The following is a 144,179-nucleotide window of genomic DNA, read 5'->3' on the forward strand; positions in this document are numbered from 1 at the left end:
GGGTCACAGCCTGGTGCGTAAAATGTGTGAGATGTGGTACAGGTTTGAGGGGAGGATGAGGTGCGGACAAGAGGTGCCAGTCGTGTGCTCCGTTCATGACTTGCCCAGCCTGTTTCACAGACTTGTAGTTACTGATCCTTGACTATGTTTCAGGCCTGGCCTACAGTCGCTAATTGTCAGTGTCCTGGGGCTTCTCCCAGGTTTTAATTGTCCCTATTAGTATGATGGATATTGGAAATAAGGACACACTGGAGAAAGGTAGTAGTGTTATTGCTGCTGCCATTGTCATTGCTGGGGCTGCCATTAAAGCTGCTTACTGGCATTTGTCCTCCTGTGAAGTGTGTAGGTGAGCTATTTATAAATGAGCAGAGAGATCCTACATCTCTAGCTTGTGCTCAGATTTAAGGGTTAATCCCTACCAGGAGGTAAGAATCTGTCCAGGACTGCAAAGCAGGTTAGAGGCAGTTGGAAATAATCCACTCCTTCTGAGCCTCAGCACTGTCTGTATTTCTGGGGGCTGGCAGGGGTGTGGAGAAGCAGCATACTGTTTCCCCATTAGCTCTCCCTGTTCCAGCGTGAGCTCCCTTCTTCAGGGCGGAGAGAGGCAGTTTTCCTGCTGCACAGCCCCCTCTCCTGTCCTCTGCTTCCTCTACACAGCAGATGCACTCAGCTCTTTCCTGGGCTGCATTCAGTTTCAGTCTTCTCTTGCTTTTACTTTTCCTTTCTGGAGTGGATTCAACCTGGTGTGCAGGAGGGAATGGCCTTTTCCTGGAGCAGTCCAGTCCCAGACACACAGTAATTAGTCTCTGTACTTCTCAAAAATTCTTCTGAAAGTAGATACAGCCACTTGCTTTCATTATTCCTTTCCTATGAGGTGTAAATTGCCTCACCTTATAAAACATGCAGGTTCCTGAACAACAAGATTAATATAGTTGGATTTCAAGTGCAATTATTATCTTTTACTTTTCCACGTGTAGATTTACTGATGACTAGCTTGACTCCCAGATTTTAAAAAGTTGAGGAAAATTACCTACCTTTGAGGCCTGCACCTCAATCTCCAGGGCTGCCCAAAAGGCTCAAGTAGGATTAGGCAGACATGGATGCACTCCAGATGGATAGCAGGAGCCTAATTGCTGTAAGAAACAAGGTTAATGTGATGTGGTTGTAGTGAAGAAATGAGGCTTCCTTGAGAGCTCCTGGCTTGCTGGCTGGATCTGTAGGACACACTGCCCTCTCTTGGTCCTAGGTGGGCTCTGGGTCTGAGATGAGGAACTTGACTTTCCTGAGTATCCTGGTGGCCAAGGGATTGCTACTGGAACCTGATATGTCCTGTGGTTTATAAACTCAGCTAGAGCTATAGACTTTGTAGGTGATTCCAACATTCCCTCTGGAAGCTTGCGACAGGATTTATATGGAGCTTCAGGACTGCTTGAAATCAATTGTGAGAACAGTAACCTATGAGTGATTTTATTATTGTATGCAGGAAAGTGATATAAGAAACCACAGAAATCTGCTAGACTGGTTCTTGAACACGTGGTGAAAGACTTTAATCTGTTTTTGCTTGTGAATGGGAGTTTTATGTAAATGTTGACAAATCATAATTATGACATAAACATTTCAGGGAATTCACACTTCCAGATTCAATGGAGTTGTGGGAGCAATCTAGGAACAGAGACTTGTTTGAGAGAGACATCTCTGACTTGATCTCAGTGGTTCCCTTTGGGGGTTACACTCACTCAGAGCCTGTCCCTGATGCTACCTGAGTGATTCAGTGTGAGGCTGAGCTCTGCACTTCTCCATACAGGTTATACAAACAAGTGGGATGTAATGGTTCCACATTGTCCCATGTCTGCTACATGTTGTTATTGTTGCTGCCCTTGTGTGGTTTATGTTTATGTACTGGCAGTGTTTGGCATTGTGTTCAACCTTTTTCATGTGCTGGAGAACCTCATAAATCTGCTCTATCTGCTTTTTGGATTCCTGAAATTTCATGTTACAGCAAGATGGAGGAGTGATTGTATTCTTATGTTTTATCTTATATCAAAACAATTATTTTCAGCAAGAAAATCCACTGTGACTTGGAAGTGCATGTGCTCATGGCACGTACTCTTGGAGGAGCAGCAGTAGGAAACAGGCAGTGCTTGGGTCAGAACAGCCGGTGTCCTGGGGCTGCACAAGTTGATGGATATCTCCCCTTTAATCTATATTCACATGGAGCCACAGAGGTAGTTCTGAAAAAGAAAGAAAGAAAAAAGATAACAAAAGATACTGTGATTCCACATCTCATCTATCTTACCTGTCTTACTCAAGAGGTCATGTCCCCTCACTGTACACTCCCCATGTGTGTTGCAAATCACCCTGTGTGCCTGTAGCTCTGTCTCTACACCATCCCAGTGCTGCCTGCTCTGTGCTATCACTGCCTGGCTCCCCACAGCTGGGAAGACCCCAGGGACTATGTCAACAGCTTGTCGAACCCTGGGTAAAGTCAAAATCTAAACACGTGCACAGGGAATGGGAGAGCTGGGTTTTCTGCATCACAGAAATGGAGCTCGTACACACCTCCCAGGGACTGCCTGAAATCACGAGCTGCAGGGCAAGGCCTGGGCAGGCTGAGGGAGGGCTCTGGGCACTCCTGCTTCAAAGCAGAGGGGAAGAGCAGGGCAGAGTTACTCACCTGAGAAAGCTTCTTGTGCTCAGACAGGAGGAGCAGGCTCGCTCTCAGTTTGCTTTTGGCAAGTTCCTGAGGAGACATCTGTGTTTTAGGAACCCACTGGACTGGGGCACAGGAACCTGCTCAGTGCTCTACCAGGTCCTCTTTCTTATGATTTTAAAAGGAAAAAGAATCGCTTCTGACCCACAGCACCACACAGGAGGGAGTGCCTGTTCTTGAGCTTTCCCAGCCCCAGATGTAAAGAAGCCTGACAGCACACAGTGTTCAGAGGAAGGGGCATTCAAATGATGTTTCTACTTGCTTGCCTTTGCCAATTTCTACTCCAACAAATATAGTTTTTATTCATAATTCTTACAGATGGAGCTGAGACGCCTCATTTTGGTTTCTGAATCCTGAGAGGCCAGTAGGTTCAAAGAGACATTGTGTTCACATGAAGCTGGTTACCTGACCTGCTCTTGTCCTGTGGCAGCTAAAACACAGCATTAAGTGGGAAAGCCTATACTGGCTAAAAGGGCTCTGCTGGCATTTGCCCCTGTGGTGCTGGGGAACATGAGGCAGCCACAGCCCCAGAACACTGGGTTTTCTCTGTGCTACTCAGAGTGACAACACCCCTGGCATGTGGGTTTAGTGAGCACGAGAGATGCTCCATACCCATTTCTGGAGCTTGCCTTTTCCTCTGGCAGCCCACAGGTTTTCTCAAGCCATGAGCTACACCTGGCATTCTCAGCCTCTGGACAACCACAAAACAGATTATGGTGGGAGGATACCAGGAAGGGGAACTTTTTCATTAAAAGGATCTGCCATCACAGGAAAGAACGACTTCTCTCTCACTAGATCTCCCTATCTGTGCTCCTCCATCCCTCCTTTCTGAGGGATGTGTGTGTCACATCTGTGTTCTAGGAGTTTTGTGACATCTTTTTTTGTGAATCTGCTATGCAGTGAATGCTCACATGTGTTAATGGTCTGCAGGCTGTGTTGTGCCTTTCTTACTCCCATGCTGGTGAGAAAGCAGCTCTCTGAAAGTGGAAAGTTCCTGCCTCCATGCCCAGTCTTGCTGCTTCTTTCCATGGCCTTGTGTGCTCACTGCTGGCAGTAAGCTGCTCCGTGCTGGTACTGTCTGGCTGGGCTAGTGTGAGGTAAAGACACTCTCCAAGTCTGAGATCATTCCAAATCTTCACTTGGTATTTTTATAGTGATTTACACCTTTTGAGGTCCGGCCTTTGAACCAGAATTTTCTTTAAAACTGAAATGAAAAGGGAAAGCTGGAAAAACAACCAAAGGATTTTTTTTTCCAATGTAACAAGCCAGGATTTCAAGACAGCCTTGGATTGCTGCTGTCAAGCTGCACGGGGGACACTGTACGTGTGGCAGCCTCCTTGTTGAGTGATCAGCTTGTGCAGGTTGGGCTGTCAGTGACAGCCTGGACAAGCAGGTAGCCATCAGCAAGTCCAGACAATTTGTTTTGCAGTTCTCACGCTTCAGCTTGACCAAAATCCTATCCTGACCTTATAGCTACAGGCAAGACCAAAATGCCTTAGTAACTGTTATTTATGCACTTACATTAGTCACTCATGTAATTAGAAGATAAGGAAAGGTGCATTCCGCGGGCGGGAGCCTTGCCACCGCAGCTGGCTGTCGTTGCTGCCACCAGAGGACACTGTTGGATAGTCTATGGATCCCTCCCGGTGTGGCAGGGCGCGTTCCCTCTCAGGTTTGTCTCAACTTCTTCATCATCCCGCACTCCCAGCCTCAGCCTCCCTCCCTCCACCACCCTCTGCTAAACTCGCTGTCCTTGGCACTCTTTGCTCTGGCACTGGTTTCTTTGGAGCAGTTCCCTGCAACCCCGACTATCCATTTTCCTCGGGCAGTTTTATCACCCAAGGTCATGGTGTTGCAGTATCTTGTGTTTTGTTCTGTCCCTCCTCCCCAGAGGCAGGTAGCCAAGACACCAGTTTGCTGGGAGCATATCAAGGACCTGCATGGAGCTGCAGGACTTGGCACACTCAGACCAAGAGACATAAGCCAGACCCAACCTGCCCTGAAGTTTGGAAGCACTCTGAGTGGAGATTTGGGTTTGGGCCTGTTTAGGAGATTAAGTTCAGTCTAGGTTCAGATCACTCCAGTTCTCTATGTTAAAAAAAAAAAACCAACCCCAAAATCCCATAATTCTATTTCCTGTAATAAGCGTGAAGTGTAAGGTTCACTGCTTTTGAAGTTAGTGCCTTGGCGGTTTGTGCAATGAGAAAGACATGCCATTACTTGCTTGAAATAAATAATAAAAAAAATATGTCAGATTGCTTTTTCAGATGGAAAGAGGCATTCCTTAATGAACCTGAACAGGTGAGCATGTGAGTGATGTGGTTCTCTTCCTTCCTTATTCAAGCGAGTTGAATAATTTTTGTGTTAAAAGGGCCTCCTCTCAGGGCTAGTTACTGAGCTTGGCCTTGAGGCCAGACATAGAGGCAGTGTCCATCACTGCCAGGGGGAGATTGCAGCTTGTTTGCCTTGTACAGGCAGCCCTGGGACAGGGGAGTGGAGGAAAGACCGTGGGCCTTGTGTGGGGGCTGTTCACTCATGGTGGTAAAAATGGATTTTGCTCCTTACGAAGACGAGGCTTCCTTAGGTCCAGGCTGAAACAGACAATCACTTTTGACTGATTCTCTGCAGTTAAACCCATAGTTTGCACTTTCCTTGAACCTGCTTCAGTGCTGGCTACCCTTGGCTTCAACTTCTCTAGACTTTTGGAGCCACTTAGCAAGTGATGGAGAATTGTCCCTGCTCCAGGTGTACGGAGACAAATGCAAAGAGATAAATGCAGGACTTAATTCTGAATGTAAAGCTGCTTCATCTGTGAGAAGTTTTGGGATGATTATCATTTTGGAAAGGAAGTTCTGCTCTAGAATCCTCCATGGCATGAGGTATCTTCGGATTTGCAGCATTGCCTGAAGATAACGACAGGGTTATTACCATTGACTGTTCTGTCTTTCACTGCTAACACACAGGTTTAGAGGAAACATGGATCTGTATCTGTGCTTGTGTCATTTGGCATAGTTATCTTGAATTCTGAGTTTAGTCCAGCTGAGAATCTTGTCCATTTTGTACACACAGAGCTTTGTTTTATGTAGTGGTATTTCTGCAAACATCTTTGCCGAATGCTAATAGCAAACCAGAGAGAAAGTTTGCGCTTGTGCTTTAGTGAGAACTAGTGTGCTGAAGAACTCCATGCCTTGTGCTTTGACCAACAAATAGGGCTTCAAACACCTTTTGGATGGGGAAGGGTTTTTAGGTGGCAATTTCCTCTCTGTTGAAGAGGTGCTTTGTTCAGGGTGTGCCCGCAACAGTTACTGTAGGGGAATTTAGCTGATGAACTCATGAGTGCTTTTATATTTGAAGTGCTTAAAAAGGGGATGGTGATTTTGGAAATGAAGAACAAAAATGGTCTGGCAGTCAAATGATGTTTAAGGATGAATGTGGTGTAGGCAGTGTTCCCTTGTAATATGTCAGGAGGAGGGAGGCAGCAGTCTGTGTTAATTATGCTTATGGTGAGCAGCCAGTGCCTGTGCTTGAGCCAGGACTAACTGTTCTGATTATGATTGATTGGAATTCCAGAGAAGGCTCAAACTCAGTGTGACTTCTCTAAGGGGTAGATTAAGTATGCTGAGATGATAATAACAATTCATTAAAGTTTTATATTCTTTATGGTGCTTTTTCCCTTGTGACAGTAGAAGCATTTCTGTAATCCAGAGCATGTTGGAATATTCCTAGAATGTTTCTTTCCTAAAGAGTTTTCTTATTCAGAAGACTGCCTCAAGTAACTGGGAATGAAACTTTGCTGCAGAGCCCCAAATTTCATATGCATGTAGCAACCTGGAAATTGATGCAAAGAAAAGGGAAGTGCTGAAACTCATAAGAGAAACCTCCCTGCTGCCCTCCGTCCCACGTTCCTGCAGTGGCTGAGGAGTTTGATAGGGTGTCCTGGTTCTCACAGAGACCCTTCATGTTACCAAGGTTTAGGCCATGTGTTGGAAAAGTAGTTTCCTCCTGTAGTTGAAACAAAAAGAGATATTCTGGCATGAAAATATCTAGTCTGATGATAAACTTCTCTGGAGGGTTTTCTTGGAGTTAGCAACCATACTGTGGAGGAGAGGCACCCCCACCACCTTCTTAAAATAATGTTTTTTGTCTGAATCTCTCTCTTGCAAATATCTTTGTAAACACGGTCAATATATAGAGAAGGAGAGACCAGAACCTCATGGCTGAGGTCTGATGCAGAGGAGTAGGAGGACACCAGTGATCTGCTTTCGTGGAGCCAGCATGTGGAAGCCCCTCACACTGTGCCTCAGTTTCTCTCTTTGCAGACGGGGATTTGGTAACAAGTGCCTTGCAGGATGACTCCCACAGTGTGGCATTGGTGTCTCTGTAACAGGGGGCCCCAGCAGAGCAGCTCTTGCAGTAAGATATGATTTAAATTATTTAGGGTGTTGTCATGTGATCACAACTGATTGAGTTCCTGTGGCTTCACAAGTTGCCATCTGTTATCATCCCCGTTATGAATTATACATTAGCTTAAATCAAGGCTTAAACCAGAGGAGTTCAAGCAAAGTCCTCACCCAATGATACCATAAAACTGTCTTTAGGGTGTTAGTACTGCATCTAAAACACTGCAGAGATGATACTGGTCTGGTACAAGCTCTCTCTGCTGTTTCAAACCATCCTGTCAGATTCCCTTGTAGTGGCAGGCTTTATGTTGGGCTGGGTGTCACTGGCCTCCTGATGTAGACTTATAAATCTGATCAAAACTTCATTGCCTATGTCCTGGCTAAGTGGACATAAATGAGACCACAGTACCACACCAGAATCCCAAAGATCTCAGGATCATGTGGCCAGGGAGTTGCTGCTGAAGGTACAGTGACCACATGCTGAATTGCTGGCTGGCTTGATGTGAGGCTTTGGGAAGCTGTCAGCTCTGGCAGTGCCATGAGCCCTCCTGTAAAACCTTACAGCACATGTGTGTGCAGTGTTATTAAAGTGGCCATTGCAGTAAACCACTTCAAGCCCAACTCAGTCATTCACCAGAGTTCTCTGGCTTGGAAGTGTCATGTCCAGAAACCTGCCTCTGCCAGGACATTCCCATTTCTCAAGCTGATCTACAGTGCATCAGCTGGTCAGTGCCCTCTCCCCAGGAAGAAGAGGTGCCTTGAGCTGCTCCAGCTACGTGTATGGGCAGTGCCCTCTTAGGTCAAAGTGCTGTTGCTCCTTCAAAGCTCAGGAAGCTCCTGCTGGTCTAGCTTTGAAGTCTTTCCCTTTTAGTTGTGTAGCTTATATTGGAGCTGCAGTGGTGAAAGCAATTAGGGCCTACTGTCCTTTCAAGGGTGCAATTCCCTGATGTCTCATCCTCTCTCAAGTCCCATTTAGAGGCCAGGTTTTCCCTGCCTGTGGTACCCCAACACAAGGCAGTAAGTTTGGCAGCCCAGGGTGATCAGGACAAGCTTGGCTCTCACTGCAGTTCTGGGACTTGCTGAATTTATACACGTTTGCTGGGTAGCAGATTGGGCCAGTGACCTTGTTCTGATGTGAAAGCAGGTATTTTATTACCATCCATTTGAGATTCTATAAAATAAACAGTTCTCTCTGTGGGAACAGGCAGCAGAGATTACTGTAGCTAAATCAAGACCTACTTGGCAAGTGTGTGCAGTAGGGAACGCAGAAAATTCATGGCATCCCCAGAAGCCAAGTGCTTTCACATAGATGGTGTGGCTGTCCTGAAGAGGACCACTGGGGTATGTGAGCCAAACAGGATGGATAGGCAGGGAATGAATGTCTCCTGGCATCAGCAGTGGCTGTAATGATAATTCCTGTTTGAATTTTGGATCATAAATCTGTTTGTGTCTACAAGGACCCTTCCAGTGGCTCCAGATTTATCTTAGTGTTGGGAGCTATTGTTTTACAGCTGGAGGGTGCTTGTTCCATCAGCTGACACAAGGGCTGACTCTATGGCTCCTGGTTTCTGCCCTTGGATATCTGAGGGCAAAAATCCTTTGACTTCAGAGGATTGTGTGTTGGTCACACAATGCCTGTGCTAGAAATAGAACTATGTCCCTCCTCTTTAAAGCAAGGCCAGATTCTCTTTCTTCAGCTTGATGTGCAAAACCCTTCCCCTGGGAGAGTGTCAGCCATCTCTTCTCTCCCAAATTCACAAGTGCCCATAACTCTTGTGGTTTTACAGAGAGCTGAACAATCTCTTCATCTGGGACAGGAATTCAGAATATTTTTCAACCTCTTTTGAAAAGAGGGAGTTGAATAGGAAGGAACAGTGTTAAGATTTTTGTAAACTGAGGTTGTCATACCAGAGATCTTCTCTTGCATTTTGTCCCCATGACTTTGCAATCTGCAAATGAAGAGAAAGAATGGTGAAGCTCTGGATGCTGGGGCCATAGTGGATCAGGAAGAAAGGAGTAAGAAAGCAAAGGAGAAAGAGTTGTGATTTAGTGTGGACCACCAAGATGGGAGAAAAGTGAGACAAATTCTTGAACTAAGTCTTTAATTGCTCCAAACCACAGGGTATTGTGCCCGGGGGAGACAGGGAGAGACTGGTTATGCAATTTCATCCTCAATCATGTAAGGGCAAAGTATTGGACAAAGGGATTGCATTAGATATATTGCAGTTGGAGCCTAGGAGAGCATTTGATACATGGTCTTACAAGATCTTGCCCTCCCTCTGAAATTGTTTGGCTTGTTTTGGATAGGAACTCAGTCATGGGGATTAGTAGCAATGACAAATGATACATGGTTCTGGTCATGCAGATTTTCAACCAGTGTGACTGATGAAAGTTTTTGATTCATCCATTTCACTGAGGGCTCCTCCTGTGCATTAGCAAAGCAGTAAAGAGCATTTTAATGATAGTTTTAGGTGAGATGTTTTTCAAACATTACTGATTACCTTGTACATGAAGCATGGCAGAAACCAGGAAGTTGGTCATTTTGGTGGGAAAGTGATGGAATATTAGAGGAGGAAAAGTAGTTTTTCTGTATGAGAGAAACATCTGAAAGCAAAATTCTTTAGGAAGGAGGAACCCTGAAAGCTTCAGTGTGAGAGACAGCAAAGTATGGGCACTTGGGTGTGTGTGACAGACTAATAACAGGGTAACTCAAGTCAGGTTATTGGGCTGGACTGGGATGGGCCAAGTGGCATAACTCCATGGAAATCTCTAGAGATTTGGCAGTTTATCCCTGCTGAAGATATCACTGGAGTAGCATTTACTGCCAAGAAACTACCAATCAACTGGATCGAAATCTGAGCTGAAAGTATGAGGGATGAGTTAAATAAATCTATTTGCCTCCACATATTAAAGAAGGGAGTCTGCTTAGCTCAGGCCAGAGAAGGAGAGAGGCTGTGCAGGAGCCTGCCAAAATCACAGAGGTGTGGGATTATTACTGAGTGATGTGGGAGGACCTGGCACACTTGAAAGGAAGCCAAGTATGGCACTAAAGTCCATTCCTTGGGAGCAAGACAGCTGTCTGGGAGGCAGCCTTGCTGACCAAATCAGTCTTCCTACCTCCTATTAGCATTACTGCCAGTCCATTCCAGGAGAGAGTTGTGTGATCAGAAAGTTACTTTTTAAAATAATATTTAGTTTTGTATCTTCATTCGTTCCTGTCATTGTGATTTCATTCCATAAAAACAGCTCTGGGATTGTTAAGGGCTGTTCTTTAAGGTAGGACATAGAGTAGAAAAGGCAGCATGTGTTAAGCAAGGAGAGAGCAGCTGGGTTTCAAACACTTACTGAGTTTGGTCCTTCAGGCAACTCTTTAAGAATTTTGCACTAACAGAAGAGGAGAGAAGAAAGGAGAAAGTGGAAGGGAGCGTTTATATTGAAATCTTTATTTAGTTCCAAAAGCCTAGAGCAAAGCATCAAAATACAGGAGTGCCTCATACAAGCCAAGACAGGGAATAGAATTTCCATTTTATTCCAGATGAGAAGTAGGTCTTGTTATAAAGGGGGTTGGGTGACAAAGCTAAATGTAATTTAAATTTCTACTTCAATCTATTTTTAATTATTCATGTGTAGATTCTTTTGTAGGGTTAACAAGGAATTTGCCAGAAGCCAGTCCAGAAAGGCTTGAGTTGTAGTTTTCCAGCAGACATCCTGAAAATACACTGTCACAGGCAATCAGTGTCCCTGGGGGGGTGGCCAGTTAGCAGGGTGTTTACTAATTGGGATCATTCCCTAGCAGATAATTGTTTGTGACACCCATGCTGATTGGACCCACAATATCTTCCCATCCTGCAAATGGTCTGTGACAGTTTTGATGAATTTGAAGTTTGGAGTCTGAATAAATCTACGGAAGGAAAAAAAAAATTCTTCCACTAGAAGATATATGTAGAAGAGCAGAGTTGTGCCCTGGGTTAGCCCCCAAGAAAGGAGCCACATGAGCACACATAGAGAGGGGCCCATCAGTGGGTCTTGTCACACTTTCTGCTTTTTCCTCTTGTGTTAATTAAGAGACTGAAGGAGGACCAGCCATGCAAAAATAAAAATGGGAGAGTTGGTTTAGCTCACACAGGACAGGGATGTCCTAACCAAGGACTTTTGGACTTAGGGGTGAATTGCAGATTTATTGAAATATCTGCATGATTTCAGATGCAGATCAGGTCTTGCTGGCACAAAATAGCAAAAGCAATGCATATGTCCCCAGCAAACAGGCAGTTCTCTGGGCTGGGAGCAGTATGTGAGGGTTGCAAACATCATTTTGCAGAGGAGATACAGAGATTTTTTGTTTGTTTGTTTCTGGGGGCTGGATCAAAATGTATTTTACATTTTTGGTACATTTGACTGTTACATTGGTGTGTGCTTTATGGCCAGATTGAGGATCACAGAACTGCAAGAGCATTCTTGTCTGGTCCTCTGCTCAAATCTTATTTGTCCTTCTGGTATAAGCATAAATGGTATTTTCACTCATTTGACAGAAATGTCATTGTCTTGCTTTGTCTAATTTGCATCTATACTGCACCAAGGTGAGCAGGAGATGCAGCAGGTTTATTTTTTGCTGTTAAGAGCTCAGAGCTGCAGTTGGATTCTGCAAGCTCCATGCTAGTGCAAATGCACAGCATTTGCCAGATTTCAGACTGAGAACGAAGTTGCAGGACTGATCTCTGGCCATGGATCAATGATATGATATTCTGGGCTTCCCTGCTCCCAAAAGGTCCTGAGCGATCAATAATTTTTCTATACGTATTTCAGGAAGACTCTGGCAAAGTTAGTACCGGACATATATCAGGTAAGAATCACTGCCGCAATTCCCATATTCACTGTCTGGACCTTTTGATTGGGAAGCAAGGAATTAAAGAAGCATTGCTCTATAATAAGCTTGGCGAGCTAGAGAAGTTTTTAGTGCTGTTAGAATAAACCTATATCTATGTCCTGGCTAGTAATACACTAAACTAATGGCTAAAGCATAGGGGACAATGATTCAAAGGTGTCCAATGACAGCAGAGCTCATATTCCTGTCCAGAACAGAGGTCAGTTGTCCTCCTGAGCCAGAAATCGTTCCAGGAGACAGAGCTCTCCTGTTGTAGTCGTACTCCATTCCACAAGCAAATGAAGTTCCAGATACAAATGGGCATGGAAAATTATGAGAAGCCATCTATACCTGAGCTTTGGAAAATGGGAATTCTTTATATAATCTCATTTCTTCCAGATCCTCCCTGCCCAGCCAAATGAGAAGTGTCCCATAGAAGGCCAGCTCACTGGATGTTTTAATGGTGGCCCTTGTAGAACTAATCATAGCAAGCTGAGTGATGGTGTATGATACAATAGTAAATCCCTCATCCCAGCAGTCTTAACAAAATGCAAACAGTTCTCTGAAGATCTGGCTGGATACTACAGAATGTTCCCCATAAACTCATCACCGTGAGCTGTGGTTGCACTGCATGCATTCAGTAGCAGTTGAATGAGTTAGATGGTGGGAGAGAAAGCAGTGCCTTGTCTCTGCAAAGCTGAAGGTGCTTCTCAGGAGATCAAAACTGCAACATCGAGGAAAAAAGTGCCAGGGCAAGGAATTTTGTAGCTTCATCGTTTATGCAGACGTGTTGTTTAATTCTATACAGAATCACCAGTATAGTGAGAGCCACACCTGGCACAGCGGAGACTGGATGGGTTAATGGAAATGCACAGGACCAGCAGAAGGAGATTCATTACCACAGAAAGGCAGGTAGTGCCTATCATATACTGGCCATTTGGCACTTTGTATTTAAGATTTTCCCAGGGAAACCCTCTAATTAAAAAAAGAACTATATTTCCTAAAATAAAACCTTCAAGTATTTCTCAGCACCCTTGTTAGTCTTGTGTTATGTTGTGATGCTGTGAGAAGACTTGCCCGAAGCTATACAGAAAATGGAAAAGTTCAAACTGGAAGTGTCCAGGTGTGCTTTACAGTTGCCCCTTGTATGTTAATTAACTGTTTCTAAAAATACATTAAAGGTTTCCCCAATAGAAAAAGCCGGGTTACTCTTCTGGTTGCGCAGCATTCTCTGAAGCTGGCAGGATCATACGGGAGTGGTGTGGTCCAGCTTTCTGGCTCCTATCAGTGGATTATGACTTAAATGGGATCAAGGACTCAGACTTTGGAGTCGAAGTACTGGTTACATGAGTTGATCTTTTTTATGATTCTTATGAGAGGCAACCCGTCTCCTAAAACCCAGCATCCCACATACTCACTTAACTCTGATAATCTTCTGGAGCTTTAGCAGATTCACAGGAAAGGGTGGACCTGGAAGGATTCCTGGAGGCTGTCAAATAAGTATCCAGTGTTTCAGTTGCAATGAGCTCCGGTGCATCTTCTCTAAATCTGTTTCAAGTTGTTTTTTTGGGGTCAGTGAAACACAGTATAAATCCCGACTCGCTCAAGTCCTTCAGGCAGAGAATTTGGGAAATACATATGGAAATAGTTTTGCCTGGTGTTCTCTGCTCTGCACCCCTCCCAAACAGAACATACAATTGTGTTGCACTATAAAAGGGAAAAACCTCCAAGCCTGGAGTAATGTATACAATTCAATAATACATGAAATTCAAAGCCACACATTAATCACATTCATGTTTAACTTTCAGATTTAAACCCCTGCAGGTTGGCTGCCCTTTGTTCTGCTAAGTGGAAGGGGGCATTCCAGCCTCTCCGTGCAGAGTTCAAAAGCTGCCTCGGGTAACAAGTGCAATTCGCTTTATAGGCCTCATTGTATTCTCCCTTCAGGGCACAGTGAGAAGCTACTGCACAGGTTGGCCCCTTATCAGGCTGTTCAAAGGGAGAAAAGTTAGGATAGCAAAGGTTTGGCAGGTCACTGTGAGGGGCTGCTTGCAGGTTCAGGGGGCCAAGACAGGAAAAGTGATGATGCTGCGAGTCAGAATCCAGCTGCATTGGCAGGTCTGGGCAGGAAGGGCAAGTTATACAACAGCATCTCCTTTCCTCCTGCCACCATCCAGTTTCTAAGTTTTCATTAGTGTTATGTCGTTTGCAGATTTTTGTGAGCAGTATTTTTTGTTGAAGTGCTTGTCTCTGATGTGCCCCTGAGCGTTGGATTATTATTAACTGTTCCTGGTTGTTACCTTTGTCCAGGATTCACTCACTCATTTGAGTGCTGTAGGTTCCTTGCCTCTTGCTGTTCAGACGCCCATTCTCCCCTCCTCTTTCAATCTGCTCGAAATGCTGTTGCAGTATGGCTTTATCCTACCCTTTTCCCAGCAGCCTGGCTTTCCAGGGCTCCACACAGACAAATTAAGCCAGAGGGAGCAAAGGCTATTGTGCTGCCCTTTAGCAGTGAGCTGCCATAGGAACCTGCCTCCTTGCTAATAACTACACTGGCCTTAGTTATGAACACCAGTGGGGTGCTGTGGCTAACTGGAGAATGAAATTATTTGCAGTAGCTGATTTTCATCAGGATTATAGTCTTGAGTGATCCAATCACAACATTAGTCATGGTTGTGCTGTGGCTGCAGATATATTAGGAGCAGCTTCAGATGGACTGGGCTGGGGACTGGTAGCAGTCCAGCTGTGGTATGGCAGAAATTAAAAAGGTAGTAAAATCCTCACCAGAAACCTGGTAAATGACAATTAGTCTACAATATTTTGGCCATCAGGTAGTTCAAAGTGCATCCACAGATCTGTAATGATGTGCTACTCAGCTTCCAAATCATAAAATCATATTTGGGCTGAAAGGGATCTTCAAGATCATCTCATTCCACTGCCCTGCCATGGGCAGGGCCACCTTCCACTAAACCAGATTTCTCCAAGCCCCATCCAACCTGGGCTTGGACACTTCAGAGGCAGAGCATTCACAGCTTCTCTGGGCAACCTGTGCCACTCTCACAGTCAAGAATTTCTTCCTAATATCTAACCTAAACCTGCTGTCTTTCAGTTTGAAGCCATTCCTTGTTGTCCTGTCACTCCATGACCTTGTCCGAAGTCCCTCTCCAGCTCTCTTGTAGCCCCTTTAGCCATTGGAAGGTGTTATAAGGTTGCCTAGAGCCTTCTCTTCTCCAAGCTGAACAACTCAGCCTGTCTCTATAGCAGAGGTGCTCCAGCCCTCAGATCCCAGTGTGACACCCTGTCCAAGGAAGGTCTGAACTTAAGATGTTGTGTCTGAATGAGCATCCCAAGAGTGCTTATAAACATCCCAGAAAACAGGATATGGGGCAGACTGTTTAGAAGTAATCACACTGGATGACTCAGTGAGACTACCCATTACCACCAAATGAGCCTGAACTTTCAAGTTAAATGATCTAAATTCCAGAGAGTCCAAAGGTTTTACACACTGAAGTGAAATGCCAAGTTCCTCAGGCATATCAGAGGTGGAGTTTTGGATTAAGTGCTCTACATACAGTGATGACCTCTTGCTGGTGGTTCATCCAAGGACATTTTCTATGCTAAATTCAGCTTCTCATGGTGCACATTGTTAATAGTCATCAAAATGGTGCAAGAGTTTGATCCTGTGAGGACCTCTCCAAAACTTAAGCAGGAGAATAAAAAGGTCTTTCAACAGGGGGTGGAATTCAAATGCCTGTTAATATTGAGTGGTAAATTCATCACTCTCACCTGCAAAATTGTGGGCTGACAAATTGGGCTGAGCCCAGTTGTGGGCTGAACCCACCAGGCAACAAAGACAGTGGGACCTGAAAGACCTTCATGTAGAATACAAATACTGAGGTGCAGCAGAGGGCAAATTTTTTCTGCGGTGTCAATTGAAAAGAGAATATTTTATGCCACAACACTGAATTTAAGTTGCAGTTATAAAGTATATATTGTTCTTATAGAGCCACACTGGGGTTTTAATAAAACAAATGGCAAAAGTTCCACTGACAGGGTTTGGCCCCATCAACTTCAGCTTCGGAAGTTATTCTGTATTATATGTAGGAATTCTTTACAGAAAGGCATTGGAATGGGCTGCCCAGGGAAGTGGTGGATTCTCCGTCTCTGGAGGTTTTTAAGATGAGACTGAATGTGGCACTTAGTGCCATGGCCTAGTAACCACGATGGTAGTGGATCAAGGGTTGGACGTGATGGTCTCAGAGGTCCCTTCCAATCCGACTGATTCTATGATTCTATGATTCTGTGAAAGAGGAAAGTTTCCAACCTATCAAGCTTTGATGCAAACAACTTTTCCTATTTGTGTCAAAAGGATTAATGGTGTCCTGTAAGCAGCATGCAAAAGTTTCCAAAAGGCTGGATTATTGAATAGTATCTTGGAATTTTAGTGAGAGATCACACAAGTGACTTTCCAAACTTATTCCCTGTGCTTCTGTGCTATCCAAGTATATGACAAAACGTGGAGTAGGCTTTTCAAAGGCATTCAGCACCCCCCTCTCCCCATTTTAAGAGCTGTGCTAACTTGAAATCAGTATAGAGTCAGGTGTCTAATTTAGGCAATCCCTGATGTTTCATAGTTGTCATAACTAGCAGTGCTAGTTAGGACGCAGCGAAAGATCTCAGGGAAGTTCTGTTGACTTAAAAAGGAACAGGACTCAGTTCAGCTTTTGATCTAAATGGTTTGACAGACAAGCAAGGATCTGTCAGCTGCCTGGTAATAACTTGCTGTTGGTGTATTCTGACCCTGTGCTGGTTCTCCATAAATGGAAATTAATTAGATTTAATATTTTTCTCTGTAACTCGTGAGAAAGTTATCCCATATTTGAAAAAAATGCTCCCTAGAGTTATGAGTGTGCATGTGGACTGAGAGAAGCTTGTGTGTGGTAGTTTGTTACATTGCAATCACTCACGATTTCTGAGTCATAGTTCTGTGATACAGCAATTGCCATTTTTTCTAACCTCATCTCTTCTGCTTCTTCCTTTCAATTACCATTTTCCCTAACAGAAAGAAGAGGAGATTCCCATCATGGCATTCATAGACCAATACTGAAATTGTAAGTTTGATGCCCATACACCATTCTTCTTTCTGTTTCCCTGACTGATGGAGGTAAGCTGTATCCCATTGCCATAAGGGAACAACACCCAGGGTGGTGGTTTGCTGAGCGTTCTCTCAGCTTGGAATAACATGATGCAAATTGCAGCTTTTGTTTATAAGGGTTGGATGGATTCTCACTCAACCACTGGAGGATCCTGTCCTTCAAGGAGAGTTGTAGCTGAAAGATGTCTTCGTGATCAGGCAAACTGATTCAGTTTCTAAAAACCAGGCAAGCCTCTCTGGTTCAGACTGTGGAAAACAGGAGTGGGAATGTCCAGTTCTTTCTTATCTCTTGTGTTTATATAATTTATTCTGGTAAGGAAGATGTTGGGTTTGAATACAGGTGTGCTCAGGGTGGCTGAGCGTTTGCTCTCTGTGCTGTCAGTGATGAGCTGTCGGATGAGAAGTCAGCAGGGACTGTCACATTTGGCTCAAAGTTTATTATTAGTGGACTGTGATGAGGGTACAGTTTCCATCACACAAGGGGAAAAATCAGAAAAGAACATTTTATAGTCCAAAGTGTGGGAAAAAGAAACTCCTAAACATTCTAGAAAGGGGAAACCAGTGGCTCTTTGCTTTACAGCAAGACAGAGGTGACACCTTCTAGAATGTTGTGTAGGCTTTGCCTGGGACAGGCTCAACTCCCTGGCTTCCTGACAGTGCTCTGTCAGAGCAGAAGAATGGTTCTAATATCCCAAATGTTTAAAAATATAGTTAAGAATACACTTTAAGAGCACCTGAAGTTAATCTGAGGGAGCAGGTTATATCTAAATAGACTTTTTTCTTAAAAACCAGTGTCTGATGAAAGACTTGCAGTCTCTCCTTTGTTCATATGCTGGCAAAAGATATTTCAGCCAGATAGTTCACAAAGAGATTCAGTTGCTTAACATGATCTTACTTGTATAGAACTTCTTGTTCTTTGACCCAACTAACTCAATCCAGGAGGGTTTTAGAAGGAGAGAAATAAGGTGTTTCTAATTAAAAATTTGAAAAAAAATTTGCAAGAAAAAATCCAAAACTGGCAGGAAAACCTAAATTGTAGAATTATTTAATTTAAAAAGTTTCCTAATCCTCCCCATGTTTTAACATGAAAGGTGGATCTGTGGCCAACTTTGTTAAGTGCAATCACTTGGCTACTGGCCCACACACATGGGGAGCAAGTCATCTTGTGCCCTACCTCCTCACTGCACTGCTAATGTGCTGCAGCGTGGCAGGAGGAGACAGATGGACGTGAGCAAGAACTCTGCAAAACTGGCAGAGTCAGCAGTTGATTGGATGCCATTTCTGCAGCTGTTGGATGTTTGTATTTGGAAAAGAAAAGCCAATTTGTGATTTCAAGACAAGGATAATTCCAGTCCTTCCAGTGCCTCAATAGAGGAGTGATCGGGAGTCACAAACTCTTTGAGATTTTGCAAGTTGTGTGCACGCTTAAGGTGACAAATTAGGAGAGAGGCTTTTCTATTGCTCAATCTTCAGGGGAGAAAACATATAGGATATTTTTAAAGTAGGTTTAGGTCAGGGGAAAACTCACTTGATCTCCAGTTTCACTGCAATTTCAATCATTCTCTCTGGCATCTGGTGCCCATTTATAAGGTACAAAGTAAGGAATCAGTTAAAAGCATGCACAAGCAAATGTGAAATTTGTGCTAGAACAACGCACTTGGGGTTTTTAATACAATAATTGACCCCTTCCTTGTTTGTCTGTCTAATGCTCACTTTGTTCTCTCTAGATCTCACAAGATATTGAATTTACTGGCTAGAGAAGGGCTGCAGACTAGAGAAAACAGAAAAATTTGCTGAGAAAGCAGAAGAAGAGGTTAGTGGAAAAATCTTGCTTTCTCTGGACAAATAGTACTTATTCTCCTTGTGATCAGCACCAGATACTCTCCAGCAACAGTTTCTTGTTTTTCACTCCACCCTGAAAGAATTCTTTAAACCAGAACTGTTGTTTTACTGGTTTTACAGATTTGATAAAAGAAATCCAGAGAGCCATACAATACATTTCAGATAACAGCAGATCAGTATCGAAAAGCTGCCACCTTACAAATTCCCAGCTACCAAAGAGATTTACAGACAGTGGTGACAGCCCTAAGCTCTCTTGCTCTTATGCTGTATGTTTGTCCTGCTGGAGGCTTTTTATGCTTTGCAGGTAGATCTGAAATTTGTAATGGAAAAGAAAGCTGGTGAGTGTTTTGTGCCTGGCAGTCTGGGAAGGAGAAATGACTTCTGGATGAATTGTTGTGCTCAATACAAAACAAATGACCAGAGCTACAAACCCCCCTGCGCTTCTCTGTGACGTGGGTACTGTGAAACCTTCATACTGCCACTAAATTTTCATGTGCTTGTACTCTGACCCAGCAGATGCACCTTTTTTTGGTCCCTAAGGATATAGAGTGCTCCCTGTGTGCCTGGTCCTATGTCTCAGCGCTAGGGGAGAGCTGCTGATGGGCTTCACTGAACTGCTCTGAAAGTGGAAACAGGAGCAAAAGTCACAGTTTCAGTGATGTCTCCTTGCCTCCATCCTTTGCTTGTGTCCCATTGCCCCAGGCTCTGCTCTTCCAGCTAGATCTGCCTATTCTGGGTGAGACTATTTCAATCAAGGAATGCAATGATTTCCGTATTTCCTATTCTAAGTCTTGGACTAATGTTGAGGTCTCTGGCCTCTGATTTAGTTTCTTGTTTCTCAGATGCCAAGCAGCTATTTGGATCCTGTAACCAGGCTTTCCTTAGGCTGGCAGAACAATTTACCATCATGGCCTCATTCCTATCTATAGCCATGCTCTACATAGCCTTTGTTTCTCAGCCTGTTGTTTTTACCTGTCCCCAGGAGCAAGTGTTGGGCAGAGGAAGGATTGCACAGCCAGGCCCTGATGCAGATCATCCATTTGTCTTGCTGAGAAATCCTGAGCTTTGAGGTCTGATAATTAAGTGTTTCATTAAGTCTGACACTGCGGTGGAGCCTGCAAAAATATGTGATGTGTGTCAGAGCACTTTCACATGCTGGAGCACAGGGCTCCTGCTTGAAACTACCACTGGGGGAGAGTTGAGTCTGCTGCATTGGATGAAATCTTGGTCTGAAAGCATCCAAGTGAGGAAGAGGTGATGGCAGCTGATGGCAGCATGTCTCAGCACAGGCTGAGCCATATACACTCTACACCACCTGCAGCCCCTTCCCCCAGAACCTCCTGGGAGGAAGCAGAATGGGACGAGAAAAGAAGAGAACTGTCCTGGGGGAGGAGAAGGAGACAAAAGAGGATACTGAGGAGGGCCAGAAAGTCCCAGGGAGTTGGAAGACTGTCAGAAGGGAAAGACATAACTGGAAGTGTCCCAAAGACATTAAATGTGGGGAGGAGATTTTCTCTGCATCTTTAGGTGAACTGAGTATGTCTGGTTCCCTGTCAGCTCCTTATCACTGTATCCAGGCATCTCTCCAGAACCTATCAACAAAAAGAGATTTCTCAATGAATCATTTGCACTGAGTAGTTCTGCTGCAGACACCATTGATGCCAGACACTCTTTGGTCCTGTGCAGCTTTACTGATCAACATCACATCTCCCCTCAAAATCTTTCTTGTCCTGAGTGAGACGCTGCTCTTCACGATCAAAACAGTCTTATTCTAGAAAGAACAAAAGGAGAATTAATTGGCAAACAGTTCCAGTAAAAGGAGATAAATCTTAGAAATAGACTTATGCTCCCAGAGCACCTCACTGCTGTCAGGTTGTGCTGGAGTCAGTCATGTCAGAATTGGATTGGCCAGGTGGATTTTCCTAAGTGCCAGCTGGCTTTATACGCTGTACCTGTACGAGAAAGAAAAACCTTGTATGATGCTGAGAACTCCCTGTTAGGTGCTTGTATGTGGACAGGTGATGTGTGCAGTCATAGTTAGATAGTGGGTGTCCTGTGGCTGGAAGGAAACACTGTGTAGCCTTCCTTTTACACCAGTGGGAATGACCTGTGGTCTCTGCTTTTCTATTCAGCCTGCTGTCTATTGCTCACAAACAATGGAAATAGTTCACATTTAAAGTGCTTGCTCATCTTAAACCAAGACCCAATCAAAAAGGAACTCTTTGAAAGAAGTTTTCAGCAATAATTTACTTCACAATAATATGAACAAGCTTGAACTGAAACTTTTATGACCTATGACTTGTCAGATTTTTCTTCACAGACCTTACCCTCTAGCACATTTTTCATGATAATACAAACCAATCTGTTTATTATTTTCAATTTAAAAAAGTAAAAAATTTTTGCATCCTCATGAAAATTGCTTCATTGTTGGGCTGTTTGAGTGGTCAGTGTAATATATCATTGTTTGATCTGGCAGAACCATCTATTTATAAGCTAGTATGTGTCAAACTATTTTTTTGGCAAAACTGGGAAGACACCTGGTTTAGTTTAGATTCCTCACTATGTAATTCCAAACATCGTTCAGTCCTCTTGGATGGAAAATGCGGGCTAGGATCCAGACTTAAGAGTGCTGCTGTCATTCACAAGATGCTCAAGGGCCTCTGCTCTCAAGGTTCATGAGATCATAAATTCTTTTTTAATTTTTCTTTTTTTCTTAGTTCAAGTCTAGGCAAGAACCCAACGCAGGGCACGTATTAAATGTGAGTGAGGCGCAATCGGCCCCATTCGCTGTTTCAGAGTTGCCTATGTTGACCAACAGAGGTAGCAGCAAGGCAGTCAATGAAAGTTTGCTGATGTGATCAAGAGGAGTGGGTTACCTTTGCAGAGCTGCCATAAAGCTAGAGAAGACAGCACAATCCTGGGCCAAGTTTGGGAATAGAAATTAGAAACACAGTATTCCTGGAGCTGAGGGAATTGATGATTGATTTGCTGTTGAAAGGCACTATTCAATAACAGTGCAATAATGCCTTTACAGAGGTGTCTTTGTAGTTTGTTCATTCCCTCTTGTTAGAGCTTATATATGACATACTGTACCAGTACTGTATTTTAATACAGTTCCCCTTTTGAGTCAGCTGGGTCGTGCTATTAGACAAGATGCAGGCTGTACCTGTCACTGTTCCTTGGTTATAAAGTTCAAGAGTTTATACTGAAGGATTCGTATTGATTTCAACTGTAATTGTTTGCAGATCTCATAAAGGGTGCTGGGATCATCACCGTCAAATGATTGGTGTGATGAGAGTTGTAGTGTGCAATACTCTGTGTGTGTTCAGCATTTACATAAATGTAGTAGTAAAGATGAGGAAGAAGGCAAGGTGAGAGCCAGAGAAAGAGAGGAGGAGGAGAGAGGAAAAAGGAAGGTGTAGATTCTAGCTATTTGCCATGTTCCTTGTTAACCCTGTGAACCCAGTCCTTTCTGTCCCATAACATCATACCATTGCATCACCGTCATGGTCAGCCCTTAGCAGGCTTTGTTTTTCCTCTGTGGTGGATCTTCTCTCTTCTAACTGAGAATGAGCCCTTTGCAAAGAGCTGGCCAGTTGTCTAAATAGGCTGCAGCCCCTCTTGCTTATTTTCTCTTCATCCTCCTGGTGAGGGAGATAGGTGGTCTGGAAAACAGAGTCCAAGTGAAATGGTTCATGCCCAGAGCAGCTAAGCAAAACTATGCTTTGAGGCCAACTTATTTTTCATAATTTATCTTGTAATGTAAGCCAATGCAGTAGTTTAAGGCAAATTTATTTTAAGCCTTAAAGGGCAAAGGACTTGTATATTTAACCACAGGCTAAATTTGACTTAAGTACACTGAAGTCAGCAACGACTGTTACCTCGGTGACCTCCTATCTCCTACTAGGCAAAGTCCTTCTGTTTCTGCAGCCCGTGTTTAGAAACTCCTTAGTAATACAACCTTGTCAGTGCTCTGGGAAGAAGAAATGAAGCTTGGTTGTGAGTAGATGAGTGGTTATTTGCGGCAGCTGAACACTTATCAGTGTAGTAACTCTGTGTCACCATTTCTAATGTGTGTTAGGTACTCAGCTGTGCACCAAGTGAAGAGTTGAGCACCCAAACCCAGCATTGACATCAGCAAACTTGCTGAGGGCTGTGAAAGACTACCAGGAGAAATATCAAAGAGGAAAGCGTGTCTGAAATATTTCCCTTCTTGTTACTTCAGATTACTCAAAGTACCTGCAAACTGGATTCAACCAACTTGATGAGATAGCGCTTAGCAGCCCAAAGCCCTGGTGCTTTTCGTGCTGCATTGCTCCAATGGACAGGCTTGTTCCTAAATGCAGCCAGGTGGGTCATAGTAGTGACAGCCTCCTATGTAACAGACCTCAAGGTATAACACCTGGTGAAGTGGAAGAGGTACACTTTAAACCTTCTTTAGCTCAGAGGTTTTCCGATCCATCTCTTCCAATTTCATACTGGAAGACAACTTGGGATGAGAAAAGGGTATTCTTCAGCTTTCTCATTGAAGCTGCCATGGCCAGAAGGAGCATTGGTCTTGTCACAGAAGACATTCCCTTGTTTTCCAATGGTCTCTGTTCTTAAAACATATTTTACCGTGTGAGTCTTTAATGCTAAATTCAGAAATGTCTAGTTACATGGGCTTTGTGTCTTATCTTCTTGGATTCTGATATCTGTAACCCATCCAGCTTGCACTGCAGGTACCTAAGTGATTTACTGGATTTGGCCCTGAATATTTCTTCTGCTCAGAATATGAAAATTCACCTTGCTATAAATGGAGCATTTTCCCTGATAAGGCCATTCCTTTTCTTAGTTGTCTAATACCAGTTCCAGGCTATGTTAATGAATAGAAGTTATGTGGATCTGCATGATAAATACCTTCATTTAAAGCAAAGCAGTAACTGTGCCAGCCCAGTCTCTGATGGTTTCTGGATCTGAAAAGGTAGCTGAGCTAAGAACCTGGAGAAGGTAAAAGAACATATTATCAGGAGTCAGTAACAGGGCTACATTTTCTGCTTCTGCATTAGTGATTTTTTCCTGTAAGTCTTGCAGAAGCAGTGGGACAGATTATCTCCCACTGCATCGCTCCTTTGAGCATATATTGAGTTTGAGTTGTTATCCAGCAAGAGAGAGCAGGATGTTGTGGATTGGAAGCATTTAATACTGACTCTGTGTTGAGTGAGAATTCAGTCCGAAGACGGTGAGACACTTTCATATTTCTTTTTCCTGTGCTAGTAGATCACTGTAGAAGCAGCATTTTCCAGCTTCTTCTTCTTCAAAAAAAAGAATAAATGTGAACATTCTTCACAATTTTTAAATGTAATACTTAATTTTCAAACAGTTCTGTGTCGAGAGCCTGGGACAATTACAGGCTTTAGTAGATTAACATTCCTTAATAAATGTGCTTTGAGCTATTTCTTAGATTGTTGTCAGCCTGTCCTCGGAGGACATGAATGTCCTCCAGTTTCCGGTAAGGAATAGCATTTTATTTTGTTTTGCCAGTTTTCGGGATTCCAAGATGTTTTATTATCCGAACCTTGTTTTTTTGACATAATGCCCTAATGACCTTTGTCATTTTAGGTTTTTTTTAAAAACTTTGTATTTCTTGAACACAATGTCCTGGCGCTTCCCCAACAGTTAGAGAGCAGAGATTAGTAGTAATAGAAATATTAATTGAAGAATTTGCAACAGTTGTAAGAATGTCTTTTTACCTACAGTGAATTACACATATTTGTTCTGCTCCCTTAATACTTCTGACATCTCTGCTTCCTGTTGTACCTGTCCACTACAACTAATGAGCAAAATCTTTTATATTTATCTTGAATTTCATAATGATAAAGAGGATGCAGGCCTTGGGAACAGCTGAAGTATTTTGTCTTCCACATGCAATATGGAGTCCCAATACAGGATCCTCTCTGCTCTTGAATGTCTGTCTGCTGAGCTCTGACAGTGAACACTATTTCCAGTCTTGTACATATCTTAGTAGAAAGTATGGCCTGTTGCAGTCGTGGAGGCATAAATTTGTTTTATGAATGTGTTACACAAAACACCACAAGCTAGTAGATTCTGATTTTTATTTGGTGGTAATCTTGATCAATAGCAGCTAAACCATTTACAGAAGAAAAATAAATGGGAAGAAAATTTCACATTTATATTCCAGCTGTGCAAAGGGATCTTGGGTTTTCCCCCATTCTCTCCTCCCAGAGCTTGTCAGCAGTAGGAATTCATAGTAATAAAAGCCAGACTTATTTCCAATGCAGGTGTTTCTGGACTGATTGTAATCTTTTTGATTAACTGCATCTGCAAGAGATCTCATCATTACAAGGAAAGTAGAAGTTATGAAGGAAGGTGCCCCTAAAGCAGCAAACCGGCAATTAAAATAATATTATACACTCTGGCACACGGGATTCGATGGGGATTTTGGAAATACAGTAAAGATAGGTCTGAAGATGTCATTATGCCACCAAAATCTTTGAAGCCTGCAGCAACATAACGGATTGGCAAAGGCAAAGGAGCCCAATGCGATTAGGTAGTGCTGAAATCCAGCTTTTGGAGATTAAGCTGCATTATTGAGATCAGGGGCCCTTATCAAACTCAGTCCCAGCAGCCTGCCTTAAGTCATCAGGGAAATGGCTGCAGAAAAGTGCTGATCTTGTCAAAATAGCATTTTACTGTCAATGAAAGTCCCTAGGATGACAGCCTTGGAGACTGGGGTCTCGTTTCCTTGCACAGAGCAGCAGTATAAGGTTTGGGACATCACAAACTGAGTGGTCTCATGCAGTATTTGGAACAACAAGATTTCATTGAGAGGGAAATTGATTAACAGTTGCTAATCAAGGCCACATTTCCTTCTGACCTCTTAGTTGGGGCATGTGAAACATTTATAAATCATCAATCCAAGCTGAAGTTTTAGAGAGCAGGGTAAATTCGCGCATGTAAAATGCATATGCTGTAACCTGCCTAGAGGTTTTCATAGTTTTTATGGCCACAGCCCAAGTAGAGTTGTCACAAAAGGGTGGAACTGGGAAAGTTGGAGGGGACCTCAGCTTCCTGATGGCAACATCACCCGTCTCTGCTTGCCCTCACTGCTGCTGGCAGATCTTATTCCAGATCTTGCTTGGGTTCCTGGGACTAGATTTCTTTCCCCAAATGCTCATCACTATGCTGACCCCTCCAGTCCCTACAGATACATTTTGAGGTGAGAAGTTACTTCCATACAATCAGATGCAAAAATGTATGATTGTTTAGGACATATGTCAGGGCTTGAATGCTTTAGTGCCAGTCCAAAGTGCCTGGTTTTGAGGTAATCTGTCCTGCTTTGTGGTGTAAAACCAGCTGACACATAGGTGTGTGGCACGAAGAATTAAACGGCCCATTCTCAGCTAGAGGCATGGCATTCCTTTGGTTTTCCCATCATTACTTGCAGAGAGACAAATGAAAGGATTCAGTGTCATACAGCCGTGACCTAAAGTCAAAAGGCTGTCTAAGTTGTTACTGGAGGAGATCCAGTTGTAGAAAGAAAAATTCTTGCCAAATCAGCTACAGAAAGTTGACTGAAGTATGTTTGAACAGACAGATTGTTCAGCCATCTATGCAGCTGGCTCAGTAGAGGAAACAGTTATTCCTGGGTAATTGGAAGCAACTATGTGTATATATGTATTAAAACAATAATAATATATATATATGACAATATTTCAAGTTGTCACCATTTCTCTCAGTGAGAAGGCTGAATTCCAAGGGTAGCAGGGGGAAGAACTCAAACCTAGAAATTTAGTGTTGATGCTTTCCCACCCCACCACCCCCATAATCCCCTGTTCCGTAATAGGAGGACATGGCTCTGGGTAGTGCTGGTGTTTCACACACACTACCCCGTTCTGTCCTGTCTTAAGAAGCTATACCAGATTTCCTTTGTTTACGATATATCATCAAACATGGAAGGCCATTTTGTTTAGTGAACCTGGCTGCTAAATCCACAGGTGGGATTTCATCAACAGCTAAATATTGATGCAGAACCATGGCATGCACTTGCTAGCAAAACATTTCAAATGCCCCATTTTGCATTAATTTCCATTTTGGAACTTGGCAGTAACACCAAGTTTTGTATTTGTTTTGGGATACCACAAGAAGAAATTCTGTTCCCTTCCAAGTGTTTTCCCTTCCCTGCCAGCTTGTCTCTGTTGGGCACATGGAATGAGACTGCTGCTCTGGTCCTGGACTTTCTAGTGGGGACTGAGGGGTTAAACTGAGCCCAAGCACTTGTTCTTCCAACATACTCTCCACTCCTCACTCTCCAGGATTTATGGTCATCTAGTCACATGTAAAAAGGATTATTGGAAAAATATGTAAATGAAAGTTAATAAGTGTAACAGAGTGGTGTAAAAGCAGACTTATTAGCAACAGGATGCAAGGCTCTGCACATGCTACATTTCTGTTGCTGGAAACATCATCAAAGAGCTTTCCAAGGCCGCAAGGCCCAGCTGGATTTTACATTTTTATGCACCAACCCCAAGCCAAAGCTGAATTTGCAGGTGAAGTTGACACCACAGCATGTGGGGAGGTGTCTGGGTTGCATGTCTGTCCCTCACCCTCACTGCAGTTCTGGCTCCCAGGAGAAGTGTGAGGTCTCCTTAGAAGAGTGGTTTTGAGGAGAGCTTTGTTAATAACATTAGTAATTAAAAAAATTGGTGCAAAGGACAGCTTTGCTTCTACATTGGGAATTTAATGAGGCTTTGGCCTTTAGGCAGAAAATACACATCACAACTATTCCCTTTCCAGGCCCATTGGAACTTTTCCCTCTGTAGAAGCTACGTCTTTTGCCAGCAGCCCATAGGGCAGTGCTTTAACCATGTTTTTATCTTCTTTTGCTGGCAAAGAAGCTTTAGACTTAAAAAGCAAAACACCAGTGCCACAAAGCACATCTGCTTTCAGAATCCACACGGCTTATGGCTAGGGTTTTTCTGGCAGCTAGTGGCAGTGGCAATCTGTATGGGCACCAGGACATGGAGCAGAAAGAGAAGAACCCCTTTTCCCAAGGGTATCTGCTGTCCCTGTTGCAGGCTCTGCTCTCCCGAGGGAGCAATCCTCCACTGTGTAACTGATGGAGAGATCTGACTCACCCATTCCACACTGAGAACCAAAGCCAGGTCTGTGAGTATACTGAAGTTTTCAGGAAAAGGTCCAGATGGCAAAATTTGGGAATCATTATTATCTGAGTGTCAAACAGCTAGGTGCACTTGAACTATACTCTGCAGAACCCCTCTTAAATTCCATAACAGAGGCTGTCAGTGTACCAGACCGGAGTCTGCAGCCTGGAGATGTAGCCAAAGCCCCACTAAATTCCCTGTCTGTACTGGTATTTGCTCTCTGATTGCCCAAACATCACTGACTGCTTTTGCATTGGGAGCAGAGTGTTTGGACTGCTGGAGCAGCCAGCTCTGCCCGGCTCTCTCTGCTGGGAAGGCTGCAGCATTCCAACCGGCCCTGTGCCCAGATCCATGCTGTGCACGAGCGGGACAGGGATCCTGCTGTACACACTCGTCCTCTTGATCAGGAACCAGATGGGCGTACTCAAGACACCTTAAATCCGGTCTTTGGAAACCTCAAACTGAGACAGCCCTTGCAAAAATAAGCCCTCAAACAATAACAACAAAACCAGCATGTGACTAAAAGCTGGAATGAGGCTCTGCCATGATTTCTCTTGGCAACCCGTCACTCTAAGAATCTGCTTCTTGCCACACTTGTGCAAGGCACATTATTGAACATTTCCTGACTATTTGCCCGGGATGCTATAAATGCTGTCCAAATAGCAGGGTCTTGCCTGCCGCTTTGATACATCTGGCTAAATTGCATTAAGCAGCACGCCAGCAGCTGACGGAGTCCCCACAGGACGTGCTCCGTCTGTCAGGCTCTCCAAAGAGCCTGGGTGATGAATGATAGTGCTAACATTAAACAGCCTGCCTGTGATGTTTTTCAAGTGTCCCTCCCCAACAGCTCGCCTGCTGCCCTGTCTTCTAGGAGATAACCCAACACAACAGAACATTACCTCATTAAGCAAGCTGGCTCTAATTAAAAACAGGCAGGGCATCACCTCCCCTATATTAGCTTGAAGGGTCCACCCTGCCATTTAAATTCCTCTTTGGAAGATTAATATCCATGCACATTGTGAAGAGTGACATTCTTAGAAGTAGTCAGTTCAGAGCAAACGTTAGACGTGTTGAAAGCAAGCATCAACAATAAAAATTGTGATCACAGGGTCTTCAGATGTTCATGCCATACTCTGGAGGGGTTATGTGGATGTGTGTGTGTGAGGGATGTCTCCATCTCTAGCTTAGAAGAAATGAAGAGACAATTTTGTGCAAATCCCATTTAATACCATCCAGAGCCCAGGTTCTCTATCGCTATGCTATACCTGTCTGTGTGTATATATATTCACAGGACACCCATGGCAGAGCCTTCTACAAACATACTGTCACATCAGCTCTTCTGTTCCTCCCATTACTCTGAATTTCAGGGTAAAGAAAGGCCAGGTAGGAGATGAATTTGGCTGGCCCTCAAATGGATGGAAAGGAAAGGGGAAAATGAATCATATCCATGAACTCAGAGCTCACTTTTCATGGCACTCAGGTTTTTCTTCCCTGATGGCTCTCTGGTTTATTTTAAACTGAAGGTTTTAAGTTCAAAAATGACTTAATTTGGAATAATTTGAAGGAAGCCAGTAGCATCATTTAAGTCACTTAGTACTTATTTTGATTTTATTCCTACAGAGCATTTGGCACAGAGCACTGCCATGATTTGTGCAGAATTCCTTTTGCAGGAGTGGCCTGAAACAATGGAAGCACTTTTTACTTCAGAATTTTACTTCCACTTTACTTGTCACTGTCTGAGTGACAAACCTAAGGCCCTCAGGTGATGAGCAGTGCCCGTGACAGCAGCACAGGCTTTGGTGAGCCCATTCCAACATTGCCCCTCATATTTGCCAGTACAAACATTTGGGATGTCTGCTGTCAAAAGAAAACCTGTTTTTGTCATGTGGATCAGTATTCTGGGATGGTTTTCACCCTGCCATCCCCAACAGTGGTACTGGCCTAAGTCTAGTGGGTGCGATAAAGTCAAAAAAACCCAACCACCACCCCAGAAGGACCCATCACTATAAATTGGTCTGTGGGACACTTTTTACACAGGGCAGTAGAAGGAAAATAACCTTCCTGCAATCTTGGACAAAACATGTAGAACCACTCAGTACAATCTGTTATTTCATCACACAGTTAGTGAAACAGGTATCTTGGAAGAAGGTTACTCATCTGCTGTGCCTGTGTCTCCCCCAGCAAATGTTTGGCTTGGAACCTAAGCAAGGGATTTGAGATTTAAAACTGAAATACTAGACTTAATACTCACCTTAATGAGCATGCAGGGACAGGAGAATGGATTTCATGGGGAAGAGCCAATTTGGATCCTTGCCCAAATCTTAGTCCCCAGTATCAAGGTTCAAGAACAATCAGGTGAATTAAAAAAAAAAAAGAAGATGGTTTCTTATTTCTATGTTCTCCAATTTCTGCTTCCTGCCAGTGTCCAAAGTGAGACTGTCAAGTACTCCAAGAACATCTGTTTTCTAGCAAGACCCAAAGTATCAGGAAGATGTTATCCTGATATCTTGTTATCAGGAGATCATCAGTCTAGTCATAGAGGATCATCTGGGGAGGGAAGGCAGCCCTAGAAAAGCTGGCAGACTTTTGAGGTGCTTCAGTCAGTAGTTACAGCACAATTTCACTGGGTTTTCAGAACCATTACTGACCTTACAGCTCCACATGGACTCCTATCCCTCCATTTAAGGTGGTGTTCAGACTTGCAGTCAAATTCTTTTAATTCATAAAGCATTCTTGCTGTTATGACTGTGATCTGGAACTCTTCATGATGCTTTAAAGTGTAACAGGTTTAAAAAACAAAACAAAACCAGGCAATAAATGGCTTTTTTAGTTTACTTTTGAATAATCTGCAATAGCCATAAAATCAAAGAGGAAATAATAAAATCCAATATTCACACACGTTATTAACATGTGTGAAGAAAGTGGAAATGGCTTTTAAAAACTCTCAACCTCAGTCTGTGCTGCATCCTTGGGAATTCTTTAAGGGGTCCCTTAAGGGATATAAGTGGCAAAAGTTGTGGTAGAGCAGAGTAGACTTCTCTACTTCAGTGGTAAGACCCAGACCTGATCCTAAAACTGACTCTTTCCATATTCTCACCCTTAGTTGCACACAAGAAGATAACTGCAAATTAAACCACAAGGAGTTAATTGCAAATTAAACTGCTTGCTGCTGTGGAAATTGCTAAAGGAGAGGGTAGAATTTGCTTATCTCAGGTGTTTGCAGTTTATTTGGCACTAAAAGTTGTATGTCTGTCCACTGGAAGTATGTGCATCTGGCTTGCAAATTCACCTTGAGTTACGAGTAAGCTCTTCTCTTCCACTCTGGAGCCATAATAACCATGTCGCCATGATATGGCAACTCTTGAAACATCTTTCTTTCTTCTCCAAGCTAGGCCATCTTCCACCATTCTACTGTTTTACATCTTAAAATTCAATGAAAACTTTTGATCAAGACATTGTTTCCTCTTTGCTTCATCAATTCCTCTAGTAGATGAAATAATTCCTTTTCCTTAGTAACTTGCTACAGCACCAAAGGACATTCCTTCAATTTACCATTTTCCAAGCTGATTGGTAGTACGGTATTTTAGCACGTCCTTGTTGTGCACAAGGAGGTGTGATGAGGAGTAGATGGATGAAACAAAGCAAATGTTGGCTGACAAATATTTCTTGAGAGCAGGACAAGAAGGATGCACTATTCCACAAAGAGGAGTCTATCAAGTCATGGCAGGTGGTAGGTCATCTCATTTAGCTCTGCCCTGACAAAGGCAGATGTTGGGCATATCTAACTTTCCAGTGCACCAGGAGACAGTGTTTTTACAGCCCTAGTTACTTCACTCATCAAGGTAATTGGTTTCAGCTGAAAACAGCTGCCCTCCCTCATGCCTGCCCCTTGGCAGAACAAGCAAACACCTGCACTAACTAACCAAGGCCTTTTTTTTTTTTTTTCAATGCTTCTGTTAATACATTAAGCAAGTTCCAAACTTTTAGGAAATTCTATATTAGCAAGGCTTCCAGAAGTTCTGTTTTTCTGTAGATGAGTCAACTGAGCCTGTGGCACCTCGGAGCAGTGCCTGTTGTATTTGATGGGAGCACATGAACAGCCTTGGCTTACAATGTTCCGCATAAAGATATGTCTGTTACTGCATCTGATGGGCAAAATCCTGTAGTCTACATTACATTAAGGCAGAAACTGCTCCACCCCACCTAAGAAGGCTTGTTTGAATGTAGTCAGGTACTTGCGTTACCTTCATTGAGGCCTTTAAATAACATAAGACTTGCAAACAGAGTTGAACAGAGAATGTTTATCTCATCTGCTAAAAATTGTGAATCTCAAGCTTTTTCCCTGCTGGGAGTCATTACAAAACCAGAAACAGCTCACAATACTCTAAACTTATCCCCCTGGGATCTGGTAAAGCCCTTCTTCCATCCTGGCCAGGCCCCACTCAGGATATTCTGGGTTGTCTTGGTATTAAGTAGCAGATGTGTTTCTGAAGAAGACATTTCTAAGACATTTTCCAGCAGAAGACATGTCAAAGTGGTCCTAACCAGACCTTACAACAGAATCAGTCAGTCATACATTTTGGGAGGTTCAATGGTTAATTCCAACTTCTAGTTCTGTTGCAGGCAGGATTTGACACAGCTGGGACTAGTTAAATAAGAAACTTGAGATGACACTACTGCAGGCCTAAACATTAGCCTGGGCTAATGACAACAGATCTCTCTGCTCTCAACACCAAAGGTAACAATCAAAATAGTCTTGGATGTGTCTTGCTCATTTGCAGATCCAGGGTGTTTAAGGCTGTACTGCATGAATCCCTGACCGTAGCCTCAGTTGTGATCTTTACTGGCAGCAAGTAAACGGGGCACTTTTTGACCTCAGTTTCCCACTGGTGCTTGGACTCCCTATTTTAACACCAACCTTTCAATTCCTACAATCTCTTCCAAATGGGAAAATGCTCTATTTCCCCACATGCTCTCCAGGACATAAACACAACACTAACATTCAGATAGAAAAATTTACTTACCTAAGAAAACTTTTTCAGAGAATGAACTAGTTCCTAACCGTAGAATGAGAATTTAGCCATGTAAACTCACTTTGGGGTCTGTAGTACAGGATATGAACATGAATGAAACATTAAAAATACGAGTTGAGAATAAAAGCTCTCCCTAAATCTCCCTTATTGTATAAGCTGCTATGAATTAAAGCCCTTTCAGCCTGAATTTTAGTCATCAACGTAATTATTTAGGAACATTTTCCAGACTAGTGTTTTTTACAAGTATTTTAACAACCTGCAAATCAGGAAACTGTAAATCAGAGAAATGAACTGAAATCAGCAATCACAAGGCAGGAGGCCTCTGGCTTAGGCTGTGACAGTGTGCTGTGAATAGCAGCAGCTCTGCTCCCTTCCTTGCCAGCACTGAGAATGGCTTCTGGGGATAGACCTGAGCTAAAAGCCACAAGAGCCCAGGTCTCGACAAGGCTGAGAGAGTTTGACTGCAGTGCTCTGAGCTGGAACACACTCAGATCCTGTTCTTGCTGTGAAAGATGGGTCATTGCAACACTCTGGGTTTGGAGTGTCTCCTTTTTCCTGCCCAAGCAGGACAAACCTAGAACCAAAAGCCCTTTGCAAGCACCTTCTTCCTTTCCCCAGAATGAATTAGTCCTGCTTCCCTTCCATACAGCAAATTGAGGTAATGGGTTTATAAGTCTTAGCAAGAGCAAACCTTAAGTGCCAAAAAAATAGAGATGTATACTTTCTGGAGGTGCACTCCATCATCAGCTGGGGTCAGCCTCACCTGGAGGAGGAATACTGATCCTTATATGTCACACTGTAAGTATGGCCTTAGTTTTGTTGGAAAGTTTTTTGTAGAAAAATGAGATAATTTATTCAAAAGTATTGAATAATGGAAGATTCCAATTCAGCCTTTGCAGATAGGGTCAGTCCTTGAATTTGGTGTCAGTAACTTGAAAGGTGGATGTCTAGCCTTTGATAAAGGATTCATATGCCAGAAAACAAAACCACTCCTATTCCACACTTGTGGCATGGCAGAAAAGTGAGCCAGTGAAGTCCCTACTCTGTTCTGTCAGGGAGGGAAGTGTCGTGATTAATGGCTTTCCTGGGAGCAAGTTTAAAGGTGAAATCTTGCATCTTGATACCATACACACAACTAGCAGTCCTTGAGGGAGAAAAGTTCTCTGCAGTTACAGTACCTCCATAACCTTTCCTTTGAGACAAAACCTTGTTTGTTCACATGGTGGTCTATCTGGATGTAGTCATCTAGTAGTTTATCAGGTTTCCTTCAGGACACTCTTACCAGGACAACCTACAGCAAAGTCTCAGTTATTTGAAAAGAAGTCTCTATAAAAAACTCTTAAGTAAAAATGAAGAGTAGCAAAAGAAAATCACTATATTTTATTTCTTTCCTAGCTAGTACTTACCAAAGATGTCAAAAGAGGACTGAAGCTACCCCACTTCCCCCCTGAAAAGTAATTTAAGTCCTGCAGAGCCACTTACGTAGCCACGTATCTGAAGCTGCATTAGTGCTTACTCACACTTGGCTGTAACCCCAGCCAGGGAGTGTATAAAAGGTGAGTTCCAGGAGCTCCTCTCTTAGAAAAGGACTGAGATGGGGGAAAGGGATGAGAAGAAGATAAATAGATTGTGAGTTTTATTCTTTTCTGAATAACATTATTTCTTATATGAGTCTGAGAAGAGCCTTTCTATTGTTTCTGAGAGACTTTTTTCCCTCTCCTCATTCTTTCACCAGAGTTTTCCCTAGGATTTGCAAGTTTCTGTTTTAGCACAGAATAGCTTAGTGTTCTCTAAAGCTGAATGGTGGCTTTCCTTGCTGAACTTCCTTCCATAAGGAAAATGCATTGGGGTTACCAGGAGGGCTGGCAGCAATTTCTTAAACAGTCTTTTGAAAGTTTGTAAAAAAATAAATTAAAAATCATAGCAAATAACACACACAAAGATATTCAGTACTCCCATCTCCTAGCACAGGCTGTCAGAAATGCTGGCAGCTGCTGCGAGGAGCTGAAAAAATCATCATTATACTCCAGGCAGCTTGAAACCAAATAATATGTGTGCACAAAAGGTTTTCATTTTGGAGCTATTGTGCCTGGCCTATTTGGGAGGAGGGGAAAAAGAGACCTATTGTCTTTTAAAAAGCAAAATAGTGGCCTGGTTTTAGTTCTGCAGGAATGGAGTGATCTGTGTGCTATTAGCCCACAGTCAAGGCATCCTCTCTGCAGAGTTTGCTCACTGCTCCACTGAGTTTGCAACTGGTTTGCCAAATCCCCACAGGGTAAGAGGCCTTGCACTCCAGCTGTTGGAGAAGTAATATCCCCCACTGCTCAGCATGATAGGAGAGTAATAAAAACATCTTTTCTAATAGGAAAATGATGCTTGCAGAAGCAAATGGGGGCTGGCTGGCTTAACAGAGAGAGGGTTTCGGGAAGGACAAAGCCATCCTTAGCAAACCTGTGGATGAAAACTTCAAGACAGTAAGAAGTGTCCCAAAATCCTTCAGATCTAGGCAGATAGTGAAACTTTAGCATTTGTAATTGCTATCCGAAGTCCTGTCAAACTTTTAACAGACTGTACAATTCTTTTTGAAAAAGATGTTTAGGAGCTTTCTAGAAGAGAAAATACTCTTATTTTCAAGGAACTGCTGCAGCTTTTTTCAGAGCCTCCCTTTTCCTGATTCTACTTTACTAAACAAAAACAACTCTTAAAGAAAACTGCTGGCTGTGGGCACAAAGTATCCACAGTATTTCAGTTCTGTCTCTGTCAAGGACTTAACATTGATCACAACAGTGAATACAGAGCAGTTAAATGACACTTTTATAAGTCAACTTTTCACTATACAATCTTACTTAGGCAGCCTTAAAAATATATAGGAAAAATTGTACCAACATTGTAAACTTAATAATTATTTCTTCATCGCCTATCTTGCTCAGGCCTGTTTGTAGAAGCTCTCTTCACATTCCAGATAAATGGATCTGTAAGGGAAAAAATTCCCTGAGAAAGGAGAAAATCTGAGTTTGTTGCATGTACTTGGAACAATAGCTCGAGGCGGCGATTCTAAAGTGATCTCTTTCCAGCTGCCACGTGCACTTGAGCTGGTCTCCAGGAGTTGTTCAACATTCATATGTTTCACCAGTTAGCCTTTGGAATAACAATGTATGCAGTAGGCTCCTTTACCCTTATCTGTCCAGGAAGTCCCTTTGCAGAGAATTGCTCTTGGCAGGGAAAGTGTCAGCACAGTTCGTGCTGATGAGATCACTGTGAATTACCCGTTGGCTTTGGTGGGATCCCAGGCCACCTTTTTACAAGAGAGCAAAGAATTACATCATTTCTATTGTTTTTATACAAATAGGTCAGATAATAATTCTGTTTTATATCTTGATGAAAAGAAAGGAAGTTTTCAAGGGGTCTTGCCCAAGTCTTTTTAAGGTAAAATACACAATTGAAAATCCTTGTTCTTGAGCTTTTCTGCAACATAACAAACTCAGACAACTGTAGATTTAAAGTGTTTGGAACATTCTGAATGAACTGTCCTCTTGCAGTAAATGCTGCCTGCCCAAGACTCAGAAAATAAGAGGTGCCACCAACTATAAACAGAAATTATTCAAACTGATTTGTGTGTGTGTCTCTGATTGGATGAATTTAAGACTAAAAGCATTTTTATAGTCTTAAAAAATAGTGTCTTTTCCCCACTTTAGTAATCTCAGCTATAACTAGATACTGATCTAATAATTAAGGAACAAAGATATTAATCCCTTCTACTTGTGTTCAGCTGTTTTTAATGAAGAATCCTAAGAGTGGCATCAGAACAGTTTGGATTCCTGGAATGCATAAGCACATGGTGTCTCTTTCCAAACAAGGTTCACAGAAGTTGTCTCATTTGAAGCACCAGGACAACAACAACAAAAAATAGTCTTATAAAGACAAGAAAATAAACTGCAGGATTTTACATGTTTTTCATTGGTCAGAACATGATTGTACTAAGAAAATGGACAGGTTTAAAACTAATGTTTTGAACTTCTTGATGCCAGGATAAAACTTCTTTTTCTGAGACTAAAGGAATTTGTCCTTTGAAACAGAAACAACTACTTCAGTAATGAGCATTAAAGGATCTATTATGATACTGAAATGAACTGCTCTGCTTCCATTCAGCTGAGCACAATGGTATAGGCATGCACTAGTTGTTCATTGTAATGGTGTTTCTAAACCTGGATTTGTGTATAAAGTGGTCTAAAACATCCCCCTCTCTCCCTCGTGAGAGAGATGCAGAACTGTGCCTTTTTCACTTAGGGAGAATAAAGGACTCTTGGTGTATTTCTGGCATCTAAGGAGAATTATGTGAAAATGGCTTTAGATCAAGGTTGTCACTTTCTTGCTTCAGACTGTTTCATGTTCAAATGTTTTGTGAACCTTGGCTCAAACATGTAGCATTTCAGGCTGTATCCAAGTTGGCATTCATAAACATTTGGCACTAAAATCCTTAAAGATGCACTGCAGACTTCATAGCCTGGCATCTCTGAGTTACCTCCCCTGATGTTCTGGAAGGTGATCCTGTAACTGCAAGAACAATGTTGGTAGGAGAGGTGGGGCCAGGAGTGTTTCATAAGTCAGATATTTTGAAGGACAAAAGACAAATAAAGTTCATTTAAATACTGGAAAAAATCCCCTCAAACAAACAAAGCCCCAGTCAGTTGGTTCTATGGATAGAAGACCTACAGAGAGAGGACAGGAATTTGCAAGCATGGAACTTCTGAGTTAATCTGACCAGAAGGTCTCCAAATTATATGAAATAAATAAGTCTCATACATTACCTTGTTTGAAAAATTAGTATCTCCAACTTATTTCTATAATACAGGAAAGAAACATTGAGACAAAGGATTGTACCTCCATAGTATCCTGTCATTGCAAAAAAGTGCAGTGTATAATTCTCTCCAGAAACATACTGAGCTGTAAAGACTCAGAAGGATGAAATGGATAAAGTCTTTGCCATTGACAGTTTTCAGAAGTTCTTGGTTTTGAAGCTATTAGTGAATGTCTCTTTCTTTCTCTTCGGAATACAAGGATAACATACAGTTTATTATGATCATAATGATTTATGTGAACCTACATTAGAAGCACACAATGAAATTAAAACTGGAATCTGTGTGGAATATGAAAGAATTCTGAATGATCTTCTAATGTTGTTAAGTACTAGAGATGAATTAGTTCTGCAATATCTGACAACTGTGAAGAGCACCTGAACATTTGTAAGATTAAATGGAGTTGATGTCAGTCAGTCTGACACTGTATTTATTTATTTAAAGGACCAGGTTATATTCAGAGAGTCTTCAGACTGTTGCTCAGTGTATGACCTCAAAGAAGCAATGCTGAGAATGACCCACCACAATGAAATGCATGAGCCCTCGAGACAAAATAGTTGACATATCCAGAAACCCCAGATATTGCTGATCATAACTGAGAGAGGCTTGAGGTTTTGGAAACCTCTTGATAGTGAATGAGAGATTTTTTTAGAAACACAGAGAGGAAACTTGCAGCAGAAACTTTATGTATAGAGGCTAAAGGGCTATTGCAGACATAATTATTTGTCTTCAGAATGAGAAGCCACCTTGTGCTGAGAATTACAATAGAGCTGGAGGATGAGTTAAATGACACATCAGATAATAAAACAGAATACATGTGACAGGAGGGAAGAAAAGTCTTAATAATGTGAACACATTCTACAAGAATATCTGTGTGTGGAGGAGTGAGTGAGCATGATTAAGAATGAAAGTGGAAATTATAGTGTAAGTTTAAAGAGATAGAGAAAATACTGTGATCTCTTCAATAGTGAGGTGAAAAAAAGAGATACTGGCTATAATCCAGACAACTCAGCTGTTTTATAGAAATACCACATTTTGAGGAGCTTTGAGAGACAATTACAATTCTCAGGACCAATAAAGCACCAGGAGCTGATGGTATTCCTGCTGCCTTATTGAAAACAGGAGGGCGTACATGGACTCAAAGACTTTCAAAACTGATTTGGTTTGGAACCTTGAATAAATTCCAAGAGAATATGCTCAATTCTCTAGAAGAGAGAAACCAGAATGGAAGAAATGTTGCATAATTTTCCCTTCTCTGTACTGCCTAATATGTCCAAACTGCTTTATAAAAAACCCTGTCTTTTTCATGGAGAGGAGAGACTCATCCATTAGATACTCATGAGAGGAATGTGATCAGGATGTATATATCTCTGTGTGTATGTGTATATGTTTGATCTGTAGTTTATAGGGAGATTTAAGAAAGCTTGTGTATTTTTCACAAAGAGACTTTTAGCAGAAAAAGGGTCTGGATAGCTTGAAAAAAATATTAGAAAGGTGCAAATATGAACTGGTTGTGATGACAAAGGTTACACGTTCTGCTCTGTTTGACCTCAGGGTCAAAAATCCAAAAGTGAAGGGTTAAGCTGGAGAGATACTTAAGTATCTTTGCTGTTACTTTTAATATGACTGGGTAGGGATTACTACACTTATTGTGAAATTCTCAGAATAGTGTAAATTTAAATGGTTTACATTTCCTTTTTGACTGTGATGGTGAATTAACTGTCATGAGAGAGAAGAAATATAGCTCAAAAGAGAGCTATAGACCAGAAGGTACTGCAAATAAAATACTAGACTCCAAACAGTGCTTAAATTTGAAGAAAATAAAGCCCAGTTGTTAGCTTAAGATCATCTTGGGAATGCTTTTCTGGGAGTCAATAAATGCTCTAGATTATGCTGACGTTAAATGGTTTGAACACGCCAGAGGAAACTAAGGCTTGTTAAGAGCAATAGTGGCGTTACTTTTTCTGCAAGTATCATTTAGGTCCAAAATAGCGAGAGAGATCAAGCTGCAGAACTCCAAGTTGTTGGATCTCTTCTTAGATGGAAGAACGGCCACTGAAAATCTTGAACAAAGTCCTGGGATAGATTTTTGGAGAATGTAAAGGAAAATGTGTGGAGAAGATTTAATAAAGATGAGCTTGAAGTCTATAAAGAACTTAATATAGTCAAGGTAATGAAATCCCTAGCCATTTTGTTGGCAGAGCCTACACTTAGGATGATGGAACACAGAGCAGCTGAACATTTCTTGTAAGGCTGTTCTCATGGTATTTGGACCTGGGTGCTGATCAAAGAGGCAGCTATTACTGAGCATGACCAAGGGCCCTTAGTATGAATTAGTAGCAATGGAGAAAAAATGCCGTTGGACAGTATTAGCAAATTAGGGAAACAGCCTGAAAATTTTTGGGTCTGTAGAGCTAGTAAATAACTAACTAGCATTGCATTAGGAGCTGGATATCATAATGGTGTTTCTATAACAGCAGATATGCTGCAGTAAAAGTTCAATGGGAGTTTTACATGGAGTAGGTTGGAGGGTAGACCTGACCCAATTACTGTACAATGGAGATGTGAAAATATGGGCAAATATACTTGAGAAGATTTTAAAAAGTTAGGACTATTGGACCAAGAACTGTGAAAGAAAGCAGTTTGTCTGAAAGTCTGCTTGGTGATTATTAGGATGGTTCTGATGGCTGCAGTTTTGGTTTTCATGTGAATTCTTAGATAAAAGGAATCTCTGCTGTAGATAAGGAGCTGTAAATTCATGACACTGGGATAATTCGGATAGGACTGTTTGACCTTAATCTGTTTCTTCACTTGCTTTTGTATTCTAACCTTTTCAACTGCTAGCAGAATAGTTTTGTGACTTGGACTTACTCACTTGTAGGAACACTTCTGTCCTTAGCTACCCTGAAAATTGCAGTTCTGGGATGCGAGCCAAAATTCTCTGAAGCTTGTGGAAACACTTGTGGATGAGGCTCTGTCATATGGCTGTTTGTCAGGACCGAAGATATTCACAATTCTCTGCCAGGTTCAAACTCTAGATGCTGACATACATTGCTAGAACTGACCCCTTTGTATTTTTCATTTCTCAAAACTTTTTATTCTACATCGACATGTAATCAAGTCAACATTAAGTGACTGTTTGGTGTCCTGAGAATACATGTGATTACACCTTTGGGGAGCTGATATAGACATTTCCAACTCGAGGAATACTTCAGTTTATAATTTTTGAAGTGCTGTGATTGTAGGTCAGTACTCCTTCCTAGTATCCTTGCTTGTAAAAAAAAGATAACTATATGTATATATGTATTGCTGCATACTCGTATATATACAAAAGTATATATGTACATGCACATATACATGCACAAAAGGCTCAGTTCTTTACATTGTGATCCCCTTCTCAGCTCACCCTGGCCCTCTGCTTATTTTCTGCCTCAGCCCCTCTTGCAATAGCTTTTCAATTCAGAGCTTTTCTCCACATCCCACTTCCTCTTTACAGATTTAAAGGACAAGTTGTTCTCCCTCCAACGGCTTTTGTTCCCATGACTCTTTCTCAGACTTTTGCATTAGCCATTAGTATCCTGTTGCCCCTGATAGCTCACTGAACTTGGTCTTGAGTCAATGGTCTTGTTTTGAGCCGATTAGAAAAGATTTCCTTTTCTTTATCAAAGCTAAACAAAAACAAGGAAATTAAATGAAATACAAAACTGTGTTTAAATAACAGTAGGGTTGTGACATGAGGCAGGAAGCTCAAAGATAAGGTTGATGATCTGCCCAGAACTTCGGTGTGGATAGGCACTGCTGCAGGAATGAAGGCCAGAATGTCAGCCATGGTACAGCATTTTTGTGGGGTTTCATCAGTTGTCTGTCAGAGCAGTGATTGTCTGGAGTAAGTAAGAAAATAGCTCAACAGCTTTATTGCTAACTCTTTTTGATACTTACTTTTATAGCCTTGTACAGGGACAGAGGGAAAAAATTACTTTATTCTATCCTTCCCTCAGTTTCGTTGATGAAAAGTGAAAATTGTGTTTACACTTGATGTTAAAGTAGTTGGATTATTGTTATGGTGGAAAACCTTTTATGTCAGTAACTGAGTATATCTATTGTAGATTACTTCAGACTAGAAATTAAATTTATGAAGTGACCATTCATCCTGTATCTTATGGAGACTGTCCACATTTCCCTTCCACTCTGGTGTCCGCTAATTTGGGACTGACAGCTTGATAGAGAAATAGCTGGATGTGATGGCTTTAGGTGTATTGAACTGTCTTGTAGTTTCACTTCCTACAACTTTTGACCTAAGCAGAAGTTAATGATGCTCATATGCTCACCAGCAGACTGAGAGCCAAGTTCAGAGCTGAAGAAGGCCCAAAGAAAACTTTTTTCTCTGCTAGCAAGTACTTGGACATAGAAACACAGGGGAAGGTGTGTGTGGGGGGAATGAGTAAGGCACAGTGAGAATTGCAGGTCTTTTGACTTCCATCTGCTTTCTAAGACATGGTAAATCTTACTTTTTAGAATCCAAGTCTCTCCATCGTCCTTACTCTAAATATTTATTTGGCTATTTATTTTTAAATAATGTGGTTTAAGTAATATGTTTAGGTAACGTGTTTTAAAAGTTCTTTCAAGAAACAGAATATAGGATTGAAATTCAAGGGAGGGCCCTCTGTTGGAGTACTGCTGACAAACAGCTGTAAGGACAAAAAAGCCAAGCTCTGGTAATAAAGATAAAAGGAGCTCAAAATATGAACTAACTTCCTCACTTGCTATAAATTCAAAGTGGGTTGTTTCTTTCAGATAAATTCAATGCTGGCAACTTCTGGTAGTCTTTGTCAGAAGGTGATTGCAGATGTTGTGCCTTGGAAACCTTTTTCTCAATTAACCATTTTGGTAAAATAGGTAGACCTGAGGGGTAATACGGACAATCATGCAAAGGATAAATAATGCTTTAAAGATGTGACATGTTGCTGAAGTGCTGGCCAGTCAGAATACCTGGGGCAGGTTTGGCAAAGGGATGTGTCTGGCACAGTTTGAAAGGTCCTCTGATGTCTCCATCCAACATAGTTCAAGGCCCTGAATGGACATAGGAAGAAAAGCTCCTCTGCCTCTGCATCTGAAGGCAGAGTGTCAGGGCTTGGCTCCGTGGGTGCTGACAATGGCCAAAGACAGCCCTGCTTGGAGCTCTGACACCTCCCTGTGAAAAGCAGGTGTTGTCAGGAACTGAAGGTTCTTTGCCCTTGTTATCTCTGGCTGTTATCAGGTGAAGCCACTGCCAGAAGGATGGATAGTATAAAAGAACACATTCCAGTGACCCTTAAATTATAAAAATGCCTGAGGCTTGGGGCCACCTGGAAGATGACGTTAGGAGAGAAACAGAGATGACTGATGGCTTTCTCCTTTTTTAGTGTTCTGATTGCTATTGTCACTCCAAATGCCAACCCTTCACAGCCTTATCCTGCTCCATCTTAGCATCAGTTTAACAGCATGGATGGTTTCCTTTGCCCATGGCAATTTAGGGCTCATCCATCTGGAAAGACCTGCCACAATTTGTGTGAGAATTCACCTCGGCAGGAAGGAATATCAGATACTTTGCCTTAATGATTGACAGAGTCCCTGTGATCCTAGTTACACAAGCTGATATCCTGTGTGCTTTTCTCTCCTACCCCCAGCTGGGATACATCCTCTGTGTTTGTATTTGCAGTTTTTCTCCTTCACTGGAACAGAGGAGAGAGTTGTTAAAAGCCTGTTTTGGTTCACTCTTCTTCTTGTGCAAATACTGTCTTCTTCGTGGTATTTGTTCACAGTAGATCTTTTGAAGCTGTAGGATAAATGTGTTTTTCAGAAGATAAGACGACCTTGTTTTTCTTTGCTTAGCTGTTTTCCCTGACTCTAATGCTGAAATAGAGGTCCCTGATCTCTTTCTTCCTGATGCTTCTTCTGCCATTATCAGATTTTCTTGACATGACTTGAAATCCTCCCTGTTATACTTTGAATTTTCTTTCTCTTTTGGGACCAACCATGCAAAGTGGAGACCAACAGCAGAACTACCTAGTGGAGAAGTGGAGACGACTGACCCACGCAACAAGCATAATCCTACCTCTGGCACAAGGAAAATCACATGGGAAGTATCCCAAAGCAAAGGCAGTGAGAATTTATGAATTAGATTCTCCAGAATACTCTTGCTGTGAGGTGGTAACCAAAAAAGCTCTTTAAACAACAGTGTCATGTGACAAGCACAGAGCCTGAGACTGTTCCCCATTTGGTTTTCATTATTTAATACAAGTTAGATTGACAGAAAGCTCTTCAATGAAAGGCCTTAAGGAAGAACATATTGTTGATCTGGAAAAGCCGATAAACAACTGGCAGCCATGCATAGTATTTTCATGCTAAGCTAAGATAAAAAGATTCCCTCCCCTTTCTCCCCCATGCCCTCTTGTTTCTTCTTGGGATAATGTGAACATATGTTTTGTCCCCATGAAAGGGATGTGATTTTGATCAAGGCCTTGGCATGTCCAGTGAGCCCAAAGCAATCTTTGTGTTTGCAAATAACAAAAATGGTCTTTTTAAGATTGGCAGCCTCCCACCCTCACATGGAACAAACCACCTCACAGCTTTTGCTGTGACACACAGGCTGGCGGCCGACTTCCCAGTGAGCCAGAGGGAGTCTGCATAGCATTGCTGAAACCTGATCATCTCCTCAAAATGGGTTTTGTAACCAAAGCAATGGCTCGCTTCCTCCACTGCTGTCCACAGTCAGATCCAGGGAGCTCTCATGCTTTACACCAAATAATAATTAGCCTGGCATGGCTCGTGTGACACTTGAAAATGTCTGTACCGGTACCTAAAGACTCATCACCAGGTTTTCTTTATTTCCAATTATAATAAACACACAGTAAGCAAATATTCACTGTCGAGTTCGAAATTTGTATTATTGCAGTGTGCTGTTTGTCAGGCTTTGTTCTGGGGCGTGTTGCTTATGATCTGTCTGGGCGTTTGTTAATTTTCTCCTGTAAGAGAGTTTAGGATATTTCATCAATCATGCATGCAGTTCCTTTGTCGTCTTTTGAAAAAGTGATGTGGTTTCATTTAAAAAAGCCATGTTGAGAACATGTTTCCTTTTAAAAAGTGAAACCTCTTCTTACCAGTGCTTCATCTGGAACTGACAGGGACAGAAAACAGCTTTAGCTGGTCTTAAGGACGTTTCCCTGCTCCAGAAAATTGATCAGTTGTTCATGCAGCCAGTCAAGGCAGCCTGAGGGCTCAGTGTTGCTTTTAGGTCACTGTACATGGATGCCACAAACTGTAAGCAGCTCTGACAAAGTCCAGGTCTAAGCATATGGATGGAAATTTTCCACCATGCAGATAAGGAAAAAAGCATTTTGATGATCTAGAACATGCCCAAAGATGCTTTAGATAATATTAAGGAAGATGTGAAGGAATTCCAGTGTTGATGGATCACCCACACATAATCTTGCTATGCCTGCCCCTACATATTGAGGGGAGAGTTTATTCCCGCTTTTAGCCTCAGACAATTAAATTTCTTCACTGAAAGGTTGGTCAGGCATTAGAACACGCTGTGCTGGGAAGTGATGGAATCACCATCCCTGGAAGTGTTCGAGAAATGACTGGATGTGGCACTTAGTGCTATGATTTAGTTGACAAGATGGTGTTTGTTCAAAGGTTGGACTCGATGGTCTTGGAGGTATTTTCCAACCTTAATGATTCCGTGATACTAGTTTGTTACTTTGCAGCATTGAGTGGTCAAAACCCAGGATCTTCTCAATCGGACCTGTGCCATCAACTCACTGCACATGCTGCACTGCCATCAAGAAGCAAGTTACCCAGCCTGTCATATTCTCTCATGCCCTTTTCCATGCCCAGTATCAAGAGACATATACTACTCATGAGATTAGGAACCTTCACACCTCAGTTATAAGTCTAGATCACTGTGTAACATAGATGGTTGGCAAATAGATGGTCTGTGAGTTCTCAAGAAAATCTTACTGACATTATAATTTTTCAGTGCCAGATTTCCATGATGGGTACCTGGTGCCTGGTCAGTAGATAGCAAAGAATGGCTTATGGGGAAATTCTTGATTAAAAAGTGAACTAATCAGGTGCCTTCCCAAACCATGATTGTGAAGCTTCACTGATTGTCTGTCTACCTTGACTGACATTTTAATCCAGAATTTGATGGAAATCTGGGCAGAACAGAAATAGAAAATAAAAGGTACTGTGAGATGCCATGTGTGTTGGCACATGGCTTTTGCTGTTGGCATCGAGACTGGGAGGCTGTGGCTCACATCAGTGTAGCTACATGAGCTCATGTCTGTGTTGTTCACATGCTCCCACTTTCCAGTGAAACAGAAGAGGGTGCGCTGGCATCACATGAAGAAGCTTTTTTGTCTCTTTCAAATGTCAGCTTTCCCCCTGGAGACTTGTTAAGCACAAAATGAGTGTCCCCAGGTCATGCATTACTCAGCAGCAACATGAGGCTCCCAGATGTGCTGTGGCTCCAGTTCATAGGATGCTCTTTGTCCGGGAGACATGGTTCCAGTTTTTGGGTTTGTTTTGTTCCAATGTGTCTGGCTAAAAAGGGCAGGAGCCAATGCACTGATTTGACTTGAACTTGAGGCATCATTCTCAAACACAAAGATCCTCCCATTTCTCATTCTGGCTTCAGCTCTTGAGGAGAATAAAGTTTTTGCCCTTAAGACATGATCCTGCACTGCTGTCCTTCATGTCTGGAGTGTGCATAGCAGTCAGGATGTATTCCTTACCCTAAGTAGTCATTGGAGCCTTCTCAGGCTATAGCTGATCCTTACAGCAGACCAAATATATAAAAGCTGAAGCCACCTTCAAGTTTGACAGTATCACAGCAACTTCCCACTTTGAGATGGCTCTAAGTAGTCACGCTCTGCAAACACAGTGAGGATGAGATGTGGCAGTTTTACAAATATCTTCTTTCAGTTCAGTTTGAAATGGTGTGGATATGTGTTCAGGAATAGCAAGAACAATGACCGTGTTTTGTAGTAAGTGAAGATTTAAAAACTGAGTTTTCTTCTGGCTGTACACGTGTGAAAGGCAAATCCACTCATAGATTTGTCAGGCATGAGAACACACAAAGGGGTGTTTGTACTTCAACCAAAGCTTCTCACAACGAGTTTAGGTGCCCAGCTCTTAGTCTTCACTCTGAATTCATATTCCTGAGGTGCTCCAGAGCTTCATACACAATGCTGTATTCCAGTTCACTCCACTGATTTCATCAGAGCTTGGTTGTTTTTTGCTGCACCAACATATCCATATGGCATAAGATTTTTTTGCTGTCACATAAATATAAAATAATGAAGTAAGGCCTAGTAATATGCCAGAGGGAGCACAGTGTGCCTCATATGAACTCAAGATGTCAGCTGGCTTTGTGGAAAAAGGGAGATGGATTTTGGCCAAGTTAAAGATACTCCATTAAGGGACATATGAGGGATGTTGCAGAATTACTCTGGGATACTATTAACAGTAAAAGAAATTGATTGCCCTCTATAAATGGCACTTTTCTATGAGAGAATGAATCCTGAATTCCAAAATACCTATGAATTGCTTCAGACTTGCTGGAAAATGTCCTCAGTGTCACCATCCCTTCTTCCAAGACAAGTGCTATTGGATCACCTGGTTTGGAGACTTTGTAGTCACCTCTCATCACTCCTGCTGATCAGCTTTTGAGACCCTTAAAACATTTGTCTGTGCTACTTCTGATATAGAGACTAAGTAAGTGTCCATGGCCAAGAAGAGGGGCAGAGTTACTTGGTTTTTGCAAAAGAATATGGAATTGGAAGGAGATCCAAAGGTAAAGGACTCAGAATACAGTTAGATTTTCCAAGAATTTTAATAGATTAAAAAAATATTATTTTTTAAAGATTCAATAATAAAAAGTTTATAACAAATATTTTTAGAAGTTTGATAAAATGAGGACAGGAAGGCACTAAAACTCAAAAGAAAAGGGTCATATGAGCCAAAAAACATATTAAAATGAAAATTCTTTTTCTGTACCAGCTTACAGAGCCAGCAGGAATTAAATTAAATGTGTGGAGATAAATATGTCCCCAGTTCAGAGAATTCTCTGCTATAGAGAGGTGGGGTGAGACATTATCTAGCACAGATCATTGATTTGGACAGAAATAAACTTAAAGGGGAGCTACAGTCAGTAGAACTGTCCTGTTAATGAAACCTCGCTGCAGTGTTGACCCAATGAACAGCGTGTGCAACAGGTGCAGAATTCAGGCACTCCATCACCAACAAACTCCAATGGCCTAGCACTTGGAAATGTTCAACTACCTCAGTGTTCTTGTCTGGGTGACAGCCTTGACTTGTGTGAGTAGAAACCTAGAAAACCTTTAAAAGTCTGGTTAGAAAAAACACAGATTTTTTTCTAGACATGGATTCATAAGGAACGTGGGTGGGTCGGGTACCACATCTCTGTCTTCCATATAATCCACTTTAACTCTGAAAAATGGCATTGCCATACATCTTATACCTCTCTTTACCCATCCCAAATTTGGGCATTAACATCTAAATCTCGAGTTAGGAAATAAAATGGACTGTTTCCCGCTAAAATTAATTATTGCAATAAAAAACCCCAAACATATTAGCTCCTCAACTCTTTTGTATCAGGTCATTAACTGATCAAAATAGGGTGGTGTTGTCACAGAATTAATGATTGCTCTTTCAGAATGTCTCGTCTCAATGGAATTATTGTGCTAGAAGAACCCACTGATTTGAATTCTTTTATTATTATCCAAAGCCATCTCTCCTGGTGCTTCAGCATCAGATCCTTTCAACTATGAAATGCTCAGCTGGCATAAACTTTTTCCACCATTTTTATCAGGTTGATTGATGACACTTATATCCAAGAGGAAGGTAGTAACTGCCATCTGATGTGCCTGACATAGGAATCTCCAAAAGGAAATCCCAGTGAAGTAGCCAGTCAGTTCTGTCTTGTCTTCTGTTCTCCCTTTCAGGGCATCTGAAGGCTACAGGAGCACAGTCTGTATTAGACATGGGATATTAATCAAGATTTCCTCTTGGAGAAATTGGCAATAAGAACTCAGCACAAACTGATCAAATAAATCCCAGAAGCCACTGGTGCATTCTCAAGGAACATCAAAATAGATGTGCTCCACATGGAAGATGGGTAAAACAGAAGGGGCTGGCACCCTTTTTTTTTTTTATAAAGTTTGTAAATTCTGAATTGAGCTTCTCTGGATTTAACCACTACCAGAAAACACGTGGTTTTAAAGGAGTCCCATCCCCTTTCCAGATTTTTTTTTAAAAACCTTATCCACTGTGTCACAGGACCCTTCTTTATGTCCAGCTGTAGGTACATGATTTCAGAGCTCCTAGAACTGGATTAAGGATTGAAATGGAAAGTCAAGGATAAAAACCAGTGGAATTCAATATCTTTCTGAGCCTGAACTGTAGTAGTGATGAAGTCACACACAGAGATTTCTATGAAATAACTCCTCTATGGGTGTTGGTTGTGCAAAGAAACTCTGATGTTATGTAGCATGAGAAGCAGATTCAAGCTTTAGTGTAGACATTGAAGTTTAGTCTGAAATCTATGCTGGTGTTATTTTTAAACCCTCTCCAAAAACTACAGGAAAAGTTAGGTACTTTAACCAATATCATAAAACATTTTAAAGGGAAGAAAAGAGCTTATAATTAACATCTCTCTCAGTCTCCTGCTTTTTCTTCTAATTTTAAAACATCTGGACTTCAGTGTTGACAGATAAACTCCTTAATCTCTTTACTTAAGTTAAATGTGCTCTCCAAGTCATATTTTTCACTTTGAATTTAGTGCCATCTGAAAGGTGTGTGTGGGGGAGTGAGCCAAAGGCCGAAATATTTGCAAGAGGATTGGTGCAGTGACTTTATTGCTGGAAAGACACCTGAAGAATGGATGCCCACAAACCAACTTTCTTTTGACTACCTGCATCTGTCTTGGCACCTGGTGGTGGGTGAAGTCTGCACTCACAGAATTCAGGCTGCAAGAGGCTGAGTGTGCAAGGACCAGTTGTGTCTAATATTGCTGAAGGCACTGAATCCCTGACTAATAGGGTTTGCTCACATCTCCTTTAACCCTGAGCCTTCCTAGGACTGGTTTAAAGCTTTGTAATTAAACCATGTTCAGTTCATGGTCCTTCCATAGATTCCTGTGCAAAACTGGTGCTGTATGCACAAGTCCTCACTGGCCTTCAGTGAATTGGAGCTGCTGTGGATGAGCCCAAAGCAGCTCCATTCTCATGGGAATCACTTGTAAAGTTGCCAGGAAAAGCAAACTGTTTAGTGGCAGTCACTTTTCAAGGGTTGGCATACAACGCTTTTAGTGTCTGAGATTTAATGGAAGGTTGAATGACAAAAACCTGGCATATAATTGCCTTTAGAGCTGTGAAATCCAAGATTACTTGCTAAATGTAAGCCTGTTCTCTGACTTGTTTGTCCCATGACAAGCAAGCAGCATGCCATGTTCAGAACCTCCCACATCTCTTAAGATGGATTTTGTTTAATCATCTTTGCTTTGTGGTGATTATCTGTCAGAGGTGACTTTGTTCGTAGTAAATCTGCTTTCTTACTTCACTGGAGAAAGACACAGAAAGTCCTGGCTATGCTATGAAATGCAGTGGACACACCTCAATGCTATTGGTAAGGGTTTGGGTTTCCTTACTGCTTCTGGAGTTTCTTTTCTTAAAGCACCATCTCCTGGAATCAAGTGATTCTGTGGTGTTTTTGGAATTAAAAGTTTGTTGAACTCAAAGTTACAGGAAAAAGCTTAAAAGTACAAGCCCTGTGAGCCATATATAACAAAAGGCAAGATTTGAGAATATTCTGGTTATTGTTTTTGGTTGGTCTATAAACGGAATAATTTCCTTGGGAGCTGCAGAAGGATAAAGTGTCCTGATGCTTGAGTGCTTGGAGTTTCCAAGGCTGACAAAGCAGTTCTTCATGGACTAGAGGGATAGTAAAAGACTGTTCTTTGGATACATAGTAGAGAATGGAGATTGTCAAGACACCTGCACTGACATTTTTAAGGCAATAATCTCAATTTTTGTTTTTCTGTCCCACACTTCATAAATGAATAATTGCAAGACATTTTAAAGAGTCTTAATTTCTACTTCAAGTCAGAAGGTGTGTCAGTAAGAAATGGTGACTAGAACTGAACAAATAGGAAAAAATCCTTATGGATGTTATTTCAAATTCCAAAATTAATTTGTTTGGCCTATGTTCAAAAGCCTTGCATGTCAGCTTTGTGGAAACACTTGGGTGCCAGTTTTTAATAGCAAATGAGGGTTTTAAAGCTCCAATACTTGCAGTGAGTCACTGGAAGTGAATTTGGTAATTTGGAATATCTAATTCAAATTTTGCACTGTGTTAAACACCACAGTCATTCGGGTGGCAGCATCATGAACCTCAGTTCTTTGCATTTCCCTTAGAGGACAGTTTAATACTAGTGAATAATCAAACTCTGGCATTCAGAGGAACAAGACTCAAAATTCCCTAATTTGAAACAGTGGAAATTTCAGATAGTGAAGCTATTCCAGGAAACAATGAGCTACTGTGTCTGTAATATTCATAATTTGAAAGGATTCAGAAGGGTACCGTTGATGCATCGAAAGCTGTTTCCAGGGAGCTGACAGTGAGAATGCTAGAGAAGCTGCAGGCAATTCTTGTTTTTAATAGAAATTTTATGTGTGCAAACATATATCTCTTGCTGGTATCCCTGCAGCTAAGATGTGAAGAACAAACCCCTGCTCATCAAAAGGCATCCTTCTCAAATGTTTAGGTCTGGATGGCAGCAGATTCAGTAGGGAAATTGGAAGTTCTGACAACTCCAGGTTTATCAAGCAACTAACACTTAATCCATGCCAGCTGCCTGTGGTTTCCTTCCTACCACTGCCAAACCAATACTAAATATGGGTTTCATATTAGAAATAAATCTTCTAGTATGTTACAACATAGTCATGTTTCTTGAAGAATGCAAAAGGTTGAGGAAACAGACTAAACTTTGAGGGATATGGACAGTTTTCTTTCAGAGTAGAATATTGTTTTTCTTAATTTGGGCTTTTCTTATTGTCACCAGCCATGACTTAATGGGACAAACTGGGAGGGAAGAAGACTGGAGCAGGGTCTGACATGGTGATAAAGATGTGTATGAATGGGAGGGAGAAGACATGAGTAGCATGTAAGGATTAGATATCTAGGAATTTGCTGGTGTAGTGGATGAACAAGGATGGTTGTTGAGACCATACTCAAGAAGTACCGTCCCTAGTCTCATTGTTTTCACTTCCTGCTGACTCGTGTGCCAGGTGGCCTAAGGAATCCCTTTGTCTCTATTTTACATGAGGAGTTTTCTCCCTTGCTGTGTCAGGCTCAGCTGAACTGAGCTGAGCTGAGCTGACTCCAGAGAGTCCAGAGCTCTTCCCAAGCCATACAGCTCTATGCTGGCCAGGATGAATGAGTAGACATGAGGCTGATGAGCTGGAAAGGGTAAGGACTGTGGCTGCGTGGTCAGGAGAACTGCTTCACTCTGGGCTATTTCACTGCCCTTTCTGCCAGGAGACAGTGTGTTCATGTGTAATTTCAGAAACAACACCACCTGTGTTCAGAAGGGGTGGACCTGACACAGGATCTCTGTGATGGCACGTGGGTGGAGCCATGGAGATCATTGCCTTTTGCAAATCCTTCTCTAAAGCAGTGGAACTGCAGGTTACATAATTGTTGTGAGCAATCCTGGTGTTTACACGATTCATTACGAAGCTCTTTGGCAAGTGCCCACCAGCCACAGCTCAGCCAACACAACAGCCAAACTCTGATCTCACATCCCCACAGCCCCACTGAAATGGTTGTGGATTTATCTGGATCTGAATGAGGTCAGAACCTGGCCTGGGGTCCACAGGAATGGTCAAAGTTGGTGTGTGGAGCTGCTTACAAATCCCTGCCTCTCTGCTGGTCTTGCAGGCTGTGAATCCCTTTAAGGCTGCATTACCATCACTTTTGGGTTGATCTAGCAATTGAAAAATATTATTTCTAGTTGTCAAAACAGAAAAAAAAGTGCAAGAAATATGGATTTCACATCCTTGCACAGAGCTTCTGGCAGCTAGTATTCTTTCTGCACTTGTAATGACAAATAATAGTGATCTTAGCCATTTTGCTTGGCACTTGCAATTGTGTTTTCCGCAGCCATTATTCTGCCCAGAACAGGGAACAGTTTGTAATCACTGCTTCAGTTTTTCACCTGCCTCATGTCCAAAACCAGGGCTAAAGGTGAGGATTAAATGCTTTATTTGCATGGGAACAAAAGCCACATCTGTCACAAGATTCTGCGTATTGGAAAACACCTTTGGAAGACAGAAGAAAGTATCTCTGTTCTCTCACAAAAATAGGCTGTACTGTGAGCCATGGGAGGGTTGTTGGTCAGCCAAGCACTATCTTTGGATTTCTTAAAAATTAACTTCTCTTACATTGCTTTGTTTCTTGGCATCTCGCCATCCAAAATTTGCTCCCCAGAATTTGTTTTGCTGGGGGCCTGCAAGCAAATAAGAAAGAGAAGCAGAACAGAATAGAAAAGAGGAGTTTCTGAGTTCAGGTTCTGCCTGAATGTGACATCAGTGAGACCACAATGGTTCTAAAAATAGACCAAAGAGATGGCCACAAGGCCAGGGAGGTGGCCATATTTTTTTTTTTAATTTTCATTTTTTTTTCAGTGATAATATGACAGTGATAATAAAACAGAAGATGTTGTCTGCTACTGTCTCATTTGTCACAAGGGCCAGCCATCACCTGTTAGCATGTCCTTTTCCACAGGTGTAACCAAACACATCTTGGTTGGTTAATCTCTAAGGTGTGATCCTGTATGAACTCAGCAGGCAGGTAGGCAAGCAGTGCTCATGGGAACATCCCAGGTCATTTGGTCCGTTCTCTGCACACTGCAGGATGAACAGCCATGCTCTACAATTTCATTCATAAATTCTTCAAGCCCAACTCACTGTGCACAGTCAGTGTTATCCTGTGTTTTCAGCTCAGGGGGATGTTTTCAGTTTTCGGAAGAATACGCCAGAGAGCTTTTAACAAAATGGATGTGATATAAACGATTGCTACATTGAATATTTCATTGCTAGACTTGTAAATATGCAAAGCCATCTGGCTGGACCATATTTTAAGAGAGTATGGATGCTAGGTTATGTTATTACAAGGAATGGGAACATTATGATGTGCCATAAATTAAAAAGTGATATCCTACACAAAGAACATTCCATGCCCACCATGTTGTAGGTGATTTCTAGGAATATTTACTAGTGCACCAAGGAGAAAATCATGTAAAAGCTAAACCTAGAAAACCTTCACTGAGGCTGACCTAACCATCACCCCCGAGCTCTCCGATTTTACAATAAAGCAGAAACTGATCAAATGCCATGGATCTGTTCAGGGTGCAGGGAAGTCTCCCACGTACCACAGATATTTACTGAACAACTTTAATATCTTGAATCAAAACAAATGGGGCAGCTTTATCAGTAGACTTTCCCTGCTTTTCTAATCCTGTTTCTCATGCAAGCTCATTGTAATAATCCAGGCTGGACGTTGTCCAGGCAGCTGGTGGATGTTGTCATTCTTCCATTGACTTGACAATGGAGGTGTGGGCCAAGAGTGAGAACCTGGAAGAATAATTGCCTTGACCAAGATGTGTGGGAAAAGGCATCTCTGGCAGTTTTGGAAGTTAGTAATTACTAAGAGTCATGCAAAATCCTCTCCATCTCTTTCTGGATGATTGGAAGGATTCAGCTCTGCATGCCATCACTGGGTTTTTTTGGCTTGGAGAAGTATTTGGAGGTTCATTCATTACTTGTTATAATCCCTCCCAGTTCAGCAGTGCTGAAAGTGAAATATTTACACTAGAAATGACATCCTCACTGCCAATAACTGAGCTGCCCATTGTAGAATCTGTGAGGGAAATGAAGTCTTTATAGTGCTCTTTGCTATGCCATTCTCTTGATCACTCAGATTTTGCTCCCTTGGTACTTTAATGCATGTATGACCTTCAAAATAAACCATAAGCACAGCCAGCTTTTACTATATAGAATTTTATTTCAAATACTTCCCTTTTGAACCACCTACCACTTGAATCTGTGACCAGTTTTTGGGCCTTCTTGGCTACATCCCCTCTCTTCAGACTTTGTCTTACTCTCTGCAGATTTATTTTGCCCTGTTAACATGATTTGAGTCCAAACACTACATTACAACTGTGGGCTTTTCGGCAGCTCTCCAGCAGTGTGTTGAACCTTTCTCTTTTGCCTTGTTTTTAATAATTCTAGTCTATGTGGACAGAGCTGCTGCTGCTTTTAAGCCATGTCTTGTTGAAGCTTTGCAGGCTCCTTCAGATTTACCCAGGATTCTGTTATAAAAGGAGAAACTAAATCTCTTATCCATTCCACTTCCAAATCTGTGTGTTTCTCTTATTTCCAAACACTTCATTTAGAAAGCTGGCCAAAGAAGCCTGAGCTAATGCCACGTGCCTCGTGCAGTTCAGTTGTTTAGTCCAGGCAAGCTTTGCTTTTGTAAACTTTTTTAGAGATCTAGAATTAAATGTGAAACATGAGTCAAACAGTTTTTGAATGTGTTTAACTTGGAACAGTTTGTAGTTATGATGTCCTGATTCAATACAGGAGAATGTACTTTTTTGCCCTCAAACAGCTTTGCAAGATGGTTATCAACTGGATAGATATGGACTTACTCATCCTGCTCCTGATTCATTTGCTTTGGTTCTTCCATCTTCAGCAAGGCAAATCAAGAAACTCTGCCAAAGAAAATCCCATTTCTGTTTCTGTGATTTCAAAATGAAAAGAAAGATGGATCTGCAGGAAATATTCCCATCCTTGAAAGGGTTTAGAGCAGGCAGGAACAGAATCCTCGTTGGACTACCACTGTAGCAGAAATGCTTTATGCAGACCAGGTATGAGGGAATGGTTGGGTAATACCTTAGCACAGTCGTGTTCTGAAACTCTTGTCCAATCCATAAACCTGTAGGCAAACCCCATCACTGCTTAATATCTGAAGAGCCACATGGGCATTTAAAGGACCCTTTGGACCAGATCTGGATAATTTTTTACCCTGACTCTTCCAACTCAGGGATTTCTTTGTACTGGGCAACTCACATTGATATTCCAGAGTCTGATACAGTATTTTGCAGCCATTTTGGTAAGTGCTACCTTTTTATCCCTCTGGCTTCATCTGGATGACTTTAGATTTCCTCTTCCTGGTGTACAGACCTGCTGCAGGTGAACATAACAGAGTTTACATATCATTTCTGGTCAACCCTGCTTAGTGGAGCAAGAGGATGCCCCGACTTTAAGGGAGGTTGGTCTAGGTAAAACTTTTGTTTCACTGATGGATACCCAGTTTGAGGAAAAGAGACTGTCAATGCAGATCAGATCATGGCATGCAACAGCAATTCTTGGCTTCATTTGGTTTTCAGAGACACTCAGGCTTGTTCTGGTGGGAGGCAAACAGCCCTCCCCTCCTCACCCTCTGGCATGCTTTTTGTTTTGTGTATGTGTGTGCACTTGTTTCCCAGCTGAGCTCTCCATCTACAGCTTCACCCACAGCCTGTTTGACCTCTGTTTTGTGTGCTGAGGGCACTTCTGTGGTCCATAGCTTTGCCTCAAGGGCTGGAGCAGGTATCCACAGGGAGCTGGCATGCTGGGCTTTCTACATCTCCATTAAAGAGTGCATTGCATCCCTCAGGGAAAATTGTCTTGTAGTGGCCCGCCCAGCATCTCTGGATCTTGTCTGTGCTGGATCAGACAATGGTGTCAGACCCTGGCCATGCCCTCACGTTAAAGACCTTTGCACTGCATGTAAACATTGCTTATCATGACTTCCTCTCTTGTGAGCACAGCATGGGGAGCTCATTTTGGCATGGAAAAAAAAATGGTAATCTACAGCCCTGTATCTGTCCTGTATCAAGGTCAGAGCATTCCGGACTCAAGTTCTGGCTCTGATGGCTTGGAGCTCTGTGTGTGCTCGATGGTTTAAAGGTTTTCTGCAACAAAAAGCTATTCAAAACTCCGAATGAAAACACAGAAAAAGCAGGGCATGATCTGTTATCTTAAGTCAGCTCGTGGAAACTTGTTGCCAATTGACCAGTATTTTCCACTCATCTGAGATAGTGATGGAGGTCAATGTTCATTTATTACCTCAGCTGGCCTAAAATGTCACCAGTGGTTGTTTATCTCAGCTATGCACCTCATGCAGCTACAGGCTGTAGCCTTGGCTACTTGACAGTGCAAAACCAAGAGGGACTCTGTCTGAAGTCATGTTTTATTCAGTTACCTCTGACCTGATTAGTTTTATTACCCTTGCACTGTCATGTTTTTTGTAACAATTGGCCAAAGATGTGCCCATGTACATCAGGAGCAACTCAGACAGCCACAGTGGAAGTGGGAGGATTAGCAGGCACCTGGTGTCTCCACCATGATTGTGTCCACAGGAATGGCTCTGTATTAGTTATTTCCAAGTGCTGGGTTCCCTTGAGAATATTTGAGGCCTTATCTGGGGTCTGCACTGTCTGTGTGAAAAAACAGTGCTAATCTGATCAGCTTTGGCAAGGTACTAAGTCAGACCTCTTGTTGTAATCCAGACTTTTTGTTTGATAGTCATTTGGCTTTCAACAAACTAGTCTCTTCTGTGGAAGCAGAGTTTATGTGCAAAAGATCTGATCAAAGAGTTTTGTTTCCTTTTTTTTAAACAACAAACCTGTGTTTGGTTGTTGCGATAAACCACGGAACTTCAGGTTTCAGCCTAAAAGCAAGTTAAAAACATTACCTTTTGGAATTTCATATTCCTTCTCCCGTTGGCAAACATTCAAATGCCGTTCCCTCAGCTCTGGACACAGACATGTTTTCTCCTTGTTTCTGGAGCTGTGGACACACTCCAGACTTCGAAGATGTTTGTTCTACCCTTGAGATCTTCAGAGATGAACAAAAGTGAAATATAGGCTCCCCCAGATTTTGTCAAAGTTTGAATTTATATACAGATAGAAGAATTGGAGTTTTAGTCTTGCAATTGGGAACTGATCTGCGTTTGACCTATTTGTGCTTTGCAAACAGATCTGAAATTGAGAAAAGCAGAAACAGAGAATCTACAGGTTGGACTTTCCTGAAGACCTTGTTCGAAGTAGAGAGGTTCACTTGTTCTCTTGAAAGGAGTCCAACATGCTCCCTGATTAAAAAGCCTTTACTCTTCAAGGTAGAGCTTGGCTTAGTTACTTCCATATGTATATTTTTAGAAATTTGACTTTATGGGAGCAAAATTCCCATTTTGGCTCGCAGAGCTCAGGGGTTTTGCCACTATTACCATTATTACTTCATTTAGTTCTACTTCTTCATGATTATTTTGCATCGTACTGTTGAGTTATGACCCCTTGTGACTGGTGTGCAAGACTATTGCTTTGCATTTTTAACTAGCACTCTCCAAAGTTCAGTTTTTTGATTTTAAAAGTCCTTTAATCTCCTATAATTTATTACCATATTCATTTTAATATCTTTCTTGGTCGCTCTACGCTTAAACTTTCAAAGCTTTTTTCTTTCTTTCTTCCTTTTTGCTCCTATGAGTGTCACATCACTTTGTGATCAGCACATGAGCAAATTAAGCCAGCCGATGGTTCTGGATTTGTAAGGTACCTTCACTATGGAAGGTAATGATCTTTCAAGCAAGATACTGAAGGGATTCATGATTATTTACCAAATCAGTCTTACACAGTGATTATGAAGGGATGTTTTTCTAACCTTTTGCTACCTGGGGATGGAATTCTACAGGGGTCACTTGTGGGATGTCTGTCAGCCGTGATGTTTATCATCCAAGGTTTTTCAAAACAGAGTGAGAATTTCCATCATCAGGGAGTTACAATAGTATGTTTGTCACTCTCATGTGCTGGGATCTATGGCATGAACAAGAGAGGGCATCATGGAGGTGGGTGGGGGGATTTTTCTCCTGCAATATTTGCTGTCTTGGTTTTGTGTGGTCTTTGCCAATGTGTGTTAATTTCCCTTTTGATGTGTTTTTATTTTTCATTCAGGGAAATGTCTGGCTGTCTAAAAGTGCCTTTTCACATGTATGAATAATGAGTCAAATAACAGAAATAAAGTTAATTTGAGACAGAACCAGAAGTTTTGATTCCACTACCTTCACTTTCTTTCACTGATCCTGAAATTCTTTAATGAATTTTTCTAACATAGTGAGAAAGAAGACATGAGGCCTAGATTCGTGCGCACATGGGCAAGTATAGATACGATAGTTAAGTCATGTAGTCTTTTACGGGCAACTCCTGTATGTTGGCTGGGATATCATGAAATCACAGAATCACAGAATGGCTGAGGTTGGAAGGGACCACAGTGGGTTATCTGGTCCAACCTCCCTGTTCAGTAGAACTCTATTATGAATATTCAGTCCAAATCATAACCCTAACTTCTTAAAAATTTTTTGGGGTATAGAAGGAGGGGAAATTATGGAAGAAACCAGAATAGATACCTCCTGCATCATGTGGTGACCTGGAACAAAGCTCAAAAAGTTGTATGAACTCAGGAAATTACAGGTCAGGATTGTAGTGCTCCATAATTGTCCTTCCTCATCATTACAGATTTATCTGCTACCTTTTATTACAGTAACAATCAGAATAACATTTTCTTGGTGACAGCATAATTTTCTCAGTTCTTGCTTTCACTTCTACTTTCCTCTGTGTATCTGACAAACACAACTTGCAACCCCAGCCACAGGGAGCCAGCAAAGATGTAAAGAACTGAGCTGTGGCTGTGCTTGGGTAACCACTGATTTGTCTCAGAGCCCTGTGTTCACACTTGTCCTCTAAAGTCAGGCCACGTAGAAATACATCTCTTCCCCTAAAACTGTACCTGTCTGACTAATGTTTGGGACATGGGTGTGAAATGAAAGCATGTAGAGCTCCTGAGAAACAGGGCTGTGTCTGCTATTGCCTAATGGTCTAGCAGTACATAAAATGTGGGTAAACTGACCCAAATTCAAAGTGGAGTAAACCCCACATTTTCCTTCAACTCCACTGCTGGAACTGAAGTGTGATCTGTCTCTGCTGTGGTAGTTTTACTGCAGAGGAACTGGGGAAGTAGGGAACTGTAAACCCATTTGGTTCAGATAATCTGTTACATGAACTCCGTTGTTAAAGAGAAGGAAAAAAAACCCCATAAAATATTTATTTAGAAAGTGCAGCTTGTTCCCATTTGTGACCAAGCAAATTAAGAAGACTGAGCTTTGTGGGGGTATTTATGAATGGAGGAGGAGGGAACACTGTAATCATGAAAGTCTGTGAAATGAGATTATTTTTTCCTAAGGAAAGAGCCTGTTAAGAGATTTTAATGTACAAGCCACATAGCCCCTGTCTGCTCTCAGCCTGTTCAACTCCCCTTTCCTGCAGAGCTTTCTCTCTCAGTGTCCAGAGCTCTCCTACCACGATGGGCTGGACCTCTGCACCAACAAGAGACGTCTGATTCACACCAAATGTTTGTTGAAGACCTGCGACAGAACAACTAAAATCCTTGAGTTTACAGTAGGAAATTCCAGTAAAAATTTATGATCTGGATTGTACAGGAAAGTAGAGTTTGACAGACAAAGTGTTTCCTTGGGTCTTAAAAGCTCCAAAACTCCTTACTTATTGGAGGAGAATTAGCTTGAAGTAATATAAAGATGTTAACTGCAGGGGCTTTCAGGGGAGCTTAAAAGAATTAGGAACTTTGCTGTCAAATAATTCATCATACTGTTGCAGGAAAATGCAATTGAACTATTTATTTTCTGCTGCTAAATTTCACTCTTACGCTACTGGGAGGGGTTAACATTTCTGTGCTGGATTAAGGTGTTCCATACTAGAGAAGACATGCATGGGCCACTTCTTGGCAAATGTACTCTTCTGTGCCAGCTCATTTAGACTGAAAGTGCATATAGGTCCTTTAGTGACTTATAATCACCATGACACTCAGAAGAAACATGGGATTGAGAGAAGTAAACGTCATATTGACTGATCACTTCCAAAATAGAGGGCTCTGTTTTAAACCTAGTCAGGGAAATTGATGGTCCAATAGGCAAGGGGAAAGAGAATGTTTTATGAGCTATTCCTGTAATGGTTTTGTGTTGGGATGGCTTTTCAAAGGAACTGTTTTAACCAATTCCTTCATCCCCACAAACATTACATAAGAGCCATTGGCAAAACTAACACACACACTCTTCTTGTACAAAGGACTGAAAAACCAGCCCAGATGTTTACAAAGCAACCACAAAAGACCGGAAGAAAAACAAACATACAGAGATGTTTTAAATGCAGAGCAAACAACAAACACAGGAAAAAAGTATCTATGTTCCTGGCAGTAGCTTTTGAACATGCTGAAACCATTTGGGGCAACCCTTCTTTAAACTTCCCCCATGGCAGGTTTGAATTATCAGTTATGTTTTCATTCATCACTTAAGGTCAAAGACTTCATCTTTGAGTATAGGCCTGCCCTCTCTAAAAAGGCAGATGGAAAAGGTGTAGCAAATCTTCATCTATTGCTTGATGATTAGTCCTAATTGGTTTACCCTGCTTCCTCTAGTTCCCTTCTTCTGACAGAAGCTTTATAGCAAGGACATAAAAGAGGATTGTCTCATCTCACTTGTCTTCCTCTATGAGCAAATTGGCACTGCTTCTGCTTCCCATTAGCTCACAAGTTTCCTAGGAATTGTAGTCTGTATCTTTGCAGGTCCAAAAGTGCACTGGATTACTGTGCAAATTGCTCTATGTCCACTTCTTTCAGACTGACATTTTGGACCCTTTTCTGAGTACTACTCAGAAGTTTGGAATACTTTTCTCCCAGGTTGAAATGCCTTTCTGTGACACAGATGAAAGAAAGAGGGTGGTTATCTGAACAACGTGGCTCTTGCAGAGCTGGTTCTGAGATAATGTATTGCACTGAGTGAGGAGTCTGGTTTCTGCACCAACTTCTTGGTGTTCTTTGACCAAAGCCACTGCCCTTTTGATTTTTAGGTCATAAAAAAGAGCTTTGTTTCCCTAGGAGGTATTTCTATGTCTCCTTTGTTTCCTAAGCAAGAATAGCTTGGAAAAATATATTGCATTTGGACAATCCATATGGTCACTCCTAAAATGCAGCTTACATTTTCTGGATGGCTTAATGACAAAGATGATTTAATATTCTTTACGCTTATATGAAAGTATTAAAGGATCTCACAGATCCTTGTGCCTAGATGAGGTGGTCCTGAACCGAGGACTGCCAAATACAAAACTAATTTGGATCTATAGAAAAGCTTCACAACTTTGACCTGTTGCTAACTAATGCATCCATAAACTTACAGTGAAGGTATCAGTATCCATGCTGCTTTTTCTTGAGGAAAACTGTTTATGTTCCTCCTCAGCAAAACAAAACACTGTAAAAACTGTTTGCTTTGTCTTATGGTGTCCTGAATTTGCTGAAGAAGGTCATGGCTTTTGTCCTCATTGACCTCCAAGGCAAAGTGCTTGAAGAGGAAAAATGGTTCTTTCAGACTGGAATGTTGAGGTTGCAATTTATTGTAAGGGACTTGAAAGAGGAATTTTCAGTTCCAACCTGTTCAAAGAGGAATGGGCTGGTGAAAGAATTTAAGGGCACTTCTGAAATGCAAAATGTTGCCTGTCTATGGAATGACCTAGAAAGGAAACATCCGAGAGGATATGTAGCTCAGATATTCCACACTGCCTGAACAGAATAATGAAACACTTCTCTTGAGATTTACGAGCCTGGAAAATATACTGCAGATTTCTATCAGGGCCTGAAAATACTACGCACTCTAGTTGGAGTCTTTAGTACATCTCTTTTTATACAAGCAGTACAAGGTGGGAGTATTGGGAAGGAATCAGAGATGAGGTGTAAATGCAAACACAGAAAATAAATATATTCTTTACTGTCATGAGACTCCTGAGCTGAAATTGTGAAAGAAGTTTTATTTTTCTAGTGCAGATTCCCCGTTTCTTCTTTTTTGTTGTTTTGTTTTCACATCTAAGTATTGCCTCCAACTTCTCATCATTACATTGCAGGGCAAGGGGTGGTGGGGAAAGCGCGAATTCTCTCGGAATTCTCTTTCTTTAGCAAATGCATAGGCAATGGAGTTGGAGAGTCCAGACTGCTTTACTTCCCTCCCTGAAGGCCAAGGACTGTCAGGAGCATGCTGTGAATGGTGTTTCATCACCTAATGTGAACACTGATCCACCCTTTCCTGTCGAGGGAAGGATGAGCAGGGCAGTGAGTTGTGCACTTCATGATGCTGCCATTTTGTGTCAGAGAGTAGAAATCAGAGTTCGAGAAAGCAGGATCTCAAGATTAGCCAGATTGTCTCTGCCCCAGTTCAATGTTGCTCTGAGAGGTGTGTGATGGTTGTTATTCTGTCCCATTCCTGACAAATTGCAGCCCTTGAGATTCCCACCCTCAGTTTGTACTAACTGCACAGTGGAATTTTTTCCTTGGCTGTAATGCCAATCTCTCTTGCTGCAAGTGTTTTCTATCAAATGTATGTCATAAACCATGAAGTAGATAATGTTGCTTGGCAGCCACATCTGCTGGCGATATTGTTGGTATTATTATTTTATCACTGCTGTGTTTTTAAAATGTTCAACCCACAGGCTTGCGAATGACTTTGGATGTGAGAAAATCTTTGTTACCTGATTAGACGTGTCAACTCAAGGAATGAAATCTCACCCACCAGTTCCAAATCTCAGTTCTAGGAGTGGGGACCAAACCCTCCTATGTATACCCTTAAAGAAGGACTAGTTTTTGCTGTCATCTTTCAGCCACCTTTCTTAGCACCAGACTCTTAGCAGAGCTTTAGAGGACCAGCTCTGAGGTTTGCTGAAAGCCCAGCTTGCAATTTGTGTGTCACAGCATGGAGCTGAACTCATTCAAAAATCTAGTGCTGAACTCCATTATTAAGAGAACCTTCTGTGCAAGGTTTCCCCAAAGGCATCCCAAAGAGCTTATGGACTAAGCAAAGAAAGTGAGTCAATCCTGATCTATACCTGTGGAGTTGAACAGCACCTGGAATAAAACAGGACTGTGCAAAAACTGTGAAGGGGAATGTACACACATCGTAGTTCTTGTAAGGATATAGATGAGGCTTTTTTTTTTTCATTAATTGGTTTCCTAAGACATCTAGAGAGGAAAAGAAATAGGTTTCAGTGGCTATTTGGAAGAAACACATACTAAGGACAAGGATTACTCTATAAGTAATCCCTGTCTCATATATATCATGACAATACGTTGTTGTCATCCTAACACAATTTGTTTCTCCATGGCTCTGCATCCTGATAGGAACTGCCTGTAACAAACTCACTGCACATGGGCTTGGCTGGTGATTTCCTTGTAAGGTGCCATGTGCAAGGACAGCCCCAGTTGCATTTGCAAGGAACTATTTTGTGGGTAAAGAATTAGAACAAGTGCCTTGTGTGTGATGATTGATACTGCCAGGCGGACAATAATTATGATTTACACATGATTTCTTTATTCTTGAGGGGAAATCCCAGTTGCCAAGTATGTTAACGAGGTATGTAATGGTGTGTTAACGGACACCGTTAGTTTGCTGGACAGAACTGAGACCTCTGCCAAAACAAACCTTCTCCAATGGTACGTTTTATGGATCAGCAGATTCTGAAAATGTTTCAGAGTGGGACTGAATTGTGGGGCACATGCTTCAGGAATGGCTAACAGTTTCCTAACCACAAGTTTAAAGGTATCTGTTAGTAATTAAATGCACTCGAGTAGTTGTTAATTTCAGTGTTGTGCAATTTCTCTATGAGGTGCAATAATTGCAGTCCGGAAATAGTTTGTTTTAACGTTATGACTTAGATTAGTACAAGTAGTCCCAGCTTGTAGCAGCTTGTGTTAACTTCCATCACCAGTACCAAGGCTTTTGTCCGTGCTCGGGAATGCACTCGCAGTCCATGGCATCCAGGGGCCTGTACCTCCCTGAATCCTTCCTGGCACTAACAGGACCCCGTGCTGAGGTTGTGTGATATTCCTGGGAGATGACCCTGGTGCAGTAGTGGCTGCAATGAGGGGTCTGGTAGACCCTGTCGGCTCAGAGTGATTTCTGAGGAAGCTCTTGGTTCAGCTGCTTTTGAAAACAGGAGCAGCTGAAAAACTCCTGCACAGGTGGAATGAGGGTGGCTCAGCACATCCTTAAGGTGCATCAAGGTCTGGGCCAGCATAGCAGGCCTTGAACTGAACCTTGTTAAAAATGATCGTGGATACAGGTGCACGTTCTCAGTGGAGCTGCCACAGCCTGGGAAGAAGAGTTTGTCCTGGCATCACATGCTCCCAGCCTGAAGTGCTTTCCCTGAGAAAGACTTAACTCAGTTTCTAGCTTGAGTTTTTCTGTATAATCCATAGATCACAGAAAATTTTGTTGACTAGGACTTCTCTATTTCCAATAAAACTGGTTTAATTCAAATTGTGAGAACATCTGCAGTATTAGATGTGTCACACAGCAGAGGACATACCGTCCTGGAAGCATTGTGCCACAGTATTTGCCCCAGGGTTTGGATCAGCGGACAGATATGAATTTCCTGAAATCTCAGAAATCTCCAAAGTACATTTTATAAAACCCAGACCTTGTGACCCATTTACTCCAGAGCAGAACTTCCAAGGTCCCCTGTATTTCTTTCTGCTCAGCTGCTCAGCATAGATGTACTCAATAGAGGTTCTTAAAGCAGTTTATTGCCTCCATTTTGAAACTTCATGTATTAATACAAGAACTTTGGAGCAGAAATATGAATTAATAAAAGACTGATAAGGCTGGAGTGATCCAGCAATGATGCTGCTTCTTCCTTTTAAAGGTTTCTATTCATCTCAGACATGACAGTCTAGTCTTTGACCCACACAAGAGTGTTACCTGGATAGTTTCCAGTTGTGTTAATGGGAGCTGTGAAAAGCCTGAGCATATCAGCAGGAGAAATGGCCCCTTTTTCAAAGGAAATGTTTTTGGTTGCTCCTTAGCGCATTACAATAACCAGTCACCAGACTTAATTGCTTTTTGTACCACTTTCCCTCCCCTCCTCATATCTTTATCTCTTCGTGCCATAAAAATATTGCATTTTAAAATGAAATCAGGGAGACAGAAAACAGGAGAGACATGTTTTGCATGAAAGAAGAAACATGTGTTAGGAGTAAAGGCTGGAAATGGGCAAACATATTGAAGACATACATGCCTTCCATCTCCCCCTGTGCACCCTTGCAGGGAAGCAGCCGTGAAGCAGATCTCATGTCTCTCCTTGCTGGGAGGGGGCTTGGTTATTTCTGCAAAATCAGCCAGCCATCCTCCCAAGAGAGGGGTCAGACAGATTTGGAGCAAAGTGGGAAGTTTTTCCACCTTGGGCTGTTTTGTGTGGATGTGAACATGTTCTGGTATTTGTACTGCAGCTGAACACGCTGCTGGCACAGGCCGGTGAAATTCATCTGACAGAGCCAGAGATGACCCTGCTTGGTTTCTAAAGGGAGTGAGTTGTTCTCATTGCTCCCGGGAAAGACAGAGAGGCATGGATTAATCACGTTCATCCTCCGTGACAATCCTGCTTAGGACATTCAGTGTATGCTTGTACTATAATCAGATGTGGGTCAATTTAAATGAACTGTGGCTGGCAGGGGTAATCCAGCATGGATTATACAACTTTCCCATGAAAATGTTCATGTTACTCACTTACAGAAACCTTCCTACTGCTGCTGACCTGCTCCCCTCACCTGAGCTGTCCTGCAGGGATGCCAGGGCAGGCAGAGCTGAAGAATGAAGGGCTTTCAGGGAATCTGACTCCTCCTGCGCTACTCCTTCTTTTCTTCTTTGCCAAGAAAAATAAAAACATATTCTCCCACCAACTCCTTTAAAAGGCTGAGAGGGAAACTACAGAAATATTTTAAGTGCTTGTTGTTTTTCCTAAGGGGACAAAAATGCAATGTGGTTTCGTTCTAGCCATGCAAATATTTATGTGAGCAAGAGAGAAGCAAGATCAGAGAGAATAACTAGGTTTGGTTGTGACACAGGCTTTGGTGCCAGAGATTTGGATTTACTCTTGGCTCTGCCAGAGCTCGCCTGTGTAATCTTGAACCAGTCACATTCACCTCTGTGCCCGCAGCTCCCATCTGCTGCAGCTGATGAGAACTCTTTTTTTTTTTTTGGTATTAGCTGCATGGGGTTGGGACAGCTTTGGGGTAAAAAGGAGCTTTTCAACTCAACATGAAGATCTAAGCACTTAGGTGATGTAGTAATAGTGGAAAATTATGGCAATTTGAGCTCAGGAGGGTACCTCCAAAATTTGTACAGTACCGTGCACACTGTGTTGGGTTTGCTGGAGTCTGCTCCGTGCTGCTGTAACACAAACAATGGTCTGCATTCAGTAAGTAGCTCCTCAAATTTCCTGTGGATATCCCCAGCAAATCTGTATTTAAATAAGCAATAGTTTCTTAATCCTGGACTGCAAGTTGCTGGGGCAATTTGTACTCAAGGTGAATGCTGAGGTTAGGGAGATGTTGAGATGTATAAAAGAAGCTTGCCATCAAAATTGTTTCCAGCTGTTTTCATTATGCCCCACTCCTGCAGAATAAACCAAACATTTTAGCTTTCAGCTATTTCCTTCTGGACTCTATAAAGCTACCTGTTCTCAAAAGCATTATTTGGTGTCTTTAAGTGCTTTAGTCTGATGTTTTTACAGTTGTATTCAGCCAGTCAAGAAAAATGCCTCTAAATAGATAGGAAAGGCAGCTGAAAAGATGGAAAAGCAGTCTGATTAAATGAAAATATCCATTCAGTTTGAGTTGTTGAAAGCATAAAAATATTTTGGTAATACATTTTGGATATACCAGAATTTCTTGACAGTCTTTTCTTCCAGTTCTCCCCTGCTAAAATGTCCAGGGCCATAGAACTTAGTAAATAATACATGAGCTCATGCTCAGTTTCCTCCACATTTCTTACCATATCCAGATGGATGCTTCAGCCCAAATGACTGAGAGCAAGGCTCAAACCTGTGTTGCTGGGGCTTTGGGTGACATGTCCACCCCCAGTCCAAGCAGAAATGGGTAAAAATCTGAAATCTTTCATTAAGATAAACACCAGTCTCAAAAGAACTAACATTTTGCTAAGTATTTTTATGTAGAGGTGGGGTGAAGGGGCAAATTGTGTCAAAAGAGTTTTAAAGAGGTTTTTTTTGACTTTTGCTCCAAACCTCGAAGCAATTAAGTTTCTACTGCAGCTATCCTGTACCTTCTCCAGGTCTGAAAGACCAGAAAAAAAATCAGATCTTTCATTTAGAAAGACGTCTCTCTGATAATTGAAAAATTTATTCCCAGAAGCGAAAACATATTATACCCTTTCTTTTTAGTTAATCTCTTTCTGTTTTTCTATGAAGAGTGACTCTTGTGTGCTAGTTGCCCAGTTGCCCAGATGTATATGTTACCTTAAAAGAAAAGTAATTGATTTTTGGCCAAAAGGACAGGAGAAAGGTTAGGAATGTGCAACACAGTTTCTCATAACTTTGGAGGAGGCAGATGTTTCTCTTCTGTTTCCAACCTTCATTTTCTTTGCATGAAGAACGAGTTCTTTAAAACCAAATAAATATCGCTTTGAGAAGAGCATGGTTCCCACTGTTATTCTTTACATTAACTCTTTTGTAGCTAGGGCAGAGTTTAGCTTCTTGATTTTAATTGCAAAAATGAAAGAGAGACTACAGTGTAATTTTTTTTCTATAAATGGCTTCAATTATGGTTTAAGAGCTGGTCAAAAGAGCAACAACTGCAACAACAACAAACACTGACATCTGACATAATATGAATTGTCGTTATTCATTTTAGGTAGTGTAAATATGACTAAAAATACTTTCTTCTTGCAATTAAGATTTCATTTAAACATTCATAATTGCAAACATAGCAGCACATATTTCATTTTTATAAAGATAGCAGAGGGGACTCTTGTATCTACAAGAAATAACCAACAAAAGCCTCCTATTGAGGCAGGCAGAAAGGAGATACAAGCAAGGGTTGTTATTCATGATAGAAGTGCACAGGGTGGATGTCCCCTGTCCCTGACTGACTCCTCTGAGGACACAGGACATGCCATAAGTGTCTGGGTGATGGAGACAGTAGGATGCCATTCACCTCCTTGGGCACTGAGACCAAACTGGCAGGTAGGCTTAGAAAAGTCTACAGCATAGAGAAAAAGTGAAAAATGTCTGATTCCAGGTTAATGTCCTCCCTCTGGGGATGCCCCTGAGGCTAATGCAGCTAATTCCATGCTCTGCAGCCCCTGTTTCCCAGGGAAAAGGACTGAAATGTTTACCAGGACAGAAAACCTGGCAGGGGAGAGTATCTGTGTGTGGCTGGGAATGGACACTCTGAGATCTCTGGGGCCTACTGAGGCAGGGCCAGAGGCTGAGGGTCACTGATAAGGTAACCTTGGCCATAGTTTGTCTTCCTAGGGTCTCACTGATGGGAAATGTAGACAAAAGCCTCTGTGAAGCTCTGCTTGCCATATGTAGCTCTACGAGGCTACTGGGGAGGCTGGACCTGTTTACTCACCAGGCCTGAGAGAGGCATTTGGTTCCTAAGTTTATAAATCAACATAGTGACCTCTTTCCAGGGAATGGAGGGATGGCTGAGGAATTATAGAAACTTTTGTCTGAAGTGTGAGTTTGGCCATGATGAGATCAATGAATTCTATTATCTTCCTCTCATCCCTGCTCCATGCTGGGTAGTATGGACTTTCAGAAGTTCCCACTGGGAAATCTCAGGGGGAAGAGAAATGCAAAAAGCGGAGGTAGGTAAAAAGTGCCAAGGAAGGGTGAGACAGCAGTTGCCTCAAAGGATGCCTGTTGTAGTCAGTGAAGCAGAACTAGTGTGCTGAAAGATGTGACATTCCTTGCATGTACTGAGTTGTGATGGGAATTTGGATTAGCCAAAGCAGGATCTAGTGGTGTAGTAAAGAGGCAAAAGTGAATGTGGAGTCAAGACTAAAACCACATCATCCAAGCAAGAACAGACTTGAGTGGTTCAGCCAGTTCTCTCAGACCCATGGGCTTCCCTGCCCTGGGAGAGCTTTTTGGGTTGTGAGACCCTTTCCAAGAAACCTGTACTGGGTTGAGATTAAGATGGCAGATACCATCATAGAGTCAGGAGAAAGGGGGCTTTTCTCATTTAAGAATCAAGCGTGGCTCTTCAGGGCTGCCTGTGATTTATTGTTTCCATATTGTGTGAGTGTGGGGCTCTCAGCCCACCCACACTCAGGCTTTCTTTCCTGTAACAAACAGAAGAACACGAAACATAACTGAGACTCACATGTTCGTACTCATCTGGCTTCTTCCTCACCTGCCTGATCAGTACTGTCCATAGAATCACAAAATGGTTTGGATTGGAAGGGGCCTTAAAGGTCTTCTTGTTCCAGCCCCCCATTTCAGCTGAAAGAACATTTGGTAGCAAAGTCCTGGGTCTACGGGGGCAGCTAGGGACATTTATGTGCCTTTGCAGAGATGTGTGGCACAATGAGACAATGTTCCCCATTCAAAAGCACCTTTATCTAATCATCTTAAAGAAAGGTTTTTCATGCTGATTGTAATTTTGAAGGTTTTCAGAGTGAACATTTATGGTATTTTTCCCTTCCTTCTCACTTTTCCTCCTAGACCCTCCTAACGGCCCAGTATTTGGTATCTGTGGAAGATCCTAGCAGTTGGGTAGCAACTGTGCTGATCTAGGGAAACCCGAAACTCAGTTGCCCCATTCTGCTCAGTGTCAGTATTTTGCCTCTGGGACTTTCAAGTGCTCTCACCTGAATTTCTGGCATCCTCTCACTGCATGAGAACAGAGGCATTACTGTCACTTCTGGATGATATTTTTCATAGAGCCACTTGAGAGTGAAGAACTGGTTTCCTGTTTAGAGCTCACAGAGCTCAGCCCATCCATTTCCTTGCCAAGGGTTTTGGAAAGGAACACTCCTCGTGTCCTTCCAAGCACTCTGAAGGCATCTAAGTTCACATCTGACAAATTGGTACAGATGGATCTGCCTGTTCCTGCCTGCATTCTGTCTGAGTGGAGTTGGGGATCATGGCCAGATCCAGGGCTGTGCGAGAGGCTGGATTAGCACACGCATGATTTCATCCTACCATGTTATGTGGCTTCTGGCCTGGAGCTGCTGTCCATCCGTAGAACAGACATCAGGCCTCTGTTGGTTTACACATGTCCTAAGTAAAGCCAGTTTGGAGTCCTTTTACTCCAGTTCCTCACATGATTTGCAATAACCCAAGCACAAAGTTTGTGTTCCTGCTCTGTTTGTTTTGAAAGTATTTCCTAAGCACAAAGTTGTGCTGCTCTGGCAGGATAAAGAGGATAGTCACACCTGAGGATTTTGTATATGGATGTGCCTGTGTCTGTTTAAACCTGGATAATTTCTGGCAGAAAGCACTAATCCTGTACAGCCGGTGTGAAGTATCTATGCACGTGTTAAACCAGAGTTTAACAGCTTATGCAGGGATGTCTTCCAAGTGCTTTGTAAGGCAACTGGTGCAATACAACCATGCAGGGAAGCTGAAAAGGTGCCTGGTTTTGGGTTTGTTTTACACACTGAGTCTTTCCAGATCACATATTTCTAAGGCCCAGAGCAATATACTGAAACGCTCTACATGACCTGTTCTGAAAGAGAGGAGGGGGTCTGGCTACTCAGAGCTGCTATCAAGAGATAGTACTCTGTAATCTTACCATCTAAAGCTCTCCATCTGCTGTTATATCATGTATATTTGATGCAGCTGCGAGGCAGTGACAGCTTCCATTGTCCTTCAGACTCCAGGAAAATTTCTGTGCAATTTAGCTGAAATTCTGATAAACCTTTGGGTGTTGCCATAACCTAAGTAAAAAAGGGCATCTTTCCTGCTCCAACAGCAAGAAGGAACCCTTAAAGTATTTTCTAGCAGTCACTTCTGTACAACTCCACCAGTTTAGTTCAGTTTCATCCTAAAGGATATTTTCATTTAGGACGGTAACTGATGCTGGGTAGGTATAGGTTGTTCTGGAACTGGAGGAATCTCTTTACCATATAAATACCTTATTAAACCTTAGCACACATCTCCTAGCAGGCAAAAAGTCCATGCCCTAAGATCTGAAAAAGCATTCTGTTGTGGGGGGAAGGATATTATATTCGATAAATCATATGGAACTATTTATCAGCAATCACTTCTTTAACTTTTCCACAGTCTTCAGTTTCAAAGCGCATTTTGAAGTGACTGAAGTTTGCAAAGAGTAGTTTATTTAAAAAATTATTTTAGGAAAATTACCTCAGGGTTGATTGTGTATTTATGAAGGGTTTCTCTTTTCTTTTTTTTTAAATATTAACATAATGTAAGAAAATTACTTTATTAAGAACAGTGGAAAAATGTGTAGAGAAACAGAAAAGATTTTGCAGCAGACAGTCTGTAATGGGAAAAGTTTTACTTGTCGTGCAGTTACAAATGGCAAAGTCAGTGGAAAGACCTTGATTTCAATGGGCTTTGGATTAGGCTTGTTACCAGTGTGGGATTGTTCACTGCAGAACCTTGAGCTCTTTCTGGTTATATCTACATCATCCTCAGTGAATGTATTTTGATTTCTCTGTTTTTCTCTCTTGCTATTATAAGTGATTATTTTTATTACCTTCATTTATCTACCTCATTCTCCTTGCTTGCTGCCTTCTCCTTAACCTGAATCCTGTCCTGATCTTCAGTTAAAAACAAAATTATCATGCTCATAATTGAAACAAATGAATGTTTTTTACTTCACAACAACCGTTGCCTGATCTCTCGGGAATCCACACAGGCCACTTTGTGCTCCTGACATTGTTTATTCCTAAAAGAATTCTGGTCTGCTGCAGTTTAATTATAGTGTCTTTCAGTACACAACACAGCATGGTGCTTACAGTGATGACTTAGTGATTTTCTAAATCGTGAAATCAATCTGATTGTGAGTATTTGGAATGTGGTTTACAATCAACTGGATTATGACTTTTCCCAGTGTGGTCAGTCTTTCCCTGGTGAGCCCAGAGGTTGGAGTAGAACTAGATTTTTGCTGTGGATTGTTTTGGGCTTTATAGTTGCTTTTATTTAAATGAAACTCAGTGTTTTTCAGGTACTTGGCATCTATCTGAACCATGCTGGTACTCCGTGGGTTTAGCTTGGGACCTCTAGGGATGAGCTCAAATGTGATGTTTGCATGAGCTGTACAGGGGCCACACTCCTGGAAGGTAGGCTTCATGTCATGGTCTCAGCACAGTGCTGTAGGAATCCTGCTGATTGCCCTTGGAGCCAGGAAGGGAGCAGGGAAGAGGTGACTGCTCAGGTCAGTGCCCATGCAGGGCTGGAGGTGCAGGTTGGAGCCCTGGACATGCTGGGATGTCAAGGTGCAGTTTGGATTCCCTATAGACAGATAGGATTCTTTCCCAGGCATCCACAACTGATGAAAGGGAAATTGTTTGCAGTGACTTGGAATGGATTAAGTAGACAAAATATGAATGTTTGAATAAAGTAGTAGCCACAGCTCTTGTGTAGACAGTAAACAATGGTTTATTGACAGTAAACTCTTGCTCTTATGGTAAAAAGTCTTAAATCACTTATTTCCTGAAAGGCTCAGGCAGGGTGTCTTTGGTCACTCACACATGTTTTGTACTTTATCTCAAATCAAAACATCCTGATTTCCAGTCTCTGGAACACATTACTGGTCCATGCTTCCCTTGTTTGAATAAAAGGTGGCAAACCCAGCTGTGCACTCATCCAGAATGTTTAAAGTAGCATCTATGAGTTAAGAAAACGTTGTGAATATACGAGACCCTAGGATTTGTGCAGCAGAAAACAGCCCTGGACTTGGCTTGACAAAAGGCAGTTGTGCTGTTGGATATCTCTTCTTAGTCTCTTTCCACTTAAACTTGGATGTGATTGCTGTGAAGGAATAGAGTGTTTTGTCTCTCCACCTGATCTCTACATGCCCCAGCCTTGAGTACCCAGATGTATCAGTACTCACTCTCCACTCTGATACTGTCAAAATGACTCAGAAAAAATCATCCCACTAGAAATAGTTGAGGGATCTGTTTGTTTTGACAGCACTGGCTTTAACAGTGATTGTACAATCACTTGTGCTGGCTGGTGTGATGGGAGGGCAGAGGAATAACCAGGGATGTACTGAGAGGAAACCCAGGCACACAGAACTCCCTTGCCTCTACCCATGCTGAGACAGATGTGTGAAGGAGAGAGACATGGGATCTGGGCACACTGGATGCTCCCTGGAGTGGGTGTTGCTCTGTGGTACCCAGCCGTGTGCTGACTCCTGTTACCTGTGCACAGGTGGCACATCCATCTTCCAAAGCAGGGCAAAATGACCTAAATTACTTTCCCTGGGCTGCAAAGACGTGCTCATCGGCCCTTCTTGCAGTAAGGTTCATTCAGGACAACATGCACATGTGTGAGGCAGTGTTGGGGGGCTCCAGTACAGGTGCTGTGCAGGTGTCTGTGCAGAGATGAAGCTCCACTCTGAGCCCATTTGTTAGGAGGAGAGCACAGGACAGAGGTGGGGAGCTGGAGGGCTGGACTGGGCTGGCAAAAAGAGATGTGTGGTGAGGAAAACAGGGGGAAAGGAGTAGAGAGTGTGGGAGCTGTCTTGGCTCTTCCTCTCTGGAATGAACCTTTTCATCAAGGCTAAGATGGTTGGGGTTCTGAGTAAACTGGTCTAGTGCAAGGTTCCCTGTACATGGCAGGGGGAGTTGTAACTAGACAGTTTTTCAAGTCCCCAAACCATTCTGAAATACTATGATTCTATGATCAAAGTATTGCCAGTGGTCCTGAATAGCCCAAAGTCTGGACTGGTCACTTCCAAAGTGTCTCCTGCAGTCCTTATTCATTCAAACGACTTGAATCTGTGATCCTTCCAGATTTCTTTTCCAGTGAGGGACTCGCTGTGACCCTCTCTCAAGGGCCCTGGCCTCAGGAGGTGAAGATTGCTGAGCACTATGTCAGCTGTATCCAAAGTGGTTTTTGTTTAATGGTCTCCGCTGCTGTTTATATTTTCTAATATGCTGTGGCTGGTGTTTGTTGCCATTAAAACTTCATTTGTTTGGAGGATCTTTTCAACAAACTGAAATCCAATAAATCATGAGAAAAATATTTATTATTTCAACTGGATAAGAAGGGGAGGGGGAAGTCGACAAATTTGTATTCCTTCAGCACCATGTTAAATGGGAGACCACAGGGGCATGTTTGCCAAAAGACTTAGTCCCCAAAAGAACAATTAGTTGGCTGGACAGGACCAGCTGAGTGACAGCTTCACATTTGGAAGCAGAAGTGGAGCTGAAATACTCTGAGTACTCCAGCTTTATCCTGTCTGCCCATGTAATCACATCCACAGATGATGGTAGTGAGCTCAGGGCTTCTGGATTAAAACTGTCAAAACCACAAGCCTCTAATGCCCGAGTTAGAAATCCTGGGCTAATAAACTGGTCCCACTTCTACTGCTGGCAAAGCTGCTATTGTTTGAGGTCAGGATTTCACTCCAGGTCTGTTTTAGTTCACAGACAGTAGCAGACTCCAAGCTCTCCATCCCGCTGTAGGGTATGTTACGTTAGCTTGTGGTGGGATAAATGACGTGGAGATCTGGAGCAGAATGTGGAAAATGTCATCACAAGCATCATTACATTAGAGCTGTGTGGCTTTATTTATTTGTTTAATAGTGAACTTAATTAAAAATAGGGTGGGATTTAGGGCTGTTCATGTACTTTTGTGTTCAGCCAATGGCTTTGGCTGAAGACACAGAGAGAAATATGGGAAAGTTGGACTGTGATTTCAGCATTTCAAATAGAGGATACATTGCCTATTCACTTGGAAATTATGTTTAATTTTACAATGCGACATACTTTTCAATGCCAGAAATAAAATAAAAAAAATGCTTTTGGACTGACCTGAAAAGAAATAACTCTGGGATCTGTCCATGGGACTACAGCAAAATCTCTGCATTGTCCAGTTAAGCTCAGAACAGGTGTGAAGCGTGAATCCAAATGATTAGGAAATGTAGCAGGCTCCATAAGAAACTCAATGCATATATTTAATATTTCAGTGGAGAACTGGCATGTATGTGTGTATAACTATGACAGAATCTGTCTTTTCAGTAAGGAAGATGCCCTTCTGCACCTGTAAGTCAGACTGGCTGTAAGCAACTCAAAAATATTTATGCAAAGATTTGGACTCAAAGTTTTACATTAAATCCAGTTCCCTCATGCATGATAACTTCTACCCCACAAAGCCTCAAAATTCATCTCCTTCAGTACTAAAGCCTCTAGATGGTCCTATAATAACATAAACATGTAGGATCCTAGATACAATAAGTTAGTGTCCCATCTGTCAAAAACAGGACGTGCAGCAACCCTTCCCAGTGAGTCATCTGTTCAGCATTCTCAAGTCTTTGAGACCTCTGCACTCACCAGGGAGCTCTGACATTTACCAATGTTATCTTTCTTATTTCAGTTTTGGCACCTTCTTCCTTTCCTCAGAGACCGTACTGGGCAAAAAACACATGAAATGAGCAGCAGACATCATCGCTCATTTTTGTGAAAGGTTATTGAGCTTGAGTGTGTTGTTTGGCCTCAGATGGTGGTAACTTCACCAGAAAAACAAAAATTCCACCATACAGTGAAGAAGTCATTAACTGGGCAGAGTTTTATATGAAGGATCCATTTGTTGAAAGGCAAGAGTTATCTTTATTCATAGTGACTTTTGGGATGACTAAACCCTCAAGAAGCAGATTAGAAAATGTTATGAAATGCTTTTCTTACTGTTATTTACTGTGAATCAGCAATAAAGCAGGCACCCCCTTGGCAGCATTCCCACTGAGGTCAATGGAGCTGGGGTTTCACCCCTGGAAGTCCTGCTCCGCAGGAGGTGCTCTCTGTCAGTCTGTGTCCAGTTTTCACTTCTGTGAGCAGTTGTGAGTCTACTTACAGTGTTTCATAATACAGGAACAAAGGGGTTATTCAATGAAAATGAAGGAGGCAGAGATTTAAAGCAGATGAGAGTAAATGCTCACTGCACAATAATGTCAACACCTGGCGTTTTATTGGTGGTAGACGTCAAAGTACTTTACAAGAGTGGTCAGTGCCAGTATCTCTGTTTAACAAAGAGACAAAAAAAGATAGCACTACCTGCTCAAGGTCACCAAACAGACAATACCAGAGTGGAAAATATCCTCCTACACACTATGCAGTGGCTTCTGGCTAAAATCAAATTACTCTTATGCTACAAAGCTCATTGCTCCAGGTGGACACAACACCAAGAATTCAGTGGCATGGACTGTTTATGTGGAGAACAAGCACATGGCACTGGGAAGATGTAAAAAAGAATTCAGGTCAGACAGCAGCCTCTCTTTTTGTAGTAATCTGTCTCATGCCAGAGAACAGAAGACTTTGGCTGGATGACATGTTTCATTTTAATGCTAATGCAGAGTGCAGAACTGGCTTCTGGCAGTCAGGGTTGTCTTGAAAACCCTGCTGACTGCCCCAAGTATTTGGTGGTCCTTGTAGGAAGGGAACTGTCATTTTGGAAATCTACCGTGTCTGAGGCGAGCAAAGGCGGTTTTGGTTATCACCAGAGATATTCCCATATAAGGATAAAAAATTACCCACTTTTCCTGGAATTATTAAAAAATGGGCAGTGAGGCCTAAGCTGAACATTCTTGTGAGACTTCAGGCTTTAGCCAAAAAATCAGGCAGGACTCATGGATCCTTGCACCTCCACACCAGGTCTGGTGTTGTCCTTTCAAATGCATTCCAGGAGGCTTTTGTCAAACCTATAGTGAGTGCAGCTGGCTAAACTGAAGGTGAGAGGGTCGTGCACCCTCTCAGACAACTCATCTTCCCGTGATTGTGGACAGTCACACAGTGAGAGTGAAGCACATTCTCCAGCTGAACTACCATCTCTCCTTTACCTCTCTCCAAGAAGTCCCCAGCAGCCCATTAACCCTTTCCAGACTTGCACGGGTTCACACATGTGCTTTTTAGTGGCATAATTCTTGGCAAGAGAGGTAACCTTAATATTGCTGTTGGACCTATGTGCATGTCTGTTGTTCATCATGTGTGAATTAAATGGACGATCCTGAGCTGGAGAGAGAGAAACTAATGATTGCCATATTGTTTCCAGCAGTCGTCAAGCAAAAGAAGCTGTTTGAACTTTCCCCTAAAGACGCTTCTGCCTCTTGCAGTGATTTTAAAATCTTGTGTTTCTACCCTTTTCAAGGTGATTAATATTGTAACGATGCCTTTGCTACCTTCCCCTCCCCAAGGGAGTGAGCGTGCAGGGGGAGGGAGGTAGGACAGGGAGAAGGAACTTTCCAAAACTAACTCCATGTGCAGCAGTTAAAGGTGTGATAGCTGCTTCTTTTCCTCTTTCCTCTAGTTTCCAGCAAATTCCCATGTGCTTGCAGGTATTTCATTATGTTTTGTTTTTAATTCCTCTTCAATGCACATATTGACATGTTTCTTTCTGTCTATTTCTGTCTTCCTTTACCCAGTAAAATGATCCCACTGGGAAGGCGAAGGTCCAAATAGAAGGTGGAAGGAAGGAAAGCATCTTTCCTCATTACTGAGAGCCAGACTGATTGATTGTGTGTGACTCTGAAGCAAAGACCCTCCTCGAGGTGGAGATCATGGCCTCATCCTTAACATAAGGACAGGCAAGAGGCTGAAACTAAGAATGGGGACTGCATTTGGAATGTATGACTAATTGTGGTGCTTGTCTGGCCCTCTTCCCAAAAATCAGGGGAGAAATGCTGTAGCAGGCATTGTTTTCATCCTACAGGATATTTCCAGTGCTGTGTTTTGTGACTAAGGAAAAGACTGCATCCCGCTACGACTGGCAAATAGAGCTGCCTGTGACCAGAGATGACCTTCTTAGTATGTCTTTTAAAATCTGCACCTGGGTATATCTTGGTCCACAACCTTGAAATGGACAAGAAAAAAGAAGCAGCAGAAAAATGAGAAAATCCCTCACATTGTTTGGATTGTCAGTAATAAATATGAGGGAGTGGAAAAGGCCTTTCTTGTTGGCATGGTAACCCCATTATCTTGATATAAGAAAGAAATATTTTAGAGTAAGAAGAATTAATCACAGGGATCATCAACCAAACCTCCCCAGAGATATGTTAGAGACCTCATCACTGGAGGCTTTCAAGATGTGATTGGAAAGGGAGCTAGATAGTCTCATCTGGGCTCTCTTTCCCACCAAAGCTTGGACCAGATGATCTTTTGAGGTCTCTTTCAGCATGGGCTTTTTTGTGATTCTGTGACCATCAATGTTTTGGTGTCTGGGTGTGTAACGTTCTACTCAGAGGTGGTCAACCACTGTTGTTCAGTTTTTGCCACGAGTGAATCTGTGCTGTTTGCACCTCATTCCTGTATTAGCCAGTTTCCTTAAAATCTTACCTTACACTTTTAGGGGCAGTTCAGAGTTCCCTTAAGATTATCTACCTGACTGCTTGGAGAAGATCCAGGATGCTGGAGACAGGGAAAACACCTGCTGTGCTTATCTTACCCTTAACCACAGATGAATGCACTTCCTCCAGAAGCTTCTGAAATAATGTAGGTCCCAGAAGACCTATCATTGTGAACATTTCAGCAAGGACCTTTGTTCTTAAAATTGCTGAGAATTTTGAAATCTAACACAGGAGATAAGTCTGCTGCCTTACTGGGTTTTCAGATTTTATAGTATCACTATTTGATTCTGCTAATATGCATTGTAAAGATAAAACAGGCCAAGTCTCAAACAATGGAGTCCAAGAGGAGGCAAAGATGACAGGGAGAGCTGACAGGCATCATGGAAAGAACCAGATTAAGGGAAAAAGTGAGCAAAACTGATGGCAACTATAATATGGTCTGATAGCTTAGGTGAGTAAAGTGTGGGCTTGGAAAGGGTCATGAATTTCCTGGATTCACAGGAGACTGAATACAACATCACTCAAAGCCTTCTCTCCTCCAGGATGCAATTTCCTCCCCATTCTAATGACGGATCTTATTCTACTGTGTATATTTTTCTTTTGACCAGCTCAGGAAAAGTAGTGAAAACTGGCAAGGCAGCTCACAACAGTAAGAGATCTTGAACAAATTCTTTCTTCCTTCACAGGTTGTTGAGACATACTGTAACAGAAGATTACAGATAAAAATGGCATTTTCTGTCAAAGATAGTAAAGTATTTCCACAGCTGACCAGCTGGAGTGCATGTGTCCTGGCAGGCCCTGAAACCATTATTTTTACAGATATCTCCAGAGAACTAATTAACTTGACTACTGGCATAACTAGCATGATAACCTTGACTTGTTTGCTGTAAATGAAAGAAGGGTTTGAATTAAAGCAATGGGTCAGATCGTTCGCCTCGGTGGCTCTATGGTACAAACCTCCTGTTACTTAACAAAATACCTAGACCTTCTGTCTATGACTCCTTATTTACCCCTGCAGACAACATAGACCCTCAAAAGACTCTCATAAATTTCTATGTGAATTACCTGTAACAGGCTGAGTTCCTGAAATCAGGAACTTAGGCTAGTTCTTCCCTGAATGCACATCCGGTGGCTATATGAACCATAACTAGTTTTGGGATCTTGTGTGCAGTGGAGTCATTCAGTCGTGTAGCAAGTACAGACTCTGAATTTAGGTTTGGTTTTTAGAGTATGTTGAGGTGAATTTGGGCAGTGGCTCATTCCCCAATTCATCTTTGCCCACTGTGCACACTGCTTTGTTTTGTTGAGAATCTGCTAAGATGGGCATGAAAATCAGGCTCAGGTGTGGTGCTCTTGGGAGGGGCAGCAGGGTGAGACTCAAAATATCTTTAAAGGAGAGCTAAATCTTTCAAATTGGACAGATCTAGCACAGATATCCTGAAATAAGCTGTTCCTTAGCCTAAGGTGTTTAATTTGAGCCTGAACTGGAGCAGTGGGAACAGAAAAAGGTGTACATGCCTCCTGCAAAAGACTGCTCTGCAGTCCTGCTGGGTAGGCACAGCCTTCTCTACAGGGTCAACATTAGCTGATGCTGGGAAAGGCTGCAGAGATCATCCTGTCTTCTCTTTAGAATGTTATGTGCCTCTGAGAGAGGAAACAGCTAAGATTTGGCTTGAAGGGTAGAGGGCACAGTTGTGGAGAGATGACTGCTTCGAGAACCACTTTGCTGGCTGAGGACACACCACATTGTTAGCTCTTTTGATGGCAGAATCATTTGAGTACAGTAAACAATCATGGTTCCATGCAGGCTTGCTGAGTCAGTCACAACTACAACAGATGTTATGATCTAAAATCAATAAGGCTCCTAGAGGTGTGGGGTCACTTTTACTGCTTGACACTGTGGGCACATGGCTTATGAAAAATGCCCTGACCTCTCCAAAAAGCTCTGAACAGAGACAGTTCTGCTGCCATCTCTGCTTTGGGCATCAGAGGGGCAATTTGTAGAGGTAGGCTGTGGCTTCTCAACAGGAACCCATACAGCAGTTGTAGGGTCTGGCCTCGTGTAACCTAACTCAGGTTTGGAAAAGCGTGTCATCATAAGCTCATCTAAAAAAGTTTCAGGTTGCCCTTGTGGAAGGCTGGATTAGCTGACCTCCAGAATTCTCTCCCGAGCTACATTTTTTTGTAATTCTGAGACAGAATGGAAGGGAGCTCAGGACCTCTGCAGCACAGGCTACTTTTATTTCTCCTGAACGTGGATAGGAGCGTTGTGTGGACATCCAGGGGCCCTGACAGTGATTGGAGGTTTCACTGTCCTCAGCTCTTGGTCCATGTCTCTGACAGAGGATATCATGTTTGGAACAACAGGGAAGGTGTGAACTAGATCAGCTGGGGATGCTCAAACTGATTGTTCTTGCAAGCTGCTTGTCATGGGCCAGTCATGTTTTAGACCATGGCAGGCAAATGCTCAAATAACGGAAGACAGAGCTCTAACTGTATGCAGTCAAACTTGGAAAAAGAAACCAAAGTGACTTGGGCTTGCCTTGCACGTGGAAAAAGGGATGCTGCAGTCCTCTATACTGTCTGAATGCTAAACAAAGCACAACGTGGCCCAGAACCCAAATGCTTACGCAATCTCCCACCTCTGAATATCAGCTTTGAATTGGCTTTGATTTTTACTGCATATTTGTCCACAGCAGCTGTCAGAAAGTTTAAAGGCTAGAATTACTGCTGTAATAAATATATCCTTCCAAACCCTTGCAATGGTTCTCCCTATTGGGAGTTTATGTAACATACTAAGTGGTACAAAAAGTATGCAGAGAGAACATTCTGCTTCCTGGAGATTTCAGCTTGGTTTGACAGCTCGGTGCTGACTCACTGTCAGGACCTGGGTTTATGCTCTGTAGTAAAGCAGTGAGGACTGGTGCCTGGGAAGTACAGCCATAGACATTGCCACAAATGGATGTGAAATCAGGCTGTTACCATCCTGGGTGACTTTTTGCCTTGGCAAAATGTCATGGCATCCAGCCAAAGACCAGCTTGGAGCAAAGGCTGCTTAAGGTGAAGAAGCAGGAAAGATCCCAAAGTGGTCTCAAAATGCTAGAGGAAGATGAACAGTCCTTTTAGTGCTATTTTTATCCAATATTCTAATTTTATCTAGTTTCCTTACATAACTTTCAGAGTTACAGCTGAATAAACTTTCAGCGAAGAGAAATAGTTCTAATAAGAGCTCTAACTGTCTCCAGATTCAGGATCTGAAATCATCCACAAAAGTCTTCCAGAGCATGTATGCAGTGTAAGTCCTTTGTCTGTCAAGGAAAGGGTAGAAAGAGATCCAAGTCCTGTAACAATTGAGTTTGTTCCTCCATGGCAAAAAGCAATTGTTTTGCTTGGGTTGTTTCTGGCAAGGAAATACAGTTTGTTGGTAGTGATGGAGTAGTTTCCAAATTGGTTTAGTTAGATGGGGTCAGCACACCAGGAGCACTTCTGCATGTCTCCTTCCAGGACATGTGGTCCTGGCCTCATCCTGCTCCCTCTGCCCACATCTGCTGGAGCTTTGACCCCACCAAGAGCGAGTGGAGGTGCCTTTGGCTCCCCGTGCCTCAGGCTCTAGCAGCGGGAAGAAGGGATATCTGGTTCTGTTCCCTGCCTCGAGCCGATGGATGCCCCAGGCATCTGCCTGGTTTGCCTATGCCTGGAGCAGACTCTTGGTGGTGTGAGGGTTTAGGGTGTAGTTAACTAAAGTTAACTGTGTTCTGGCTCTTTCCTGCTGTTCAGGAGCCATGTGAGGCAGCTTGTAAGTTAGCAAAACACTGAGGTTTTTCTAATGCTCCCTAAGGACCAGGTGGGTCCCTGGCTGCTGCAGGATATGGTCTGAGAAAGGCTACCTTTTCTTTTCCCAATTCCCTTTTCGTGTTTACATCTGCAGGAAGAAAATCATCAGATGTCTTCTCCAGCCCCTCCCTGCATCTAAATGGGAAATTCTGAGTGTGGCATCCTAGAAAAGCCAGTCTGTTGACCAGCCAAGCATGAGGGATGGGGAAAACAGGGCTTGAAGAAATGTGAACAAAACCAAAACAAATACGACAGGGAAAATAACTGCAAAGGCAATGCACCTGCACACCAACAACTCTCTTTTTTCTCGAAATGGTGGAGAAACTGGAGTGTGCCAGTTAGTCCATCTTTTTTTTTTATAGTAATTGATAAAACTTGTTAACAAAAATATAAAGCAAAATCAAAAGATTTGTGAATTAGAAATTTTTCTAGCTGTCTGTCTTTACCCAAACCATAGGCTAAACTTGGGTTGTAGTTTAGGGGCTGTCTTATGCTAAAGGCATAAATTTGGCTAAAGTACTTGGACACCTAATGGCCAGATGCAAAGCACAGTGAATCCAGCAGGAGGTTTTCCAGTGGCTTCTTTAGTCTTCTGATGACTCTTAACTATGTAGGCAAAATAACATGTACAAGTAATCAACATTCAGCCCTTTTTGGAAATGCATCGGTACAAAGGGGCTGTGGGCATGTGTTTGTTATTGCATCTTTCTCTGACACCCTGTAAGGAAAGTGCAGATCACCAGCACACAATGTAGCAGCGCTTGAGATCTTGAATGTCGAATTGTTTATTGAAGAGTGACAGGCTGCTGCACATCGCTTTTAGTAATGATAAGGAAAGGTTTATGCAAGCACACATCTGCACTTGGCTGGGCACAATAATGTCATGATCCTGATTAGCCATAAATTTCTCTGAAGCACTTGCTGGAATAGGAGTGCCCATGGTGACCGATTTTTGCTGCACAGCTTGTGTTGTTTCCACTGCTCCAAACTTGGTGTGCAGCAATGAAACATAACCCTGTAGAAGTGCTGGTCCTTTTATTCTGTTCTGCTTCTGTTACACAGTTTCACTCTATTGGTGCTGCTTGCACCCTGCCAAGAATTACAAATCTTTAGTCCCTGTTAAAAGTAAGTGTTCAAGGCCAGGTTGGGTGGGGGCTGGGAGCCACCTGCTCTGGTGGAAGGTGCCCCTAGATATTGCCGTAGGAATGTACTTGCAAAAAACATAATAGCTGTTATCCGGTGTGTCTTTATACCTAGATTATTTCATTATTCACTTTTTTTTTTTGTTTGATGGTCTTCTAGTCTCTTATTACCTCTCAGATTTCGTGGGACTTCTAAAAAATGTCCAGGTGTGAAGACAGAAGGAAATGGGGAGCAAACAACAGTGAGAGCTGAGAATAGTGTTTCCTACTTGCCCTGATAACAGCTAGTCTGACATAACGATAATACAAGCTGGCTTTCTGCCTTTTCCAGAGTTACCTTTGGATCCCAGATACGAATCCTGGACAGTGCAAGGAAATAATCATGTCTGTCCTAACGTTCTCTGTCATTTATGGAAGCTCACCTAATACAGCAAAAACTTATTCCGACATTGATCTTTGGTATCTGAAGAGAGTCCCCCAAGTAGTCCTTCTGAATGGGAAATGCAGGATGAGCAGAACTTGCTTCCATGAGGAGAGGGGCAATTGAGGTACCAGGACACTGATTATTTTGGAAGCGAGGGGTGAACTCACATGCTCTATGTCAGTACCTTTATTCTTGCAAAATGTTTAGGAAGCAGTCAGTGGTATGTGCGACCTCTTCTGCATTTGAAAATAAAATTTGGAGCTCCTCTGTATGAATTAGAGCAGTCAGAGAGAAACTATCAGCTAAATCTGAGAACGAATGGGGGATCAGAGAGGGTCCCCCCATGGCTCCCATTCAGGAGCACTGTATATTATTTTAAAGGACCCTTATGCAAGAATTATGTTGCCTTCTGAAAGAGGAGATTGTTTTACTCACTTGATGTGGGAAGGTCTTCAAATTACAGCCCTTCCTGCTTATATTATTACATTCTAGGGTTCATCCTGCTGCAGTTACCCTGTGCTGTATGGGAAGCAGGATCCATGGCAGATAAATCCACAGCCAAAGCCTGCTGTTACAATAGAAGTCTCTTGCCAGAGATCCTGAACTATTTCAGACTTCTCACAGCTGAATGCAGTTAATAACTACTCTGGTGTGCTCTGGAAAGTGTGTGGGAGACAGGTCAGAGTGTCCGGGAGTGCAAAGTCACTGCGTAGCTTCAGAGCAAGTACAGTGTTGAACAGAGACCGTGGTGACAGGGGATGGCCATCACACTCCTCACCATTGCAAAAACAGAGATGTGATACAGGACTGCATCTCCCTATGAGGCACGAATGGAACTTGAGTTTTGAAACATTTTAGTTTTGCCTCAAAAGATTGTTATTTTGGGAAGAAGTTTCTGACGCACTTTCTAGCCTGTTGCAGTTGAACTTGAAGGTTCATGATCTCAGCAAGGAACGGGGGCATAACACAAGCATAACATCACAGCCCTCTGGTTGTTCAAGAAACAACAGATAGAAATTATTCATAAGGAATCTAGTTGAGAGCAGTCTTGAGAAAGCATTTCATGGGGAATAAGGTTGGAGCTCTGCAAATCTCCTGGGATCATGTCCTGTTCCTGAAGAGCACAGACAAATATTGGTGCTCCTTGGATGACGATCAGAGCAGGTGGGTGCTTCATGTCTCAAGTCTGTCTTGAAGTTGGGTGGCAGCATCCTTCAGTGGATAAGGGCTTTTGCAATGCTTGCTCCGACTGCTTTGCTGCACAAACAAAATGTTAGGTTGCATGTGTAAATTAAAACACAGTAAAGCAGAATCAAACCTTTTGAAGCAGCTAATTCAAATCAAAGATTCAGCTCTTAGGCCTGGTCACAGATTCTAGACCCTTATAAGGATAAGGGACATGGGGCTGAAGCCTGGCACCCTCTGGCTTTGACTGCAGGGTGTTTTCTTTGCCATGTATACGGCATTTCTCAGGCTGCGGTCTGGGCAGGCCATGCTATATTTAAATACATTTTGCTGGTGAGGGACTAAAGGGCCTCCAGAGTTGTAACTTCCTAAGGGCTATTCTGCAGATTCCTTCCTCCTTTCTTTTCTTGTTTTCCTTTAAAGGAAACTCTCAATCTTCTTAGGAAATAATCTTTTGTTTATGTCATGAAAAAACCTGTGCTCTCCTGGCCGGGACCATGGAAGAGCCAATAGGAAGAAGTGCCACTTACATGTTTTGATACAACCAGGCATGTCTTAAATAAACACTTGTTTATTTTTCTACTTTTTTGTTGAACTGCATCGTTGCCAACTTAGAAGGTAAAAGTATCCAGTTCAAAGAAGGCAACTGCAAGCGTAGGCTGACATCCTGTCGTAAATATAGAACTGGCCTCATGACAATGCCCTGCTCGGAAACAATGGGAGCAGGGCTGGGAGAAAGAAATTTGTGAATTAACACAGCCGAGGCAAATGATGAACAGCTGATGGAGGAAAAGAGCTGTGGGCCAGGCTGCCTGCTCTCAGGGCTGCCCTCTGAGCTGGCCTTTGCTGCCTTCACAGAGCTGTGTGATGTCTCTGCCTCGCTCCTGTGCCATCAGTGATGCCAGCTTGGGGATACCAAGGACATGGGACAGTCTTCTGTGCCAAATTACAGAGTACATTTCCCTCTCCCCTTGCCCAGGCTGGGGCAGAGCAGTAACTTTCATCTGCTTTTGCCTCTATCCCACCTTGCCAACAGGACACCCAGCCTTGGAGCAAGGGTAAGTTTCTGCCCAGCCCAGTGCTCAGATCAGGATTTGCAGGGTTTGGGGTTTGCACCAGCAGGGAGCAGCACTGGGGAAGCTGCAGCCAGACTGATTCTCTGCCCTCAGGACAGCCCTGGACAAAATCTCTGTGGGCTGGGTGATGTCTGCCCTCCATTGCATTGCACTGGAATGGACAATGGAGACCCGTTTCTACAAGCAGCATGAAGATCCCAGGCACTGCCAAGACAGAAAATATAAGGTTTGTCTCAAACAGGCCTTGCCATGAGGAAATGGAGTCCCAGGTGGATTAGGAACCTTAGTGATACTTTTTGTGACACCTGAGAAAACCTGCCATGACTTAAGTAAGAAACAATCTGTGGCTGTCAGTTGTTCTTGGCTCTGGCTGGGGACCTAACAGAAGCCACCACATCCCATTCCCACCAACAAGGAGCAGACTGGGAGAAGACAGGAGCCACATGCATCTGCAGCTGGTTTTTACATTTACAACATGCCTGTGGGGACATCATCATGACCTTTTGGGAACCAACGGCTAAAGTGGGTGCATCAAGGCAAGATTTTCCATTTGGTGAATCCCCTGTATAAACTGTATTGAGTTTTAAAAAATTGGCGGAGAGAAGCCTAGTTTAGCTTACCTTCATCCTTGTTTTTCTTTGAAAAACTGTAGTTTTTTGTGATTGTCATGTGGAAAATGATGGCTCTCACTGAGCTGGCAGTACTCACTTCACTTGTGTCCTAAGCCACTTTTGGTTCTCAGGCTGAGCCAGTAGACCAGCAGCCACAGTGACAGCAAGTAACTGTCACTAGTTTATCTTATCTAGCACACAGAGTGTGGCATTCGAGAGTTGAAGTGCTGGGGTTTCTCCTCTTGCCTTTCTGTGCAGCACAGGGTGTGCCCCATTTGACCTAAATATTTGTGAAGTTACATCCTTGGGACAGGCTGACAAAAGGTTATAAACTCATTTGTTTTCATCTTTTCCTAAGGCGGGCAGGCTGCAGTGAGGGATGACATCTGCCTCACATGGGTGCCTCACACCTTCCTCTGACGCAGCTCGTGCTGGCCAACATCTGAGACAGGATATTGGGCTAAATGGGCAGTGGGCCTGATCCACACTAACAATTCCTGCTTCCATGCTGCAGTAGCTGCTGCCTCTTTGTTTTCTGTAGGCACGGACATGGAGGCGCCATTTGGGTTAACCAGCGAATAGTGTCATGGGAGATTAGGTGTCACTTCACTGTTAGAGGGGCTCTGTCCACCCTTGGGTCTGATTCACAGCTTAGTGAACCCCTGTGAATCAGCACAGTGCTGTGGGGGTCAGGATTTTCCCACTGACATCAATTATATTAGGTTGCTTTGTACCTGGACCATTGTGCTTGTCTTTGGAGGAAGATGGGAAAGAGTTAGTTTTGAATGTTAGTGGATAGAACCTAGGCAGCTTAATTCCAGAGGTGAAGTGTATGTGCATAGTAACACCAGTTTTTACATGTCCCCAGCATTGTTTAACAACAGCTGCATTGAATTATGGTTGCGGTACTGCTATTTCTTTTTGGAACAGAGAGGAGTGAGGTGCAGTCTTGGAATTTAAGCATAAGACTGAGTAGAAGGCGTTTTTGCACTCTACTCGTGACTTCAACAGTGGTCAAATTCCTCAGCAACTTCAAGAGCCTTTCCTAATGTGGGTGCCAGCTGTGCCCAATATCTGGGCTCCCTGGGGTGAGAGGCTGGTCCTGGCTGCCCAAATATACCTGTGCATGTGGCAGTCTTAGATGCTGCATGAGGAACACTGCTGTGTCTCAAGCCAGTGCTACAATACAGACCGTGGACTTGGGCAGAAAACAGCAAGGATAAAATATAGAGGATATTCTCTGATTTTATGATTCCTTGAGTGTCTCGTCTTTCACAGGGTATTTTAGTTTTCAGGCTGCAGCGTCTTTGTGCTCGTGCACCACTTCCTAGCACACTTAGAGAGCTCACTCATGCTGCCTTATCAACCCATCTCTCTTCTCAAAAAGCTGAACAAATTTGCAGCCAAGTGTTCAGTGCACAGTTTCCATTAAACCTCCTGGCTGTGCTGGGCTTTGGAGCGACTGCTCTGAAACAACAGGTTCCTGTTTGGGTAATATCACAGGTTTGGGGGAACACTGAGGTGCATGCCTACAGATCTGTCAGCTGATAGATGGAAGAGAATTATCCCAAAGCATTCTTGGGAGTGACAGGTGACTTACTGCAGGAGTCAGCACAGCCCAGAAGCAGAAACATGCAGGGTATGAGGCTGGTACTGCCTGTGATTTGCAATGTGTGACCAGCAGTGCTGTGAGCCTGATGCCACTATTTGCTATGCTCTGTTATCAGAGCTGCTCAAATGTTTTCCATCAGCTAATCCTTAACCCTTCGCAGATACAGAGCAACCAAGGACTGGAACCAAGAGCCAGATCAGAAATAAATTCGTCCTATTTTTTCTTTGAAGGCTTTTTGCAATCACTGCCCCCCACATCACTAAAAAACATGTGAAAATCATTTAGAAAGAAGCAGCAACCAGCAACCCTGTCCTCTCAAGCAGGGGATATTTAACAAGACAAGGACAAAGTATCTGTGGAACAAAGTAATTTGAAAAAGCCAGCAGAAGAGGATTGGAATCCAAAATTAAAGGTGACTTTCTTTGAAAATTGACCAAGTGATGCAGTGACATAAGTGACATTTGAAAAAACAAGTAGGCTTCCTGGAGCAGACTAGACACACCTAAGCAGGTCAAAGAGAGTTGAGTGCCTGATGGGTGTAGAGGCCTTTCCCTATATAATTGATAAAGATTAGTTGAAAAACTACATAGATATAAGATTTCTGGGTTCCAGGCCAAGTGTTTTACCACTCTCAGGGCAAAATCATTTTTTTCCTTGTAGCTGATCCGAACCTCCTGCACTGCAACTTGTATTTTAGTTGTGCGTCTTCGAGAGACCAAGCTTCATTTTCTCTGTTAGCACTCATTATCTCATGGAAGCTATGATTCCACATCAGTGTTTTGCCCCAGCCTGAACAAGCCCACTTCCCTCCTCTCATGCTATGTTCTACAGCCTCATTGGCTCAATCCCCTTCCTCAAGGCTGTGTCCTGGGAAGCCCGAACCTGGATGGAGTATCCAGACTTGGGTTCACCAGTGCTGAATAGTAGAAGAACCATTTCCTTCAACCTGCTGGTTACACTTTTCGCTGTTGTGGCCCAGTACAAAGCTGAACTTTGTCCCAGGAAGGGCACATTCCTGTCTGAGGCTCAGTTTGTTACAATGCAGTAAATATCCCTCTCTCCCACTGGCAGGCACATCTGCAAAATGTCCCTGACTGACCTCCCATGAGTCTATATAGGCACCAGGGCCAGATAAGGACTTGAGCAATCCTATATAGCTTCTATTTTTTGTGCAGTTTCACGTTGCATCCAGTTTCTGATTGACTCTGTCTGTCAAGCCTGGTTTTAAGTGTTTGTAAGCTCAGAGCAAATTCAGCAGCAAGAGCAGAAACTTATCTGCTCCATCAAATTACTGTCCCAGGATCTTCTCTTCCCTGAACACTGGTTCAGGTCTGCGGGAAATACAAAGATCTGGGAGAAATTTCAAGGGAAACAGCATCCTTCATGTGTACTCTTATTTCACTGATCTCAGAAGACAGGTTGTTCTTGACCATTTGGTACTCACTCTGGTTGCAAATAAATAAGCAAGAATGTAGCTGGAGCAAGAAGTAAATAGACTGGACAAACCCTTGTGTAAAGCTTTCCACCCCAAAGAACTTGCATATTGATAATTGATTGACAAGTGCATTATTTGTTTTGCCTGGGGGAGCGGAAAGCGGAAATTCTAGGAGGAAAAGAGGAGTCAGTGGGGGCTCCTAAAGTGTTACTGTTATGTCCTGAATTAACAGCCAGATCCTCAGCTGTTGAACACCAATGGGACTCCATTTACATATATTTTGCTCAGTGTTTAGGAGGGTCCTTTTTGGATTCTTCCAAAGCTATTAATGTAATTCCTTCTGCTTCTGCCCAGCTGCTCTGCTCTAATTCTGTGCCTGGGGTACACAAGACTTGCTTTGCTCTTTGGCCTCAACTCCCAGCTGTGCTCTACTACCATGTCTGGTGATGCTGGAAATGGAAGTCCCACCACCCATCCCCACCAATACCATGGAGCCTGAGGTCCCATCAGGGCCACGCCATGACCTTGGATCACCTGTGCCAACAGGAGGGTGAGGTTGTGTGCATGAACCAAACAGGTGGCTCTTGGCCTAAGCCCTGAACTTTTGCACCATGCTAAGGGGAAGGTGAATAATTTGGGGGTTGTGAGAAGCCTGAGAATACAGGAGCATTCCTGTATCCAGACTAGGTGGGGCAGCGACAAGGGGATATTAGCTCTCTCTAGCAGTCAGTGTCTGAAACTTCCTTGTATTGTTTGTCCAATGCTAAGAGTTTCCCCCCAGCACTAAAAATAGCTTTTGTTTGTAGGTTCATTTTGCATTCACACTTCCTCTCTTGGTTTTCTCAAGAGGTTCCTTGATATCTTTAAATTTGCTTTACCAACACGAACAAAAGGCAGCAAAAATCTCTTCGTGTGAAGATGGGGAGGTTTTCACCTCAGAAAGAGAGAGGGGGAGGCAGCTTTTAATATCTTTTTATATTTAGTGCAGGTTTGATGGGTAAGAGCAAGCACCACGTTCAGCCTTTATTCCGTTTACCCAGTAAGAGCAGAAAGGGAATGCATTGTCCTCCTGGGATCCCAGGGAATAGTTGGCAGTGATACCATATAGAGAAAAAATGTTGTTCTCAGAAATACTCAAGCAACTACCAAGTAACAGCAATCACTGTGACTCTTAGCTCTAGTCCTTGGCAGCTCTTATCTGGACCAGATGTTGTATTAAGTAAAAGGGAGATGCTGTTTTCTGGAACAGAAGGATACATATTTGCTCGATTGATTTCTTTTAAAAATAATGCCTTGTAGAATGTTAATAAATAGCTGTTTATTTTGACAGCAGTGTCAAGAGTATGCTAACGTGTTATTGTTTGGACTGTGGACACTTAAGACATATAAAGGGAGTTTGTGTTGCTGGTTCCAGGGGAGCAGGAGGGTTTTGCTAGTGGTGGACTCGGTCCAGAGAATGTGCTTTACATATGAGTGTTTATATCTTGCTCTGTCTTTAAGTGTTCATTTGCTTGATGAAAGATTGTTTGCTAGCACTCTAGGAACTGGCAGGGAGGTATTTATACCATTGTCAATTCTGATAAAAGTTTCAGATGTTACAAAAGCTCTTGGATTATAGCAGGGGAAAAAAGGATAATTAATTAAATCTAAATTTCAAAAATGATCTGCCTTGCAGGCCTTTGAATCTGGACTAACCCACTTGTTTTCTATTACAGTGAATCTGATTTGAAGCCATGTAGTCCTGCAGTAGATGCCTGTCTGATCCCAAGAATGTGGAGCTTCATGTGGTTTGGGAAACCAGACTGTGCATCAGGTAAGGCAGCTCATGCAGTAGTTGCAGTTGGTTTACAACAGTGAAGATGTGTCTGATAAGTCATGCTCTCCACAGGCAGATCCTGAAACCCAAATGCTGGGTGTGAGTCTAAAATCAGAGGGCTAAAAAAGCCCTCATAAAAAGTCAGCTCCTCCATTCAGCTGTGGAGCTAGAATGGCTGCACCCACACCAGCTCTGGCTCACAGCTGGTGATGGGAGACCCTGCAGCCTATCCAGGGTGCCTGATGCAACCCTGTACTATCCCCACTGCCTGGAAAGTGTCCCTCAAGGTATAATCACAGCCTTTCTGCCTTCAGTTACTTCCTATTGAAACTGCAGTGGATACTATGGTACTGTAGCATGAATACTCAGGTCTTCTGGAAATACTGCATCTCTTCCGACTGCCTTTAGCTAGCAAACAGTGCAGTGCAACCACTTCTAGGCTGTTTCAGGGTCTATAATATACATGGGAAGAGAAATTAAATCTGTGAAACAGAGCCCTTTGTTCATACAAGAGTAGTCCTGAAGACATGTGAATACCAGTTCTTTGGTGAAGGAATATATTCTCAAATCAACACTTGTGCTGGAGCAAGTGCACAGTGTGTGGTTGAATCATCTTTACCTCTCTGAGGATGCATCCCAAAGATACCACGAGTTACAGTAGCAGGAAAGGCCACAGTTCTTTGCCTTTGTGACAGTATTCATGAAACAATACTTCCTCTGGAAAGGTCGTGGCACTGAGTCGTGCAACAAGTCTTATCAACAAGTAGGCATATTATGTATGAAATGTTACCTCTCATACGTGTGAGAACGTTTCTTAGGACAGCATCTGAATTTATGTAGTGTTGGTAATAATATTTTCCACTAGCAGCAAGTATAATAAAATCAGATTGCAAATGAAGCTAAATGCTAAATTGAATCATAAAATTAAAATAAAAATGAAGTGTTGGTGGACTCCCATCTAAATCGGATTCAATTAAAGAAACTGTTGAGGTTAAAATTACTCTTGAAGCAATTGTGAAAGACAGGCCCATAATGCCATTTTTGAGTCAACATTTGAATGAATTACTGTCCCTCAAATTCCCTTGAATTCACACAAAGGAATGGCCTTTTCAGCTGGTGTTTCTGAATCATTCTGCCTGTCTACAGGCACAGAGTCAGGTTATTTTGGGTTGTTTGGGACTGGTATGAGGCTGTGTCCAGGGAGGGTGTGCAGCAGTGCCTACTGAGATCCTTTGAGTCTTTCCAGTTTTGGGTGCTTTGCTCGCATCCAGGACAAAGCTCCCAGCAGCAGGGTGGGAGTAGAGTTTTTTTCCCCAGATAATAATGAAAAAATAGAGTGCTGATATCAAATTATCTTTAGTCCAGCTGGCACGCATGGCTTAAGGATATGGTATCTCTGCACTAGATGTTGTTCCTCCTGAACACATTTTTGTTAGGCTCCTACCAGTGTCTTGAAATGACTGATCCCTGACTTCCACAGGAGCTTCCACATCGTCTTAATGAATTATTGTTTTAAAATATTAATTTTTATTTTGCCAGAATTTTTTTCTTTATGCTCTCATTTGGCATTTTCTTGGAGTTGTAATTATGTAAAATGTCTGGCCAGGAGTTTTCTGACTGGGTTTTTGTAATCAGAAAATGTTGATCTAAGATAACCTGTTTGTATTTGTATGTACAAGGGCCAATTCATTAAATCTCTCAATCCTGAAAACATTTCCAAGTGGTTTCAAATACATAAAGCATGAGATCTGGATTTTTTTACAGTTTTGTCTTGCTTTGCTGTTGTCTGTAGTATTAAGACCAGAATGAACATTTCAGTTGATCCACACCATTTCCCCTCCTGAGATGATCCCTTTGCAAGGATTTTGGAGCTCCAATTTTCCATTCCTTGTCAGGGCAATAAAGCACTCCCCTGGCTCTGGTCTTGTGTGAGCATGAAGATTTACTGGAACTTTCTGACAACTCAATCTGAGTTCCAGTCAGGTGGAGGAAGGCTCACTGTAGGGATGTCTCAGCTGACTATGTTGCCATTTGCCACTGTATTTTTAGTATGTTTCTGGTTGTCAGTCATAGCAGTTCTGCATGCTTTCAGACACTTCTCATTCCCAGAAGAGAGCAGTGGCCCCTGTTTCTGGTAGAACCCCCACCCTTTTCCTTTCAACCTCTTTGTCATGAAGTCTAAAACTGGTTTTGGTGGACCTGATCTAATGGGAGGCTATGGGAGCAAACCCAGGAAGAAATAAAAAAGGTGAAATGTGATGTGCTGGGGTATCCTGGCTTTTCCTGTCCATGAAATCTTGAACAACTGTTCAGTTACCAGAGAACAGAAACAGATATATAGAAAATAGCAGACCACTTACAAATAATTGGAGTGTGGGGGGACAGGATTAGAAGGGAAGTAAAAGGAAGAGGGATATGAAACCATTCATGGAGAAGACTTTGCTATTCTAGATGTGTTTGAATTAAGCCATATTAAGTTTCCTTGCAGGCAGTTTTTTTCCAGAGAACCACAGCTCCTTGTGTACCTGAGTGACAGATGCCAGTTGAAGCAACTGTTTCCTCTGGATGAAATGGTTTACCCTCTGTAAACACCCGGCTATGTTCTCCCCTGCTCTGAGTGCCAGCACATGCTAATGATTAAAGCAGTGAACGATGCAAACACTTTGGGAGCAGCAATCCTTCCCTGTCCCCACTGAGCCCATACACTGTCCTGGGTGATGCTACAACTTGCCAGGAAGCAGTCAACAGCTCTGCAGGCACGTTCAGGCTCGACTCAAGAGGAAAAACATCACATCTTGCAAAGGGAATTCAGTGTTGGGAGCTTTCTGGCTTGCATATGCAACCTGTTGAAGTCGGTGGCCATAAGGTCAAACATGTCTGCTGGTGCCTGTGCCGTGGCCCCCGAGCTCTCTGTGGAGGGGAAGGACACTGCTGTGTTATCCAGCAGGGCTAATCATTTGGGTCATACAGACCATCCCAGGGAAGAAAGTTGAACTTGCATTTTTCTCCAGTGATGATGGTGATGTCATGATACCGTAAACAAAGTATTTCATCTTTTCTCCTTTTCTTCACTCGGTTCCAGAAGCTAGTCAGGGTTTCCTGCCAGAAAACTGACTTTTCTCCTGGCTGAGGCTTCAGGGCCCATCAGTGCTGAAACATCGCTGGAATGTTCTGTTCTGCAGACACGAGGGAACACAAACCTCTCCAGAGGAGGAAACACTAGCTCAAGAGCTACATGCTTTGTTTCTGTACCTGTCACAGTTATTTATTATTTCAGGCAACTTCTGAATTTATATAGTGCTCCTGAAAAGTGGTGCTGAGCCCTGAATAAGTAGATGAACAGACTCTCAGCACCTCACTGTTCATTTTGGCCAGAAAAGGGAAATCACTGTGATGAAATAGAAGGTATAGCATCCGAAATTACTGGGTCATGTAGCAACAACTAGTGAGGCTTTTAATTCCCACTGGTGCAGCTTTGAAAGCAGCTGGTTTAAGGACTGAATATAAATGCAGCTTGTTTGCAATTAGTTGTTGTTGAATTTGCCAAAATATGCCTAGTCAAAACAAAACTGTGTGGAGTGTGTGCATGCACATGCTCACACACACACATATTCTGGCATGAGACCACTTCGAAATGCAATCCCAGTTTGGGACATCACTGTTGCTTCCTGAGTATCCTGCTTGTGTTTGAGTACCACAGTCCTTCTCTCTCCTCTCACTGACTGACCCTCACGAAAATTGCGTTCTCAGAGTACTTTTCCCACCAGTAACAAACGTCAGAAGAGCTGAGACGAGGTCCAGTCTGGTGCCCTCTGCTCCTGTAACATACCCTCTCCTGGCTGTGCTCCCTTGCTTCTTCCTTCTCCTCACTCTCTGCTTGCTGCTGATGCTTCAGGATAAAGTGACTCAGCATAGAATGGCAAGGCTGACTCAGACATAGCTACCAATGCTCAGGAAAAGGCTCAGACTTCTTGGAACCTCCATTTAGTATCCTCTAACTATGCCTAATATGGCCTCGAATCTACTTCTTGGTTTTATGGAAAATGTGAGTGGCATTAGGCTCTGTGAAACAGGAGGCTCGGGACAACAGTGGAGTTAGTCTTGGGTCAGATGTGTGTATGGAGAATGGATGTGGACCTGTGGGACTTCTGCTTTGCAGAGTTCTGGAGGCCTTGAGATCCATAAATGGTCTGGGGAATATCCTTAATATTCTCCATCCCATCTACAGAGCTGGTCTTTCAGTCTTCCCACAGTTTCCCATTACAAGGGGCATTTGTAAGCAGGGGATCAGGCACAGAAATATGGGTGCCATGGTGCTTCTTGTGGGTTGTGAGGTGCAGGAGGAAGCCAGGAGTTGCTGATGGATGAATCCCAAATATGTGCACACTTCCCCACTGTGTTTGCTGGCAGCTGTGGATGTGCTGCTATCCATTAGGGAGGTGTGAGAATACCAGAAACCAGCTCTTCTTCTGAATCGGGCAATTGTGAGATGGGGAATCCCGGTTTCAAAAAATTCTTTGAAACTGACCCTTGACAAGTGCAGTTTGGTCAAGAAAACTGTGCCTACTCACATATCTTCATGTCTTCTGCTTCTGACTGTGGAATAGGTGTGTAAAAGATGGGGGTTTTGGTCAAAGCCTCTGTATGTTTGTGCTTAGAGTGGAGAAGCTGAAGCTGTTGGCACCTCACAATGTTTTTTTCATGCAAAGTAGCAAAGGATATATATTTCTCTGTCATGCATATATGACAGTGCTAATTCATCCTTGGGTACCTCCTCAGTTTTGTGCTGAGTCACTGGCGGGATTTTTACTCTAAAATTCAGACTTGGTCAAAAGACATAGCTGGATAGAAAAAGCTAATTTAACTGGGAAATGTGGTTGTTCGAGTGTTTCCAGAAAGCACTGACAATTGGCACAGACTGCGACCCTCTTCCCTTGAGGACTTGTACGTACAGCATTAGAAAGGAGACCTATTTTCTTGCAATAATGTCATATTAAAGCAACCCTTCCCTTTCAATAATTTTTAATTATGTAACAGAAAACTAAACTGGAAATGTCAAGAGGAGTGAGATAAACCTCTTAAGGATATTTTGAGTGGGTTGGGCCTTTCAAATTCAAGCTGAAACGTTGCCAGGGAGGGGAGTCTGAAAAACTCTGACTAAAAAAAACCACCCCTGGAATTTATTAATCAAAGCCTTTTTTTTTATTTTTCCAGAAAAAAAGCACAGTTAAAAACATTAAGCTGTATTGAATAAGAACGTCTCAGTCATCCAAAAGCATGAAATGAACCCTATGATGCTATTTGAAGTATGTAGGTGGCAGGCGTAGAACTTTTATTTACCTTTCTACTCCAGTGAGTTTATAAAACAATTAAGAGATGTGCTAGGAGTCATGAGATGAAACTCGGTCCATAGATAAAAAAGTCAAAATTATTTTAAGAAAAAAAAAAAAAAGGAAAGATATGTAGGGAAAGGAATTGGTCCCTGTTGAAAACTGATGGAAGCTCCATCACTTGGATCATTTGAAACTGGGCTGCACACTTCACTAAAATATATGCTAAGGGAAACAGCTGTAGGTTTGTTCCCCCAGGGAGGGGCAAGGCGACCTAATATATCTTCTTAATTTCATTTCTAATTTTTATGCTTCAAATCATGTAGACAAACCTTGAAATATAACCTAACCCAGCCTGTTAATTCCTTCCTTTCTTCCTGTCTAGAGAGAGATGTTGAGTTGAAGGCAATTGCCCAAGATTTTTGACTATTATTTTTAGCCTAGTTTCCTAAGGAAATGAAGCTTATGTGAACATAGTGTTACTGCCTGCCAGTCCCTTCTCCTTCCTCTTCCCCCAGGAAGTTCTTGGCTAAATTTCAGCAAAACTTAGGATAGGGCTGGGGGCTAAAAAGATATTACATTTCTTCAAGATTTAACAGTAGAGGAAGCTGTAGGAAGAAGGAAGTAGATGTAGCACCATTACAGAGTCTGCATTGAAGGTTAACTTGGTTTTAGCACGCAAAAGTCCACTGTGAGCTCAGCCCAGAGGCACAAGTCCCAGGAAACTGGCGGCCTTCTGCCAAGGCAGATTCGTGGGTTAGTTGAGATATTGGCAGAGGTGGGGCCATTTGGCTGGGGTAACTGGGACAGCAGCTTCTCACTGGTCACAACCCTGCAGTCACTGTTCCGTGTCTGCCTCTGCCGTGATAATGCTTTCCCGCTTGTTTTATTGTCTCTCTGAGAGTGCTGGGGTGCACTCCTGGCAATGAGGCTATGCCACATGGCCTCCAGGCCAGAAATAAGATCTTCTTGGTTCTCACAGGAGGGTTTTTTCCCCTAACTCCTCCTTTGAAGTCCCCTCACCCCAGGCCCGAGGAAGCTGATGTCATCAGAGGATGGGAGGCCCTGGCTCCTCTCGGCCAGTTCCCACCTTTGGAGGAAGGAAATTCCTTGGGGCAGTGCTGTTTATCTGTTGGCCCCCAGAGAGCTACACTGAGAAATGATGTGGCTTTCTAAAAAGCCATGGATTTTAGATTCCCCCCTCACTGTGCTTTCATTATGCAGGTGGCTGCCTGGGGACCACTCACTGGTGGCAGAGTTGGAGTGCTGAAGCCTGGCGCCTTAATTACTTTTACACCTTGCTTGTGGAATTCACTCTGTAGAAACACAAAGCCTCATGTAAGCTCATTTCTGTGGATTGATTAAGGAAGAAAAGCCCAACAAACAACCTCCCTCTGGATTAGTGAGGGCAACGAGCCAAGAAGGCAAGAAGGAAAAGGTGGGACTTGCTGCTCCAGAGGATACAAAGGAAGGGGCCCTGGCCACAGACTGGAAGCTGTGTTACAGGACTCTGAATTCATCAGTGTGTTGGAGAGGAGATCAGAGCAGGAAGGATGGAGAGAGTCTCCGACCATCTTACCTGAGGTTATTTACAGGTTACAGACAGAAGACTGCAGAAGGGGGCAGGGGAGAGGAATACATCTCACCCCAACAGGTGCCCATTTGCAGTGAGAGGTGTTATGTACCTGGCATGAGGTTTTTCAGATTAACCTTCCCTGTGAGGTAGCTTTGGCTCTGGCTCTGACTCTGGCTTTGACTCTGCCTCTTCTTCTGGCTCTGCTCTGACTGTGTTAGAGTTAGCCCCATGATGACAACAGGTGGAAGCCGGTCTGAGACTACATCAGACTGACATGAGGCAAATATTAGGCTCAGCAACAGTGGGAGGGAAAGGTGAATTTCTTGAATATGTCCAATGCACCTTGTCTGCAGTCTCCAGGTAAAGCCTGAGAGACCTTGTTTTGATTCCAGGTTAAAAGAAACACTTTCTGCCATTGCATCCCCAGAGTATGGTGTAGCTATGACCTGGGATACCCATCTCACAACCCACTGGGCCCACAACTGGCAGGACCAATCTTTAGGCCCAGCTACAAACCCCCACATGAAGCAAGAGCTTGTCAGCAGGTCATACCAGAATCCCAGAATCCCATGTCTGGCTGGGGATCATCTCTGCCAAGAAACTCACTTTGCAACCAAGAGGAAGCGTGTCAGGCAGGAATGCCCTGTCTGATGGGCCCAGAGCAGCCAGAGCTTTCCCCTCTCCACACTGTGTCTCATCCTCCTTTTAGTTATTGAATAGCCTGATCCTTCTTGTAGCTTTCCTCTATCCCAGGTAAAGCCTTCAGAGAATTCAGTGTGAGGTCTCTCCTCTCCAGTAGGAGGAATGTGCTGACACACAGATATCGCTGACTGGCAGCCTACGCTGGAAACACAGTTATTTGAGCCAAGAGGTTTCTTTTGATGGTATAGTTTATCAGAGCTACCCAAATAAAATTAACTATACTAGAAAGAAAAAAGTATATCCCTCCTTTTGTAGCACTGCATCCACATCAGGTACTTTTGTTGGCATAGCTCTCTCTCTTGTAGGGATGATGTATTTGTTTTTTCACACTCCTAGCGGGCATAATTAAGCTTACAAAACTTCCCTGTGCAGACTAGTCCTAGCAGAAAAGAGGCGCTTCGATGCACCAGTGAGAATTGCTGTTGTCTTGAGGTAGTGCATTACATGTGCTTTCCGCCATTGTAAAAGACTTCCCACAGTGCAGAGAAAAAAGCAATCCTAAAAGCTCTAGTTTGTCCAGTCATTTTTGTTGATCACACCTTGAGTGTGTGTATGTATAGAATTTGTTCACAATTTGCCATAGCATAGAGATTTGAGCATTGGTGAAACTAGTATGGAATTTACTTGCAGTTATTCAGCTGGATGAAGAAGTGTGGAAAGAATACCACAATCTGGTGATCCTTTTGTTTCAATCTGTTAATTGGATATGCCATGTAAAAAAGTCAGGAGCAATTTGTTGTTCTATGGAGTGTTGAATCAATGTGTTTAAATCATACACTTCCATTCATCCCCATCGGGTTGTACAAGTAGGGATCTAAGTAATTTTGCTGAAAACCCAGTAGTGGCTGGTGAAGACGTGTTGTGGTTCACATCAGCAAGGGAAGAATAATCATGTGTGGGACTGGTGTGTTTGGGAAAGGGGTTGTCACTTTTTGTAAGGGGCAGAAAGTACTGCAGGAGAATGTCATTTATGGTGACAAGCAGATATGTTCCTGTGTGAAAAGCCACCTTACAAACTGTAGTGTTCTGGTCTGTGGATAAAGAGAATCTCTTTTATGAAAGGTGTGAAAGGTGCTAAGAAATCACTTTTCCTGTAATCTGGAACCCTGTGTGTACTTTAGTGACATCCTAAAGTGTTGAATGTCCCTTACCCAGTTGCATGACTTGAGATGAGGTTTTCTGGCAAGTAAAAATGGTTATTTCCAATCAGAGCCCTCCAACCACATCACAGGACGACCCAGGCTGTCCTTCCTATCCCTTCATTCCTTCTTTCCTTTTGCGTGACCCACGAGTCCCATGAAGGCCACCAGTGAGGGCTCTGAGGACACCACTGGCACTCCACGATGGGCAGCATCAAGCCTAGAAGATACTGCCCGGCTTTGAAGCTGAGTGGTCAGCCTTTGTGTTCTGAGACAGAGGGGTTATTTAGATAACGTGCTATTGGATGGAAAAAGTTTATCTCCCCCTTCTCAGACATAGTTGCAGACTAACTAAATTATGCTCAGCATGGGTATTTAGGCTCAGTTCTGCAATATAGGGTTGCACCCTGAGGAATGGTGCCTCCCAGTTTGTTGTGATATTAATCTTGGAAGCAAAACAAAATCCTTTACAAAAGATCAGTCTAGTGCATCTCCTTTGTCTTGGCAGAAGACAAATTGGAGCTCCAACATCTGTTTTTTTGAAGGGATAGTACTTTTCCACTCTTGGTTTTCTCTGGCAGCTGCATGCCGCCTGAAAGGCTGAAGTCAAGTACTTGTCAGGGGTACCTCTGACACTGAGCAGGATAATGGGACTTAGAGATGGGCTTAATATTTCAAAGCACAGGGCAGATTTTAATTATCTTTGCCATTATTGCCCTCAGCCCACCAACGAGTGTGGATAAGCCAAGGGGAGAAATGCTGAATCATGCAAACACTTTCATTTAGCAGAAAAAAGCATTGATAGAAGTAGTGGCTGAAAGAAGAATCCTAAAAAATTCGAATGGGAAATGAAACTTGAATGCTCAGAAGGGATGGGAATTAATCACAGGGGGGAAAATACCAAGGGAAGTGCTGGCTTTTCTCCATCTCTTGATGTTTTAGATGAAGATAAGTTGTTCTTTTGTAAGAGATGGAGAGATATATATTGGTCAAACATAGGCAATTGGCCTTGATTCAGGCACAACTGACTGAAATTAAAGGTTTTTTTGATATAAAGAAGCCAGACCAGACTCTTCTTTGTAGAGCTTTAAGCTCTATAAATCCATGATGTTAACTGTTTTCCCTACTTTATCTAAGGAAAAACCCAAACTGGCAGGTGATACAAGTTGCCCAAGGCCATATAAAAAATTAATGGCAGCATCAGGAGTATAACTCAAGATTTCCTGGCTTTCTGCCTGGTTCCCTAGTTGTGCAGCCCTGTGGGATGCTGATGCTGCAGGAGACAGGCTGAAGAACTCACTGTCTGCTCCTGCTGGGCCCCTGCTCAGGCAGCCTGCACCCCTTCCTTGGCACTGCCACCGTGTCCCAGTACCTGAACACGAATTCTCCACCAGTATTTGGGCACTGGGTGTGTCTGTGCTGCCTTGGCTCACAAGGCTGGAGCAAAGACCTCAGGCTCTTCTTCATGCTGGGCAGTGTAGACAGACCTCCTCCCTCTGGGGTCACTGCCCAGCATCCTTGGGGCACTCCTGTGTCTGCCCACAGGAATTGCAGGAACAGGCAAAGGTCGCAGCCAGGATGAGGTGCTGTTGCTTGGGAAAGTGAAAGGTTCTTCTCATGCAGGTTCAGTTACAGCCAAACTGGAGTCATGATGCAAAAAAAGGATGACTGGGCTGAGGGCAGCAGTGGTAAGAGCCCTGACCCCATGTCAGCAAATTGGCTGAATATATCCTTAAAAACACATCCTGCTGAATCCCCTTAAACACATTCTTCATGCTATTCAGGGGCTAAGGGCTTAGCTGAACCAAGGCTTGCGTAAATGGAGGTTTGTGCATCATTGAAGATATTATTTTTAAAAAGTCACCTATAATAGAGGAGATAAGATCAGCTATTTCCTCAGTACATCTAGAAATAAAATATTTTTTTTCCAAGAGAAATAAAATTCCAAACATCAGAAAAAATCTACCAGGAAACAGTGTGTCAGGAAATTAGACAGACAGCATTTTTTTGTGCTCGTGAGCTGATTAATAGCAATTTGCCAACCCAAATGTATCTTGGTGCTGTCAGGCCTGGTGACTCTTGTGAGGCAATGTTACTGCCAGAAAGTGCATATTTGGGATGAGAGGGGAGGACTGGATGCCCTCAGAGACAAGCACAAAGATAAGCTGTGCCCAAGGTTTGCCCATGTTTGGGCTGCAGTTCAGCATGACCGTGGAATTTAGCTGAAGTTCTGTCTGGGAAGTGACTGCTGTGTTTTAATCCTGGGATGGAAACATTGCAGCAGTAAGTGATGTAAATGTTGACTGTGGATTTTCAGTAGGGTATCTCGTATACAGCCAGTACTGCAAACATTTAGCTCTCTTTACACCACCTACAAGCTCATGGGCACCAGCTCATGTCTTTTTAAGGAAGTCATTCATGAATATGTGAGGTAGGTCTCACCTTTATGTATTACCTTTGGATGTTTTAGAATGAAAGTAGTTTAAGATGTTATCAGATGGATCTCATCTCCTGTGTTGTGCTGGGACTGTGTTCCCACAAAGAAGGCAGCTTTTCTGTCCTGCTGGGGTGAGACCCAAGCAGGAATTTATGTCTTTTTAAAATGGTTCTATCAAGTCCTGAACCTTTGAATAGGGTCCTTCAAAGGATTCTTTCAAGCAGTGTCTTTGAAATGCAATTCTCCCTTTCCCATTTTCCTTGAAGTTTCTATTCCAAGTTACTTCTAAACTTCAGCAGCTGATAAGAGCAGTCACAGGGGAATTGCTGAAGGGTATCTCCTGTCACAGAGGCACCTGTGAGAGCAGCAGGTGTGACAACCTTGAGTCACAACCTAGAGGTGGAAAGTTCTCATCTGTCCCCTTTGCTCAGAGGGGAGGTAAAGGTTTACAGCTCTTAACACGGTAAGATAGGGTCCTGGTGCTCTCTCCTGCTCCCTCATCAGTATTGTGCACCCCTAAAACATTCAATTTCCTGGTAGAGGCTCACAGATGATGGCATTTTAGTAAGGGATATTTGAAGATTTTCTTGGTTTTTATAGGATTCTTTAGGTGTGGAAGGAGATCTCTTTCCTGAATGGTGGGGAAGGTGAAGAGAGATGTCAGGAGCTAGTGTGTGGTGGTGGAGGGGCTCAGCTTTGTGACTTTGGCAGGAGGGAGGACAGATGGGGATGTGAGATCAGGAAGAGCCGGTTTGAACACCATCCTAGTCCCTCACACTTTTAATGAATTCTACCTTACCCATTACCTAAATGCTAAGAGAGACTAAACCTGTGGAAGTGGAGGATTACTGATTGTCTAGGTAAATCCCACAGATCCAAGATGTGTCTCCATGGCACTGCTGAGCTGCAGTGTCCCAGACGGGAAGAGGGCAGCATATCCTCACAGGTCGAGAAATGCTGTCTTGGGCTGGAAGCTGCAAAATAAAATTACACAAAGAAGCTATTGAAGGCCCCTGTTTCTCAATCCTTTCAGAGAAAAAGTAACAGCTTTCTGTAAGCCAGTTATTCAGAGAGAGGGTGGTCAGGCTTTTTTCTTGGGGCTTTTTTAATTTAAAAATCAGGCAGAAAAAGCCAGCGAGATACTGCCTGAAACTGCTGCAACGAAAACAGGGAGCTGGTTTCTGTGGTGTGCTGGGTTCACTCTGTAGCCTTTGTCGAGTCATTTGTCGAGTCATTTGTTAAGTCATTTGTCTTCTCCCTTCCATCCCTACAAGCAGTAACAAACCAGGCTCAAAGGGCAAGATATAAAATCCTTCTGTGAAATAATAACCAGATACAACACTGTGACATGGATATGGTGAAATTCCAGCAAACACGGTGTGAGGAGAGCTACATGGTTATGAACTTACCTGGCCACATGGTGGGAATGGTACCATGGAAATCCAGGGCTACGCAGGGACCATGGTGCGTGGATCCAAGAACTTAAAGGATGGGGTGTCACTTTCTTGGCAGCCTTCTGCAATTGTAGCCTGTGAAAAGGAGTGACAGGAATTGTCCCCTCCAGCTGGATGGTGCCATGCTGTGATGGCTCCACCACCAGTTATGACCATCCCTGTCTTCTGCTTCTGTCAGCCCCTGGGAGACAGCAACCACAGCAGTGACATACTCTGAGTTAACTCCCGAAATCATTCTGATGGAATTTCCCTCGCTCAAATTCCCCATAGCTCACCGATGTGAGGTGGGTGAGGCCTCCAAAAGAGTACAAAGAGAAACATCAGAAATCCCCAGAGTGGACCCGGTGAGGGCATGAGAAGGCAGAGAGCTCTGAAAATGAGCCCTGCTGCAAGGCAGCTCACAGTTTGGAGTTGTTGCCTTTCTAAAGGGAAAACTATTCATTCGAGCAGTAAATTAATGGACCTTATAGAAGAGATTGTCTGTCAATGCTGGCAGTGAAATAGAAATGGAAATATAGGTGGCGTCATCTGGGCAAGGTCCAACTTCCAAATCCAGACCTGCAATCTCAGAACTTTTTGGGTTCGAGAAAATAGCTTTACTCCAGTTGTATTTGGAAAAATAAAATATGCATTGGCTCATCCAGAAGGATGCCTTTCGCTTCATCTGCAAGCAAATGCTTTCCTAAGGAAAAAGTGGATTTTGCCACAAAATGAAATGGGAAATACCTTCTGATTATGGATATTCTCAGAGGAATGCTGTGAGCACTTGCTGTACTTTTCCTTGTGGCCCAGGTAATAGTCCTTAGAGGTGGCCACAGGACCAAGAACACTTGATCTGTGTGGTGCTACAGGCAGTGAAAGAGGAGGAGTTATGGGAGTACCTGTAGCCAACACTACCACATCCTCCAAAGATATGTTTTAGGGAGCAGGGTGCTGAAATCACACCCATGGCTTCTGTGGTGAAAAGCAAAGAGACCATGACAGAGAGGTCCTTTGTCATTTTTGTCTTGTAAGTTCAGTTTCCATTTGTTGATATTTGTTTACAAATTAAACTACTGGTTTTCTAATTTTTCTCAAATCTGGATTTGCCAAACTGCTTGGAAAATGGCACAAACTTTTCTGATCGTGATTGCTTCTGTGTGAATCCACTGGAGCTCTTGTTTGGTTGTTGTATATCTGGGGACAAAAGAAAAAGAGTGGCTTGGAGCGTGGGGAATTCACATTTCCCATTCTTGGGTGCCACTGAAGCTTGAAATGGATTCTATTATTTGATGACAAAATACCTTATTATCCTCTACCCATCCCAAGCCACACTTTCATAGTTCTTGATGGAATAACCAGACATGTCATAGGCCAAATAAGGGTCAAAGAATTACCTTTTCTTTCAAACAACAGTGCTTCGACCCTGTTGTGTTCAGTGTTTTCATTTATTGCTCTTGAAGCTGAAACACATTCCAGATGTGATTTGCAAGGGCTGCTGCAAGGTCATAGCCAAGTGGAGGTGCTCTGGTTGGCCTGCAGTGACCCCGAGGTGTCCAAGGGTGGGGGGCCCTGCTCCCTGCTGCCACTCTGGGCCGGGGAGCTGTCACTGTAGATAAATCCTGACTTCTCCTTCCCTGAGAGGGGCTTCTCTGTCCTTCAGGGAGAGAAGAATGTGGGGGTTTGCAGGCACCTCTGCCATCATCTGGTTCATTTCTTGATGAGTGTGGTGAAGGCTGTCCCCAGGACAGCACAATAAGGGAAGTTTGTGCCTTGTGGAAGGGACAGCAGACAAGACAAATGAGGTCTGCTGTCCTAAAGAGAAGCATTTGCACACTGTAGCATGGCTCTTTTATTCTTGTGAGGGATTTTCTTCTATTAGATGAATGAAAAAAAAGTAAAGAAAGAAGTTGCTTCCTTGGTGATATCATTCACCTCCCAATACTTTAAGCTCACCAGACCCAAGTAATGACGCTGGTGTCTATTAAAAATAAATAGCTGCTTTTTCTGCTACTGTTCCCTCAGGACAAATTCAGGGTTAAGGCATAAAGACAACACAAATTTCTTTCTTCAATGTGAGCCAAATTTTCAAAGGTCCAAGTGCAAACAGGAGTGGGTACCATGGAAAACCCACCTGCAAATTCCAGTTACCAGAAACACTCACGCAGGTGTCATTTCAGCCAGGCTCCTGGTATGTACAGAGCTGTCACATCCCTGGCTGTTTGTGGGGCTGAGGTTTAATCTCTCTGCAGCAGCTCTAAGGGTAACGCATATTTTCGCTATGTTAACTGTTCAAGCTGCTGGATAAATCAGCAGAATCCTCTGCTGCAGGTTGAGGTTTTGGGGACCTGCCTAACAGGACCCACACTCCTCAGGCAGGGCTGAGGTGCACTTAACTGTGCTGGTTGTCAGCCTCTTAGAGGACCTGCCACAGGAACTATTTCTGCAGCTTTGGTGTCTAAATAATGCCATGAACTTTTAAGAACACCAATCACGGTGTTGTTACTTAGGTATTTAGAACACCTTGAAGGATTTTTTTTTTCTTTCAAAAACTTGTCCACTTGCTCTTTGAACCCTTGTAAACGTATTTTTTCTATTACATCACATGGCAAGGAGTCCCACTTCTTCCCTGTATGTTGTGTGCATAGGTGTCTCCTTTTGCCTGATCTGAATCTGCCACATGTAATCCCCTTTCAATATCAACATTTTCAAACTGGAAGATGGTCAGAAGTGTCCAAGTTTTGGGCTAGCTCACAAAATCTGGAGTAAATTCTGCACAATTAAGCCACAGCTGGGGATTTTTTTCTGCTAGTCATGCTGCAGCATCAGCTTGCTGGGATGAGTAAAGGAATCCATGAGTTATTCCTGCGACCTAGCAATGTTTGTCTCCCAGTATAGTTTTCATTTCTTCGATCTCACACCAATCTCCAGCTGAAAAAAAACCCTACAGGCCAAAAAGCATCCCTGGTTGTTCTATGTAAACCATGTTGAGAGTCCAAGGTCAGGAGAACATCTTACCACAGCTGATGACTGTGGACAAATCCTATCCAAATATCTGGCCATTTCAATCTGGGTTTTCTTTTTTATCTATGAATCCAGTCTTCATTCCTATGAAACTAATTTTTTTTTCTCTTTTTCCAACAGTCCTGACTCTGATGCATTGAAATGTGACAGACATACAGCACTGCTGGTGTTGGAGTAGGGTCCCCAGGTGATTTCCATGGCAGTCTGGCACTGGTCAGTGATGTGGCTGCCAGCTCTGGGCTCCTCCCTGGGAGACTCCTGGGCTTTACTGGCAGTCAGGCACTGCTGGGTTTTACCCTCCTGGGTCTCTTCCATGTCTGTCTCACCTCTCCCCTACCCCCCTGCAGCACATTGGCGAGTTCCCTGCACAGTTAAGGGTTCAACCGATGGGATGGGAGCGGGGAACGGCTGTGGCCTCTCAGGAGTGAAATATGGCTTTGTGTCTGCAAAGAGGTTAAAGCTGCTCCCCAGCAAGACCAGCGGAAGGAAATGCCCTGTAGCTAAGTTTCATTTTGGTGTACAGTATGAGAACATATGCAACCCATTACAATAAAGCCCTTACTGGAAAATGCCTAACCTATGCACTGTAAAACGTAATTAAGAGATTCCTTAAAAACACTGTTACCAAGCAGTATCAAGGAGTGGATAATGAGAGGCTGCTTTGTGTAATCCAACCCTTTATCTTTAGGCCTTCAGGCTGTCCATGGCCAGGGTCTGTCCCCTTGCTGCTGCTGAGGTCTTTATTACAATAGCAGGTGTCTCCAGCACCCGCTAAGAAGTGTTCAGCCTTCTCTTGTAAAGCTCACCGGCTCCACTACAGCTTCCTAATGGATACAGCTGCCAGTTCCTCAGACAGAGCAGCCTGCTGTGACCTTAGGGATGGGGTTTCTGCAACCATTGGAAGGTCAGCACGCAGGGAAATGTGTTTAGCCCAACCAGGCACTGAAGGATACAGGTGATGTACTTAGGCTCAAGAGAGAGATGAAGGGTTTTTTTTCTCCACCAGAACAGAGAAGGACAGGGAGAAACAGAAATGCTGGAGGTTGTCTTCCTCTGAAACCTCCCCAAGCCCAGAGTCATCTTCCTGCTACTTTTGCCAGCTGACATCAGCTTTTCCAGCATAGATGGGAAAGGCTCAAGTTCTTTCCTCAACAGCTGCAAGTGAGCATCTTTCAGAGAACATCATCTCTCAGGACTATGTCAGAGTGGTGGAGTCTGGCCTAAGCAGTTTCCCAGTTTAGCAGGCAATAGCAGATGCCTTGCATGACATGAAGAGCGCGTGTACCATCCCTGCAATCATGCAGAAAGTTGTTTGCAGTAACTACACTTCTCCAAATGTGTAAACCAAATAAACTATCCCCTGCTGATGCATGGGTACTCATGTCATGAAGTCTCCATTTATTTTTGACCTTTATTTTGGTGAGGCTGGCTCCAGTGCAATAACTACTTAATTCCTGTGTGCCCTCATGAGGACAGACTCCAGCTCCAATCTCCTCACCTCGTCTCACTGCTGTTCTTCAGAGCCTGTGAGGGACTTCCTCCCTCCCAAACCAGACAAAATCGCTTACAGGAATCTGGAGGTTTTCTATATGGTCTAACACATCCTCAAGCCCCACCTGAAGTAGGCAGGTAAGGTCTACTTAGCTGGAACATTCTTGGCACTATGAGTGGACATATGCAGAGACTTGTTGCTGGCAGTGAACAAGGGCAGGGGTTTTTTGTAGGTCAGATAACATACAAGTACTCTTATTGCCATTAAGCTCACAACATTATAAAAAGTGTTTCCTGTTGTGGTCATGGCCATTCATTTGACCTTTCATTACGTCAAAATGAGGAGTTCTGTGTCTGTATGTAGGCAAATCCAACACGGGCAGAGGCCAAGCCCTCTGCTATCACTGTCTGCATCTCTGCCCTCCAGCCCACCAGCTGGGCCTGAGAGCTAAGCTGAGTTTTACAATATCTGTAATTAGTCATTTTTATGATGTGCTCATTTGCAATATTCTAGGTAAGGATCTGTCAATGTTTTCATTATATACCCTTCTGTTTCCAGGGGTTTATAACTAGGCCATAAAAAGACACGCTGGCGCAAAGCTTGACATATAAATTCTCAGCAGAGAACCTATTTTTGTTTTTGTTTTGTTTTGTTTTGTTCTGTCATGTAAAAATATTACTTTTAAATGTGTGGTAAATACAGAAAAATTTTTCAAGGCTGTTTAACAAGGTTTCAGTTTAGCAGAGACATATTGCAAAAGGGCTGTGGCTTTTGGGTAGCCTAAAAAGGAGAAGTTGGGTGCAATTGAACTGAAAGACTACCTGTAATCTGGCATCTGGATTTAGGGTTCTATTCACCACACAAGGTGTGCTGGAATTGCAAGAGGGCGGTTATATCGCTCTGCCTTCAGCTCTGAGAGTACGTATATAGACTCGCATCCAAAGGCTGTATCCAACACTCAATTTCTATACCTGCACATCCAAGGAAGGGGTAAATTTTAAATGAAATTAGGATAGAAACAGAAATCTTAGTAGTTAAACAGAAGAATGAAGTTTCAGTAGGGATTTGGGGGGGATGAGGGTTTGACCATGCTAAAGTGTCTACAGGCTTAATGATCTTCATTCATTTTTAGTGTGATTGGAAACAAAAATTCACGTTGATGTTTAAGATTTCCTGTAAAAACCAGGATATGGCACACTGCTGTTATTCCATGAGAAATGCAATGCAAGGAGTTTTATGACATTAAAGCTTTAAGTTGTACCCATCAGGCAACACAAGCAATTCTCTCACTTGGTGATATCACTGCTTTATAAAACACTTTCTCTGCTTCCAGAAATTAGTGGTGGATGAGCTGCAGCATCTGCTGCTCGTCACCATGCTGGTGGTACGCTGAAATTCACCCTGGCACATCCAGCCAAGTGACAGGAGAGAAATCTCTGTTTGGGGCAGCTGTCCTGCTACGAGACACTCCTCACAGGGGAGACACCAAAGGACTAACTGGCTTCAAGGACTCAAGATCAGTTAAGAAGATTTTCTGTGTCTCCAAGGCCAATTTTTGCAACCCTTTCCTTTCATAAAATATAAAGAATTGATTTATCTTCCTCAAGAGCAAGGGCTACAAAATCTGCTCCTCATCTTCTTTTGATGATTTTGTGGTATGTTTCTGTGATCCTCAGTCTGATCCTTTTAATTTCAAAAGCTTTAATCAAAACCTCTTAACAATACATCCACTTACTGGTTTTGCGGTTTACATTTAATTCTGATTGATTTTTTAAAAGGATGGTTGCATTAAGATGCTTCTGTTGGAGTGATTCATTAATATATGCCTGGGATGGCACAACCCCAGTCGGGTTGAAGCTTTTGCGTTGACAGACCACTAAAATAATACCCTGTGTGGGACTTCCCAGGGAGTAAATAGAGCTTTTACCAGGGAGATCTTAAACCCTTCTAGTATGCTGCAAGTGTGTTCAGGGAAGGCCTGGAGACTCAGGTATAACTCAGAGTGTGTGTCAAAGGGCTGTGGAACACTTGCTCAGTGTGTTTTTGCTGACAGCTCCGAGGTGGAGTTTGGGTTCCCCTTGTCTGGGCCAAAGTGACCTATCAATCTGCATGGGTGTGCAATTAAAGTGGGGCGAGCTACTGCCAGATGAATTAAAATCATAAGATCTGTTTTTCAGGTTTAATGACAGGACTAGTGAAGGAGAACCACTTTTGCAGGAATGTTGTCTTGTCAGATGGAGGAGAGTGGCTGCAGGTGATTTGCGTTTAACTGAGCTTTACTGGAGGCAGTTGCCTGGTGTCTCTGAAAACTGGCCTGCTTGCTGCCCTGAATATAAAAAATGTTGAGTATCTGCTTTATTTTTATGAACTGAAATTCAGATCTGATTGCAGAAGTCCAAACAATGCAAAAGATCCATAGTTTATGCAGCTTAAAATCACAGCTTCTTCCTTTCACCGGGCTCTGTAGAGTCACAGCATCTTGACAAACATATGAGTCAATTGAAGCTGTATTATCTTTTCTAAATTGACTTTTGGCATTGGTTTCTTTAGAATAAAAAATATTATTCATTTCCTCCAAGCTCCTCTTTTCAGCATCTTTGCCAAGAATCATGTCTAGCATTGAGAAGAAAGTAGATATACATGAAGCAAAAAAAAGTCTCTGTCTTGGTTAATCTAAGTGCAGTGATTTGATGACAAGGGTGGGGTTAGCCTGGGCCCAAATTAATGTCACATTTTAACATGGAAATGGAACAGGTGGTAAACAGGTTTTAAATGGAGTAATAAAAATGGTTGTGAAAGTTTATTTTCTTTCAGCTGTATAATGATAGGAAAGGCTGTTTCAGGAACTAGGAGAGAATTTAAGGAGTGGGTATATGTGAAATAAAAGAACAGAACAGCAGGATTCTGCAGGGACATTTCCAAAAGGGCAGGTGCCTGCATGCACCCTGATGCATGTGCTGTGCCAATGTGTGCTCAGGTGTGAGGGTCTGTCCCACAGGAGATCGCTCAAGGAGACTTAAGGCAGTGCTGAGCTGAGAGACAGGGATTAAAGTGTGCAGAGAGCTGGTAACGCTCCCCAAATGTGGCTGCTGGGGCACAGAGGGGTCATAAGTAATAAAGTTGTGAAGGGTAGGTTTGTGCACCTGGGATATGAACCAGCATAGGGCCATATTTCACTCCTTAAAACTCACAGAGTGGCGATAGCACTGAGAGACTGTGTGCTCAAAGGTAAGATGTGTGTGCCTTTCATTTTCCTGCCCATCCCAGATAGCAGCCTATCCTGCATCCCTGTGTGCCACAGATGTGGAGAAAGAGCCATGACAGGGGGCACAAAGACACCTCTTCTTCCATTTACAGAAGAACCTTGTGGCGTGTAGTACTGATACTATGAAATATCTGTCACATGGTGCAACTGCTGTCTTTACAGAAACACTCAGCTGTGACCTTTTATCTCAGCTGACTGGCTCCGGGGCTCTTTGCAGCTCCCTTGCAAAGCACAGTGCTATTTAAATCTGTCTCTGGGATAATCAGGGAGGAGGAGTTTGTACTAAAGGTTTTCTAGTGATTTTAGAAGAGGAACCTTTGAGTTACTCAGGAAAGTTTCATTTTGCATTTTCTTTCCATTTCTTGATCCAGATACTTAGAAATCTCTCAGCACCTTCACACCTGAGTGCCCCTGACAGACGTACACCAGGGCTGCTTGGGCGCTGCTGCAAGAGGGCTCCAGCCATTAAAACCCCGCAGTGTTCATGAGGAACTGTTGGTTTCTGCAAAATGTAAGGGGTTTTTTTTGTTTGGTTTTTTTTTTTTTTTTTTAAAGAAAATAACTATTTTCTTAGAAACATTCTTCTACTTTGAAGAAAGATCTGAACATTTTTTGCAAAAGGGTTAGAAACTTGAGGCCAGGAAACATTCCTGTGCAGCCATAGCTGAATGACAAGCAATTTAAAAAAAAAATTTCTGAATAGAGGTTTTCTTTTCCAAAGGCATTCATGCTATAAGTTCATGTGAGAAAGGATTTGGCTGTCTTGGAGTGGTGCAGATTTGGAAACTATCATCTCCACATAACTTCTTTGAAGCATCTTAAAAGTCCTATAAATTAAGCCAATCTCAGCCCAAATCCAAGAATAATTTTGTCTGCATTAGAAGAAAACGATCAAAATCAGTGCTCTTGCTGGCTGTCCCTGAAGAAAAGTCCCCAACTAAATGAGCCATGAAAACTGAGCTCTTTCACTGTGCTTCATCCAGCCAAGCATTGCACCATATTTTTTAGCAAAGCACTGGGGAAGTTTGTTCTGGGTCTGTACAGAGGGCTTACATCTTCATAACTGTTCAGCCACCCCCTTTCGGGGGGTCTAAACTCTCTATATGAAAGAAAATAATTCTGTCCTGTCTTACACCTAATGCCGTGGATCTGAAAGAATGAGGGAGCATTGCACACTGGAAGAAAATAAAAGGGTGAAAAAGCTCTGAAAAGGCACTTGTGTGGGATCTTCTCAGGTATTTCTATCTTCATCACATGTATTCGTGACTTGTGACTGCAAAATTATTCATCATGCCCCTGCTAAAATATTGTACTGCTTCATATTCCCTTTTCCCAAAGGAGTTTCCATCTCTTTTCAGCTCAATTACTTGAATTAATATTCAGATCATGTATCTATTAACTAGAATGGGCTTTCTTTCTTCTCCATCAATTTTAAGGGAATTCACTCCTGGTCCTTTGATAGACCAATTTGCTGTGTTAGTGAAGTTTAAGGAAACCTGAACTTCCTCGATAAGCGCTGAGAGGGAACAAAGGAGCAGCTGACCATATTTTGGATCCTCTTTCTTCCTAAAACATGAAACAACTTTCAGCTGGGGCTGCCCTGCTTCACCAGTTGAAGCCACTCTAGAAAAACCACCAACACACAGCTGCACCCTGGAGTGGCACCTCTCCCTGTGCTCAGGTGCTCGCTGTCTGGCCACACAGTTTGGCCCAGTTAGCAGCCCTTGAGGCCGGGGAACTACCAGGTGGCTGACAGGAAACTTCAGGTGTAATAAAAAACTAGCCTGGGGAAATGTCGTGCTGGTTTCTATGAAAAAGTTCTTCTGAGGTTTTGGGAGAGGCAGTGGGAAGCCCTCCCCCAGCTGCTGGGTTCGGGAGATGAGAACTGATGTCCTGTTTTCCCGGTGATAGGCTTGGGACATGCTGGGTAGCACCAGGCAGCTGGAACGGCATCGCGTGCTCCTGGTAGGATCGAGACAATAAAACTTCCTCCCGTCTCCCAAGCTCTGCAGCTTTCTGATGTCAACAACAGCAGCAGGAGGCTTCAGGCACGTTCCCGGCAGCTGATCTTATTTATCAAGTTCATGTTCCTTGCTTTTTATTTTTTTTTTCCATATATATATATCAAGGTCCGGGAGCCACAAGATGGCCACGTTCCAACTCCAGCCCCTTTGAGCATAGAGAAATGTGTGCTGGGGGCTGGAGCAGGGACATGCTTTCTCCATGTGAGCCAAAGAACAAACAGCAGAGCCCTCCATGGGGACTGATTGTTGACATGTTTATGATGATGAAGTGGGGTAGAACTCTCAAAGGGGGATGCTAGAAATGAAGAAGTAAAGTGTGGCACTGCTGAGGGCCTATATAATGCTAAATATTGTAGGAAACTGCAGTTTCTTCCTATTTGTGACCGCTTCACTGAACAGTTAGAAAAGTCCCTTCCCAGCTGTACATCATGCGTTCCCCATTTGGAGTTGTAGCTGTAACAACAACAACAACCACCCAGCAGGCGCCAGGAGTACGGAGGGATCGGACTGGAGTTACAGGGACTCTCGCCATAATTTATAATCCTGCTCAAAAAGTGTGAAAGATATGATGCTGTGTGCTGGGAAATCCTACCCAGAGGACAGCTTACAGACCCAAAGTGGGTATTGGAATACCCCGGCTGACTGAGGCTTGCCATCTCGCTTGGGGTCACAGGCAAAAGCACTTCATCTATGCCTGCATGTACACATGTGGGTCTGCCCTGTGGGACAGTCCCGGGATCTGCTGCCCAAGGTCAAACCTCCCACCTGGCATTTGAAGGATGAGACAGCCGGGTTAAATTCTCCCTTGTGGTGATGCACATTCTTTTGTCTGCAGAACCCCCATGGGCTGCTTGTCATGACTCTGTGGGCCATGCTTCCCCTGGGACCAAGCTGCAGAGGCACATGGCTTTGGTGGGAACCTCCATGCACATTGCACTGCCCAGCATCAGAGCTCTCAGTGCTGGCTCCTCATCAGAGCTCATAATCTGGCTCTGGGAACTTGTTTCACTCTCCACCTTGCACTGTGCAAAGTCTTCAGCTGAAATGCCTGTAGGGGAACAGCAGCTCTCCCAGATTTCCAGCTATGCATGTTGGGACTCTGAAATTGGGGTTCAGCACAACTTTGGCCAGGGGATGTGTGCTTGTCTGTAGTCAGGCCAGGGCAGAGATAGTCAGCTGAGAAAGGGTCCAAGGTATGATGGCTATAAGAGTTCTAGATTACTCAGCTTTTGTTTGGTCAACTCAAAAGGTGAGAGGGGACAATATGGATCTGTTTGCTATTACTGGTGTAGACAAAGCAAAGGTCTCCTCCAAGTTACTCCAATTCCTTCTTTTGGGTTACCCGCAAGCTGAGCAGCTCCAACAGTGTGCAAACTCTGCCCCTCTGCCTCCTCTGCACTGCAATAGCTGCTTGAAAGCAAAACAGAAGTGCATGTTCACAGGCCATGCTCTGTAGGGTCACTGGGGCTGTTGTCTTTTGTGAATCTGACTGGCTGACTCTGGGGCAGAGCAGCTTTCACTCTGAAGAAAAAAAAAGAGAACATCTTTTTCAGACAGTATTACAGTGTCTTAACCTGCTTTGAGTTCCCCTCTGGGCCTCTTGAATGTATGAGGTGGGAGTTGATAGCTTTGCCTTGGTCTGAATTCTGCTGCTACTGTACTGGGAGCTGTGTGTCCCTTGCTGGGATGATAGGCTTTGGGCAGCCACTTTTCCTCCAAAATATAGTGAGTTTTTGTTCAGAAAACATGTTTTTGGGCTTTTTTTTCCTGATAGAAAATTTATCATCTCAGCAATTAAATGGATTTGTCTGTGGGAAAGGGATTGTTGGGGGAAGTGGTGGTGTCTCTCAAAGTAATCATTACAGGAAGACTTGTAATTTAATATATTACAAGGTGATGAATTTTCCCCAGAAAGCAGAATAAAAGTTGTTATTTTATCCTTATTTTAGTATTATAGCACCTGTATTTCTGTATCTGTCTTTTGGCTCACTGATGTATTATTCTTCATTGATAAGAGCACGTCAGCCTTACTGGAACCACTTCCTATCTCCCAGCTTCTGGCCCCACTACAGGACTCCTGATTTTCCCATATCTACCTTCTTTTGCATCTTTAATATTCCTGAGCTATAATGACTTGAGGCTCCCAAACCCGACCTGACACCAGCAACCATCGCATTGACATTCCAATCCAGCTCTATTTCCAGACCTGTGCATGGGAAGGACCACCTGAGAAGCCATATCAAACTATCTCTTTTCTTTTCCTCCTTTTCTGTGCTTTTCACAGCATCTCCAGTTTTACGATTCTCTGAACTATAACATTTTTCCTAGATCTTTTAAGTAGATGTTAGAGGAGTTAGACCTGGATTATTTCAATGATTCGTTCACCTTTCAAGAAACACGACTGCTGAGAACTCTGCACCCTCTGTTTATAGTCCTGTCAAGCTGAAATCCTCCCACATCTGCCTATATGAATGATTTTTGTGACCTCTCTGAGTCACAGAAGTATACAAGTATCATTTGCCACATGTCCAACATCTCACAGGAGTGAGATACAAGGAGGAATGTGAATCTCCTCTTTGGCATAACTGTATATCGGGCCAGGAGTCTGTAGATCCGGGGAAAGTGGAGCTTCAGGATGCATGTCTGTCTTTTTTTCCTCTGAACCTACCGGTGTTGGTGGCTCCACGTTACTCTCTACATGTTTTAACTTTCAGACCCGATTTACCAGAAGAAAGTCACCACACAGAAAATCTGGCAAACAAACCACAAAGAAAATCTGATCTGATCAGAAAATACATAAGCCTGTTAGTAACTGTAGGCATGGCAAGGGCCAGCATTAATGGAGAACATATTTGTTTTTAAATCCCATCCACATAAACCGATCTGAAACAGATGTGAATGTTGGGGATATTAATAAGTGGGCAAACCCCAGGGATCCTGAAGGTACTGCTGCATGGGGGGAGAAGGGGCAATGACACATCTTTGCTATCACGTGGGTTTTATGGGGAAGGACTATGTTTTTACACTGTACCTTGCTTTGCACTCCCTGTTGGAAATGAAAAATACAGCATGAGGAATACAGAGAGAGAGGTGGCAGATTAAAGTGAGAATGGCTGCCTTTGGGAAGAAAAGGATGATTGCTTATAGAAGAGTTGGGGTGAAAGAAAACCAGATTCTCTGCCCCTCATCTGAGTGCAGCTGGGCTGTGTTGGAGTGGTCCAAACAGTCCTGCCATGGCCAGGAGGATGAAAGGCTAAAGTGTGTCCAGGAAAGATGGAACCACAGATGTAAGAGGCTTTGCTTGCATATAAAAAGGCTTTTCAGAGCAATTTTGCTCAGTTAGATTTGATAAGGTTTTTCACGATTTGAAGATTTCCAGTCCTTTCTCTACAGCAGGAAGACTCTAGAACTTTGCAAGACAAGTATGCTAGGATTTTTTTGTGTTGCAAGCCCCAGTATTTTCTCTAGCCATCTTCTCTGAATCAGCTGAACCTTTTTATTGGCTGACAGTTAAAAAAAGGAAGGGATAACAAAAAATTCAGCCCAAGGCAGACACTTGGCATGGAAAATTGAAGCCCAAGTGGTTTAAGTTTAACCAAGTTATTAGCAATTGAAAACAGGGCTTCATAATTGGAAATGTTTGGCAAGCTAAATAAGAGGTTGTGCTACCAGCCCTGCCTCTTAGATGTGTGCATGTACTGGGATGTGCAAATACCCGACAGAAAGACATGTTTTTGTGTAAAGATGCTTACAACTGGAAACATGCACAAATGCCACGACACCACTTTTTATTCACCTCTTTCTTCTCAATCCTCATTCTGCAAGTTTGGGTTGTGTTTCCACCTCCTGTTATAATTAAAACCAGAGTGAAAATGCTTCTTGTGCTCACTGGAACAAAACACTGACTCTTCTCAGACTCTGAGAATTATTAAGATGAGAATTCAGACTGGCTTTGGGGTGACACAAAGCCAACTTCCAGGGCACTGGGACAGTAGCACAGATGTTTTGTACCTCTACTTTATTCTTGCCCATTGCAGTGAAAATGAAACTGCTTTGTTTTCAGTTTCCATGCATGTGCTTGTGGCACTTTGCATGTTTGCATCTCATCGGGTGGAGATGTAAAATTTTTGGGTAGTTCACCTGACCAGAGGGCAGGTGACCTGGGATAGCAAGTGTCCTTGCTGGGCTGAGTTGGCCAGCCTGTCCACTGTTTGCTTTTGTTAGGGCTCTCTGTGGTGTTTGCTGCTGCTCCATCACATGTCCCAATAAAGTTTAAACTCTTGATTACCACGAGCCCCATTTCAGCCAGGAAACGACGTCAAGTTGAGTCATCATATTGTTTGAATTACACCAATATGAAAATCCATGAAAGCCACAGGGAGCCAGCATTTTCCCTTCTATATAAAATGGGGTTACGACCATATTAAAAAACACAACAAAACCAAGCAGCTTTTAACAGGAGATGGTGGAACAGAGGCCTTGAGTGAATGCCGAAAAAAGCTAAGCATGAAAATAATTACATTTGAAACAAGGCCCTGCTCTTTCTTCTGCTCAGCTTCATGATGACTTGTGCTTTTGTCATTTCTACATCTCCTACTCTGCCTTTCGTTTTGGAGAGAGGAGAAGAGCAGCTTTGTGCTGGGACTGTTGAGTGGCAATCCAAGGATGGGACTAACAGACAGGGGAGGGAGACAGAGGTCTTGGCACTGCAAGGCACAAGAAATGCAAACCAGGGTGATAGATCAGAGATCCTCTTTATTTATTGTCATTGTGCATTTGTCATCAGTTGGTGTTGGTCTGGCTAAAGGCTGCATAAAATCAAGTCTGAGCAGTGCCAGGTTTGGGGGTCTTTGTACCTGGTTTTCAATCCAAATATGATGGTGTCTGGGTGTGGGTGGGATGCTTGGTGTCTCCCCAGGGTGCAATGAATAGCCCTGCTCTGTTCAGAAAGCCTCTTCCCTCTGACCAAGAAAATTGTGATCATTCACAAAAGGAAAGAAAAGATGGGGTTCAGGAAGGAAACAAAAAGTAGTTGGAAAGGAGGCTGTTCTCCTGCCCTTAGCTGTTTACATGACCATTTTACCAAACCCTCTAGGAAGCTGCAGAGCCATTTCTCTGACAAAAACAAAAGAGAACATTTTTAAATCAGCGCAGAGCAGATCCCTGGCACTTTACACCTAGGTAGCACAAATCCTATTTCTTTCCCCTGATATCAGCATAAAACAATGGGATGAAAGAGATGTTTTCATCCTGTTCTGTGAGACTGTCAGACCTTGAGCCATGCTGCAGAACACCATTCCTACCCCAGTGAACTACCAGCAGGTGCGGCTGAGGCCAGGGGGAAGAAGGTTCAATTGTCTTCCTCTTTTACAGGCAAAGAGGAAGCTGAGATATTCTGATGTTCATGTTTTCTCTCAGGACCACAAAAGGTGCCACTGCAAGTCTGGGCTTTGCCACCCTCAAGGCGCCAGTGAGCAAAGTTCACTGGAAGACAAATGTCATGTTCTTCTCAAAGATTTTGCTGGTTCTCTGTTGACTTCCACTGTTAAATCTCACTGCTGCTAAATCTGAACAGACTCATGCTTTCAGATGCTGCCAAAATCCCCTGACAGTCTTCCTACTTCTTCTTCAGAAGCAAAGTCACTTGTGCACTGAGGCTCATCCTGGATATTATTCATTTTGGTTTTTGCTCTGTCTCCAAGGCTCTGATACTCTCACAGCTCCAGACCCAAGGCAAACCAGCCCTACTGAGGTCTGGAGTGAAACCTTCATCTCTTTCAGGTTTCTTGTTTGTTTCAGTGTTATGAATGGTGTTTGCATGTTTTTTAATCACCTCAGCTCAAGGATTTCAAGTCCTTTGCTGTCAGTAATTTTGATATATTGCTACCATGCTACACACCAAAAGTATTTTTACTTTCTTACCTCCACATATGTATGCAGTCAGGAACAATTACCAATGTCAATCCTGTCTGCCTGCTAACTTGCTTTTTTTTCCTTGTTGGTCATGCTGTAAATCATTTTCACATTTACAACATTAAGAAGGTGCTCTGAGCAATCATTCTTGTAGTCAACAAACTCTTACTGCTTCTCAAGTGTCATGGGTCACTACTTCATTACTGGATTTCACTCCCAGTTAAAACCATTAATCTTGTCCCCACCACCTTTCTCTGGGCCTCTCAGTCCAGTATGTTTTATGTTAGGTACATATGACTCAAAGTTTTTTCATGCCAGCAGAGGTTCTGTAGCTTGAATTTCTGGGCTTGATAAGCAAGATCACCCAACTTGGACTGGGTCACTCTTAGCTGAGCCTTTCTACAGAGAACTGCATTTTTCAAGCAGATGCAGAGATACTAAATACAGCAAAAAAAAGTAATAAGTCAGCTCCAAGGTAGTGATGCCACCTCAGCCATGGGAATCTCCAAGCTTCATCCCACCAGAGGATTATTGCTGCCTCAGCTGTTGCTTGAAGCCAGAATGGGTAGGAGCACAACATGGAATTGAGGGTAACCCGGGAAAGCAGATGTTTATTTATGAGTCCTGAAGGTTCATCAGGAGTTGAACTTGCCTGTTAAAGATTGCACGTGCCTTTACGAGGCTTGGCTTCTGCTCTCATTTACTCTGCCCTCAAGCAGGGTGGAGGCAAACAGCCGGTGTGGATGGCAGGGCAGCATCTGACTCCTCCCATCTGTTATTGAATTGATGGGAATTCATAGGTGTTATATTAGACAGAGAAAGGCTCCCCTGTCGTTCCTTATATGAAATTGCACCAAAAACATATTGAGAATTATAAGTACAAAAATGGAACATAAGGGCTACAGAATTCCAACAAAGCTTGTTTCATAGGCCACATCCACAGTGCGTTCATGCAAAATGCCACGTGAACCACACTTAATTTACTACAGAATATATTTTGCTGTTTAAAAAAAAAAAGGCAAAAAAAAGGAAGAAAAAAAAAAAGCAAGCCTGTGAAGGGCAAGAGTTTTGCTGCATGTTAGCTGTAAAAGCTCCACAAAGCATGGAATCTATTAAAACCATTATTTGTTTATGATGTGAAAGTGATTAGTCTGTTCCAAAAACAAAAACATGAAAACTCTTAAGCACTGGGACCTTTTGGGAGAAGAGCCACTGAATCTTGATTATATTAATTTATATAATATAGGTCTTTTTCTATTGTATTTATAACTACTGTAGCACTTAGTTGCATTAACCACAGTCAAAGTCCTCTTGCACATTCATCTAGAAAATACATTCCCTACCCTGACGGGCTTCTAAGCAGGTGGGAGCTGAATGGTCACCCCAGGTTTGCAGATGGAAACTTAGATAAAGACTCAAAATTACTTGCCCAGGGTCATGGTGAAGGGGCTGTGTGGCAGCTCAGGTGCCTCGACTCCGCTCTCACCGGAAGCTGCGTGGCTGGGCTGGAGGAGTCACAGCATTCCAGTGCAAGCACAGGGATATCCATGTGGCCCCAATTACAGACCCGGGGCCTTGGTTTCACTTCTTGGACTGGATATAACAACAGGATATTGGGATATTTAGGCTGTGTTCACTGCAGGGAGTGTTTATACTTTAAGCAGAAAAAAGAGTCTGTTTCCCTCTAAGATGTCAAATCATGGAAAGATGGGGATTTGATCTTGTTCTATATGTAGAAACCTCACCCAGTTTTGGTTTTACCACTTCCTTTTATGATGCTGCTTACTTTTGATTTTAACATCCTGCTAGATTTAAAGTACTCCATGATTTTTGGGGGGACCCTATGTTTGCTGTCACTCTCCCTTGCTGATGTTCACCTGGATGTTTGGATGCTCCATGACCTGCCTGCACACAGACACACAACCGCAGTGTATTGTTGGGACCTCTCACAAACTGTTTTCAGGGCCTTTAAGAAACCAGATCTGGAACTCCTCCCGCTTCCCAGCCTGCCCATCCTTTCCATGTGCTGCTTGCTCTATCTCAGAGCTGCCTCTCACCTTTGAAGCCTGGAGCATTTCTGACAGACAGGGCATGTGCAGCGAATACCTGGGTTGAGGTGATTATGAAAATGCCATTTGAAAGCTGGTGTCAGGGTGAAAATTTGGGTCCTTCACTGATGGGCTGATGATCAAAACAAGAGTCTTAAGGTTAATAGCCTGCTAGAGCTTTTACTTTGTTACTTCCAGGCAGAGCATGAGGCTTCTCAAGGTTTTCTGGTATTTTCTGGCACTTTAAGCCTACTAAATGTAAAGGTTTCATTTAAAACACCTTTAATTTCTGATGCAATATAAGCCATCCTCTTTTGGTTTCTGCTCCTGAAAATGCTTCCCTCTCTACTAATCCCTCAGACCTTTCTTTCATATGTTGCCCTGTGACTTTACCTTCCTTATACACAACTGGACAAAATACTCCAGCACAATAGTGTTATCACTTCCCTCAGTCTACTGGAAGTGTTATCCAGCGCTCCCAGGTCTTTCCACCTCAGTGAGGTTGCAGTGATACGTTGCCTCACATCTTGCACCACAAATTTCTGTGCGTTTTCTGTGACTTCTTATCTCAAGATCCAGTTAGTGTTAAACTTCTTGTTCTCCTCTTTGTTTGAAGCATTTCTGAAACTGGGGTCATCAGCAAGTTTCATTAGCAATTTTTTTACATTACATTCCATGGTCATTAGTGAGAATACCCGGCAACATTCCCAAGACCCAGCACCGAAGATCTCCATGAGTAATTCCCTTTAGTATAAGAATTTCCTTTTCACATAATGTGCTTCCTTTCATACAAATCAACACTTCATGTACTTTTCATAACTTGTACAAATTCCTAGTTTTTCCTGTAAAGAGCCATTTTCCATGTGGCCCAGTACGACATACTTAACTGAAGTCCAGATCAATTGGATTCACTGCATGTCCTCTAGGAAATCTCCAGCAAAGAAGCCAGATGAAATGAGTATCTTTGGCTAATCCCAAGGTTGTACTCTATCCCAGTTCCCATATATACTTATGTCTTTAATTACTCTTCCCTTTGACTGTTGTTTTAAAGCTTTGTGTGCTACTAAAAATGATTAATGGCAACTGATTTACCTGCTGCTATTTGTAATCTTTGACCAAAAGGAAATCTTGGTGTCCAGGATGCAGCTGACACTTTTCTAGAGTGGGGTTTTTAAGCTCACTGGAGAGAAGGTAACCTGCTCACTGGATCCTTCCATGGTAAGGAGATCCAGCAGGTCTCCAAAGGCATCTGGACATTGCAGGATCAGGTTCTAGCATTCCAAGTGGGATCTCGGGCCACAGAAGGCATTAGAAGAGCTGTCATTCCCCTCAGCGGTTCTCAGACAAAGCATGGGGTGTTGGTCATGTTTCTCCATGGCTTTTTGTGCCCAGATGTGGAAATGTGGAATTTTATTTCTCCCCTTCCCCACTTGCCCATTATATGAGAAGAAACTGGAGTTGATTCATGCATTCATTCCCTAAATTATTGATTTTTAGGTGGAGTTAGTATTGAGTGGATGTGAAAGGGGAAAATTTATTGTCATGATTTTTCTCTTGTTTGGAAACACAAGTTTTGGCTTGTATCTCCATCTATATTCATAAAAACTCAGGCACACAGATGCATAGAGATTTATCTAAAACATGTAAGACACCTGCCCGTGCTTGAAATAAAAGAGGGGATAATATGGGTAAAGAATAAAAAGAGTCTAAATAAACTTGGCAGAAATGGGAACCTGGTAGGTGGAAACCTGAATGTAACAGAAGGCAAATGGGAACTTACAGAGATTGTGGCAACAAGACAGTAGTTATTAGATCCAGTAGAATGGAGTGGATTTGAACTGGGAAGGTAAGCAAGGAGAAAAGAAGAGAAAAATTCAGCTCTTTACTAAGACAAAATTCTTCCCAAAGAGTCTGGCACGGAAAAAGGCCTGGAACAGATGAGAATCTGGATTTCCAAGTGAAGGAATGTATGAGATAAGTCAAGAGGGAGACAGAGATTTAAGGAAGGCAAAGATTTACTTCTGTATCACAGATGGGGGAAGAGATAACAAAGTAAGTTTCTAATAGCTTGAAAATTTCTATTCAAAAAGAAGACAGATTGAATTCCACATAACCCCCTCCCCACCACCGGCTTTCCCCCTTCCCCCTACCCTGTAAAAATCAATATCTTAAACTGAAAAGGGTGGTGGATCTCTTAGGTGAAGCTGGAGATGTAGCTTGCTTGGGCTTTGGCGTTTGGCAGGGAAGCGTCCTTTAGCATGTCTGACCTACTCTGATCTTTATTTTGGGTGTGTCACATGTTCAAGTAGGAATAGTGAGTGGCACTGAATCCTCCAAGCAGTTCCAGACTCCCAGCCACAGGGAGGGAGCTTGACTGCTGTGTTCTCCCTTTGCAGGAGCACAAAATGCAGGATTTAGGAACACTGCATAGGGCAGTGAAAGGCCTCTGCCTCAGTGCAGCTCCACACCACCAAAGTGAATGATGTGTATCCATGTCTGTGGTGCAATTGTGGGATTGAAGCAGATTCCTTGGGGTGTGTCCCATTTTGTTCCAAATAGTTCTTAAATCTAGTAGTTACTAGCAAAGGGTATTCTGTTAAACGTAAATAATATCCGAAATATAATCTCTATAAACATGGTTCATTTAACCATTAATTTTATAGATTTTTGAAGTAATTAACAGTGCATAAAAAGGACTTCCTCCTATGCAAATGTTATTTTTGACTAAATGGACCTTTGTAGAGATCTCTAAGACAATGCCACAGAGTGGTACTGAAATTTCATCTTGCTTTTATTCCCTTATTTTGGTATTTCTAATTATTTCTAAAATTATCTTTCTTTTTGATGTGCTAGCTTCTCATAGTTTAACTTGCTTCCTTTTGTGGGTCAATATAAATAATTCTGAAATCAATAAATTAGTATCCTTTAGGTAGATTATTTAAATACTCAAATATATGAACAAATGTGGTTTTACACAGAAAGGTTGGCATGTTATCTATAGCTGTGAAGAATCTGCAGCGTGAACAGGATATCTTGTGGGGTGATTTCCACTTCGTTTCATTTGTTCCCTCTCCTCAAACACAAACTTTTTTTTTTTGGTTCTCTGAATGCCCAGTTAGTAGCTAGAAGCCATTTAACAATACAACAGAAATGAAGATCTCAATTTATTTTTGCTGTCTAAAAGTTATATTCTCCCAGTGGGAAATCTTCCAAAGAACAGAACATCCACTCCTATGTTGCTGTTGCTGCTGTTTGATCTCTGTTCTTCACCTGTAGGCTCTTCCACCATTTGTATTTACATAGATCTTTTGCAATTTCATATCTGTTTGCAGATGAAAACACTTCTGCCTTTCTTCTTAGGGATTTTGGTCCTTCTACTGCCAATAAAAAGTTTTACTTTGAGAGTGTGGGAAGGATGACAGCTACAGGAAAAGCAGCACAAGCAAGCAAGGTTAATGTACCCTCACTGGGCATAACCTCACTTACCTGACGGTGCAGGGAGATAGAGATGCTCCAGACAGGCCAGAGATGACCAGAACTGGAGACTTTACTGTATTTCCCTAGGACGAAGGACAAAGTTGGACTCATGTTCCTACTCTCTCAGAACAGCAAGAACCCCAAAAAAACCAGAACAGCCTCTAGCTGTGGATTTCACACGGTTGTGACTGGATTTTCTTGCCATACATTCAGTGAGAGATGGAGTTGTGTCTGTAGTGAGTAAATCTACATACTGTAGCTGTCACATGGTTTTGTTGAGATATTCAAAAAAGACTGAATATCCCAGCTCCCTCTGTCATTAGTGGTCAGTTGTCTGTCAGGATGAGCTCTTCTCATCTGCCCTGGTTGGATTCCTTATGCAAAGACAACAAATTTTCAGACGTGCTTTCCCCCTGTTAATCTTATTCGAATAAGTTTGCGTCATTTAGCTCCCAAGATGTCCTTACAGTGTCCATGTCTGTTTTGGTAAAAATTTGTTTAGTAAGTAGCTATAACTCAAAGTCTTTGCTGTCATAATATCCTTGCCCTTAATGAAATTAAAAGGTGCCCATTTGGTAGTTATCATAACAACTCTTCCTTCCTTGTGTGAATGAAAAGATATCTTATTTCCCTCATTAGAGTGAAATATAACCCTTTTAATATGTTGGTGTATCACTGCATAAATTATGAGGACTTCTCTCTGTTGATATGGAATGCAGATTTTTCAAAACTGGAGCACAGAGATGCTGGGCTGTGAAAATAAAAAGCAGATGTCTTTCTCCCTCTCATTCAGGAGGTTAAAGCCTGTTGGAGTATTTTAACTCCTGAGGTCCTGTGACAGGCAACTTCTGTGGAATATAGGGAACCAGCACTTTCAGGTGCAAGATGGGACATCCAGTTAATCCTTGTTTCCTCTTGGGACTTGTCACAGGGTGAAACAGAGTGTGACAAATATGGAAGGGAGGTGTTGCCAGTGCTGGTTTGGGTTTATTTGTTTGGGTTTTTTAATGTAAATAAAGGGTAAAAGGTCCTGTGTAAATACCTATCTGGCTGGGTCATTGTCCCTTTCTGAAGCCCCCATGGCAGACATTCTCATGGAGTTGCTTGCTTGTTTTGCTTATCAATGTGAAGTATTTTTCCCACTCTGCACCCATCACCATGGGGCTTTTGTGTATCACTCACAGCATCTAAACAAATAGTGGGAATCTCTTTGAGTGAGAGCTGAGACACTTGTGCTGCACAGAGAGGCTGAAACATGGAAAGAAAGACACAAAAAACCCCAATCTGCATCTTACCCATAACCTCTGTGCAGAGCAGCAGGTGACTCAAAGCCATTTGTGCCATGTTTGGGGATCTCTTGGACAGGGGGAATCCAGACATGTTCCTGTAGGTACCATTTCCAGACAGCTGAAGGCTTTGGAATTGCACCTGCAGCCTGAGCCTTCAACAAGGACGTGGTGACTAAAAAGGGTGATGATTTCACCATGAGAAAATTAACTTAGGACATGGAAATGCATTCTCAAGGGCTGTGGGGTGTGTGTGGAAGAAGAGCTGCATTTAAAGAAAATCTGCAGAAAACAGATATTTGTCAAAAAACATTGATTTAAACAAACTGTGAGAGCCAGACAGATGACTCTAAAATGTGTGGCTGGCCTGTACTTCGTGGTATTGCCACAGTGGTTTATAGTGTTTGGAGGAAGAGTTATGACGCAGAACAAATCAGATAAAAAGCTTGTTTAAGTGTGATTAAATGGGTCTAAAAGCTGCCCGTTTTATGGGACAGAGACGCAGGCATGATGCCAAGCTGTAGCATGATGTATGCTTCACCAGCTTGTCACATCCATATGGGCTGATTCAGAGGAATCTGTTTTAAAGTAATCTAAACTATTAATTTATGGACGTTCTCATCACCAGGCCTGAGTGCATGAAGGGAAGATACACCCAACGAGGTCATAAAGTGGTACCAGGATCTTCTGCTTTTAAAAGCAGCAGTTTAGATGTTTGAAATTGTCATCTTCTGACATCACTCCAGTAACCATTAGCACTCGTGGGGTGGTCATAGTCTTGCCATTCCCACACAGAGTAGCATTTTTTGGCAGCCAGCTTAAACGAGAAAGGATCACTAGGACTGGACGCTCCTGTGAGGGAAGTCGTGTTGCAGATGGACCAGATATCCTTTCAGTGAAAATGCTCCTTCAGCCAACAAGTTTCTTCTTTGATGGCTTATCCCAGAGCATTGAGCTGGTCAGAAATGTTCCCATGAAACATCATTCCTTAAGCCTGGCTTAGTTTGCTGGAACTGCACTGAGAACAGTTGACTTTCCCCATGCCTGAGGAAGAAAGCTTGAGGAAACCCACCTGTACTCCTGGCAGATCTCTTCCAGGACAGGAGAAACATAGTGTGTACAAGTCCCTGGCTCCCGAGCGGATGCACCTGGTGGATTTGCCCGAAGGCCAGGGATGCTGGGAGCTCTGCAGCTGCCCACTGAAGCTGACAAGCTTTGACGCGCATTTCACTGGGAGGCTGTAGCAGAGTCTGGGGAGCTTCTGGCTTCCTGGAAATTGCTCTCTTTTCAAAAAAACTGAAAAAAGTTTCTGTTCAATTTGGACAAAACCCAAATTTTATATATATATTTAAATCCTTACATTTTCAAGGCACTGGAAACACTGCTTTTCGGCCAGTTCTACTTGATAGTTTTATAGGACTTTGCCATAATAAAAGCAAAGTGAGACGAAACAGAAAAGCCCTGCTTAGTAACAACAGGGGGTGGGGGAGTGGGAAGGGAGACCTTAACCAGAGACAGGCTTACTGAGTGACTTCTCTGCCAGCAGAGGACAAAATACATGTGCCAGAAGTGGGATTGAAATCACATGGGTGCAAGGCTATGCATCTCAGTGGCCCCTCCATCCAGTAAAAAACCAAAGGTGCCTCTTTGGGAAGTGGGGTGCTCTATCCTGAGTGGTCACTGGTCTCTTTGCCCATGAAAACAGTAGGTTATTTCTCAGGCAGATCTGAGCAGATGCTTTTAGCCTCTTATGGCTGTCTTCCCACATATGGAGCTTTGCTTTGTCACCAGACCCTGCCAAAGACCCAGTCCTCCTTTTGACAACAAAGAACTGTTTTTATTTACTATGAAAGCTGGTCTGGCCCTGGTTCTCCATTTTGTATATTATTCATCTCATGTCAGTGTAGTGGAGCTCCTCTCACGAGTTTCTTTCCAGTAAGCTGTCAAGTCCAGGTTTGTGGGGACAAGGAGGTCACGGGAGGGAGTAGTAAGTCATGAAACAGCCAGGTGATCATCTCCCCCATCTCATCCTCTACTTGTGCTGCACGTACCCATGGCCTGTCCTGTTTCTGCATGGGAGATGGAGTGATAGATTAGCAGTTACAGTCAGGGTTTTTCCTGACAAGCTTTCGCCTTCTTGCTTCCTAACTCAGTTCCCTGCTCAGTGGAGGTACTTGTCTGAATGACAATTATAGAAAAATTGATTGCAGGGTATCTCTCAGTTGGATCAGGACTTTCATCAAAACTAGCTCAGATGAACGATGGCTTGAAAACCACCATGGAAGCAGATGCAAGATCACCTCTAGTTAACTTTTTCCAGAGCTAAATTATCTAGTTACATTAAAAGTTTTTGTACTATTCAAGGTCAGGTTCCCATATTGCAATTTACGTTGCACCTTTTACTAACTTCCTCTACTTACCTAGAAGTGTTTGGCTCCATGACCATTTTAACCTTCTTTCATGTAGTTGTACGTGACTGTTGGACATGTAGACTCTCCCTTTGCCTCCTCTTCACCAGGCTGTACAAGCCCAGTTCCTGTACCCTGATTTTTTTTCCCAGCTGGCAACAAACTGCTGAATCATTGATTGCCACGCTCTGAGTCCAGCTGTCCAGCCCATTTTTAACCCACAAAATGATCCATTTGTCCAGTATATAATTCCTCAGCTTACAAAAGAAACTACTGTGGGAAATAGGGCCAGAAGTCTTCCTAAAAGCAAAGAATGTTACAGCAGTACTCTCACCTTGTCTCTACAGCCAGTCATGTCATCACATAAGGCAATCAGACTGGTAAAGCATGATCTTCCCTAGGTGGTTCATCATCAAATTGATCACCTGTGTTGACTATTCTTTATTTATCTTATATATCATCCTATGCATGGAAATGGACTCCAGAAGATGTTTTTTATGGTTCTTCTGGGGGTGGATGGAACCCAGCTGCCTGAAATCCTTTTCCCCACCTCTCCAATAGATGGGCAGATGTTTGCTCAGCCTTTTCCTGGTCGTTAAGGACTTCCCTTGGTCACCATGACCTTTTGCGGATAATAAACAGTGGTCTAACATCACAGCATCCATCTCCTTCAGTACCCTGAAGTGAAACCCACCCATCTCCATGGATCTGAAAATTTCCACCTACCCTGTGTTGTCTCTAGCATATTACTCCTCCTCTGCTTGCTGTCCCTTTCTTTCCCAAGCAATTCTGGTTTGTGCAGATGTCTAGAAGGAAGATTTACTGGTGAAGACAAAGGGAAAAAAGGGATATTTAGTACTTGGGAGTTTTTCAGGCTGTAAGTGGCTCTGTCTTCCATAGAAATTGCCATTTTTTCAGTGACCTTATCCCATTTGAACTGGGTAATGGGACTGCAGGGTAACATGTTGTAATTGTCCAGAGCTCAGTATGAGATAGGGATTAGCTTTGCTCAATATCTGAGTTCTGGCAGATCAGTCTCATATAACGTGAATCCAAGGGAGGATGAATTCTCTATGCAACTTTGATATGCTTGTATCTCCTCTTGTTTTCATGGATATTTTGAGTAGTAAGCCCCTTATCTTCAGCTATGTGAACAGCTCTCTAAACATCTGTCAGTAGTACCCATGCCCATCTTGCTAATTTGGAATGCCAACATGCCTCCAAACCCTGAAGAATCTGTATCTCAGTATTAAAAATGCAATGCAATTTAAATTGTGATGTGCCTTGCTTCGTTTTGTAAGCTTTTATTTGCAAGGCAATCTCTAGCTGTAGGAAGAAACCCATTTCCAGAAGGAAAACTTTAGCGATGGGTGCAGTTGTGAAGGGTGGGAGTCAGGGTTGTGACTGGGCCTTGGAGGTCAGATGGTTATCGGAACCAGCTGAGCTTGAAAAACCAAGTGAACAAATAGGTCTCTGGCATTTAGGCACTATATTAAATGGGATTTGTGATACTTTCTGCTTCAAGCTGTGCCAAGAATAGCATGAGTGCCCTTTCTTGTTGAAAACTGGCACATCTGGTCCCAGATGTGGTCCCAGTCCTAGCTGGAAATAGTGGGATGTGAAAGAATATGCTGCATTACTAGTATTTGTTTTGAAACCTTTACTGGAGGATCCAACCCAGGCTGGACATTCATAGTGTTACATGATCTTGGCTTTCTTTCTCAAGCTCTGCACTCAGCAACAGAGCTGCTCATGTGTCAGAAAGCACTGATCATCAGGGAAAAATAGGATCTGCTTCTGCTCTTCTCCTGTGCTCTGTTTCCCCACAGTCCTTGGGACACAAGCTCTCTTCAGTACCATTTTTCAAAAGTAACACAGCATCCTTGCACAGAGGAAGAGCTAACTTAGCCAACCTACTGAAGGAGAAAGAGAGGAAAAATGAATTTATTTGGTGGGGCAGACTGATGAGAGCAATGGGAGGGGAGCTTGGGTCTGTACTGGCCCTTTTTGGGTCCTTATTCCCAGGCCAGCTTCCCTATTACTGGCTCATACCACCCACCACACTGTGAGGGAAGGCAGAAATGAGAAGTGGGTGGATTTAATTCACTATTTCAAAGATGTTGCTGCTGCATTTGCAGATGGTGGCAGCAGATGACAGAAATGAGCTCATTTTCCCTCTGAACATTTCTTTCATTCCTAATTAAAAAAAAAAATCTTAAAAAAAGAGCTCCTAGTAGAAATGTGGAGTTTTCTCCCTCTCCATTTCCTTTTCTTTGAGAATAAGGTAACCAGAGCAAAAGAGAATAAATTCTTGCAATAATTTCTGGAGTATATTTTCCAGATATCTCAATGATGGTCCATTTTACATAACTCCCTTATGGGCCCAAAACTGAAATTACTTGTGTGCTTCTTAGCCCAGCTCATCCCCTCTCCTCAAGATAGAACTGCCTTGACATTGACTGTTTTTCATTCTTCAAGTCCCTATTATCTATTCTTTTTGTTTTTCTGTGTCAGAGAATTTCTACAGGACATGGAGTGATCTTCTCCTCCCTGGCTGCAGCTATTCTGCTCTTGGAGCTGTTTCTGAGCTCCTGTTCCTTTCTTCCATGAGGACAGAGAATACAAGATGGTTGGTTTCCCCATTTAAGAGTCAGCTGGTTGATCTGGACAACATCCAGAGAGGAAGGAAAAACTGTGACAGTATGGACAATTAGGCTGTGTGGGACCCAAATGTGGTTTCCAGCTCTGAGCTGACCCAAAAGCATAAACTGAGCTCATGGTGTCAAGTGGACTGTGCACTGTCTTGGAAAACTTCCTGATTTTTCAATCCAGTCCTGTTCAGCAAGACATCTTTGGAGATCAGAGATGGAACTTCAGGACCTGCTTCCATGTGTTTCTACATGACATTTATTTCCCGTAGCACTGCCCCAGGAATGAAAAGGCAAAGGGAAATTTAGCCGTCCGATAAAATCCTGTCTTATTGCTCTCTTTGACCTCAGTTTGCTTTTAGACTCTGCACGCCTGAATTAGACAGTTGTACTGCCAGTCAGAAAGAACCACCATGCTCTTTTTTTCCCCTTTTTTTTTTATAAAAAAGATACAACAGGTTGTTTCCCAGAGGGAGCTCTCCTTGCATGATTCATACTCTTCAGCAACACCTCTTCCTCTGGCATTCTCAGTTTTCCACTTAGTGTTCCCGGTGGGATGATTTGTGCTGACCTTAGCTCAACAGGCTTTACGGGTCCCCTGGTTACAGCCTAATAAGTGGGGTGTAATTATTAAAGGAAAAAACAAAACCATACCAAAGCCATCATGACATTTCTTAAAATAATATGAATTGCCCATTCAGCTGTTCACACACTATGAAGTAGAACCCAGACCCTTTCTTGAGCTGAAATCCTTCTTGAAGCCTGGATCCCATTGAGGATTTAGGACTGGATTCTCATTTATACTGAAGTCTCTTGAGCCAGCAAGCACAGGATGTAAATTATTTTTACTCTCACTTTCACATGAGAATTAGGCCTTTAGAGTCAACTTGAGTTACCTTGTGCTGGCTGCAGCAGTCACATATGACCACCTGTTGTTTCTTGGTTAAGCTTAACAGTATTTAGATTTTTTTGGCAGGAATGCTTCCTTTTCTGTGTGTTTTCATAGCCCTGGCCACTAGGTGCTACTGCAACACAGACACAGGGGTGGTTAAATTGAGCCAGCCAAAATCATGGCCCTGGTAGCACTTCCAAGAACTGCTCTCATTCCTCTCGAGTAGTTCATTTATAGATCTGAATCATAGAGTTTAGGACTAAAAAGAGAGCTTGGATCTTCTCGGCTGATATCCTCAATGTAGTAGATATCAGATTTCAGTGGTTAACTTGGTGTGGAGAACAGTTGATTATGTGGTGGCAAAAGAGTCATTTCCAGAAAAGCATCTTCAAACGTAAGACATGAGGAGAGGAACATCACCCGTTTTCCATGATTATTCGTACTCCATGTCTAACCTTGTTTGTGCCTTCCCACTTGTTTGATTTCACCTGCCTTGGAATAGGAAAAAGGTTTTCCTCGAAGGTGTACAACCAGGAATCAAACAGGGAACAAAAATAGGTGCCATAGATCTGCTCTGTATTCTTCCCTGCAGTTTCTTTCTGGTTTATATTTTGCGCTTGTACTTTCCCTTAGAAGAAAAGAAATCCTTAGCAAAATGGAATTTTTAATTAAAACAACAAAACAAAACTTGTTCTTTTAAACCTCAAAACTGAAAAATCTGGTTTTAGGAAAATCCTGCTTCTTGGGCTGGCTTCATTTGATATCTTCTATCCTCAGCATGATGCTGTCTTTCATAAGACTTAATTTGTGTAATAGAAGCCAACAATAAAGGCAGAAAATGTTCCCTTTGCCCTGTTGCTAGTTTTAATTTATCTGGGCTGTCTTCAGCACCTCCAAAGAGGCAGGAGAGGGATAGTTTGTATGACTCAGCCTTAGAACAAATATATTAAACGGAGACAGAGAGTCCTCATTCTCACGGGTTCTGATTTGTCCATCTGAACAGTTTTCTTACTGTAATATGGCCTAAGGACCCACAGGTCTTACGGGTTCCTGCCCCAGCTCAGTCCCTAGTGCTTCTCCAGTTCACACCGTTGCAGTCAGGGCTCTGTACACTGAGATCTTTGTGTGGTTCTTTTTTCATGGTGAATGGGCCATCTGCCAAGAAGGTCGGACAGAGCTCTGTGCATTTGGTAGTTCTGAATAATTCTGCTGCTCTCTTTTGTAAAATAAATGAGAATGCTGAGAATTTTGTTGGTATCCTCTAATGCTCTGATAGTTTTACTCTTAGCTTCTACGAACAAAACAAACAATCTTTATCTATTGAGCTTGTAAATTTTGATTACTCTTGACATGGTCTACTGTTCTATGCTGTTTTAATTACTCCCCTGCCTCGTATCCAGTTGGAGCAGGAATTCAGAGCTGATTTAGTTTATCATGCATGTAATGCAACTTAAAGAAAAGCATTTCACAAGAGAGCCTTGACATTGTTCACTTGTGTTTTGTCCTTGTTTCACTGCTAAGCTTTGCCTTTCTTTAGTTGAATGCAGGATGCAGACTAGAGCAGACATTTGTGAATAATCTTAGTACTTGTTACTATTTTTCATCTGCTGCCTAAGAAGCTTGACTGTTCTGTGTTGAGCCCATGCTCAACATAGGAGTGTGTTTGCACCAGCCTGAGCCCTCCTCTAACGTGGTGTATTCCAGGAAAGATGACGTGACCAGTCAGGGGCCACAGCAGATCTACACATTGGGATCTGTCCTGTGGTGCCAGTGGGGTTTGACTTGAAACCTAAATCCAGAAATCAACTCACACCTCTTCCAAAAATGGTGTGCTGGGTAGTGCATGCTGAATGCAGGTAGTGCTGGGCCATGAGGGGACCTGTGCACAACTGGCACTTATTTGCTCTTCTACTAAGGTTGCTACTACTTGATTTGATCTGTTTAAAAGCAGAGGAGTATTTCCCCCCTTTGTGCTGTCATTCAAGGTCTTGCAAAGTTTCCAGGTCCTAGATGACCTTTGGTGCTGGTAGTCACTCAAGGACAGAAATCACTATAGTTTTTAGGCCTATCTTCAAAGTTTCTGCTCAGCAGCATATGTTCAAATGAGAGTTTGCTAAGGAATGAACTCCCCATCCAAGCAATAAATACCTGAGATGCTGGTGTGTTTGCTTTGTCAAATGCTGAGCCTCAAACCTCACCCCAACGTGAAGGCCTTTAAAACAGCTCCCCAAACCTGGCATTTTCATACGGGTGGGGAAGAGCTATTAAGAGAACTCAAAGAAACAAGTCTTTGGAAGCTCTTTTAATGAAGGTTGAGGGAGGAGGAAAGTTTGGCAACGCAAGATAAAGCAGTAATATTACACAATTTTAATACCGCCTCCCACTGAAGCCACGCTCAATGATTTGTAACATTCTGAGACAAGAAATGTGCACCATCAGCATTAATAAGCTTGAGAGAGAGAGAGTTTGGCCAACACCAAAAATTTTAGATTTGGATTGAGACTAATTTGCCTTCCAATTTTTTATGTTTTCCTTGTACTCAAAGTGTGCTTCTTTTTGAAGGCACTAAAGCAGACCAGTTAATTCCTGCTGCACCAGTAAAACTCTGCTTGGACACTTTCCTACCCATAGCAAAATGCCCTGTCTGTTGTCCAGTGTCACCTCTCAGCCACACAGAGTGATTCTGTTGTAAATAATAATATCAGGGTAAAATTTGTCCCAGTGCCACATTGCTGTTGCTGCTTGAATACTGCTTTGGGAGGAAACAGTTTAGAAAAACCATTCAGTTGGTGCTCTTTCAGGCTCGGATACTTGAAAAAGAACAAGACTTAAAATACTTTGTCAAACTGTTTGGTATATTGCAGTAGACTGGCTGGTGAGTGTGTGTGTCACCATTTTCTCCAAGACAGGATATGTGTCCTGAATCTTGCAGTGCCAAACCTTACAAGATATTTTTCTTCAACTCAAGTGATGGATCGTGCTTTTAGAATATGACTGCAGGGCTTAGTGTAGTGACAACATGACATTTTTCATGGTCTTAAAGTGGTTACAATGGATCTGAAGTGTTGTGAACCGCAAATAGGAACAAATTTTATCTGCTACTCAAAGTTTCATGTAGATTGCTACATCTTTCCTTTAAACAATTGTTATTGTACTTTCTGTGCAAACATTTGCTTATGAGCTGAGCCTGGAGGTTACAAGTTCAGAGTTTTCCCTGGGCAAGAAAATGGTCTTTATTGTTGATTGACAGTGGACCCATCGGGTCCTCCAAATGGGGTTTTACTTTGGGAATGTTGATCTTCAATGCTTTTTTCTTTACGTGATCATGTTCTTTCCATCTCGTTGTCTCTGTGTCAGAACACCCCATTTTGCTTCTGTAGAGGTCATGTACCCCTTCAGGCTCCTACTGTAGGCCAAACTAACCCCTCAAATGAACTTTGTTCTCACTACATGCCTGGAGCTGTGAGACCTTCTGTAATGAAGATGGCACAACAGTTAGGGGCACCCCATTTAGAGATGCCAAACCTGAGCACATACAGCAATTGGGATGATGTTTATTGCCAGGCAGCGAAATACATTTATTGAAAGGCAAGCACTGAACATAGACCTCTCTAAAGAATTCTTACTGAGGTAATGGTTGAAAATATATTTAGTCACAGACAATAAAATGTCTTACTGAGACAGTGGCCTTATTTCTATAGAACTTACCAGCCCAGGAGCACTGCCCACCTGCAAATCCACTGCTTCCAGAGGTAGCTGGTGTCCAAGGGCACCCCAGAGCATCTCCATGTATGTGCAGTCTGTAGTCTTACGGCAAAGTTAATAAACCTTCCTGGAACCACAAGACCTGCAAGTTTCAGAAAATTGATTGGCTTCGTGGGATGCCAGCGGGGTGGTCCAGAAATAGTAGGTATCATGTATGTTTTTAGTTTGTTTGGATAATCCTTAATCCTTGTTGCCTCAGATAATGGAGGGCTGAATGTATCCTGAAAGTATATGAAGGACTATGCTGCAAACTAGCCTCTGCAACAGCTGGTACTTGTGTTTGGCTTTTGATATTTATTAGTAGGAGTAACAACATCAACATATAAGAACTCTTTTTGCATCCACTGCTTTGAGGTAGGGCTGGCTTGGCTTCGGTCACAATGCTCTCCTTTGTTTTCTTGTTCTTTCTTTTGTTTTCTGCACTGACACCTGGATTTTTATCTCCTAATTTGTTATATTTCTGGCACTGGATACCTCTTGGGGCCAATACCTTTTAAGAGCCTCTAGAGCAGGATACAGTAAAAGAGCCAAATCTGAAAAAAGACTTGGAAGACACATGCAGCAGAGCACACAGGTGGAGCAATGGGTAAGGGCTGGTCTGAAGGAATAGGAGTCAGCTTTCATCCAGAAGGCCAACCATCTGTCTGCACTCACTGCCTCTGCTGCTGACTGAGTAATTCCAGTTTCAGGTTCGGAAGGCTAGTGTCAGCTGGCCTGCAGGAGTTGTGCTGGGCAGTGACTCCAGTCCCCTCTACCACCAAGATCCTAACTATGGACTTCTTACTAGAACTAGTATGGAAGTAATCCAAACAATGGTTGGACTCAATCATCTTAGAGGTCTTTTCCAACCTAAAGGATTCTACGGTTCTGAATGTTAATGTGACAGCAAGGTATTCCTCTTTATCATCTGTGTGGTTGATTAGGAATTTGCTTATGTTCAGTCCCTTTCCCTTCCTTGGATTCCTAAAATATGGAAATATATGGTGTTAAAAACCTCATTCACTATGACTTAATATGCTTAGGTGGTCCCTTCTTCCCCTTAGAGATTGTTCCATGCCAAACTACCTGGCCTTGTTGCGATAGCAGCAGTCAGGCATGGCCATTCCTTACTTCACTGCCCGGTATAGAAACATCTCTTTACCAGAAAGGGTTAAGGATGTTCCATGTTTAACAAGATTAGGTATACACTGGCAATGTTAAAATTCACACATCCTCCTGATTCAGTAAGGACAGCTCTGAAGTGACCTCATGGAAAACTCTCCAGAGTTTCTGTATGATTTCACATGGGCATATCCCAATCGTAGATGCAGAGGGCCAAAAAGCCGCCTCGTAGTCAGCCTGCTCATGCCTTTTATGAGTCCTCAACAGATGAATGAATCTGGTGCTTACACAAGAGAAGGGATTATTTGTTCTACCCCCAAGTTTCAGAGATTTTGGACCATGCTTCACATAATTTTGACGATGTCTTATTCCCCATCCAAAGCATTCTGTAAAGCTCAACATTACTCATCTGGGAGAAGGAAAGAAATCTAAGTAAGGCTTTTACAGGGCAGGACAGAGTGATGAAAAACTATAATGTGACAACATTGTATCAGCTCAATTTTAAATTATTCAGAGCTCCTTCTCTCTTTAGAAACTCACAGAGGGCTTGGGCAGGCCACCACCACCATATGGCAGTTCCTAAATCCTATCTATGAACTCAGGAGGCCTCTGGATGCTGCCAGCCAAATTTATGGGTGTGTCTCTGAATCCCAAAGTGGTGACCTGTCCAGTCAAAGCACTAAGAGCAGAAAGACCCTCTATTTGTCCTGCATATGGGGTTTATCTAAAATCTCCCTGAAATCCATTGGGATATGGCTTATGCATCAGGGTGATAGTACAAAAGCAGCCTGTGACTGAATAAAAAAATTGTTTTGAAACTATTGTACTAATTTAAGGACAAATTCTGCAATATTCTCAACCATTTGCATTGTACAGACCCATGCACTGAGAAAAGCGAACAAGTCAGAAGACGGTGTTTGTGTAGAAGCAGAAACAAACCCCTGAATGCATTTTAGAAGCTGAATGTTCTTGCTCTGCACCCAGCAAAATAGGCAAGAAATATCTTCCCTCCACGTATTTCATTATTAGAAGACAGTTTCCCAATCACAGTAACTCTATCTTCCAAGCTGCAAATATTCCAGTTTTTACTCATCAGGAGTAAAACTTAACTGTACAGCCTCTTCAGCAGGAAATGTGAACATCACTGCTTGTCCTTTTCAGCTGTGTCACCACAGAAATTATATAAATATTGTAAAATTGTTCTTTCCTCTCCCTCCTGCTGTCCCTTACCTACCCACACCTTGGCATGTGCAAAGTTTGCTCTGCACACATGCAGCCTGCTGGTTTGAACTCAGATAGCAGGCAGTGGGATAACAAGGCAAAACTTCCAAAATCAAAGATTCTTGGGCATTGTGCAATCAACTGAAATGAGTAGTTATCATCAATCTGCCTGAAAAAGGGCCAGGGTGTAGCAGGAGTAGGGTGAATTAACCTTTATCATTGACAAAAGTAATGAATCTTCATTTTTACTTTGGTAGAGAAGGCAATGACTACAGCAGCATTTCTTCTACTTGTGACAAGAAGTAAAAATACAAATGTGATGGGGAAGCAAATTAATTGTGAGGGTCCTAATTAAAATCACTGGGAGAGGTATTACATTACATTGCAGAGAAGCAGATGAATATGACCTTTCTGTGAACTTCTCAACCCTACTAGAAACATAAATTTGAAGTCTCCTTGCGGAAAAGTGTTCTGGCAGTGAACTGGTGTCTACAATCAGGATTTTGTCTGCAGGTATCAATGCACAAAATCTCTGCCTCGTGGAGCTCTGAGTCTCCTGAGGTTTCTTATGTTTTGCCTTCGTTTGTTATAGTCCATGTCAGAGGGTTTCAGTGGCCTAGGCTGGCTCTGACTGCTCCCCTCTCCTCCCAGCCTCCAACATTTCCCTGATACACAAGGAAAAACTCTGCAAGAAGGTGGTGAGAAAGACCACAGTAACCGGAGCAGAACAGAAAGCTGTGTACTGCAGAAACATTTGCCAGAGATATATAACTTTTGTCTGCTACCAATTGTCACAAGCAGTTAAGGCAAGCAATTTATGGCTGCATGGCTCACACTTACCCTGCTAGATTTCCATCTCTGACTCCTACCTGGCATGTTGTACCGATTCCTCCTGATTTTTAACTTAGGGCAGGGCAAAATGAGCATTATGAAACAGATACACTCCCTTTCTTTAAAGAAGGGGAGGGGGTGTTTGGCTCCCTCATCATTAAGCAAACGCTTTTGCTGAGTGACAGCTGTTTCTGCTCAGAAGCAAGATACAAAGTTTGGCTTTGTTTTAATCCTGGGATGTTTATCACAGCACTTTGAAGCACACACCCTTCATTTTCCCCTTCACTATCTCTCCAAAGCTTTGGGGTTGAGAAGGAACAGGAAGAGGAAGGATTTTCAAAGGGACGTTTCACTGTTAAAAGTTCAGCATTGCTCTCATATGTGATTTTCCTGCTTGGCAGCTTTATGGCTAAAACCTCTGGTTTTAAAACTGGTGCAAACTGGTGATATCATGGTGTCCAATGGCCTTCAGTGACTGCAGAGTTATAGCATTTTCCCTCATAAAAATCCTCTCCCTTGCCAAAAGAGGTCCAGCTGGAGTTATGAAATCACTAAATGGACCCTGCTACAGTGAGGAAGTTTGGCCTTTCCAGTCCCCTCCATCTGTTGCTCACAGTGCACATCATAACCTGGTACACTAGAAATCATACAGTGTCCATGTGGCACCCTCAGAAGGGCTCCCATATTCCCATAGAGACATGGGATCTCATATCATTTGTGGTCCTTGTGTGCTGCTTTGCAATTAGTAGGAAGTTCATCTTATTCAACTGTTACCAAGTTTTGCTGAAGTCTGTGCATAAGACGTAGGCAGAAGAGCCAGAATTCCCCCCCTAACTGTGAAATATTGCCCCCCTGGAATTAGACTGCCTCCAAAGAGACATAATCCCTTCTGGAGTACTTGGGAAGCAGTTAGCGGAGCTCGGATGTCACCATGAAAAAATCTTAGTTAATAATTCTTTTAATAGGAAATGTGTTCTGAATCTTCTGTGACTCTCTGACCACTAATGGCTTTCATGTTGCTCGCTGTGAAATTCATAGGCAGTTACGGGAATGGAGACAGATCTGATGGCTAATTGCTGCAAAAATCATCCTCTAAATGCTTGAAAACCAGAATTCCTCAGCTGAAATCCACAAATGTCTTCATGCAAATTAAAGAGAACCCCCAGTGGCGCCTGTGTGATGAGGATTTTGGGATACTAGAGCGGTGTGGTGGGACTAGCAGAGACAGCATGGCTTTCCCATCACTCCAGAGTCCCTCAGATACATCTCCAAAGGCACAACTGGCTCTTCAGGCCATGGGGCATTTGCAGAGTTTGTTGGAGGGCTATCCTCAGCCCTATTGTCTTTGGGAAACAACTGTGTCATGAATAGAGTGTAAAGGTGACATTTTCACAGGACTAGAGAGTAACTTAAGCTCCAGCTCCCTTTGTCATTTGGAAATACCATTCTGTGTACCAGTTTTCTAGCCTAGACTTGGCTGTGAGCCATATTTCACATCACTTGGATGGTTGGAATCAATCCCAGGAGTGTGTCACTCCCTTGCTTACACCATGTTTGTGATGTGTCACACTACAGGGCAATGAGGGGATGCCTGGGGCCGTGGCTACCGGACCTGTGTGCCAAATCCTCAGCTGAGACAACTGCTGTCAGAGTCTGGATAGCCCAGGAACGGCTTGGTCTGACTCCCTGCTGAAAGACATCTTGAGGCTATGCTGATCGCCAGTGAACAAGGAGCCTGAACTAAGAGGTCTTTGGAGTTAGATTTGGATTCGATGGTGTGAGATCAGAGAGGGGTTTGATTTGGTCTAGTTCCTCACTTGTGTTAGATTTTGGGAGGACACTTCTTTTTGAAAGGCATTACAGAGAAGATATATATATATATATTGATCTTTATATACGTATATATACACGTTATATACATTACATATAAATTTTAAAAATATAAAAAATTTGTAGCTGACATCCTGGCTGAGTCTCAAGGGAGTGAAAAGAAAAATGGAAAAGAAAAGGAGAAAAGAACAGTGAAGAAAAGATGTCTCTGTGAATATGGGATAAGAAACCCAGAGAAATCACTGTGTGTCTTACAGTCTGGAAAAAAAATCAGGATGAGAGAGTCAGCATTTTTTGTTATGATTTTACCAACATCTTGGACTAATGAAATGAGAGGACTGTCCTAGTTGGCTTCACTTGCACAAGCTCATGACACCCGGATCTGTGATATTTGTGCTGACCTCTGTTAGCCACGTAAAGTGAGAATTTAGGGACTAGATCTGAGAAAAAGGGGATAAAAGAACATGTTAGCATTTTGCCTTTGATTGCAGCAGCCTGGCGCGGAGCTGAGACGGGGCTCCTGCATCGAGGCCCCTCCAGAGGGAGGACACAGAGAGGGCTGTGTTTGGTTCCACGCCGCTTAACATTTGTATTTATTTATGAACCACATTTAATTCTTTATTTATTCTGCATATGAGCACGGATTTAAACCTGGGCTCCGGGCAGTGCTGTGTTTATTCACAGGGCTGCAAATGTTCAGACTTTAGGTCAGACAATAGGTTTTAACCCCAAATGACAAGGCCACCTCTAAGTCTGCTGCCATAATGCCTGTCTACCCCTTTGGATGCTGAGGAGCTGCCGGTGGCTTGACTGATGGGATATTTACTCCCAAAAGCAACACTGAGGTCACTAAATTCATGCCCAGAGGCCAGGATCATTCTCTGGTCAGTTGTGGCTCCTGGAGAATGAGGTGCAGAGACCCAGATGCTGAAGGAGTGGCACTGAGCTGCTGTTTGTCAGCAGAAGGGAGCTGGTCATGTGGAATGGAGTTAATGGAACATATGCTTCCTTGGCCTCTGTTTAATTGTCCTTCTATTCTCAGTGACAAAACAGCCCCTGAGGGGCAGATGCCACCAAGTGTAGCAAGGGAATACTCCTGTGGATGCTCTGGCTTCTGCTCTGGGCTGGACAAAAAAGGCAGGAAACCAAAATACCCTGTCCCAGAGCCATGTCCATGCCCTTGGCCCCATTCACACGCTACATGGAGCACAAAAGCAACAGGGAGCCAGTGTGTCACCATTGTTCATTGTTAGCGGCTTCAGATCTGAAGCAGTGAATGGGGAGCCAACATCTCACTCCAGCTTGTAGGAGCCATCCAGTTCCCTCTTTGTCGGCAAGCAGGGGGATAACAAAGGGCGCTGCTGAAATCCAGCAGCATTGCAAAATCTGCACATAATAGTCATGGAACCAGTTGAAAATGAGGAAAACAGGGTTTTATGAAGAAAAATTGCAGATCTTCAAGTTGCTTCTGTTTCTCGGGGTGGTACCACATCCAAAGGTGGGTTGTACAGGGGTTCTCACGGCTGCCCTGAATATTGCAGAAGAAAGACAAATACTGTGAAGATGTCAAAGGAAAAGGAAAAAGACAATCCCACCAGACAAACAGCCTATCAGTGCATTCAGTAGTGAAAGGAAGATGGG

Source organism: Corapipo altera, unplaced genomic scaffold (genome assembly GCF_003945725.1).
Source record: "Corapipo altera isolate COAL_440 unplaced genomic scaffold, ASM394572v1 112, whole genome shotgun sequence".
NCBI classification, from domain to species: Eukaryota; Metazoa; Chordata; class Aves; order Passeriformes; family Pipridae; genus Corapipo; species Corapipo altera.